This window comes from Bos mutus, chromosome 16, assembly GCF_027580195.1.
Source record: "Bos mutus isolate GX-2022 chromosome 16, NWIPB_WYAK_1.1, whole genome shotgun sequence".
NCBI classification, from domain to species: Eukaryota; Metazoa; Chordata; class Mammalia; order Artiodactyla; family Bovidae; genus Bos; species Bos mutus.
In genome coordinates, this window is record NC_091632.1 from 58,451,169 (window position 1) to 58,595,347 (window position 144,179).

The 144,179-nt window shown below is 40.6% G+C and overlaps 2 protein-coding genes and 1 long non-coding RNA gene across 6 annotated transcripts; 1 reads left to right on the top strand and 2 right to left on the bottom strand.

Annotated features, from left to right (window-relative positions):
• Positions 1-362: 362 nt before the first annotated feature.
• Positions 363-70,379, bottom strand: LOC138991285 (uncharacterized). Of its 2 annotated transcripts, XR_011467312.1 has the most exons (7): positions 70,034-70,379; positions 44,950-45,176; positions 36,237-36,323; positions 29,027-32,086; positions 12,139-12,274; positions 3,778-5,071; positions 363-3,679 (listed from the first exon to the last, which is right to left on the bottom strand). It is a non-coding gene; the product is annotated as an uncharacterized lncRNA (long non-coding RNA). The 2 variants fall into 2 exon arrangements; XR_011467313.1 differs by lacking the exons at positions 12,139-12,274; positions 29,027-32,086; positions 44,950-45,176.
• Positions 70,277-107,626, top strand: WDR26 (WD repeat domain 26). Of its 2 annotated transcripts, none has more exons than XM_070385422.1 (14): positions 70,277-71,441; positions 73,344-73,443; positions 73,544-73,648; positions 79,136-79,272; positions 82,008-82,105; positions 83,522-83,678; positions 87,392-87,530; positions 93,401-93,541; positions 96,654-96,773; positions 98,679-98,824; positions 99,112-99,190; positions 99,462-99,591; positions 103,105-103,290; positions 106,088-107,626. In XM_070385422.1, exons 1-14 carry the CDS (start codon positions 71,017-71,019, stop codon positions 106,111-106,113), a joined length of 1,989 nt encoding a protein of 662 aa, XP_070241523.1. In that variant the 5' UTR covers positions 70,277-71,016; the 3' UTR covers positions 106,114-107,626. The 2 variants fall into 2 exon arrangements, with proteins under 2 accessions (XP_070241523.1, XP_005903781.2); XM_005903719.3 differs by having other exon boundaries at positions 70,278-71,441; positions 73,544-73,600.
• An 11,990-nt stretch (positions 107,627-119,616) lies between these two features.
• Positions 119,617-133,859, bottom strand: CNIH4 (cornichon family member 4). 2 transcript variants are annotated; one of them, XM_005903720.2, is made up of 5 exons: positions 133,701-133,859; positions 130,252-130,320; positions 125,015-125,127; positions 122,874-123,014; positions 119,617-119,814 (listed from the first exon to the last, which is right to left on the bottom strand). In XM_005903720.2, exons 1-5 carry the CDS (start codon positions 133,767-133,769, stop codon positions 119,787-119,789), a joined length of 420 nt encoding a protein of 139 aa, XP_005903782.1. In that variant the 5' UTR covers positions 133,770-133,859; the 3' UTR covers positions 119,617-119,786. The 2 variants fall into 2 exon arrangements, with proteins under 2 accessions (XP_005903782.1, XP_014336287.1); XM_014480801.2 differs by lacking the exon at positions 133,701-133,859 and adding an exon at positions 128,126-128,301.
• Between the last annotated feature and the right edge of the window lie 10,320 nt (positions 133,860-144,179).

Here is a 144,179-nt window from a genome sequence, read left to right on the forward strand (position 1 = left end):
TGAGAGCAGGCTTCTAGTTTGGGGTTTCAAAGAAATTTTGAGACGTGTTGCATATATCATGGTAAGGAAGGTGATGACTGCCTTAACACATGTTCCATGCAGGACCTAGGAACAGCTTGATTCCTCAGAACAACCAAGGAAGTGAATAAATACCTCAAAGGCTCTGTGTGGTGAGCAGCTCAAGACATCAGCATTCTCTTCTGATCTCTCCAGAGTTTTAAACAACCTAATATTTTTAAACTCTGATTAGAAGATTCCAGGACTAGATATCTCTACAACATATTGAAGCCTGCGGGCTCATCCTGAGAATAGTCCAAAAAAAAAAAGACACCATCAGTATAGATCTAAGGGTACAACTGTAGGAAAACTTAGCTTGCAAATTGACTGCAGTGACTTCTTGGTCGATCTATGTGTAGTTTTGTTACCAAATTGGCCAACTGGACCTGTGTAGAGGTCCTAGCCTGGCCAGAGAGGGAGGCTGTTTTTCCAATAGGATTCAAGTAGCCAATAACAAAACAGATGCTGAGACTGGAACAGCACAAGCTTTATTCAATGGCCAAAAAAATGGAGAAGTGGGAACTTTGTTCACAAATCAACTTCTCAACCCAGTTCGTATGGAGACATCACATATGTAGGAGGATTGAAGTAAAAGGAAAGGATTTGTGGGAGGAATAGTCATGAGTTATCCAAGAACAGGGGTGTGGTTTGGACCCGGAATTGATGCAACTCTCCTTTTCAGTCCTTGTATGGGCTTTTCCAGTTGTTGTCATGGCAACTGTCAATGAGCATGGTGCTGGTGGGTGTGTCATAACATGCTAACGTATTACAATGAGCATATAATAAGGCTCAAGTGGAAGTCAAATCTTCCACCATCTTGGACCCAGTTGGCTCTAACCAGTTCTTGTTTTTTTTCTCTTTGCAGCTTCCTCCTAAAACTTAGATAAGAGTAACTGGTTTCTGTTCAAGGGAGGGGCAGGAGTGTGATTCTGGGGCAAGCCTCGATAACAGTTTCATTCATTCACTCACTGAACAAATATTGATTTCATGCAGACATGCCCAGAAATGTAATAAGTGCAGGAATCTCAAAGATTTAAAAATATATGGTATCTGATCTGAGGAAATTATAAATAAATTTAACTAATTTATTTATTAAATAAACTATAATAGAAGGGAGATAAGTACCAAGAACAAGACACACAGAGAGATTCGGTACCTCTGAGAGCAGAGAGGAAAAGCTCTGAGCTGAGGTTTGTGAGGAGCGGGTGTCAGAAAAAGCTTCTCAGGGGAAGCCAGACTGAGCTGAGTCTTGGAGAATTATCTGAAAATGATTATGATTAGAAGTGATTCTTAACTGTCACAGTGCATCAGAACCAGCTGGGAAAGAATCAAAGCCTGAGCCCATTCCAGGCCAATTAAATAAGCATTTTTGGAGGGAAGGCCCAGGCACAGGTGTTGTCCAAAGCTCTCAGGTGATTTTCATGTGCTGCTAGGGTTGAAAACCACTAATCTTGGAACTAGAGTGATAAGCAAGGGACGCTTCCTCTCTGTTGACCTTCTCGGGTCAGAAAAGTATTAAGTAGTCAGTGTAGGGTTAAGGCCTCGCTTTCTTCTTTTAAAAATACCATTCAAATTTCCACCTATTTTCTTACACAAGCGTCTCACTTCATTAAACTATAACCATACTCGTTGTTCCAGTTTTCCTGGCATTCAGAGGAATGCCTCCCTGGCCTGGAGGCCATACAACACTCAAACCCAAGACAAGACAATCAGTAACTGCTGTCCAACTCATCAAGAAAGAAAACACTAGGTGAGCCATCAACACTAAGATATGCATCTGGTCCTTAAACAATGGCCTGAGGTCACAGAAAAGGTCGGGGGATGGAGACTCAATGTCTTAGGAAAACTCAAGGACTGAGAGATCAAAAAAGGCCACAAAATTGACAAACTATGCATGATGACTTTTAAACCCACCGGTCAGGGATTGCATACATCCGGACCCCTAAACCAACCAAAAATGAACAGGTCAGTGTTGGCAAAGATATAAACTGTTGTGATTCTCACTGTTTTGGGACAATTTTCCCCCTCTCAGTCTCCATGCTGAGAGCTTTGTACCTTTACTCTCTGAAATAAAACTTTGCCTGTGCAAGTGTCTGCATGTCCATGGATTCTATTCTTTGGTTTAGTGAACAAGAGCTTGGATTCACGTTTCAGGGTTAGCGTGGAACCAACACAGGATTAAAACTAGACAAAACTCTACTTCATCATCATTGCAATGAACTAGCACAGCAGAAACAAATGACTGCTTCACACCCCACAACAGGCACTTGCATTAGCAAGACCAAGACATGAGAACAATTCAGCAATGGATGGTTTATGCGGAGAAAAATATGGCTGAAATTAAATGGTTCCAGAAAAATTTGAACCCTTAGTCTGGAGCAAATGTTTTATGGCTTAAATATACTTCCAACTTAACCTTGATTTAAGCCTTAAAATTAAAGCAGCACAAAACCGGGGAAAGAAACAGAAGTCCTGGCCTATTTATATACACCCCAAGCCCCACATCCTCTGTCCCCATGAGAAAAATTACACATAAATACGACTAAGCTAAACACCTAGAGTTGGAAAGAAGGAACATAGCGGGTAAAATGAAAAGAAGGATATAAAGTACAATAAGAGGTTCGATTTTTTCTAAAAGATTTTGCATGTAACTCAGCATATCCCTCTTTCTAGTTTGTATCACGTACCTTTATAAAAATAGAATTTACCAGCAGGGATCAATCAGCCCATGTATTATGTTGATTGAAATCATGGTTCCTGCAGCAAGGGCCCAAGGTGAGAGGCCAAAAAAATAAGAGACAATTCGATGGGGATGAGCTGTGCAGGCAGCAGGAAGAGCTAGTCCCTCCCTGACCCCCTGGCCAAGCAGGTAACCAATGCCCTGCTCTTTCCCAGGCAGGGCGTCAGTCATCCCCTTGGTCAATCCCCATATAAAGGTGCTAATGGGTTTCCTCACATTCCTTGGGTCTGTTTAAAGTACAGCTTTATGGCACTTCTCTGGCAGTCCAGTGGTTAAAATTTCACCTTCCAATGCAGGGGGTGTGGGTTCAGTCTCCAGTTGGGGAACTAAGATCCCACATGCCTCAAGGCCCCAAAAAAACAGAACCTAAAAAAACAACAGAAGCAATATGGTAACAAACTCAATAAAGATCTTAAAAATGGTCCACATCAGGTTCCTGTTGATGTATGGCAGAAACCAACACAATATTGTAAAGCACTTGAACATGAAAGTCGCTCAGTTCTGTCTGACTCTTTGCGGCGCCATGGACTATACAGTCCATGGAATTCTCCAGGCCAGAATACTGGAGTGGGTAGCCTTTCCCTTCTCCAGGGGATCTTCCCAACCCAGGGATCGAACCCAGGTCTCCCACATTGCAGGCAGATTCTTTACCAGCTGAGCCACAAGGGAAGCCCAAGAATACTGGAGTGGGTAGCCTATCCTTTCTCCAGGGGATCTTCCCGACCCAGGGATTGAACCAGGGCCTCCGGCATTGCAGGTGTATTCTTTACCAACTGAGCTACCAGGGAAACCCAGAATTTGAGTTCTTTGCCAAGAGGAGGTGATCAGTCTCCAATCCTCATCTCAGGCTGAGGCCCTTTGACCTGATTCCTGCGTCCAGAACTAGGGGATTAGGAAAAAAGGGGAAGGTTAGGAAGTGTTAAGGAGAGGAAAGAGAGAGGGAAGGGGAGAGAGGTCAAAAAAAGTCTCTTGTTCCTTACCCAGTTGGGGCACTCTGGCCAGTTGTCCATGTCAGGAGGAGACCATAGACAAAAGGGTCCCAGTTGCAGCCACTGGGTCTGGTCCATTGGCAGGCAAGCTGGCCCCTGAGTACCCCGAGTGGTCAGGATGTCAGTCGCAGCAAAGAAGAGTCCCCGCCAGAGTCGCCATTTGTTGCAGGAAGGGGGACCCCTTCCAGGGCCCAACACTGGGCTCTTGTCTAACACTCGGAAATGAATTGTTCGAGACAACACATGTGCTGAAAAAGCAAGAGATTTTATTGGAAAAGGGCACCCAGGTGGAGAGCAGTAGGGTAAGGGAACCCACTTGTCCTTCAATTAAAAATAAAATTTTTTAAATGTCTTAAATAAAGTATGCTGCTGCTGCTAAGTCACTTCAGTCGTGTCTGATTCTGTGCAACCCCACAGATGGCAGCCCACCAGGCTCCCCCGTCCCTGGGATTCTCCAGGCAAGAATACTGGAGTGGGTTGCCATTTCCTTCTCCAATGCATGAAAGTGAAAAGTCAAAGTGAAGTCGCTCAGTTGTGTCCGACTCTTAGCGACCTCATGGACTGCAGCCTACCAGGCTCCTCCATCCATGGGATTTTCCAGGAAAGAGTACTGGAGTGGAGTGCCATTGCCTTCTCCGTAAATAAAGTATAGCCTTAATATTTACACCATGATTTTCTTTCTGTATCTGCCTCAAAATCACTACAGTCAATTAAGAATACCTGTCTTCAGGATGTTAATTTGATAACTTGCCTTCTTTGTGAGAATCCTTGGTTATTAAGAACATGTTTCCCTATTGTAAATCCTGCACTAGGGCTCCTCAATGTTTTTGTTGTTAACTTTACCTTCCTAGGGTTTATCATCTGCCTCACAAGGTTCTTTCCCCAAGACAGGAGTAAAGAGAGGCCCACTTCCTACCAGAGTATAAAGATGACTGACAGAAAAAATGTCACATGAGTGACAGAAGTTCAGAATCAAAGACCCCTGAACAAAAACATTAGATAAAGCTAATCTGGTCCTTATGAACTTCAGTGTTCTTCTCCCTGAGAGGTACAGGTGATACTTGGTGATGGTTTAGTTGCTAAGTAGGGTCCAATTCTCTGTGACCCCATGGACTGTAGCCCACCAGGCTCCTCTGATCCTGGGATTTCCCAGGCAAGAATACTGGGGTGGGTTTCCATTTGCTTCTTCAGGGGATCTTTGCAACCCAGAGATGGAATCCAGGGGTCCTGCGTTGGCAAGTAGATTCTTTACCACTGTGACACCAGGGAAGCCCACGGGTGATACCTAGGGAAAGTGTAATAAGAATAATAACACCAATTAGTAGTAGTAGTAAAGCTGTTATCATCATTGTCATAATCAGGAATAACACTAATACTAATTAGAAGGCTGCTTTGCTTCCCTCACATAAATCGCAGTCAACAAAGAAAGTCATCAACTTTAGTAAACAGGCACATCCTGTGAGTTTTGAAGGGTTTCAGTGACGTGGGTGTTGAATGCTGGACAATTGTTTGATGGTACAGTATAGTCTCCTGGGCTCACCCCTAGTATCTCCAAACCCAGAGTCAGCCAAGTCTCACAATAATAATCATAGTAATATGCTGTGTGCTTAGTCGTTCAGTTGTGTCTGACTCTGCGACCCCATGGACTGTAGTCCGCCAGGCTCCTCTAACCATGGAATTCTCCAGGCCAGAATACTGGAGAGGGTCGCCATTCCATTCTCCAGGGGATCTTCCCAACCCAGGGATGGAACCCAGGTCTCCTGCACTGCAGGCAGATTCTTTACTATCTGAGCCACCAGGGAAGCCCAATCATAGTAATAACTGCTACTTATTAAGTGCTTACTATATTCAAATGTTGAGCTGAACGGTTACAAACCTTATCTCATTGGCAAAATAACCCAAGGGGGTAGGTATTACTATTAACTCCTTTTATAAATGATGGAACTGAGGCTGAAAGGGTTAAAATAACTGACCATCACACATGACCCAGCGATTCGACCCTGATCTGCCATGCATGGATCTCGAGAGACACGGATGTGAAAAGCGTAGGTTGGACTGAATTTTGACCCTGAAGGCTAGCTTCTAGCCCTGCCCAGGCTGCTTTGTATCTCCAAACCTCAGTTTCCTTGTGGTAAAATGAGGCCAGGCCTCCCGCCCGGCCTGTGTCACAGTTACTGTAGTGACCGAATGAAAAAGGTGATACCTGAGGGCAGGTATCACCTCTGTCTTGCATCTCTGGCGTTTTGCATTCAATAAATGTTTACGGAAGTAACAACGCATCCAAAGGTGCTTGGGAAGCTGTAGGATATCATCAAGTCCAAACTCATGAGACTCCTAAAGCGCTAGAGTCCGCAGCCCGCTTTGGTGAGGGCTCGCTCTGCTCCCCAGAGTGCTTGTGGATTCATGGCCCAACCTCAGGCCTCCAAACCTGGCGGTCCAGTGGTTAGGACTCCGTGCTTTCCCTGCCGAGGGTCAGTTCAATCCCTGGTTGGGGAACTAAGATCTTGAAAGCCTTGGGGTACATCCAGAAAAGAACACATTTCTCCTCAAAGAGAATCACTCTAGAAGCTGAGGTATCAATGCCTATTCAGGGAAGTACTTCAGCCCTCCTAAGGCTGAGATAAGCCCGGCCCCGAACCTGACAAAAACAGTGAGAGTTTACGCATCTTGGTTTATGGGATAAATCAGCTAAATATGTTCCTGGCCTGCCATTTCTGCACACTTCACAGGCTAATGCCCTGAGGACAAGGCTCCCTCTGAGGTCTGTTCAGCATCATGGGAACTCAAGTCGGCAGGGTTCATAGGGGTCACCTTCACCCCACCAGCCCCCATCATTACAGGAAAACTGAGAGGGTCAGGGGGACACACAAGAGATGAAGTAGCACACAAAATCCAAAGATATCCCATTGCCAGAACACTCATATTTGCCCACTACAACACATGGGGTGCCCCAGCTCCAGGATCCAGGTAAAATTCTGCCCCTACTTCCACTCTTAAAATAGCTTATCACTTCCCAGGCCCTGAAACAGAAGCTGGGTTGGGAGAGTGGGTGGAGCCATCTGGCTTTCTACCTCAGTCTCCTAAAATACCCCAGGAGGCCCAGAAAGGCCTCAAAGGGGAGAGGGTGTCACCATAGCGCTGCCTGGGGACAGATCATCTAGTAGGGATGATGCCAGGAAGGCAGAGGCTAAGAAAATATGCTGCAAGGTCTGCAGGCTGCCCCCTCTGTTCAGCGCTGTTCTGTCCACAGGCACCAAATGGCCCATCAGCTCCTGCCAGGCCAGCCAGAGCCAGGGCCCAGGCTCCTGGAGCAGTCTATGGAGACCTCTCCCAGGAGAACCAGGCCCCACAGTCTGGGGTGTGCAAAGGGTTCTTGCAGGCCCAGCCCAAAAGGCCAGAAGCCCACGACCCTTCATGATAGCATTTTTGCTTTGAAAACCAAGAATCTGCTGTCTGTGGCCTGTGGCATGAGCTGTGCTTTGAAAATACAAGGATGACTAGGACTCCCACCATCAAAGTTCACATTCTCGTGGAAAAGCCACAGATGGGGCCAAATAGTACAGTTGTCACTGCATATGAACTGAGGCCGCACCATGACGGGCTTCGTGTGCCATGCTGGAGCATATGGATTATATGTCTGCACTTGCGATCTCTAGATTTTGTGGGCTGCAAAAGATGACCCAGAGGGTGAAGGAAGAAAATATTAAATCATCCACCTATTTATTTTTATATAAATAAACACAAAAATAAGATCTATTAATATTCATATAAGCAACGACTTTCACACCTTCACCAGGTCCGCTCATTAGTGATGATTACACATCACTGAGGGTCTCCAGGGATCCTGGGAGCATGTAGACATTGGTGGGACAGTGGCAATTTCATTTGTGGCAGCACCACGTGACCTACTCCATACAAACCTAAGTCAGTGGAATTACACAACAGATCTAATTTTTAACTAACCACCCCAAAAAGGGGATAGTGAAAGTTGCTCAGTCGTGTCCGACTCTTTGTAACAGTGAAAGTTGCTCAGTCGTGTCCGACTCTTTGTAACCCCATACTATACAGTCCATGGAATTCTTCTGGCTAGAATACTGGAGTGGGTAGCCTGTCCCTTCTCCAGGGGATCTTCCCAACCCGGGGATCGAACCCAGGTCTCCTGCATTGCAGGCGGATTCTTTACCAGCTGAGCCATGAGGGAAGCCATTTTTTTTAATCTAAAAAGAAAATATGGGTTGATGTAATAATGCAAGACCAAGAATATGAATACCAAGAAAAAGGCAACCCTGACACATTGTTAGCAACAACAATATAATCAGATCTCACACATCAGCCAGAAAGTTTTTAAATTACCCAGAAGACAATTTGAAATGTAGCTTTACATTTACTGTTGGTAATGAACCTAATCATAAGCGTAAATGGTGCCTGAGATATTAGCGAATGATAGTAGAGAAACCATAGCAATTAACAAAGCATTTTAAAATATTGCTTGCATTATCTTTAATATGTCTTTTCTGAATTTTTATGCATGATGTGTTGGTACTGTAATGCACGTACAAAATTACAAATAAATGAGTGTGCATCTGCTGGGAGTGCACACGCAACACATTTCACTGCCAACAGTGGGCATTCAAAACGCCTTGGAAGTGACTGCCTTAAAAGATGCCATCCAGAGATAGCCTACACCCCCATCCCAACCCCGCTCCTTCCCGAGGCCTTCTTTGGCTTTTGCACTTGGCAACAGAAGGAAAAGTGTTAAGAAGCAAAGCTAGGCATTGCCATGTTCACAACTTTGTCAAAGACCGTCCCAAAGCATAAGACCTCCCGCTTTAACCAGACTGTTCCTTTCCGCCATGGCCACGTGCCAGAGAGGAAACAGATCCAGCTAAATTCAGCTCTGCCACTCGTAGAGATTTAGGGCAATTCACAACACTTCCACGCATGCAAAGTAAAGTTGCTGTACTAGGTGCTTTTATTTTTATGCTAATTTTTTTTTTTTTAATGTGGACCATTTTTTAAAGTCTTTATTGAATTTGTTACAATGTTTCTTCTGTTTCATGTTTCAGTTTTTTGGCTGTGAGGCATGTGGGATTTTAGCTCCCCACCAGGGATTGAAACTGTACCCCCTGCATGGGAAGGCAAAGTCTTAACCACTGGGCCACCAGGGAACTCCCTTGCTGTTCTTTATCTTAATATGTACTTGAGGAATATTAATTTTCCTTTTATGGCCACGGTTTTCTTATAAAAATCAATTCATGCTTATATGAGTGTTTATATGACTGCTAAAATATTAAGCAAGTCATTTAGCTGAAGTGCAGACTCATATGTCAAAAATTAGAGAGATGGAATGGATGGACGAGGAAACACCAGACTAGATAACCTCTATACGGTACCCAGGTCTGAAACTCAAATATGGTAAAGCTCTTACAGCAAATAATAGGACCTAGATAAGCATGTTTCAGTTTAGATTTCCCCATGTCTTAATTCATTCAGGCTACTATAACAAAAGTAGCACAGACTGAGTGGCTTAAACAACAAACATTTATTTCTCAGTTTTGGAGGCTGGGACCTCCAGGATCAAGGTGAAGGTTTTCAGGTTCTTCTGGCTGAGTCTTCACTTGGTGGAAGGGGCTGGAGCCTCTTTCATATGGGCACTAATTCCATTCATGAGGGCTCCACCCTCATGATCTAATCACCTCCCAAAAGCCCCATCTCCTAAAACCACACTGGGGATTGCAGTTCAACATACAGATTTCAGGGACACAAACATTCATTCCATCGCACTTGGACACAAAGGACTCTGGCTCTTGATTAAGATGAACAAATGCAAACCGAAGGATGATGACTGACACGGCCTCTGTGGTGAGAGCTTCTTTGAGGCAGGGACCCTGATCTCTGAGCCCAAGACCTTCACAGGACCCTCTGGGAAATCCTAGTATCTCTGGGCAGCTTTTTGTTTCTTTTTCCAGAAAAACGGAACAGGCAATTTGGTTGTTCTTTGAACAAAGAACAGTCTCTGCTATTCTGCTGTGAAATCTCTTATGGGAAGAAGTGACCAAATCCCAGGAAAGAAGACAGCAAACAGACTAATAAAAATGTGAGCTGGAGGCCCTGCCACTCATCCAGGCGCCATCTCCCAGCAGAACCGTGCGGGTTTGGTGCCCCCTACTGTCCCCTTCCTGCCTGTGTCTGTGTCTCGCGTTCTCTGGGTTCTGTGTCCCGTGTCCGGCGTCCTGTGTATCCCATGTTCTGCCAGAGACAGACATCCCCAACTGTGGTGGGCGGGAAGAGTCACTGCAAAATGAGCATGTAACAGTGGAATGAGGGCACAGTCTTGTAAAACTGCATCTGAAACATCAATGATAAAATCCATGACTGTTAAGAAAATCAAGGGCAGGGATGGTCCAGTAATTAAGACTCCTTGTCTCAATGCAGGGGGGCTTGGGTTTGATCCCTGGTCAGGGAACGAGATCTCACATATTACCACTGGCAGAGCCAAATAAAGAATTAATTAGTTAATAAATTTTAAAAGATCAAGTGCAGTGAAGTGGCTCTGCATCCCTGTCCCTCACCACTATAGTGAACTGCTGTGTGATCTGAGATGACAGCAGAACCTGCTAAGTGTCCTCAGCTAGACTGTCCCAGTGTCACCTGGATACACTGAGAACACAATTCCTGTATGCCAGCCCCTGTGTGCCTCTGAACTGAGGCTGGGAGCAGGCCTGAGGCAGTTCCAAGATTTCTTCAAGAAATTAATAAACTTCTATACTGAGTTAGGAGGCGCTGGAAATAATCCAAAAGGTATTTAGTATAGACTAGGAGCAGGGGCCCTGCTTTCAAAGGTTTTCCATCCAGGGGGAAAAAAAAGAGATAAAAACATAAATGGCTAAATAATACTAATCACCATTTATTGCCAGCCATTTATCATTATGCCCCATGTCAACAATACTGTGAACAGATCATCACCAGGTTACAGATGGGAAAAAGGGTTCAAAAAGGCCAAAGGACACCAGCCAGATGTGGTAGAGGCAGGTCTCAATCCCTGGTCTGCCTGGTCTGACTCCAAACTCCATGCTCTGCACCCCACATCCTCTATGCCTTGATCCTGTCACTCATGGGGGGAGCCGCAGCCACCCACGCTGGAGCAACTGGGCACACACTCGTGGACAGGATGGGTGCATATCCACCACAGGGTCCCCTCAAGGGTCAGAGGAAGGTCAATGGGTAGGATGGGAGATATACAAACATTTATTTCTTTTCTTTTAAAAAACAAACATGGTTTAAAACCATGACACAGTGTATCATTGGAGAAAAATAGCTTTAAATGCTAATAAAACTGTTAATTGTAAAAAATGTTTATTTGGTTAGTGGGTACAGGGCTACTCATGATATCTGTACAGTTCTATATTTTTAAAGAATTTTCCTAGATAATAGTTTTCAAGAAGAAGGAAAGACACTAGAAGCGAGTATGAATCCTCCAAGAATCAGAATATGAAATCATGAAAATCAGCAATCACATCTCAGAGAAGGCAACGGCACCCCACTCCAGTACTCTTGCCTGGAAAATCCCATGGACGGAGGAGCCTGGTAGGCTGCAGTCCATGGGGTCGCTAAGAGTCGGACACGACTGAGCATCTTCACTTTCACTTTTCACTTTCATGCACTGGAGAAGGAAATGGCAACCCACTCCAGTGTTCTTGCCTGGAGAATCCCAGGGACGGGGGAGCCTGGTGGGCTGCCGTCTATGGGGTTGCACAGAATCGGACACGACTGAAGTGACTTAGCAGCAGCAGCAGCAATCACATCTGAGCTTGACCGTGAAACCACAGGTTCCATCCTGGTGGAGAAAGTTCTCTCTATTTCACAGCAGCTTCCATCTGGGGGCCTCTGAGCACTTCCCAAACACAAATTAATTGCATCTCCTGTCACTTTTGAAAAGATGGAAGAATATTTTACAGATAGTTAAAGAGAGTCTATGGGAAATGAAGTGCCTTGTCTAACATCACACCATGAGATGTACACTGCACTGAGACTAGAGACTTGGAAATTTGACAGGCAGCCCTCTGGCCTCACCACAACTGTGATGGGTCTCCCCGATAAAGATGAACAGGCCACCGCGTCGGCGGCTCCCTCAGAACTGACATAGCGTAATGCACCATGCTTTGAAGGAACAGCCCTGACAGAGAGGTCAGCCTCCCTTTATTCACATGAAGCCTCATCTGAAAATATCCTTCCACACATAAATAGACATCTTTTTCAGGGACAACCCAAACCACATCCTCAGGCTTTTATTTTACATGTCCAGCCCAGCTTTTTTAAGTGCAGGGCCTCTGGTGGAATGAGGCAGCTCACCTCCTGTCCCGTGACCCCTTCTCTCGGCAGGCAGGACGTGGCAGGAACAGGGAAGGCCATTGGCCTCGGGCGTCCACCACCAGAAGAGGCCTCGTCCGAGCAGACCCAGTACGGAGACCACTGGCTCCGGAATCCCCTGTGGAGTCATAGGAAACATCTCTGATGGCTGATCCTGGAACTCATCTCCTCTTATGGCTCTTCTTCCCTGCCTACCTGATCCCCACAGCATCAAGGGCAAGCGATTGGCCGGGACACTGATAAGGTTCTGGTCCCTACCATCTCAATTGCCTCAATTCTTAGCCTCCTAACTGGCCTCTGTGGCTCCAGACCACTGAATGCAATAGTCCTGAAGCACAAATCTGACCATGTTGGGCCCCCACTGAAAACGTAAGGCCTCCCCACCTGTGGAGGATGGAATCTACACTCCTTCGCACGGGGCAGGGAGTGCCTGGCTCCCACCGAGGCCTCCAGCCTCACCTGCCTCTGCCCCCCCTTCCCAGAAGCAGAGCCACCCTGGAGAAATTCCCCATAGAGCATCCAGACATGCCATCCATGGGTCAGTGAGGAAGGATGAGTCCAGGGTTCAGGGATCAAGCTTAAGCTAAGCAGGATGAAGAGGGTGGGCCAGCAGCAAAAAGCCAAGAAAGTGCCAAGCTGCGACACCACCACTTTTCTCAGGTCTCCTGCCCCACGGCTCCAGGGAGACACTGACCCAGTCCACTGAAGCTCTGAGGGTGCAACGAGGCCTCAGGACACTCTTTAGCTCTAGTTGCCACCCCGACAGGCCAGACTTAGGCATTGCCGTGACTCCAGCACTCACACTCCTGGGTGAGGGAAACACAGAGGCACCCAGAGCCTGAGCACCTGTCTCATTACCTGGGCACCTCACACCACAGCTTTGGAATCACCTGATGGCCAAGGAGCCACAGAGGAGTCTCTCCTGGGGCGGTGACACGATCAGATTGGGGGTATGCAGAAAGACCACTCTGACAGTTGTATGGAGGTGGGGAGACAACTTGGGAGATGGTGACAAGAGTCTGGGGGGAGATGGCAAGAGCCTGAACTGTGCAGGGGCCCTGGACTCAGGGAGAAGGGTGCCGAGTCTCCAGGGCGGGGTGGTGATATCCGAGGTGGGGGAAGCATGGAGCCAGAACAGACAGAGGGAACCAAGAAGAATACTCATGGCCAATATACCAGCAGTGAAGGGGGTTTTACTTACCCTGATCTTCGCCCAGGAGCAGACACTAAGAGCTACTCTTCCTTTTAGTATCTGACACATTTTACCTCCAGTTTTTGCTCAAATGCCTAGTTCCACTACTAAACTGTAAGTTGGCTGGGTGCTCGGTCGCTCAGTCATGTCCAACTCTCTGCAACACCACGGACTGTAACCCGCCAGGCTCCTCTGTCCATGGGATTTTCCAGGCAAGAATACTGGATCAGGTTGCCATTTCCTCCTCTAGGGAATCTTCCCAGCCCAGGGATCAAAACCATGTGTCCTGCACTTCCTGCATTGGCAGGCTCACTCTTTACCACTGAGCCACCTGGGAAGCCCCAAACTATAAGTTACTTTATGATAAAAAAAAATCTAATTGTCGGGGATTCTCTGGTGGTCCAGTGGTTAGGTCTTGGTGCTTTCATTGCTAGGAGGCTAGGTTTCAATCCCTGGTCGGGGAACTAAGCTTCCAAAAGCCACATAGTGCAGCCAAAATAAAATAACTTCTATTTTTAAAAAAATCTTACTGTATTTATCTTTGAACCCCAGAGTCTAACACTGTACGTCACATAGAATAAATGTTTAATAAATAAAGTCAATAAGGTTTCACCAGCATGCAGATTCTTTACCATTTGAGCCACCAGGGAAGCACCAAAAGTGTTTGTCACTCAGTCATGTCTTCCCCCATAAGCCTTCCCCCATAAGGCTCTTCTGTCCATGGAATCTTCCAAGTAAGTGGGTAGCCATTCCCTTCTCCAGGGGATCTTCTTGACCCAGGGATCAAACCCAAGTCTCCCACATTGCAGGCAGATTCTTTACCATCTGAGCCACCAGGGAAGATCATGAGAACATATACATACAGAATTAGTGGGAGAAGTTGGAAGGTAGAGCTAAGCCATATTTCTAAGGATGCTGAATTAAGTGGATAGTTGTCTATTTGATACTGTAAGTAATGGGGAGTCATAGAAGTTTTATGAGAAGGACAGTAATTTGATCAGAGCTATGAAAATCCCATGAACAGAAGAGCCAGCTGGCTATAGTCCATAGGGTCACAAAGAGTCAGACATGACTGAGTGACTAACACAATGCTTAGGAAAACCAAACAGGCCAAGATATGTTTAAGAGATTAGAGCAGGGAAGAACTAGAAGTAAGATCAGTCAGAAAGCTGTAGCAATATTTTAGCATGAAGAACTCCCGCCGAGAGTTTCACTCATGGCCTATGGCCCCATTCTATAGAATGCGAGCTAACTCACTGCTCATTAAATTGGAAATTGCATCCCAGGAATTCCAATTAAGACAGAAGCAAATACAGTATGGAGTCCAACTGTGTTAGTTCGCATATTTGTCTTTGTTGGGAAAGCCCACTCCTTCAAATGCCAAAGGCATTTACAACTCTTCCAAGTTTCAGCCTGTACCATCTTGGGAGTCTGAAGAGGCCCACATCTGGCTTTAATGACCACTGTCAAAAAAGAAACATGGCTAGAGAGTTAGAAAGGAGGGAAAAGCTTGCATCTGGGGGTAAATGGGGAGGGATAGGTTTTATCTCAAACCATCTAGCTTCTCTTTTTTAAGAGAAGCTTCCCCATCACCAAAAGCACACAGGCCTGGATTCTCACAACGCTTACAAATAACAGAAAATAGGGGCTAAATTGGAAACCTGTCTCATTTGTTACTTGGCTATGGCAGATGGCCTGCTCCTGACATTCAAGGAAATGGACTTTGCTTTCAGAGAGAAGAGCCTATAAACAATGAAGAGCTGTCCAGGATGGGCAGAAATGCTTACCCCTTAGGCACAGATGTCAAACGTGTAAGTGAACTATAAACAACATTCATGGTCTAGTCGGGACCAAGCCTCCATGTACAGGCAGATAGCAGACACTTTCAAATGTGACTGTATATATAACCAGTTGAAGGAGCAGTCTTGACACAAGGTATAAACTTAAACTGGTCCCTCGCACTGATAAGCCTATGAGGTTTCTGCATTCAGTAAGACTCTGATTGGGAAGCAAGATGCCAGGTACCTGCTTTTTGCAGACACCTTTGATAAAAGAGCAAGGATGGGGTTAATTTGGGGTTCAGGCTGTGTTATAGTCAAAGCCAGGGGTCCCCAAACTCTGGGCCACAGACCAGTACCAATCTATGGCCTGTTAGGAACCAGGCCGCATAGTAGGAGGTGAGCAGCAGGCAAGCGAGTGAAGTTTCATCCATATTGACAGCCGCTTCCCACTGTCCTCCCATTGCCCGCAGATGGGACCGTCTAGTTGCACGAAAACAAGCTCAGGCCTCCCACTGATGCTACATTATGGTGAGTTATGTAATTATTTCATTACATATTACAATGTAATAATAATAGAAAAGGTTTCCCAGGTGGCTCAGTGGTAAAGAATACGACTGACAATGCAGGAAATGCAGGAGACAGGGGTTCAATCCCTGGGTTAGGAAGATCCTCTGGAGGAGGAAATGGCAACCCACTCCAGTATTCTTGCCTGGAGAATCCCACAGATGAGGAGTCTGGCAGGCTGCAGTTCATGGGGTCACAAAGAGTCTGACACAACTGAGAGACTGAGCACACACACACAATAATAATAAAGTATAAGTAAGTGTAATATGCTTGAATCATCCCCTAACCATCTCCCCACCACCAGTACATGGAAAAACTGTCTTCCAGGAAACTGGTCTCTGGTACCAAAATGGTTGGGGACCGATGCTCAAAACCTTTTGATTTAACCGTGGACCCTAGTTAACAAATCAGGCTGCAGTCTCTAACATCATGGAGGTCTGAGATATATCAAATATACATGTATTTCTCTAACATCATGGGGGTCTGAGATATACCAAATATACATGTATTTGACAAACACTTATACAGACTTTATTATATGCCCAGCATTATTTTTAATCACTTTAAAAATATTCCTTTAATTTAATGCTCATAATAAACCCAGAAGACAGGCACTGTTATTACCTTCATTTACTGATGAGAAAACTGAGACACAGAGCGGATACTAAGCCTGCCCGGGTGCCAGTGCTACTAGGTGACAGAGTCAAGATTTGAAACCAAATTCTGTGTCTTAACGCTAACTCCTGGTCTTGTACACACCTCTTTTCTGGGTTGATTAAAACATGATCATTTCCTCTCTAGTCCAATTTTGGGCATAGTCTGATGGCTAAATACATGTAAAATTCCACTACAGAAAAGGGTCTAATGTAAAAACAACTAATTCCATTTCTCAAGGATGGCTGAAGGCAGGAAAGATTGAAGGCAGGAGAAGTGGATGACAGAAGATGAGATGGTTGGATGGCATCACCGACTCGATGGACGTGAGTTTGAGCAAACTCCAGGAGATGGTGAAGGACAGGGAAGCCTGGCGTGCTTCAGTCTATGGTGTCGCAAAGAGTCAGACACGACTGAGCGATTGAACAACAAAGGATGGCTGCTGGACATGGTGACTTATTGCTCCCCTTCTGATCTCACACTGTTCCCCTAAAAGGGCTAGGTCAGGTTTACTGTCAGGGAAGGCCTCAGAGGTAGGGATGAGACAAACCCCATTCTGACTCATCCTCTGCCATGCAAATGCCCCCAGGAGTAACTAACACACACACTAAAACTCAGTCCACTGAGCAGTGGAGTCCGTGACTGCCAGCAGATCTGTTACTACTAGGGCTGGGAGGAGGCAGGAGGGTGTTACAGAGCAGAGCACCGATGCCTGGCAAAACACAGGCCAAGCCTGAAGGGAAGGAGCAGAGACAGTCGAGACGGAATGTGCTCGCTTCAGAACTTTGCCCGCAGTGTTTCACATTCCTCGGTTGTGTGTGCAGAGGATGAGAATGCAGCCCCTGTCCTGGTGACTCACACCGACACCACTTCGCTGTGGAGTTGTTTGTGTTTAACACCCAGCTGCCTTTGTCACAAAGGAATTCCTTCCCAAGAGATTCACTTGTCCCAAAAGATTCATTCCCAAAGAATCATTATAAGTCAAAATTCTATGATCCAAGATTCCTAAAAATAAAGAAGCTTCCCTCCTTGGGCACCAAAATCTTTCTGACTGGGGGCTGGAGAGACAGTGCATTTTCAAAGTGGCAAACAATATTAAGCTTAATTTAAGCCAATCACTTCAAGAGAAATAACCAAACTTTTAGTGCCATAAGTCACAGGGATTAAAGTACTACTTCCAGTTAAGGCTTCAACCTGTTCAAGGCACTTTGCATCTGCAGATTTTTTTGGTCATCGATTGAGAGTTCAATTTCGCCCAACACCAAGAGTTGGTATGGTGTCAGTATAAGCAGTAAATGAAATTAAAGTTCAGAATATGTTCTGCAAAGACAGTGTGACTAAAAGGCACAAACAGTAAGATAAAACGAAATAAGACCTTAAAGTCAAACGGACCTGCACTGGATTCTCAATCCTGGCAGCTGTGTAATCTTGGTCAACTGAATTTCCTTGAGCCTGTGTTCCACAAAAAAAGAAGCCACTGCAATGAGAAGCCCACACACTACAAGGAAGAGTAGCCCCCATTGGCTGCAATCAGAGAAAGCCCACACACAGGAATAGAGACCCAGGGCAACCCAAAATAAATAAATAAATAATCAGCCTTCTGGCTTATTTTTTAAATGGGAGGAAAATGTATCCAAGGTATTTATTGATTATCCAACACATGTACACCACAATTCATGATATGATGGGAAAACAGAAGATATGCCTGCTTTTAAAGAGCTTAAACTCAAGACAAGTTTACAAAAATGTTGACATTAGGCAATTAGCAACATAAAAGTCATAATGAACCTCAACTGAGCACTTACAATGTGGTGAACACATACAGACTTCAGGAACAGGGTCTCCCCTGATCCACTTAACAACCCAATGAAGTCGTTACCCATTCACCATTTTCCAGATGAGGAAACTGGGGCTTGGCAAGATTTAGTTACTTACCCAAGGCCACAGAGCTCAAATACCAGCTTTGAATTCCAGCAATCTAAATCTACAGACATGACTTAGATACAACTGAGTCTTGTAAATTAAGGGGGAGTTAGACTAGTGACTCAGCAGTGGCCACAGGACTGGAAAAGGTCAGTTTTCTTTCCAATCCCAAAGAAGGGCAATGCCAAAGAATGTTCAAACTACAGCACAATTCACTCATCTTCCACGCTAGCAAATTCTCCAAGCCAGGCTTCAACAATACGTGAATTGTGAACTTCCAGATGTTCAAGCTGGTTTTAGAAAAGGCAGAGGAACCAGAGATCATATTGCCAAAATCCACCAGATCATCGAAAAAGCAAAAGAGTTCCAGAAAAACATCTCCTTCTGCTTTATTGATTATTCCAAAGCCTTTGACTGTGTGGATCACAACAAACTGTGAAAAATTCTTCAAGAGATGGGAATACCAGACCACCTGACCTGCCTCTGGAGAAACCTATATGCAGGTCAGGAAGCAACAGTTAGAACCGGACATGGAACAACAGACTGGTTCCAAATTGGGAAAGAAGTACGCAATGCTGTATACTGTCACCCTGCTTATTTAACTTATATGCAGAGTACATCATGGAGAAGGCAATGGCACCCCACTCCAGTGTTCTTGCCTGGAGAATCCCAGGGACAGGGGAGCCTGGTGGGCTGCCATCTATGGGGTCGCACAGAGTAGGACACGACTGAAGCGACTTAGCAGCAGCAGCAGAGCACATCATGAGAAATGCTGGGCTGCATGAAGCACAAGCTGGAATCAAGATTGCTGGGAGAAATATCAATAACCTCAGATATGCAGATGACACCACCCTTATGGCAGAAAGCGAAGAAGAACTAAAGAGCCTCTTGATGAAAGAGAAAGAGGAGAGTGAAAAACCTGGCTTAAAACTCAACATTCAAAACACTAAGATCATCCAGTCCCATCACTCCATGGCAAATAGATGGAGAAACAATGGAAACAGTGACAGATTTTCTTGGGCTCCAAAATCACTGCAGATGGTGACCGCAGCCATGAAATTAAAAGATGCTTGCTCCTTGGAAGAAAAGCTATGACCAACCTAGACAGCATACGAAAAAACAGACACATAACTTTGCCAACAAAGGTCCATCTAGTCAAAGCTATGGTTTTTCCAGTAGTCATGTATGGATGTGAGAGTTGGACTATAAAGAAAGCTCAGGCCGAGGAATTGATGCTTTTGAACTGTGGTGTTGGAGAAGACTCTTGAGAGTCCCTTGGACTGCAAGGAGATCAAACCAGTCAATCCTAAAGGAAATCAGTCCTGAATATTCATTGGAAGGACTGATGTTGAAGCTGAAACTCCAATACTTTGGCCACCTGATATGAAGAACTGACTCATTTGAAAAGACTCTGATGCTGGGAAAGATAGAAGGCAGGAGGAGAAGGGGATGACAGAGGATGAGATGGTTGAAGAGCATCACCAACTGGATCGACATAAGTTTGAGCAAGCTCTGGGAGTTGGTGATGGACAAGGAAGTCTGGTGTGCTACAGTCCATGAGGTCACAAAGAGTTGGACACAACTGAGCGACTGAACTGAAGACTGAAGATTAGTGACTCAAGACTTCTTGGAGGAGGTGAGTTGGGCCCCAGAGGAGAGTGGGATTTGGACCAGCAGAAGACGCAGAGTGAGCAAATCACAGGAAAAGCCTCCCACTGAAGACTCCAAAGGACCACAGAAAGAAAGGGGAAACTTTCTTAAGGGGAAAAGAAACCAGAAAGAGAATTCCTTTACAAAATACTGCTTAGAACCCAGAATTTCAGCTGGCCTCACATGTAAGAATAATGTCCCACATTTTAAACAATGCACCAGAGTTTACAAAATGCTTACACAAAATCTTTGCATTTGATGATGACAAGAGGCAACATTTATTGAGCAACTTACAATAAACTATGGCTTCCCTGGTGGCTCAGATGGTAAAGAATACACCTGCAATGTGGGAGACCAGGGTGTAGTCCCTGAGTTGGGAAGATCCCCTGGAGAAGGGAATGGCTACCCATTCCAGTATTCTTGCCTGGAGAATTCCATGGATAGAGGAGCATGGTGGGCTATATAGTCCATGGGGTCACAAAGAGTCTGAGATGACTGAGTGAGTAACAGTACAGTTTTATAATAAACCAAGCACTGTACTAAGCTCATTCCAGCCTCACCAGCCCAAATGAGGCAGGTTCTATTACTGTCCTTCCCAGATGAGAAAATAGATGTTTAGGTCAGTTAACACATGGCAACAGTAGGGTATGAGCCCAGATCTTAACTCTGGAAGACATCATTCAACCACGTGATTCTCAGAACAGCCCATTTAGTAAGCAGGGCAAGTATTGTTGTCATCTTTCAGAGGAAGAAAGTGAGTCTCAAAGAGAGCAAGTAACTTGAGTGAGCTTACTCCATTAGAACGAAACCAGGTTGGCAGCACCTACCCCTTGCTTACCCCTCCACCACCCAGGACAGGCCTCCCCAGTCCCCTTCCTCCGACCAGGTGTAAGATGGGACTCCCTTAAAGAAGGGAGCGCCTGTTTGCCTTCCCGGGACTGAGGGGTCTCCAGCTCCCGCCCTCCTGGAAACCGGTTGCCTGGCTACCGCCAGGACCGCATGTTTGCGCCTCTGGGCTGGGCCTGTTATTTCACAGGAGCTGGCACTCCCGCCGAGGCCTCTGCCAGAGGGCTGGGTCGGCTTTCCTGTCTATCTCCTCTGCAACAGCTGTGTTTTCAATAGGGAGAGTCTCCTGCTCGCCTCTCCTCGTGGGAGGACCGCACTCCAACTCCCCTTATTAAATACCAGGCTCCCGTGCGCGGTCGCGGCAGGGTTGTGCGAGGATAAGATTAGGAGGGGGCCCCGCCCCTGTGCCGTGGGTGGGCACCGACGAGGCGCCGGACTTGGCTGGGCCTGGACAACCTCGGACACAGGCCTTCCCTGGGCCACCGCCTGTGAGGCCCTGGGGGTTGGGAGGCCCGGGACGTCAATTTCAGCACCCGGAGCCCCCGGAAGGCATCGCCTTCCCTCAGCAGGGAACCCCGGGGTTTTGCCCATGCCAGGAGGAAGGAAATGAAGAGGGGGAGCAAGACAGAGACAAAGCTAATGAAGAAAAGCCAGGGAGGAGAAGACAGGAATTACGGGCCAGAAGACTAACACTGGAGAAAGAGGCTACTACGTGTGCTGCCAGCCTAGCTTTCAATCAAGCCTGAGGCCGGTGTCTCAGACTCTGCTTAACAAATAGAAATTTTAACTGAACAAAGTTAAGTTTTACCCCAAATTTACTAAGTTGTGGACTAAACTGCAGACTGGCCCTTAATACAAAATAAAGACCATCCTCCTTCACAGCCTCCTCCCAAAAGGATGGTGACTTCATCCTTGCGGAAGTCTCCCAGGCTTCCCAGGCGGGGTTCTCTCCCCCAGAGGGCCATGTGCTTTAGAACAGACTCCTCCCGAGGCTGGCACCGCCTTCCTGCCCTCTTCCCCTCTCTCCCTCCCTAGGACCTATCCCCCCACCTTTGCCCTCCTCCACTCTACCCCGTCAGCTCACACATTTTCATCATCTGTCTCACCCTCCCCTCCACCTTTTCTGTCTCTCTGGCTCTGTTCCTTGCAATTCATATGGTTTTTAAATCCACCGCTTCCTTTCAGTGGTTACAGAAGGGATAAAAGCTTTCCTTTATGTTTGCCAGTGTTTAAATTGCTTTTGAAAACACCCAGTGGTAAAGCCTATGAAAAGGGGACAGTCTTTTTCAACTGATTGTTTATGAAGAACTTAGCAGGAAAAACAGGCAGGGGGGTGCTCAGTAATTGCTAGGCTCCATCCACCTGGCCCCCATCCTGTGGGGGGCCCTAACTCTTCTTGGAGGAATAGCAAATCACCTCCCCAGGACTGGCTAGTGCAAGGCCACCTCCAGAGGGGCAAAGGCTTTGCCCTGTGCTCTCCCAAGCCAGGGGGCCCTGGAGCAGGCAATGTGGGCTCAGTTATGAAGGAAGGAGTGAGCCTCCAGATGACAGGTTTTCAGCTCCTGCTGCACTGCTGCCACCTTTCAGGAGACCTGGGCTTTCTGCTCCCAGAGAGGTCCCTCGTCTCCTCCCTCAAAGTCATCAGCATGGAGTTTCTACAGGGAGAAGCCCTCTGCTGCCCGGGTGCTTTCTCACAGGTAATATCTGGACACAGTCTCACCACTTCTTTTTTTTTTTTTTTAATTAATTTACTTGATTGCACCTGGTCTTAATTGCAGCACGTGGGATCTAGTTCCCTGCACAGGGACGGAACCCAGGCCCCCTGCGTTGGGAGCGTGGAGTCTTAGCCACTGGCCCACCAGTGAAGTTTCACCACTTCTTTTATCTTAGCAGTCACTTGGGTTTCTCATTTCCAGTTCATCAAGCCAGTCAAATGATTTGATTCCCTCATTTGTGAGGACTCCAAGCAAACAGGAGTCTAGGTCAGGGTACCATACTCAGCAGCACTTCCGATTCTGCCTATTAGCGGTACCAGAAAGGAAGACTCTTCTCTGGCAAACCATCCTGAACAAAGCCCATAACTTCCTCTACTCGCCTGATCCCTACCCCACACTCCTCCATACCATCCCTTCAGTTTCTCAGGGAGCCTCAACCTCCTTGCCCTCCTCTACCTTCTCCACTCAGAGTCACCTCTACAGGGACTTATCTTCTAGGAAAGTATCTCTTTGCAAATTTCTGCATAAACATGATAAACGCTTAAGAACATGAACTCTGGAGTAGGAGAAATCTATGTTCAAGTCTCTACTGCTGCTGACTGTGTTGCCAACACTAAATGAGACTAAATAAAATTCTCTGGGAAGCGTTTTTTAAAAAGTGACTTTTGCACAGAAAGCTCTCAGTGATGATATTATTATTACTCATGACCATTCAACACTACAATGAGCTGAGTAGGACTCCCCCTACTTCAAGGGTCTTCCTGTTAACTGGAGGAGTCAGACAAATTAACAATCAGATATAATGCTATAAAGTAGTAAGATATAGATAGGTGTCCCTGTCTCTGGTTTCTCATATCTAGTCTTTGACCTTCATTCCTGACACAAGAGCTCCTAAAACCCTTGGAACTTTCTAGGAGCATCTTTTGTTCTAAGGACATGAATCTTGGTGGGCTCCTGGATGGGGAGTTGGTCATCAGAAAGACTAAGCCATGATTAGAAGCTTGGAACTTTCAGCCCTACCTGGGTAGGGAAAAGGAACAGCAAAAAGAGTTCCCAACCGATCATACCTATGTGATGAAGCCTCCACAAAAAGCCTTGAAGTACAGAATTCTGAGAGCTTCCAGGCTGGTAAACGCATCCATGTGCCAGGAGGATGGTGTACCCCATCTCCACAGGGACAGAAGCTCCTGAACACTCAGCATCCTTCCAGACCTCGCCCCATGTACCTATTCATATGACTGTTCATCTGTATCCTCTGTCGTATCCTTTATAATGAGCTAGTAAACACAAATGTTTTCTTGAATTCTGTGAGTCATTTTAGCATATTATCCAACCTAAATAGGAGGTCATGGGAACCACAACTGATAGCCAGTTGATCAGAAGTACAAGTGACAGCCTGGGACTAGCAATTAGCATCTGAAGTGGGACAGTCTGTGGGACTGAGCCCTTAAATTTATAGGCAGAAAATAGTGTCAGAACTGAATTGAACTCTAGGACACCCAGCTGGTGTCAGAGAATGGGTTGGTGTGGGCAAAAACCACACATCTGGCCTCAAAAGTCCTGAGTGTGAGGGTACAGGAAAACAGCATATTTTGCCCCAGACAAATGCCAAAGAGAATTACATATGAGCTAGAATAAATGCATTTACATATGAGCTACAAGTATGGTGTATCCTGGGGGAGGTGGGGGAGAGAAGGATTAATTTTACCAGGAGAACAGAAGAGACATAGCAGTGGCACTTGAGCAAGGTTTTAAAGCATGTATAGGACTGGCGTGCTGCGATTCATGGGGTCGCAAAGAGTCGGACACGACTGAGCGACTGAACTGAACTGATAGGACTGTGATCAGTGGAAGCCAATGGAAGCATCGGGGGAGGTACAGAAATGAGAAGGTGCAGAGTGTATGGAGTGAACAACGCTGGATGCTTCCTTAGGTTCTAGCCTGTCTTCCTTCTTCCCAACAGTTCCCAATGTCCATTTAAGGGTCCATTCAGTTCTGGGAAAAAGTTCTGATGTAAGGAGGAACTTTGTAGCTGCATCTCACATTGACCGCTGGGTTTGGAGCAGGAGTAAAAAGATGGCATAAACAAAGTCTAAGCAGACTGGGCTTCCCTGGTGGCCCGATGGTAAAGAATCTGCCTGCCAATGCAGGAGTCACATGAGACACAGATTCCATCCCTGGGTTGGGAAGATCCCTTGGAGGAAGAAACAGCAACCCACTCCAGTATTCTTGCCAGGATAATCCCATGGATAGAAAAGCCTGGCTGGCTACAGTTCAGGAGGTCACAAAAAGTCTGAAGAGACTAAGCAACAATCAGATTGAAGATGGATTAGGAATGCTGGGGCAAAGACATTCTGTTTTTCTTTAGAGACATGAACAAAGAAGCACAAAGCCCAAGAGTTGCTGGCAATCATCTTGAGACCATGAGAATCAGTTGAAAATGAATTGAGTCCTTGGGGAAATTGTTGAGCTGCTGGATCAAGCCCTGCCTGCAGCTCAGACAGATAATGTCCTTTTTTTTTAAAACCCAGAAGCAAATAAATCCCTGGATTGTATAAGCCAAGATTTTCATGTCTTGATGTTCAAGAGATGACCTCAAAAGTATGTATAGCAAGAATTTGGGGGGTGGTGGGGGAACATGGAGGACTGTAAAAGACATTGACACTTGAAAGGAATTAGAGGGTTAAATCATGAGGGGCTTTCCTTGACCCACACTAAGGTATTGGACTTCACCTGTAGGCAGTGGGGAGACCCACGCTGAAAACTGTTGAGGAAGGGAGGTGACACAATACACTGGCTTAAGGAAACTAACTCTGATGGCAGGACGAGTGATAGACTGCAGGGAAGAGCGATTAGAAGCCAGAAAATGTGATTAGTAATGAGTCTGGAAATTTTATCAAGTACCCCCCAGAGGTCAACACTGCCTGGAGTGGGGAGCGGTAAGCAAGCAAAAATACTCCTGTGGTTACCCCTCTTATCAGTACCAAAGGCCTTCCCTTTGCCCTCAGAGGCATCCAGTATACAGCTGAGAACCCAAATCCTAGTAGTGTGATACCTTAGCAGGCTATCTAGTTGTCTTAGAAGTTTCAAATAACAGGAATTTAAAAAATTTTTTAATCTAAAACAAAGTGCATTTCAATTGACTTAAACGTTTGAACTAACAATACTTTTAAAAGGTAGGAAAAAGAATACACCCCAGAACAACAAGCCAAAACAAAATGTCTCCATTCCCCAAGTGTGTGAATCACTGATAAATCATGGTGCTGCCAGCTCCCTTCCTGATGGGAGCATACACTACAGCTTGGGTTCCCAGCCCCCTTGGCAGCTCTCAGTTTGTTAGGGCCTTCTAGAACCTGTGCACAGAAGGGGCCTCCAGCACTCATGTGGCTCCATCCTTTATATCCACGAGAACATAGAACTCTCTCCTGGAGAGATGTAAGCATCTTCATTTTCTCACACTGCACGTAGACAGCCCTTGCTCCCTGCTGCCCTGGGCTGCCCCACCGTTCCAGCAGTGCCTTGGGCTGACAACGCCAGGGGAGTGATGGACCAAACCCCCACCTCTTGCCGCCCTGCCTCGTAGCTTCCTCGCCAGTGCCCTAACAGCACTTGATAACCTGGCTGCTCCCATCTGGCCTCATTCTCCAGTCTTCCCCACAGGCAGACTGCCACCTGCATTCCGCAGCAACTGTTTGATTTACATAATTCCAATAGCACTCATTGCCAGCTTCCTGTTTTTGTAAACTCCTGGACAATTTTTTCGTTTCATAAGAAACAAAAGCCTGGACTCACAATCAACCTTCTACCAACCCAGTCCCTCCGCATCAAAGGAGACAGGGAAGCTTCTCTCTGATGGCTTCCCTTCTTATTTTAGAAAAGAAGCTTAAAAAGCACCCCGTGGTTTCCAATCCAGAGTTTCATACAAGCTTTTGACTTCACTGGTTACTGGCTTCCTGTTAACAGAAAGAAGTTTCAAGCTGAGTCAGAGAAGAGAGCCAGGCCCAGCCGTGATTCATTAGTGTTGTAATGACACCCTGCCACCACCAACAACCGCCATCAACCCTGCTTCTGCCCAAGCTGCTGTGGCCCATAGCCTGACCCTAGGAGAGCAAGAAACTGAAGCAGTTTTCCTGATCCTCTCTTCCAGATGGCGGAGCAGTGGCAGTAGTCAGCACAGGCCAAGCAAGGCTGGCCTTGGGATAAGGAGACCAGGTGGGCCCTGAAGCAGGTGACTTCAGGGATGCCCAGGAAGGCACCACAGCTTCAAAATAACTTCTGCTTCTCCTACCCTGCCTTTTCTGCAGGGCCTGATGATTCCTCCCTCTGAGCTTTATTGGTCTTCTTTTAAGATACAAAGACAACTTAAACAGGCCACTCACACCCTAATATGATTAATATGATGAGCTCACTTTGGAAAACATGAATCACTTGAGAAAGCACATGGAAGAGACGCAGAAATGATAACCCAAAAGACAACCAGGCCGGGAAAGTGACACAGATGTCGATTACTTCACAGTGTTGCCCAGGACCAGGCTTGGCTGCAGGGTTGGCAGTTGGGAAAACACTCACTCCTTTGCCATGACTCTAGTTTGGGGATTTCTCTGGATTCCAAGGTCGTCTCAAAGAGGCTCAGCAGAGAGCAGTTCACTTAGAAGCTGCTTTATAAATGCAGGAATAAAATGAGGGGGGTTCTACTCCTACACTGTTGGTGAGAATGTACGTTGGTACAGCCACTAGGGAGAACAGTTTGGAGTGTCTTTTAAAAACTAAAAATAAGATTGCCGTATGATCCAGTAATCCCACTGCCGGGCATACCTCTGAAGAAAACTATAATTTGAAAAGATGCATGCATCCCTATGTTCATAGCAGCACTGTTTACAACAGCCAGGACATGGAAGCAAGGTAAAAAAAGCCCATCAACAGATGAATGGATAAAGAAGATGTGGTAGATATATATAATGCGATAAAGAAGATGTGGTAGATATATATAATGCAATACTGTTTAGCCACAAAAAAAGAATGAAATAATGCCACTTGCAGCAACATGAATGGACCTAGAGATTATCATACTAAGTCAGAAAGAGACAAATATCATATAATATCACTTATATGTGGAATTTAAACTATGACCCAAATGAACTTATCTATGAAACAGAAACAGACTCACAGACATAGAGAACAGACTTGTGGTTGCCAAGGGGGACAAGGGGTGGAGAAAGAAGGATTCAGAGTTTGGGATTAGCAGATGCAAACTATTAGATACAGGATGGATAAACAACAAGGTCCTGCTGTATAGCACAGGGAAATACATTCAATGTATAGTCAATATCCTGTGATAAACCATAATGGGGAAGGATACAAAAAGGATATTCTGCTACTGCTATTCAATTGCTTCAGTTGTGTCCCACTTTTTGCGATCCCATGGACTGGAGCCTGCCAGGCTCCTCTGTCCATGGAATTTTCCAGACAAGAATACTGGAATGGGTTGCCATTTCCTCCTCCAGGGGATCTGACCCAGGGATCAAACCTGTGGCTGCTGCATCTCCTGCATTGCAGGGGGATTCTCTACCGATGAGCCTGAAAAGGATATACAGATGAAAGGTTGTTGCTGAACCACACAAAGACGCCGGGATTCTTGGCCTCTGGAGGAGAAGAATTCAATCCGGGGCCAGAGACGAGGCTTGATCGTTCAGAGCTTTTGTGTAATAAAGTCTTATTAAAGTATAAAGGAGATAGAGAAAGCTTCTGACATAGACATCAGAAGGGGGTAGAAAGAGTATTCGCTTGCTTAGTGTTAGCAATGGAGTTATATACTCTCCAATGAATCCAAAGAATGTCTGGAGGTTGTAAAGACCTCACCAGACCTACTCCCATAATTTAGATTTTAAGATAACAGGACTAGCCAGAAGGTTTAATCCAGAGACTGTCCTCAGGCAGGATACATTACTGTTATATAATCCTAAAGATTGTAGAGGGAAAAAAAGTTTGTCCTTTCTTCCTCCTTGAGAATTCCAGACCACTCTCCCCTTGGGGACCCTTAGACTTCTTATCAACCTGCCTAGGAAATGACTCTCTCATATATATGTATGTAACTGAATTACTTTGCTATACAGAAGAAATCAACACAACATTGCAAATAAACTATATTTCAATTAAATAAATAAAGGGGTTCCAAATCATGCCATAACCATAATAATAAAGAACGCTCCCAGGTCTTTTACAGATAGCCAAGTCTATCGCAAGCATTATCCTGTCTAATATTCATAGCCATCTAGGAAATATAGCTTCTCCTGATTCTAGAAGTGGAGGGTAAGGATGACTCCACAAGAAAATCTGACCCAGGTTTTCTGACTCAAAGCATCACAATACATGACAGTATAATTGATCAATTCCTACATTTATTACAAATCAAGTTAAAATTCACACACCATTTGAAAGTATACCACTGGGTGGGGCTTTGTAGATTCACTGCTGCATGACCACCACCACTGACTCATTCCATGTGCTAGCAGATGGGAGATGTGAAAGTCCTTCCCCAGACCCACCTGTGGCCACATGGGCCAGTCAGCTCTTCTTCTTCAGGCGGATGGCAGTCGGCAGACTCCAGAAGACACAAGAGAGAAACAACAGCAGACATCCCGAGGAAGCACAAGTTAGGTACCCAGGAGAAGGGAAGGGCGTTGCTGGGTAACCACGGTGTCACTGCAGACCAGAGATGAACAAACTCCTGCAGCCAGAAGGACGAGGGCTGACTCTCTGGAATTACATGAGCTCTCCAGTAATTTTTCATCTCCCAGATGATGTCCACTCCACATGAAAAGAGCACATCCTACTGCTTAGCTGGTCTCTCTCTCCCCATGGATATCTCATAAACAACTTCAACTTAACTAAACACAAATTCTCCATGTTTCTCCTCAAAGTCGGCTCCCTTCCTCCACCCCCTCCCACTCCACTCTTGTCCTCCAGACTCGCTGGCCTCCTTTCATCTCCTTTGCCTCACCTGGTTCCTCTTGCACCACAGAATCTGCAAGGAGGCTCCCTCAGAGCAGTAGTGTCTCTTCTAGGCTCCCTAGAGCACAGCTGCTCTAGACACAGCTTCTTTGTGACAGTACACGCAGACTGTGATGACTTCACTCATGTCTACGGCCAGCTGAACTAAAAACTCCACTAGAGCAGAGACCCTCTCTATTAGCCTCAGCTCTGTACCCCAGCACATAGCACAAAGCCTGACACTCATCAGGGCAATAAATATTTGCTGAACAAATGAATTCAATTGGAGGAGGGAGGTACTATCTATCTATTTCAGTTGGGTTCAGTCACTCAGTCGTGTCCGACTCTTTGCAACCCCATGAATCGCAGCATTCCAGGCCTCCCTGTCCATCACCAACTCCTGGAGTTCACCCAAACATTGTCCACCAAGTCGGTGATGCCATCCAGCCATCTCATCCTCTGTCGTCCCCTTCTCCTCCTGCCCCCAATCCCTCCCAGCATCAGAGTCTTTTCCAATGAGTCAACTCTTCACATGAGGTGGCCAAAGTATCGGAGTTTCAGCTTTAGCATCAGTCCTTCCAAAGAACACCCAGGACTGATCTCCTTTAGAATGGACTAGTTGGATCTCCTTGCAGTCCAAGGGACTCTCAAGAGTCTTCTGCAACACCACAGTTCAAAAGCATCAATTCTTCGGTGCTCAGTTTTCTTCACAGTCCAAATTTCACATCCATACATGACTACTGGAAAAACCATAGCCTTGACTAGACGGACCTTTGTTGGCAAAGTAATGTCTCTGCTTTTCAATATGCTATCTAGGTTGGTCATAACTTTCCTTCCAAGGAGTAAGGGCCTTTTAATTTCATGGCTGCAGTCACCATCTGCGGTGATTTTGGAGCCCCAAACAATAAAGTCTGACAGTTTCCCCATCTATTTCCCATGAAGTGATGGGACCGGATGCCATGATCTTCGTTTTCTGAATGTTGAGCTTTAAGCCAACTTTTTGACTCTCCTCTTTCACTTTCCTCAACAGGCTTTTTAGTTCCTCTTCACTTTCTGCCATAAGGGTGGTGTCATCTGCATATCTGAGGTTATTAATATTTCTCCCGGCAATCTTGATTCCAGCTTGTGCTTCTTCCAGCCCAGCATATCTCATGATGTATTCTGCATGTAAGTTAAATAAACAGGGTGACAATATACAGCCTTGACATATTCCTTTTCCTATTTGGAATCAGTCTGTTGTTCCATGTCCAGTTCTAACTGTTGCTTCCTGACCTGCATATAGGTTTCTCAAGAGGCAGGTCAGGTGGTCTGGTATTCCCATCTCTTTCAGAATTTTCCAGTTTATTGTGATCCACACAGTCAAAGTCTTGGGCATAGTCAATAAAGCAGAAATAGATGTTTTTCTGGAACTCTCTTGCTTTTTCGATGATCCAGCGGATGTTAGCAATTTGATCTCTGGTTCCTCTGCCTTTTCTAAAACCAGCTTGAACTTCCTGGAAGTTCATGGTTCATGTATTGCTGAAGCCTGGCTTGGAGAATTTTGAGCATTACTTTACTAGAGTGTGAGATGAGTGCAATTGTGTGGTAGTTTGAGCATTCTTTGGCATTGCCTTTCTTTGGGATTGGAATGAAAACTGACCTTTTCCAGTCCTGTGGCCACTGCTGCGTTTTCCAGATTTGCTGGCATATTGAGTGCAGCACTTTCACAGCATCATCTTCCAGGATTTGAAATAGCTCGACTGGAATTCCATCACCTCCACTAGCTTTGTTCGTAGTGATGCTTTCTAAGGCCCACTTGACTTCACATTCCAGGATGTCTGGCTCTAGGTCAGTGATCACACCATCGTGATTATCTGGGTCATGAAGATCTTTTTTGTACAGTTCTTCTGTGTATTCTTGCCACCTCTTCTTAATATTTACTGAGGTATAATTGGCATTTAACATTATGTTAGTTTCACGTGTACAACATAATGATTCGATTACGATCACCACCGTAAGTCCAGTTAACCTGTGTCATCATTTGTTGTTCAGTCGCTCAGTTGTGTCTGACTCTTCGAAATCCCAAGGACTATAGCTGCCAGGCTCCTCTGTCCATGGGATTCTTCAGGCAAGAGTCCTGGAGTAGGTTGCCATTCCCTTCTCCAGGGGCTCTTCCCGACCCAGGGATTGAACCCAGGTCTCCTGAAATTGCAGCTGGATTCTTTACTGTCTGAGCCACCAGAGAAGCCTGGAAAGATGGCTGCTAGATGGCAGGTGTTCTTCTCCTTCCTGAGTTCCCTCAGGGCTCACTGGCTCACATCTGTTGCTGTTGTTCAGCCACTCAGTCGTGTCTGACTCTTTGCCTGTGGACTGCAGCACGCCAGGCTTCCCTGTCCTTCACTATTTCCCAGTGTTTGCTCAAACTTATGTCTGTTGAGTCAATGACGACATTCAACCATCTCATCCTCTGTCCCCCTCCTTCTCCTCCTGCCCTCATTGTTTCCCAGCATCATCTTTTCCCGTGAGTTGGCTCTTCACATCAGGTAGCTAAAGCATTGAAGCTTCAACTTTCAGCATCAATCCTTCCAAGGAATATTCAGGGTTAATTTCCTTTACAATTGACTGGTTTGATCTCCCTGTTAACAAAAAAAATAAGGTTTCTTCTCCTGTGATGATTAGGACTGAAACCCTAATAGCTCTCTAGAAGACAGTAGCTGCAAAAAGAACCTCAAAAGAGCCATAGGAGTTAAGCTATCAAGTCATCAAGCTAGTGAGTGCATTGCTTGAACCCATTCCTATGGGTTTAAGAAAAAGGATTGTCGGGCAGTGTGTTGATCAGCGACTGCTTTCTGCTTTCAAAATGTAGGTTGAAGGAGGATCTGAATATGTGACACTGGCTACTCTCAGACTTATATTCTCTCAGCCTAGTGGTCTGAGAGCACTGGAAGGACACAGGGATAAATTAGGAGGACTTAGAGTGCTAAGGAAATATGTGTTGAATTCATTCATTCTAATCACTCGAACTACATAGCATGTCAAGGGGCTTGGTGATTTTTGAAATTCGGTATGAAAATGACATGAGATCTAATTTTTCAAGTCCTTTTAGTCAATTTTATCAATAAAAGATGTGAAATACCAATTCTGCTGGTAAAATAGAAATTACATGACCACGGCTTTCGAATCAACATCTGTGGTAAGACATCCAAAAATCGACCCTGGTGACTTCTAAGACTAAAATCTGAAGGGCACAGTTACTGGTTTTACATTGTCCTTTCTCATTCAATGTGTTCAAATTTATTGTCTATTAAAATACTGCAGTAACAACAGATAATTTACATGGCATTTTGTTTCTGGGGTAGTGACAAGCACAAAGTAGAGTTACTGAAGGAATTCTGACCTGTCCTTTGCAGAATGGAGAGGAAGTATATGAGACTCCATAACTCGGGGGGCCAGAGGAGAAAGGAACTGCATTCTGTCCTTCCTCCCTCTCCTGGTCTCCAACCCCCACATACAGCTTTAGTCCTACTGAGCTCCCAAAACTACTGGGGAGGGCCAGGAGTGAGAGTGACCTGAATTAACTCCCATGCATGATGAAAGCAAATCATTCACAAATTATACTATAACATTAACAATCACTTGTGATACACCTTGTAACTCATCTGGACACCTGGTTGAGAAACTTAATATGGAGTTGACTGCCTTCCTGAGGGGAAAAAAGAAAAAAAGATACACTGGCTTACCAGTCCACATTTACACATTACCACTCCCTGCTAACAAAGGGAGTAATTTAGCTTCCTTTCAACCTCTTTGTAGTTCTATCTCACTTAACACAATAACTATGTTCCTGGAAACCTGTGTGCATTTCTTGTCTTGTAAATGGTACGGCACTTGAAAGGCACTAAGGGAGCTTCCTATTTAAAGGGATTCCAGGGACTTTCCTGGTGGCTCGGTGGCTAAGACTCTGAGTTCCCAAAGCAGGGGGCCCAGGTCCAATCCCTGGTCAGGGAACCAGATCCCACATGCTGCAACTAGGGATCCCGAGTGCCACAACTAAGACCTGGTGCAGCCAAATTAGTTAATTAATTAATTAACAAAAAAATTAAAGGAATTCCACATTAAGAAAATACCAGAACTAGGGCTACCAAGACTTTGTGGCAACATGAAGAATGCTTATGACCCAGTGTTGAGAGGAAAAAAGTAATCAAAATTGTGTGCATACTATGACTGCAATTTTTAAATAACATAGATGTACATATGATAAAATTTTGGAATGAAACTTACCAAAAATGATAATAGTTACATTAGGAGATGGAATATGAGTTATTTGTGTCTCATTCTGCTTTCCAAACTTTCTGGAGTGATGTTTTTAAAACTACAAGTGTAAAGTAAAAGAAATATATGCTGAATCTTATTGATAGAGTTGAATAATTATTCAGTCATGCTCTCTATCTGGATCTTTCTATGGCGAACTTCACTTAAGTTCAGGAAAATCTGTATTTCAAACGTTTTAAAACCATTAATATTTCCCATTAAAATAAATCTTAGGGCTTTCTAGGTAGCTCAGTGGTAAAGAATCCTCCTGCCAAGCAGGAGACATGGGTTCAATCCCTGGGTAGGGAAGATCCCCTGGAGAAGGAAAGGGCAACCCACTCCAGTATTCTTGCCTGAGAAATCCCATGGACCGAGGAGACTGGCAGGTTACAGTCCATGGGGTCACAAAGAGTTGGACACAATTTAGTGACTAAACAACAGCAACAACAACAACCACATTAACTGACAACAAAAGTAATTTAACAAAATCCAATATCCATTTAACCAGCAAGTTAGGAATTGAGAGGAGCTACCTCAACCTGATAGAACATCTGCAAAAAAAAGGAATTTTAAATTTAACAATTAGAACAACCCTAAAGTCAATCAAAACTAAGGTGTGAAGAAGAAAATTATTGGTAAACTAGAAGAGGACTGTTTCTCAATGTGCAACTCCTTAAGCAGTTTTAGTGCACAGACAGGCAAAAACAGGACTCTCTCATCTTTGTGCTTTGTTCTATATGGGGAACCATCTGCTCCCCTCTCCACCTCCTACCCCAGTGTTTACTTTTCATTATTTTTGCTAATAGCAGTCATATCCCTTCATTGAGCCCTTGGGGCACACTGAAACTACATTCAGAGAAGCGTCCCAGTTCTGTCCAGCCACCACCAAATATGTGCATAAACATACACACACACTCTCAATGTCAAACCTCAGGTAGGTTTGCTAAGGACAATTTTAAGAACCATAAAGTGGCTTGTAAACTGTGGGGTCACGCGGAGTCGGACACGACTGAAGTGACTTAGCATAGCACACTTCCTTTATGCTCTAGAAATATAAAATTTCCACATGTCTATTACATAAATCAGCCACCTACCCAACAACCTCTTTATTACCCACCATATTAAGTTGATATACATAAATTAACCAAATAACTTTCAACAAATTAATCCCTTTAAACAAAATAAATAAATAGAAGAAAGATTTTACTAGTAGGCTTAAGATGCTCTTGTCAACTAGTAACAAACAAAACACATTTTGTAGGTTGAATTAAAGGCCCTTGGATGAATGCCCTCACTATCCACAGAAATCATTGACTAAATCCTTGTAAACTGATTAGACGGCTCACTCTCCTCCATTCTGATATTATTCGATGTTATAATAAAACAGTCTAAGTCATTCAGGCTTGTCATAAACAAGATGGTCTCTGCCTTTCCCTCATATCTGCCTAAAGGCCTCTGCCATAAACTCAGAAGAAAAATTGAAGTTTTTGATAGTAACCTCAAAAACAGATTCAATAAAAACTGCAGCAGGTACTTTATTGATAGTACAATAAACAGACTCAAAAGTGCAGGCTTGCCCCCTGGAGCTGACATCCACAGAAACATGCCCTGTCTGTATCAAGGATTTCTTGCTTTCTAGCTTGGAAAAAGATGATCCCGTGAAAGTAGCCTACTTATCCTGAGATTGTGTAAAAAAAAAAAGAAGAAGAATTTTCTGGGATTAAGTGAACTGATTTAACTGTAGTTAATGTTCTATTTTTGAGTAGATATATGAGAAAAAAATCCTTTTCTTTCTCTTTTATCTCTATCAGTTTAAGGTAGAGATACTTACATACTGCTGCTGCTGCTGCTGCTAAGTTGCTTCAGTCGTGTCTGACTGTGCAACCCCATAGACGGCAGCCCACCAGGCTCCGCCATCCCTGGGATTCTCCAGGCAAGAACACTGGAGTGGGTTGCCCTTTCCTTCTCCAATGCGTGAAAGTGAAAAGTGAAAGTGAAGTCGCTCAGTCATTACATACTACATACTTTCATAAACTGGAAGGAAACATTCTTTAAGTGGTGTATTATTCCAACATCCCTCAGAATTCATGGGAAAAAATTTTTTATGAAAATTCTCAGTATATATTTTCAACGTAAAAAAACCTAGAGAAACTTAAAAAGAGCTTCTATAGACTATATTAATAGGCCTTATCAATAGTACCCAAAACAACAGTAACAATGGTTGGATATTATTCAAAATGCTTTTACCAAATTCCTCTATTTTTTTATAATCATGTAGTTATTTACTCAGGCTTAGTAAAAATTCATTCTCTTTCCTATAAGGTTTGACTGGATAAATCAAATTTGCAACAGTAAGACTCAAATGTCATTTAATTACATAGGACAAGCTACCAGGACCAAGGACTGCACTTTACAGGTTGAAGGCAAATGCATGCAAACAGTAACATGCTAGTAAATATTTAACATCCAGCTCACCAAAGGGAAAAAAAAGCATTTGCCGGTGTCTGTGGTGTAAACACTTCCATCATGGCCAATTTTAACACGACATCACTAAACACGGACCTGGGAAGAGACATGCAATAACATACCATTATATAGTATTTTAACCACAGATGAATGGAAAAAGAAGTTGTGGTACATGTTCAATATCTTATAATAAACTATAATGGAAAAGAATATGAAAAAGATTATACATATATCACTATGTTTGTATAACTGAATCACTTTTCTGTATACCAGAAACTAACAGAACATTACAAATCAACTATATTTCAATTTTTAAAAATAGCTTTTAAAAAGGTCATACAATAATTAGGAAGTGATAAGTTTTGAGTATTTATTATCACTGATTTAAATACAACCCATTTAATTATAAGTTACAAAGTTTAATGTCTGATAATGGCCATGTTTAATAAGCAGCTCCCAAAATTCCTATAAATTTAGCAATGAGCTCTCATGAGCCAGTATGAATCAATTCCAGTATACCACTCTCAGGAAACTGTCCTGGAACTGATTCTATGGTTTAAAGAATATGAGCTTTTTAGGTAATAAAGAATTTCCTAGCAGGTCAGGAATTTGACAAACCCGAGTGTTGCAGACAGACAGAGACGCTTACAGGCTACTAAATAGGTAAACCTCATAGAAACAAATTGGAAGGTCCTTATTCCTTAGCTCAATAGACGAGCTGATAAAGGCAATAAAATAATTCTGATACCTAAAAGTAAATTATATCTGTAGAGGAGTGACAAGTTAATTCTTAAACCAGAACTGCTCCAGTTTTATTAATATATAACAAGGATGTCTTTGTATATTAACATCTCTTATACACTACATAAATAAACCCAGTTAAATAAAACAAATCAAATGAGTTACACTGAATCAGATAATCTCGAAAAAATTTATGAGGTCAAATCTGTATGTGAGTGAGACTTGACCATAAAGAATCCCAGAAACAAAATACACACACACACACACACACACACACACACACACAAACACACATACACACACACACACACAAAACATGGTCACTGTATACACTTCTAGTCCTCAAAATATGAAATCTTGAATATTTCCTATGGGTTACTGCCTACCTAACAAAAATGTCTCTATACCTAACTTTTCTAATATCAATCTGAAGATATTTCTTATCCTTTGTAAATATTAAAGTCATGCAAGAAAACTACTATTTTTCTACCATAAACACACTGACAGTAAACTCTGTGATTTGGTAATTTTTTTCCCTTTAAACATCTGCTATATATTTTTTTTTTGCTTGATAGACCTATTTTTCTAAAGCCTAGTGTGCTCATTTGTTCAGCTGTGTCCAACTCTTTGTGACCCCATGAACTATAGCCCACCAGGCTCCTCTGCCCATGGATTTTCCAGGCAAAAATACTGGAGCGAGTTGCCATTTTCTTCTCCAAGGGATCTTCCAGACCCAGAGATCAAACCTGCATCTCTTGCGTCTCCTACATCAGCAGGTGAATTCTTTACCACTGTGCCACCTGGGAAGCCCCTCTAAAGCTTAGAGTCCCTTGCAAACCTCTTCTTAAGTAAAGTTCTTTTCTTTCCTAAATGCTTTTGTCTCTGAGTCTTTGTTTGACAATAACTTGCTTATTTGTCCCTATGTTTTTTGGTCCTACATGTCTATCTAGTCACGGCCATGTGGCTCCTATCAGACCAAACTTCTCATGGAAAACAAATATAAACTCTGAGCTAAATATACAAGCAACTATCTGAAGATATTGAAGAGCAACTAAGAACATGTAGATACTGAAAGGGAGTCAACATTTGGATGAAGAGAAAAGCACTGATGAGTTTCCATTTTTTGTGATTTTTTCCCTGAGAGAAGGCCTCAAATTGCACTATGCAATGCAGCTATTAGAAATAAAAGAAAAACTCAAAATCTTACTAGCTTGTAAAACCAGAGTCTGAGGGAAACACAGCTGCTGGAAAGCAAAGGGAGAAATCCTAAAAAGTAGCAAGCCAGGAAAGAGGAGACCTGAATCATGTGTATAAACTCTAGCCAGATCTCTGGCTGAGGTTGAAACTGTACATGTGTCAGGCCAATTTCAAGCAGAAGACTGAAAGAACCGAGCAGAAATTTGAGCCACCATTCACAGCAAGGAAGATAAAGTTTACAGTTTGAATTCAGCCAAGTTAACTGATTACTATTAAAAAAAGAAAAAATACTCTTCAGGGGGACATAGCAGAATTCAGAATCTCTATAACATATCATTCACAACATCCAGGACACAGTTCAGAATTACTTAACAGTCAGAGAAAATAGGAAGACATTACCTATTCTCAGGAAAAAAGCAGAATCAATGAAAGTCAATCCTGAAATGATTCACGTATTGAAATTAGCAGATAAGAGTTATAAAACAATTATCATATCTTAAGTTCAAGGACACAGAGGAAAATATGCTCGTAATGAAAGAAAAACTAAGAAGTATCAACAGGTTACTGGAAGCCATAAAAAAGGACTAATTAGAAATGCTAGAATTTAAAAATATACATTTGAAATGTTAAAAAATTACCCATTGGTGGAGAAGGAAATGGCAATTTCCCAGTATTCTTGCCTGGGAAATCTCATGGACAGAGAAGCCTGGTGGACTATAGTCCTTGGAGTTGCAAAAGAGTCGGACATGACTTAGCAACTAAATAACAATAATAATAACATATCATACTTACAAGTAAATGCCAGATGGATTGAAAATTTTAATGTAAAAAGTAAAGGTATAATATCAGACTAAACTAAAAAATTACTGAATGGGCTTAACAGCAGAATAAAAATAACAATAAAGAGCCAGTGAACTTGAAGAAAGATTAATAGATTAACTATCTATTAATAATCTGATGCATAGAAGAAAAAAATAATTGAAATAATTAAAAGAACTTCAGGAATCTGTGGGACATTATCAAAAGATTTGTCATATACAACTAGAGTCCCATAAGGAGAAGAATAAAATAAAGCAGACAAAATACTAGAGGAAATAATAACCAAACATTTCCCATAATTGTTATATCCCCAGCTAGACCATAAGCTCAATGAAAGCAAGGAATTCTGAGTTGTACCTCTTTATTAATCCACATAGCACTAACAAAGGCTGCATAGTGGGTTCTCAGTTAATACATATTTATACTTTCAGCATCAAGAATGATTATTTATTGAGTGCCTGCCGTGTGTAAAGCACCATGAAAGGTGCTACAGACACAAAGATGCTTTAGTTACAGCCCCTGTGCTTAATGAAGACAATTTTGAAAAAGATAAAAGAGAGAAGCCTCAATTGTTTTGAAGAAGGAAAGCATTTCCAATGGCTCTTGTTTTTCATTTTTCCCTAGGCAATTCATTATGATTTTATCTAACTTGCTTACTGTAATCCCTGCTAAAAGGAGAATCAGTTCAGTTCAGTCGCTCAGTCCTGTCCAACTCTTTGCAACCCCATGAATCACAGCATTCCAGGCCTCCCTGTCCATCACCAACTCCCGGAGTTCACTCAGACTCATGTCCATCAAGTCGGTGATGCCATCCAGCCATCTCATCCTCTGTCGTCCCCTTCTCCTTCTGCCCCCAATCCCTCCCAGCATCAGAGTCTTTTCCAATGAGTCAACTTTTCGCATGAGGTGGCCAAAGTACCGGAGTTTCAGCTTCAGCATCAGTCCTTCCAATGAACACCCAGGACTGATCTCCTGGAGATCAAAAGGAGAATATAACAGTGTAAATCCAGAGTGAGAGGGGTTCTTGCATCAGAGGCCATGGTTATAGGTATTACATTCCAGAGCCTGTTCAAACAGTCCTATTCTCCCCAACTTGGTTCAATTAGGACAAACAGGGGAGACACTTCTGAACAATTTTCACTATTTTTTTTTTTACATTTGCCTCTAGCTTTCAGACAGAACTTATGTCCTCTAGACACTTGATCAGTAAGGACGTATTTTTATACCTCAGCAAAATATGGGAGGAAACAGCTGAGAAAGAAAATTTCTACACTTTGGGAAGAATACACAGAAATGTGCATACCTCTCCAGAACCTGGAGTGTGTAAGATCAAAAGAATTATGTGTGTATATGTGTGTGAGAGAGAGAGAGAAACAGAGACAGAGAGATAGTGAAACAGAGAGAGAGAGAGACAGAACACTGAGAGAGACAAAGCAGGACTCAACATTCCTTTCTCTGTGTGAAAGCTTGAAGCACTTCACTCAGTTTGTTTAAAAACTATCCACTAACAGTCTGTGATTCTGAGAGCCAGTCTGTCCACAAATAAACTCCGCAAAACACCACAACAGAGATGGACTGGTCTGATATGCTCATTTCAAGTATGACCATGTATGTAAGGACATGGTTTGGGGCACAAAGCCCAAACCTAGATGCCTGGAACCGTGAATTTAGTAAATCCCCTTGAAATGAGCTGCTGGAAATGTCTTGTTTCTGTTAAAAAATAGAACTCACTCATAAAGATATAAGCAGAAATTAGATTTTGGTATGTTTGCAGGAGCCTCTGAGTCCAGGAAGTGGCATTTATGACTTTGGTTATGAATCTGTCTGTGACTTTAGTCAGTATTTTAGTCTCTCTGGTGCCTCTTTAGTCAGTCGATTGGGGATAATACTCTTTGCTATCCATTTCACAGCACTGCTACATCTGTCATGATCATAATAGCTGTCATTTGTCGAGTTACTACTATGCATCAGACACTGGGATAAGCACTCTGCTTGCGTTATTTGCAATCCTGACAGTAATCCTGAAGATGGGTGTTATTCAATTTACAGATGATGATGCTGACTCTCCAAGAGGTTTAGCAACTTTGGAAAAGTCATACCAACTGGTAAGTAGTGGCATCAGGATTCTCTCAGATACCTTTCACTACCTTACACTTGTTTGCTTTTATTCCTTAAGCATAGTTGAAATATAAAGAACACTCGAGGTATACATATATACATATGGGGGAAAAAGGGAAGAAACTTAGGAAATGTATTCCAGGAGTGTAAACCTAGACTGAATATAAGACATGGCCTAAATCAACCAGAGGTTAGAAACAAATCACAGAGCAAAGGCTACAGGCTGAGCTTAAGGACTGTGCATAGAACATAAAGGAAAAGGGTAACTGAGATGCTTGCGGTTATCGCCTGGAACTCACTGGAGGCTCTTAGTTTTCATGTTGCATGCATCCTAACTGGGATAAAAACCAAGAGTCCTACACACACACACACACACACACCCCCCACAAGACAAAACGGGTTATGCGTCTCCCTACTACATGATATCTAATGTAACTTGAAAATAAGTCTCTAATGTTTGTAAATCAGAAGCATTAGAAAAATTAAGTTTCTACATCAACTATACCCCAATTTTAGTAAGAAAAAAAAACTTTTTTTTTTTTAAAGAAAAATACAATTTCACAAGTTAATGATTGTCGATTGGTATGTGGAAATACCCATTGTATCAGTCTCGCTGTATTTTTGCAGGCTTAAAGTTTTCCATAATTAAAGTTTTAAAAGAAAGAAAGGTGGGAAATGAAGGGAAAGGAAGAAAAGAGGAAAAGAAAGAATAGCCATCTTCTTGAGATGGAAGAAGAGTGATGTGTGAAAACCAAGAAACTCTGATTTAAAAATGACTTAAGAAAGAACTTCTTTCCCCCAGTTCAACAATAGTTCTAGGATTTCAAGAGGACAAAACTCAGGAAAGAAAGGAAAAGATCCTCCTGTTAAAACCTGAGAGTGTTTTTACAAAAAATGTAGGACTCTAAATCACCAAGAAAAGCCAGTATCTTGGAAAATACACCAGAGTGACCCAATACAGAGGAGCTGAGGAGGAATACACAAGGAGTTCATGAGAAAAGGGCAAGTTTTGAACAGAGAACTGTTCCCAATGAACATAGGCATCTAAGAACAAAGTCCAAAATATTAAAATATATTAATATATTTGTATATATATCAAAAATATATCTATAGTGATGTCTCAGGGAACCAGTCTGTTTAAGCCCTTATCAGGGCTTCTACATAGTCATTCATTTTGCCTTGGTTGATCCTGTTGTTTGCTGCATTGGCATGAGACGGTCAACTGTGGCTGTTACCTCCTTTCATCCAATCCTAGCTTATAAACCAGTGATTCCCAAACTTCAAGTTAAGACAGATTGTTTATTCGATTTGGTGGAACTTCTTCTTTTTTTCTCCCTAAAGTAAAAAAGCTGTATGATGTTTAAAAAAAAAAAAAAAAACTAAGCCAAAATAACCGTTCTGATAATTATTTAAAATATCTTTCAATATTAATAAGAATACAAAAATACTCAGCACTCAAAATGGTGAAACTAACAATGTCTAGCATTCAGTCAAAGATTACCAGACACAGAAAGAAACAGAAAAAACTTACTCTTAAAGAGAATGATAAGTCAAAATAAGCTGAACCAGAACTGACCCAGAGGTTTTGTGTCCAAAGATGTAAAAATAATGATGATGGTTGTATTATACATGTTCAGAATTTTAGTTAACACATAAAAGATATTTTTAAAGACTCTTAGCTAACTTCTAGACACCCATAAATCAATGGAACAGAATAAACAGCCTAGAAATAAAACCATGCATATTTCATCAATTAATTTATGACAAAAGAGCAAAAATGCAAAATGGAGGGAGAATAGTCTCTTCAGTAAGTGGTAATGAGAAAACTGGGTAGCTACACAAAAAGAATGACTGGACCACTGTCTTACATCATACACAAAAATCAACTCAAAATGAATTGAAGACGTAAATGTAAGACCTGAAACCATAAAATTTCTGGAAGAAAACATGGGACGTAAGCTCTTTGACATCACTCTTGGCAATGACCTTTTGGATTTGGTGCCAAAAGCAAAAGCAAAAGTAAAAATGGAACTACATCAAACTAAAAAGTTCCTACACAGGAAAAGAAACAATCAACAAAAGTAAAAGGTAACCTACAGAATGGGAGAAAGTAACAGCATAAAATATACATGACTCCTCGTGCACTGTCAGTGGGAATGTAAATTGGTGCACCCATTATGGGACACAGTATGGAAACTCCATAAAACTTAAAAATAAATTTTAAATTTTTAAAAATAGAAAAAATTAAAAATAGAACTACTATGCTCTATCAATTCCACTCTGGGTATATGTTGTTGTTGTTGTTCAGTTGCTAAGTCCTATCCAATTCTTTGTGACCCCATCGACTACAGCAGGCCAGGCTCCCCTGTCCTTTACTATCTCCCGGAGTTTGCTCAGATTCATGACCAATGAGTCGGTGATGCTATCTAACATCTCATCCTCTGCTGCCCCCTTCTCTTTTTGCCTTCAATCTTTCCCAGCATCAGGGTCTTTTCCAATGAATCGGTTCTTCACATCAGGTGGCCAAAGTATTGGATCTTCAGCTTCAGCATCAGCTTATTCAAGGTTGACTTCCCTTAGGATTGACTAGTTTGATCTTCTTGCTGTCCAAGAGACTCTCTAGAGTCTTCTCCAGCACCACGGTTCAAAAGCATCAATTCTTCACTGCTCAACCTTCTTTATGATCCAACTTTTACATCTGTACATGACTACTGGAAAAACCATAGCTTTGACTATACGGACTTTTATGTGTCCAAGTGGCCCTAGTGAAAAAGAACCCACCTGCCAATGCAGAAGACTTAAGAGATGTGGGTTTGATCCCTAGGTTGGGAAGATCCCCTGGAGGAGGAAATGGCAACCAGCTCCAGTATTCTTGCCTGGAGAATCCCATGGACAGAGGAGCCTGGTGGGCTACAGTCCATTGGGTTGCAAAGAGTTGGACATGACTGAGGCGACTTAGCAGGCAAGCATACAGACATTTGTTGGCAAAGTGATATGCTTTTTGATATGCTGTCTAGGTTTGTCATAGTTTTTCTGATAAAATAGATAACTAATGAGGACCTATTGTATAGCACAGAGAACTCCACTCAATGCTCAATGGTGACCTAAAAAAAGAGGGGATATATCTATATATATAGCTGATTCGTTTCGCCGTACAGCAGAAATGAACACAACATTGTACATCAACTATACTCCCAAAAAATCAATAAAAAAATAGATGTAGTTTATTGTATGTCAATTATACCTTGATAAACTGACTTTTAAGATGACTCAGAGATCAAAAAATACATGGTTCATTTGATACTAACAAGCTCACCATGCTGGTGGGCAGGGGAACTGAACCAAGGGCCTCAACCCAGCTTTCTCTGAGCTCAGTACCAGGGCTTTTCACGAGCTCCAAATGTGTTTTGGTTTTGTTTGTTTTGTTGCCACGCTGGGTAGCTTGCAGGACGTTAGGTCTCTGACCACGGACTGAACCCAGGCCACAGCAGTGAAAGTGTCAGGTCCTAGACACTGAACCACCAGGGAATTCCCCATTCATCCATTTTACAAAGGCAATGCCTGGTTTTCCCCTCTGTGTCCTTAGGAGCCTCCCTCACCACTATCCACATATTTAAACTGAAGCTAAGGCAACCAAATACATGCTTCTGAAACTCCACTCCACTGTGAGGAACACTTAAAATCAGTAATTTAAGAATAACAGCCCAACCAGATCTCTATTACTATGTGCACAGAGTCCTACCAGAGGAACAACCCCTAACCCCAGAGATTCAATCTGTGTTATTTCTATTCTTTATTAAGAACTATTTGTCCCATGCCATAGTATAGATGAGAAACAAGGAAACACCTGGTTATCACAGAGGGTCGCTATTATCTGTTCCCATGAAGTTTGGCTTCACATATGAAAGTCCAGTCGTTCACACAGGTGGGTTTCTTTTCTCACTTTATTGAGAGTAAAGCAGTCAAACTGTTTTGGCAGCTCCATGAAGTCACCGGGTCTCAGCCTTCTTCTGTGTCCCCAAGCATGTGTTTTCCACCCTCAAGGTCACATGGTGTTGGCTGGAGAGCTTTGATCTGAGCAGGAGGAGGAAGGAAGGAGGAAATGAGAGGTACCTTGGTTTTCCAGGAAGGTAGAAGCGGGGACTACCTGGAGGAAGGAGAGGTGGATCACCAAGAGTGATCCAGGAATGCCTGACTTTGGAAGTCAAAAGATGGTGGACACTGGGGCCAATCCTGAGAAGGCACTTGTGCTGTCTTGCACCTTAAGGGACTCCCAAAAGAGTTCATCACTAGACCATCCACTGCTTAAGATTCAAGCTCCCAATGCAGGGGACATGGATTCGATCCCTGATGAGGAAACTAAGATCCTGCATGCCACACGGTGGGGCAAAAAAAAAAAAGAGTTAATCACTGGAGCTGAAACATGTTCTCTGGGTATAAAGACCAATAATCGAGTGCAGTGCTGAGATTTTCTTTCCCTGAAGAGCTGCTTTGAAAGAACTCCACTCCTGTGTCCTGGTCCTGATTCCACCCTCAGGGACCACATGACAAGTGCAGGCAGGAACTCTCTCCTCCCTGGAGATCAGACCTGGCCCTGGGAGACTTCCCTGGGGCTGTGCCCTGAACACCTTGCATCTTCCTCTGTGGTCACTCAGTCACCCAGTGTTTCTGGGCTGCTGGCTGGTGAGCTGGGTGAATGGGCACAGTCATGCGAGAGGAGTGTTTGCTGTCCAGAGCACAGACTTGGAAAGTGGCTACGTGCAACACACACACACTCATAAAGGCACGTTATCATGAGGGGGAGTAGTGGGAAAGCGGTGGGAGGTGTGTTCAAGAGTAGAAGACAATGCTGGTGTTGCACAGTAAGAGGCACAGAGAAGCTAGTCAAAGGGTGACGGCTTTTGTCAGACCGGGCACGCCTGCCAGCCAGCCCCAGGCCACATCTGCCCCCAGCCCACTTCTCTGGGGTTAAAATCTGGGGAGCTTTTGCCCCGCACCTCAAGGGGCCTTACCTCACACACCTTGTGAAACTTGGCTCCGGGCGCCTCACACCTGTGAGGCGTCAGAAACTCAAATGAGTGGCTGACTCTCCAACCAGAGCCCCACTGCTGAGCACGACCTCGGGAAGTGGGCAGCCCACACCTGACAGGATGGCTGCTTCCTTCACTACTGTGACCACCAACGCGCGTGCCTCCTCAGTCACTTCAGTCATGTTGGACTCTTTGTGACCCTATGGACTGTACCCCACCAGGTTCCTCCGTCCATGCGATTTTCCAAGCAAGAATACTGGAGTGGGTTGCTGAGTCCTCCTCCAAGGAACCTTCCCGACCCAGGGATCAAACACGCATCTCTTATGTCACCTGCCTTGGCGGGCAGGTTCTTTACCACTTGCGCCACCTGGGAAGCCCATGACCGTCAAGGGAGAGGGGAATTTTTCCCAGCTTCAGCACTCCGGCCATTCGGCTCCCCAGGACCAGCCTCTACTCAGCTGCTGGGCTCCTCCACCACCATCAGTGAACAAGATCAGAGGGAGACCAGCCATCCTCCACGCCCTCCACACACATGAAAGCACTACAGGTCCCTGGACACAAAACCAGGAGAGGGTAGGCGCCTTGAGGGGAATAGCCTGGACTTCTGGGCCTCCTGCCCAAGTGTCCTCCAGCCACACTCAAAGTAACACTTCCTTCCTGTTTAAAATCTATTTCAGACATAACTAGTGGGTGTAAAGTAAATAAGTTCCCCCTCCCCTCCAAACCTAGCTTCACTCCAAGGACTGTAACATGCAGTTTGGGGTATGTCTTTACAGAAATGTTTTATACAAGTGTATGGCAACCCACTCCAGTGTTCTTGCCTGGAGAATCCCAGGGACGAGGGAGCCTGCTGGGCTGCCGTCTATGGGGTCGCACAGAGTCGGACACGACTGAAGCGACTTAGCAGCAGCAGCAGCAGCATTCTGTTAAATGCATTCTCAAGAATTTTACTTATAAATAATTCAATTAGTAAGAATAACTAAGGTATAAAGTATATCTTATTTACATTGAAATTGGAACCGGAAAAACAAAAACTTAAAAGTGATCAGAGGACTGTCCATCCTCCCAGAGTGCAGTTTTTGAAGTGACCACCAGGTGTCAGAGTTATCAATAATATTCCCCGAATTACAACTGGAAAGTTACAGGATGGGGAAAGTGCCTGGCTGGAAAATGAGATGGTGAGATTCCCCAAACAAGATTATTTGGCCCTTTAGCCCAATATTTTGTCTATTTAGGGTTCCGTAGGGAGAGAGTAAAGGGAGCTGCAGGAAAGAAATCTTACGTTCTCTCCCGACAGACTGCCACTCAGTTGGGCACGCTTGGATCTTCAGAGCTCTGACTGGTGGTGAATTTCACATGGGAAATGTGAAAATGGCTGGGCGGAGTTGGGCCTCCTACCTTTGCAAGGCTACTTTTGGAATCCAGAGCCATCTCCCCTCTCCTCAGTAGGAGACCAGAGGATGGTGATCACCAGAGGAGGACACACGCGAGGCCACATCAGCTGTGGCCATCTTCATTTTAAAAGGGAAAACCCACTTCTGTGTCAGGAGCTCTTCCTATCTAACCTTGAACATCATGGTCTCTTACTCACTTCCAGTTTGGCCTCCTCACATATATTTCCTTTACCAGAACTGATGGCAGAGCCTGTTGGCTGTTGTCTAGAGCTGCTAGACATGTGTACCCGCCCATGCTTGAGCGCACAGGGCGGGGCATCTACCACCAAAGTCTTCAGGCTATTGCCCAGGGTTAGTTACACGCTTCCTCTAGGGGCCCAGCCACCTCGCTGGCACCACCCAGCCGGCTCTAGTGGAGCCAACATCCTGTGGAGGACTCCAGGTGATGCTCATGGCAAGCTTTACCCTTCTCGGATTCACCAACATCCAACTCAGCCAAAAGGGGATGCTGAGGCAGTTACAACACAGACTTGTAGGAGGAGGGGATGATGGCCAAGGCTCCTCTTCCCTGGGAGACCACAGCTGAAGAGTGTCAGAAAGCAAGGAGAGCCCTTGCCACGTGGCCCTGTTGGCGCTCGTCTAGGTTGTTCCCTGGACCACATCCCATTTCTGGCCGTGGATCCAGGCAAGGGTTCAGACCCACTACACACTGGGGCTTGTCATGGGTGGAACTTTACTGTGAACAGCGATGCCAAGCTTGTGGGAGGGGTAGGAGGTGGTGTAAGGAGAGGGGAGAAGGTAAGAAGGTGTCAGCATTTCATGGACAATGTTATTGGTATGTAAATACTTCTCCAGACTTATGATTTCTATGAATTCAGACAGGCAGATTAAGGGGACTATTTTTGGGGTGGGCGGAGGGGTACCAGCACATGCAGGATCCTAGTTCCCGAACCAGGGACTGAATCCAGTCCCCTGCAGTGAGAGCGCAGAGTTAGCCACTGGACCACCAGCGAATTCTAAGGGGACTTTTCATGTGATTTGAATGACATCATCTGCTAAATTGGTACATCCTATGTAGGCCACATGAAGCAACAGTAATTATATAAGTCACTATACACCTTAAATGCTATATACATAATTTAAAATGATACACCTGTGGTGCCACAGACATAATAAAAATGCCAGTTATTATTAAAACATAGGTAGTATCCATATTCAAATATGACCATGCATTATGTTTGATGTTTCAAACAGAATATACAAGCCAAATGCTTCTTTTAAAAACAAAAAGGGATAAAGCAGTGTTTATATTGGGATTCATGTTAATTTGCCATGACAAGTATATTAACTGTTGCTTTGATGTGGCAACATTGGGATGGCAATTGAAGGTTTTTTTTTTCCCCCCATTATCCTATTACATATGCTATAAGAGGGATGGAACAAAAAGAATCTCTCATAATGCTAACCACAGCCTGACTGTTTCAAAGGCAAGACTCTCCAGACTAAGCCAAGGGAAGGGACCACGGAGCTCCACCCTAATCTGCTCAGGGTTTATCAACCTCAGGAGGCCCCACTCACTGTGGCTCCTGGACCCACTACATTCCCGTAAGTCAAAGAGCCTCCCCTAGCTGTGAAAAGTCTGGCTATCCATCACATGTTCTACTTGTGACGGATACTTGAGCGACAAGGCTGTCACAAGCCCAGAAGAGACTGCACAGTCAAGGCATATCTTGAGATCCCCAGACTTCAAGGTTCTCTGGAAAAGGCACAACCAATGGTGCCCCCTCAACTAGGAAAAAAAAGGACTCAGGCCCTTGCCTCTCCAATGCCTGCTCACCACCTGCCCGCTCCAGGGTAATCATGCTTTGTGTAGGTAGTCAGAGAGGAGGTGGGCGGTCGTGTGTGGATATTCTGATGACAGTGACTCCTCCCTTGACTTAATCCCTCTTCCAAGCCCTGCAACTCAGCCAGGCAAGAGGCCTGATTCAGAATCTCCTCACCAGTAGGCAAGGCTGTTTCCCTTCGATAAACCGAGCAAGGAAATCGTTGATGTGGACACACAAAAATAGACTTCCTGAATCAGATGTGAATTTGGGTGCAGAGTAAGGCCAAGCTAAAGGCTCAAACTCACTGACCATAATTATCCCTCCCATAGGGCAGCAGCCTTCCTTACCTGCAGCCAAGCAGCTTCTGAGGCAGTGACGAACAGCCAAACCTGTCGAAACCTCAGAGGAAACATTCCTCACCAGGCCTCCCAGCCCAAACTTCAGAGGACAGGGCACCAGAAAAGTAAACAGACTAAGCCAATAGCAACAAGAGAGAACTGGTTCTCCTGCTCTCAAGATGGTTCATGACACTTCAATTAAGTTCAACACAATATAGTTGAATTATTTTTAACCTTTTATGGAGCCTCTTGGCTTCACAAACAAAATGTTTGTTGGTAAAGTTGAAGGATAGCTAGAAGCAGAGACCAGAAAAAAAGAAAGAAATCACAAGAAGAAATGAGCCTTTTATTTAAGAAATCATAAGTGTGGTACACTTTGGGTGTTGCTTATTTGTCATTTATTTCTCAGAATAATATAGCACATTTCCTTTAAGCAATTTCACGGTTATTCCAGCAAATGGGAAAGGAACCCTCGGTTCTGACTTTCTCAGTATCTCTGTTGCCTTGATAATCAGCTCACAGCTGAACAGTTCAAGATATTCCTGCCTAAAGTTAATATGAAGAGTTCTTAATGCACAGCCTTTTGGACAACTTGACTCACTCACTGTCTAAGCAGACTAATCTCACATTTAATAGCTCTGCTATGGGGCAAAGGGAGAGAAGGGTCCCTTTTCCTTTCTCTGTTCTGCTTTTCTTCTTGGCTCCATGCTACAAAAATCTCTTTTCAAAACTTGTCAAGGGTATACTGTAACCTCACTGAAAAAATGTATCCAAAGTTTTTCTGATATGCTATCAGAGTTTAGCACAAGAATTGCAACTTCCAATGCCTTATAGGTGCCAAACAGATTTGTTTCATAACATCTTGAGCTGTATTCTTTGGCCTTGAAACACTTTGCTTTTTAAAATATCCATTCTGGAACTTCCCTGGCGGTCCAGTGGTTAAGACTTTGCTTGCCAATGCAGGGTGTGATTCCTGGTTTGGGAATGAGGGTCCCACATGCTATGGGGTGTGGCAAAAAAAAAATTTTTTTAATCCATTCTTCTTGAAATATGGCCCACTTTTAATAGATAGGTGGGCATGAGAAATAGCTCTCTTTCCTCTTAACTCTACTATCAGAAATACAGCAGTTCACAGTTGACCATAAATGGCAGCTGACAGTCAATTTCAGTGTTTGAGAGATAATAAGGACACGTGCAGACTGTAGTAAACTGCAGAGCACATGACCTGTGTAAAGGAAGAAGCCACTGTTGCTACCAACAGCCAGTCCTGCAGGAAGATGAACTCAAGTCTTTCTAGAGAAACCAGAAATCCAGATTCTGATGTGTAATCTCCCGTTTTTAAATATGAACTGCCAGTTTAAAAACACTCTTCAGTTCACCAGTTTGCTATCTCCCTTCAGTGATTAAAGGCAGTATGACTGGGAACAGAAAAGCCACCATGGAAGCCAGGAACCCAAGATTGTCAGACCTAGTTCTGATACCAACCCACCGTCTATCCCTGGGCAAGACACCTAACACCTCAGTGACCTTGTCTGAAAGGTTTAGAGGTCCAAGAATCCTTTTTTTTTTTTTAATATTTATTTATTTCTTCATTTGACTGTACCAGGTCTTAGTTGCAGCATGTGGGATCTAGTTCCCAGACCAGGGATTGAACTTGGGGCCCCTGAATTGGGAGCCTGGAGTCTTAGCCACTGGACCACCAGGAAAGTCCCACAAGAATCCTTTTAATCCTAAATTATTACACTGTATATTTAAGTAAGTTTTCTAGATGGTCAATTCCACAAAGAACAACCAGAAACATAATTAAAGGGGGGGGGGGGACATACACACACACACACACACACAAAAACAGATCATTGTGCCATGGCAGGGTCTATTACGCTGTCTAGACATGGCCTTGATGTGGCCAAGCCACTTGGTTAATAAAACCACGAAGAATGTGAACACTTCTATCAGGCCTGATCTCCTCTATCATAGCCACCCACCCACTGGGAAGATGAAAATTGTGTATCACCATTTCTGTGGCAGGGAGCACCTGTCCATAAAACAGAACTCTCTTGGCCCTTTTGAACCCAAACCCAGGGTTTTCAAGGGACATTTTGAGCTGGAAAATAAAGCTGGCCAGCAGGCTGCCCTGAGCCACGACTCCTGATTTTCAAGTTCATGCTCAGCCTACCTGCGATGAAATCTGGAGTTGCCACATCAGGGCTTTCGGCATGAGCCAACTGTACTCAGAACAGCTCTTGTTATATAACCTTCGGCCACGGCCCACATGTGTACATGAGCACATGCTCACCCTGTACAAAAGCACACAGATCTTCAGATACAGCTTTTTTTGTTTCAGTTACAGGAAGGGAGTAACAAACATTAAGCTGGAAAATAATGAGGGATGGGTAAAGGAAAAGCCCTTTCCCACTGGAAAGATTAAAAAATAAGCACATTTCAGAGCAGATAGAAGTCCACATTCTTGTGGCTATATTAACTGTGTGGCTTAGGCAAACCGAAGGCTCAAAGAAAAGAAAGCCAAGTGGATTACAACTGGGCAGTTTCTTCACACAGGCCATCTTGACATAGATAGCTTGGCTTCCAATGAAGTGGACAGGCACCTACATTCCTAAGTGCTTCTGTGCATCAGGTGTGAACAGCAGGGCCTTTTTATTTTGCTATTTGTAGCTGCCAATAAGTATCTAGTATGATTTAAAGAACCTTTGACTCCTAAACCAGCTATGACCTATGGCTTCAGTTCTGCCTGCTGCAGACACTTTCCTCACTGTGCCCTGATGTTGCCCTGGCTTTAGGTAACCAGTGTTTGTTCTAAGTCAGCTTGTTCTTACCCTAAGGCCTTTGTATTATCGGTTCCCTCTTCTTGGAATGCTCTTTACCCTCATATCCACAAGGTAGTTCATTCAGGCCTCAGCCTCCAGGCTGTCACTCGGAGAGGACCTCTCTGGCCATCCACAGAATCCACCCATGCATTCTGTGTCATGTGACCCTACTTTACTTCTCTGCCTACACTTCCTACCATCTGATTCAGTTCCTGTTTCTTTCTTTATTGCCTGTCTTCTCTCACTGGTATATAAACTCCATGGAAATAAGGATTTTGTGTCTTTTTCACCATGTGTTTCCAGCAGCTAGAGTGCTTTGCATATGGCAATTGCTCAATAAATATTAGTCGAAAGAACAATGGACAGTTGGATGAATGGAAGAAAGCATCCAGCAAATATCAGTGAAGCATCTATGGTAACCTGGGAAGAGACGAAGAATGAAATCCTCTTTCAAGGACTCCACGATCTACCAGGGATGACAGACATTTAAGCGGAACAACATGGTGAGGGAACTGCTTATAGAAGAATACCATGGGGCTTCCCTGGTGGTCCAGGGGCTAAGACTCCCAAAGCAGGGGTCCTAGGTTCGGTTGTTGGTCGGGGAACTAGATCCCACATGCTGCAACTAAAGATCAAAGATCCTGCGTGCTGTAACTAAAACCTGGTACAACCAAATTAATAATAAATAAATAAACATTTTCTAAAAAGAAGACGCGTACCATGCCTTCCACCCAAGGTGAGTAGGAGGACAATCTCTAAGGAAAGTTAAGAGTTGGCCAAAAGGGCAAAGATGAGAAGAAGGGTGGCAGGGAAGGCAGCCTGTTGAGAAACACTCCAAGAAAGGCATGATATGTGAAAGCAAACTATGGGTTCCAGAAGCCCCAGGATGACTGGGATGGTTGGTCCCCCAAGTGACAAAATGAGAGACATGGGGCCTCAAAAAGAGAGACCAGGGCTAGTTTTTAAGGAGCCTCACAGACCAGCCTCTGGATGTAAAGATTTTCATTCTGTGATCTGTGGGAGGCACTGAGATGTTTTTAAGCAGGGAAGTGATATGATGGTTTTATGTTTTATAAAGATAATGCTGATGGCAGTGAAGGAACTAGTTAGAGGAAAAAAAGCATTCAGGAGGTTATTGTCCAATCCAGGTGAACAAATGTCAAGGATCCCAATTAGTGGCAGCAGAAAAGGAAAAGAGCAGACAGATATGAAAGCTATTTAAAGGGTATAATCAATAGAGCTTAGTGATACATGAAATGCGGGAGGTAAAAGAAAGGATGGGGTTAAAGAAAATCCCAGGCTGTGGTTAGTGTCATCAAAATGAATGGTGCTCCTGCTTCAGGAGGAGCCTAGACTCAGAGCCTAGATTCACTCTGTTTGTGATGTGGCTGAATCTGAGTCTGCTCACTAACGTGAGCTCATGGACCCTTGCCCAGGTGGCTCTCTGTGATCCTAGCACAAAGGTTCCTTTCTCTGCTTATCAAGTAAATTTCTATAGACGTCCCTCTGAAGTGTGTGCATCAAATCTACAACGTCGATGATTTATCAGTTCACAAAGACACACAGCATTATTTCGATGCTCGGCCATTTTTGGAGGCACACACTGATCCATCACCACAGGACCATGACTATTGGTCTAAATATAGATGTGCCTGTCACCTCAGAGAAAGAACAGACCAGAAGTCATGATTCCATTTACTCCAAGGAAATTTTAAGGTGATAAAATTGTAAAACAAATCGATATCACGTTTCTTAAGTCTATAAATCTGATCTAAAGAGAAAATTATGATTACCTCACTTGTGTTTCACATTCTCTTGATATTAATTGCTAATTTAGCCCTCAGATCCCTCTAAAGCAGCCCTCATCCCAACCCCAAGATACTGCTTCCAGTCCTCATGGGCTAGCTACCCAACGGGTGACAAAAAGCAAGCAGAGTGGGCTCTCTGGCCAGAGGCCCTTCAGGGATCCCCGGCTTATTCCTTTTCTCCTACTTTAGCCCCATCTGCTGCTGCCACCCGAGAGCCTATATATTGTTAAGAGATAGGGGGCACTGGTGCTTGAAACCTGGCTTTACCATTTATAAGCTGTGTGATCTCAGGCAAGTTATCTAGCCTCTCTGTGCCTCAGTTTCCACCCTTGTAAAATAAGGACACTTTTATCTAATTTACTTCATGGGGTAGCTGTGATTATTAAATAAGTTAATAAAGTACTTAAAACAGTACCTAGCACAGTAACAAGTAACAAGCACTCAATAAATGTAAGCTACTGGGGGCTTCCCTGGCGGTCCGGCGGTTAAGACACTGCCTTCCAGTGCAGGGGTACGGGTTTGATTCCGGGCGGAGGAGCTAAGATTCCACATGCTCCACAGTCAAAGAACCAGAACATAAACAACAGAAGCGATATTGTAACGAATTCAACAAAAGACTTTTTAAATAGTCCACATCTAAATAAATAAATAAATGGAAGCTCTTAATACTACTTCTACTACCACTGCTCTTAATGGCACTGGGGGAGCCTCTGGTAGGTTCTGAAAGACAGCACCAAAGCAAAAGGAGTTCTAAGGTGAGGGACAACGTCCTGCTTTTGCAGCATATCAAAGGGGCCACAAAGCGGTACGGTGCATGCTCAATGTTTTCTAAAATTACCAGTAAAAGAGTTCTTTGCATTTTTCAGGGGCAGCCCTCCCTCCCCACACCAAGGACTGAGACATGAGTCCACGGGGACCACGGCTGGAAGACACATGAGTGGCAGACAGCACACAGTCTCCCTCCATCGGGGCAGGGCTCCATCACAGGGCCAAGTGGGTCCAGCCTGGCTCCTACTCCCTTAGGACGAGTTCTTCCCCAGAGAATCGCTCATTCCTCACCTAAATAGCCTCCTGGAGCCACCCACTTCTCAATCCCTCCAAAGGAAGCATTTAAATCTGATACTTTACAAGGGTAAAAGACCCACTATATCGTTAAATTATTTGTAAGTAGAAAGTAAATATAAATTGCAAAAACAAACTGAATTCAAGACTAAAGGCTAGTTCTGATACGGACTTTTAATTTATCTGTAATGACAAACTACCTGTCAATAGTCTTAACATTAGCACAGGCAGAGGAAAATTAAATGTTAAACACGATACCACTTATATTAGCATAAAAAAATTCAATACACAGAACAGAATTGAAAGCCCAGAAATAAACCCACACATATAAGAACAATTAGTAATTTACAATAAAGTAGCAAAGAACGTACAACAGAGCTGGAAATAAATATAATTGGGAAATCTGGATGGCCACATGCAAAAGAATGAAACCAGACCATTATACCATACACAAGAATTAACTCAAAATGCTTTAACACTTCAATGTAAGACCTGATACCAGTGGCTCAGCAGTAAAGAATTCGCCTGCAATACAGGAGATGCAGGTTCGATCCTTAGATTGGGAAGATCCCCTAGAGGTGGAAATGACAACCCACTCCCATATTCTGGCCTTGGAAATCCCATGGACAGAGGAGCCTGGACCCCTACAGTCTGTGGGGTCACAGAGTCGAACACAACTTAGCGACTGAACAACAACAACATGCTCTTTGATGTCAGCCCTAGCCCCTAGCAGTGTTTATTTGGATCTGTCTCCTCAAACAAGGACAACAAAAACAAAAATTAACAAATTGGAGCTAATCAAACTAAAAAAAAAAAACACAAAAAAAGAAAGAAAAGGCAACCTACTAAATAGAAGAAAATATTTACAAATGATATGTCCAACATGTGGTTAACATCCAAAATATATAAAGAATTCACAGAACTCAACAGCAAAAATAAACCATCCAATTAAAAATGAGCAGACAGGGACTTCCCTGGTGGTCCAGCGGTTAAGAATCCTCCTGCCATCGCTTCTCGGCCTTTTGGCTAAGATCAAGTGTAAGAATCCTCCTGCCAGCACAGGGGACACAGGTCCAATCCCTGGTCTGAGAGGATCCCACGTGCCTCAGAGCAACTAAGCCCGCGTGACACAACTGCTGGGGCCCAGGCACTCGAGCCTGTGCCCCCCAACAAGAGGAGCCACTGGAATGAGAAGCCTGGGTACCACAAGCAAGAGTCGCTCCCGCTTGCCGCACCTAGAGAAAGCCAGCGCACAGCAATGAACACCCAGTGCAACCAAAAACAGGTAAGTACATAAATTTTTAGAAAAACTTTAAATGGGCAAACTATTTACAGTAGCCAAGATATGGAACCAACCTAAATGTCTATTGACAGATGAATGGATAATGAAGATGCGGTGTATATATAATATATACAATAGACTACTACTCAGCTGTAAAAAAAGAATGAAATGATGTTATTTGCACCAACATGGATGGACCCAGAGATTATCATATTAAGTGAAGTAAGTCAGACAGAAAAAGACAAATATTATATGATATCACTTATATGTGGAACCAAAAAAAATTATATAAATGAACTTATTTCTAAAACAGAAATAGACTCATATAAAAAATGAACTTATGGTTACCAAAGGGGAAAGCGGGTGGGGAGGGCTGAATTAGGAGTTTGGGATTAGCAGATACAAGCTACTATATATAAAACAGACAAGGGAATTCCCTGCCAGCCCAGTGGTGGAGTTCAAGAACCAAAATCCCACAAGCTCCACTGCGTGGCCAAAAAGAAAAAATAGACAGGCAACAAGGTCCTATTGTATAGCACAGGAGCCATATTTGATATCCTGTAATAAACCATAATGGAAAAGAATATGAGAAGAATATATATATAATATGCATGTATAACTGAATCACTTTTCTGTGTACCAGAAACTAATATAATATTGTAAATCAATTATACTTCAACTAAAAAAATGAGCAGACACTGAATTGATCTTTTTCCAAAGAAGATATATACATGGCCAACAGACACATGAAAAGATGCTCACATCACTAATCATCGGAGAGATGCAAATCAAAACCACAGTGAGATATCAGCTCACATCTGTAAGAATGGCTGTTATCAAAAAGACAAGTAACAGGTGCTGGCAAGACTCTGGAGAAAAGGGAACCCTTGCGCACTCTTGGTGGGAATGTAAATTGGTGCAGCCACCATGGAGGATAGGATGGAGGTTCCTCAAAAAACTAAAAATAGAATACCGTGTGACCCAGCAATTTCACTTCTGGGTACATATCTGAAGAGAACAAAAACACTAATTTGAAAAGATACATGTACCCCAATGTTCATATCAGCATTGTTTATAATAGCCCAAGTATGAAAGCAACCTAAGTGTCCATCAACAGATGCCCCATTCCAACTACAGAAAAATCTGAGCAGCCAGCTAGTTCCCCTCTTGTTCGCCCTCCCTCAATTTTGTTTTCATGTAAAAGACAAATAAATGACTTGACTCCCCCCCCAAAAAAAAATGTATAAATAAAATATACGTGTATGTGTGTGTGTGTTAGTCAGTCGTTAGTCAGTTAGTCAGTCGTATCCGACTCTTTGCAACCCTGTGGACTGCACCTCACCAGGCTCTTCTGTCCATGGAATTCTCCAGGCAAGAATACTGGAGTGGGTTGCCATTCCGTTCTCCAGTGGATCTTCCTGACCCAGAGATCGAACCTGGATCTCCTGCATTGCAGGCAGATTCTTTACCATCAAATATTGGCTATATTCCCTTGTAGCTTATTTATTTTATACATAGTAGTTTGTACCTCTTAATCCCTTACCTCTCTTTTACCCCTCCCCTCTTTCCCTTTCCTCACTGGTAGCCACTAGTTTGTTCTGCATATATATGAGTCTGTTTCTTTTCTGTGATATTCCCTAATTTATTTTATTTTTTAGATTCCACATGTAAGTGGTAACATAAGTATTTGTCTTTCTCTATGTGACTTATGGGCTTCCCAGATGGCATTAGTGGTAAAGAACCCACTGCCAATGCAGGAGACATAAGAGATACCTACAGTCCATGGGATTGCAAAGAGTCAAACACGACTGAAGTGACTTAGAACACACGTGTGACTTATTTCAACAGGCATAATACCCTTGCAAATGGTAAAATTTCATTTTTTTATGGCTGAGTAGCTTCCCAGGTGGTGCTAGGGGTAAAGAACCTGCCTGCAGATGCAGAGACGTAAGAGACGCGGGTTCCATCCCTGGGTTGGGAAGATCCCTGGAGACAGGCGTGTCAACCCACTCCAGTATTCTTGCCTGGGAATCCCACTGACAGAGGAGCCTTGCAGGCTACAGTCCATGGGGTCCAAAGAGTTGGACAAAACTGAGCACACAGGAAGGCAGGCAGTATTCCATTGTGTGTGTGTGTATATACGTGTGTGTGTATACATGTGTATATATGTATATACAGATGTATATCTATAAATATACACACACATGTATACATGTGTGTGTATATATGATCAGATCAGATCAGATCAGTCGCTCAGTCGTGTCTGACTCTTTGCGACCCCATGAATCACAGCACGCCAGGCCCCCCTGTCCATCACCAACTCCAGGAGTTCACTCAGACTCATGTCCATCGAGTCAGTGATGCCATCCAGCCATCTCATCCTCTGTCGTCCCCTTCTCCTCCTGCCCCCAATCCCTCCCAGCATCAGAGTCTTTTCCAATGAGTCAACCCTTCGCATGAGGTGGCCAAAGTACTGGAGTTTCAGCTTTAGCATCATTCCTTCCAAAGAAATCCCAGGGCTGATCTCCTTCAGAATGGACTGGTTGGATCTCCTTGCAGTCCAAGGGACTCTCAAGAGTCTTCTCCAACACCACAGTTCAAAAGCATCAATTCTTCGGCACTCAGCCTTCTTCACAGTCCAACTCTCACATCCATACATGACCACAGGAAAAACCATAGCCTTGACTAGACAGACCTTTGTAGGCAAAGTAATGTCTCTGCTTTTGAATATGCTATCTAGGTTGGTCATAACTTTCCTTCCAAGGAGTAAGCATCTTTTAATTTCATGGCTGCAGTCACCATCTGCAGTGACTTTGGAGCCCAGAAAAATAAAGTCTGACATACACACACAATTTTGTCTATAATGTGAATAGCCGACTCATTGGAAAAGACCCTGATGCTGGGAAAGATTGAAGGCAGAAGAAGAGAGTGACAAAGGATGAAATGGTTGGATGGCATCACCGATACAATGGACATGAACTTGGGCAAACTCCGGGAGATGGTGAGGGACGGGGAAGGCTGGCGTGCTGTAGTCCATGGGTTCACAGAGTCGGACATGACTTGGTGACTGAACAACAATGTGTGTGTGTGTGTGTGTGTATATAGGTATAGATATGTGCATACACACACACACACACACACATAATGGAATACTACTCAGCCATAAAAGATGAAATCTTGCCATATTATAAAGATATTTGTTCTCACAAATCAATGTACAGATTTTATTTAATTCCAGTCAAAATCTCGGCAGTTATTTTGTGTAAATTGACAAGATGATTCTATTTTCCTATGGCATGTAAAGGGCCAAGAACAGCCAAGAAAATCTTGAAGAAGAAAAACAGCTGATAGATTTACATAACCACATGGAAAAACTTATTATAAAATGATAGCAATTGAGTCAGCATGGTATTAGCACAAACTTTTGTCAACTGAAACACACCAAACAAACAGACCAATAGAACAGACAGGGCTGAGGAACAGACCCGCCCAGGTACAGTCCTCTAATGTAGGATACTGATACCACTACAGGACAGAGGGGGAAGGATGGTCTTTTCAAAACGGTGTTAGGTCAGGAATTTCCTGCTGTCTAGTGATTAGGACTCTGTGCTCTCACTGCCAAGGGCCTGGGTTCAATCCCCGGTCAGGGAACTAAGAACCCACATGCTACATGGTGAGGCCAAATAAACAAACAAGTAAACAACAAAAATGGTATCAGATATCTGGATGTTCACGTGGAAAAACAAGTTAATGTTGACCCCTGTCTCATACCTGTCACAAAACTAAATACTAGGAGTGTAGACAATTTTAAAAAACAAAACGCTGAAACTTCCAGAGGGTAACTTAGGCGAACATCATCATGCCCTTGAGGCCAAGGATTGAATTCTAAAGTAGGACAAGAAAAGCACAAACCATAAAGGGAAGAATTGATGAATTGAACTTCATTAAGAAATTCTGCTCATTAAGATACCATTAAGAGAGTGAGGGCAAGCCACACAGTGGGAGAAGACATTTGCAGCACATACATTCAACAAAGGCCTCGTATTCAGAATATATAAAGAATTCCACAAATCAATAAGGAGGAAACACACTTTTAAAAGGGAGAGACAAGAGCACAAGAACTTTTCTAGGCACTTCATAGAAGAGAATATAGAAATGGCTCCAAAAAATATATTTTAAAATGACTTAACAGCATCAGTCATCAGAGAAATGCAAATTAAAACTACAATAAGGTACTATGGGATCCTGGTAAAGCTCTATTTCATGACACATGGGTGGTGGTTTCATGGAAAAATATTCACTGAGTTGTACACCAGGAGGTGTGCACTCCTCTCTAGATATTACACTTAAATAAAAATGCTTCCTTAAACAGTGAGACTTTAGAAATATATCAACCAAAAGCAATGTGTGGATCTTATGTGGATCTTGCTTCACACAAGCCAACTATTTAAAAAGAATATGTATGTGAGACAGTTGGGGGAATTTGAACACTAACTGCACATTTGACGGTAATTAAGGGATTATTCAGCTTTTTCGGTATGATGATAGCTTTGTGGCAATGTTTTCAAAAAGGGTTGTTATTTTAGACCTACATACTGAAATACAAATACATATATTATAAAATATCTTGGATTTACTTCAAAATAAGCAGAAGAGGGAGAATGGATGAATTGATGGCTACTGTAACTGGACAGAGGGCACATGGGAGTCTCTGGACTATTCTACCTTTGTGTATGCTTAAAATCTTGCATAAGTCTTAAAAAAAAAAAAAAAAACCTATGGCATAGCCAAAGTTTTATGCTTTGGGGCTATTTAAGATTCCTTTCTTCTAACCCCACAACCCAATCAAGTAATACTATGTAGTGGCAACAGAAACCAGATACACTGAACCCTTAGGCTATAGGGACCTCAAGAAGTCACCTAGGGCATGATCTTATTTGCAAAAGAGAGAGAGAGACACAGACACAGAGAACAAATGTATGGACACTAAGGTGGGAAAGGGGAGGTGGGATGAATTGGGAGATTGAGATTGACATATATATACACATATACTGACATATTTGGGCTTTCCTGGTGACTCAGAGGGTAAAGAATCCGCCTGCAATGTGGGAGACCTGGGTTTGATCCCTGGGTTAGGAAAATCCCCTGGAGAAGGGAACAGCTAGCCACTCCAGTATTCTGGCCTGGAGAATTCCACGGACAGAGGAGCCTGGCAGGCTACAGTCCATGGGATCGCAAAGACTTGGACACGACTGAGCAGCGACTTTCACTATTGACATATTTATATATGTCTAAAATAGGTAACTAATGAGAACCTACTGTATAGCCCAGGGAATTCTACCCAGTGCTCTGTGGTGACCTAAATGGGAAGGAAAACCAAAAAAGAGGGGTTATACGTATACGTATAGCTGATTCACTTTGCTATACGATAGAAATACAACATTGTAAAGCAACTATATGCCAACAAAAATTAATTTAAAAAAAAACAAAATTAAAAAATAACAATAAAAAAAGAAGTCATCTAGGCCACTTTCTTGTTATCAAGTAGAGTATCTGAAAGAGAAGAGAACCTACACCCCAACTACTCAATGATGGGCACAGGAGACATAGTGTGCTTACCCTCAGAGAAGCCGCTAAAAGAGAAACTTGACTAGGGCACCTGCATAAGACAGAGCAATCATTTACCCACATTTTTCGGGGCACATGCCATTGTAAGGGCTCTAAGCAGCCTGGCTGCCCTCCCTCGCAGTAGACTCTCAACAGAAGCTCCTGTAGTCTCCCTGAGCTGGCCCTTCCTGTCCTGCCCCTGGATACTAAGCATCTGCTGTCTGGCCTCATCTTAGTTAGACATCTATCTTCCTTTGCCAGTTGACCTGGCTGGAGCCACTAATGGAGTAAAGCAATCAAGTACGAATTCTTGTATAAATCAAGGCTGGTTCTTTCTTTTCCCAGGATCCTAGACAAGTACAGGCTTACACGGTTGAGAAACTCGCACTAGAGAGAGACACAAGCAGTTGCAAAACAACCCGGCTGAGGCCTCCTGACTTAATGTGTCTCTCAAGAAGCCCTCTAGGTTTGGAGCTCTCCCAGTTCGAAAGGAAATTAAGTTCATTCATTCCTTCTGGCCCTCCTTCACTATTTTAAGATGAAGTTCACTAAATGGATAAACAAATCTCCAGGTTATACCTAGCCTAGTGTGCTATCTATCCCTTCTAGGCAAGACGCTGCATTTCAACCAGGACTTTTTTGAAGAAATGAACTGTATGTTTGACGAGGAGCTTTCGGGCACTCCCCCAGGTAGCTTCCGGAAGAAAGAAAACCTTTTACTAGCGCTCACAAAGTCATTTATCTACCACTAAATGGGCCGATGAAAGGGAAAGCCTCTTGATGAAAGTGAAAGAGGAGAGTGAGAAAGTTGGCTTAGAGCTCAACATTCAGAAAATGAAGATCATGGCATCTGGTCCCATCACTTCATGGGAAATAGATGGGGAAACAGTGGAAACGGTGTCAGACTTTATTTTTTGGGGCTCCAAAATCACTGCAGATGGTGACTGCAGCCATGAAATTAAAAGATGCTTACTCCTTGGAAGGAAAATTATGACCAACCTAGATAGCATATTCGAAAGCAGAGACATTACTTTGCCTACAAAGGTCTGTCTAGTCAAGGCTATGGTTTTTCCAGTGGTCACATATGGATGTGAGAGTTGGACTATAACTAAAGCTGAGAGCCGAAGAATTGATGCTTTTGAACTGTGGTGTTGGAGAAGACTCTTGAGAGTCCCTTGGACTGCAAGGAGATCCAACCAGTCCATTCTGAAGGAGATCAGCCCTGGGATTTCTTTGGAAGGAATGATGCTAAAGCTGAAACTCCAGTACTTTGGCCACCTCATGCGAAGGGTTGACTCATTGGAAAAGACTCTGATGCTGGGAGGGATTGGGGGCAGGAGGAGAAGGGGACACAGAGGATGAGATGGCTGGATGGCATTACCGACTCGACGGATGTGAGTCTGAGTGAACTCCGGGAGTTGGTGATGGACAGGGAGGCCTGGAGTGCTGCAATTCATGGGGTCGCAAAGAGTCAGAACCGACTGAGCGACTGAACTGAACTGAAATGGGCTGACGCAGAGAGTCGGACAAGACTGAGCGACTTGACTTTCACTTTCAAATGGGCCGATGAGACAACAGGGGTTTCAAAGGTGAGGGACCAAAATTTTATGTGCACCAAAAGGGCAAAGTCAAAAAATTAATTCAGGGACCTCCTTGGCAGTCAGTGTTTAGGACTTTGCTTTCCAATGCTGGGGACACAGGTTTGATCCCTGGGCAGGGAGCTAAGACCCCACACACCAAAAAACCAAAAATAAAAATGTAAGCAATACTGTAACAAATTAAATTCTTTAAAAGCGGTCCACGTTAAAAAAAAAATTCTTTAAAAGAATTAACTTATAGGACTTGCTCTATTTCTTCTTTTTGGCCCCTTTAAACAATGAGTACTTTTCCGAGTCATACCAGCCATCTCTGAAAAGCAGTGGAGTGCAGAGCACACAGTTGTGAAGCCTGTGCATCCGGCTCTCCCACACACCAGCTACGTGACCTCAAGTTTTCTGTGCGTCAGTTTATCACCCATAAAATGGGGGTAATATTGATAATACTGTATACCATCAATAATATTACATAGCTCATAAGGTTGATGGGAAGGTTAAAATAGTACAGTGAATGTAAAGACTTAAAACAAGGCGTGGTAGGTATTAGCTCTTCCTATTTTTTTATTATTACTGTAAACCTGGCATTGGACATGTCCCATCATAGGAAAGAAAGGATAAGAATGGGAAGGATGGACACTGGGAAACAAAAGGAAAAGACCAGTGTTGTTGAAACTCTTGACTGAACCTTACAAACACACCTATTTCTATTTTCATAATATTTGTCAATAATTTAGGGATAGAGAAAAAGCTACTCTGAGAAAGGCTCAGAGGTATAGTTACAAAGTGGACATTCTTGTATTTCACAGATGTACACAGAAAGGTCACTCTTATGAAAAGACACAAACCCCATCGGTATTAAAGGACCAGCAAGTCCTAAAACCCTCCCGGTCCTGACTTAGCCAAAAACTGCTCCACAAGCCATTAAAAAAAAAAGAAAGCTAGCTAAGAACTACTGTTTTGCACTTTTGTTGTTAATGACTGGCATTCATTAATTCCTTCAGCTTTTTAAATTTAGGCTACCATCCTGTGCCACATTAGCCTACACATTTAGTATTATTAAGTAAACAGCACATTTTTGAGATAAAATTAAAGGAAGAAATGCAGGGACTCTTTCAACAGTTTTTTTAAACTTCACGAATAATCACCTACTAAAACCTTTAAAATGTTTAGGCATTAGACCATTACTTCTATCTGGGCTGTGTATAATCTAATCAGAAAACATATTTTCTCATCCTAATTAGAATTTGTTGGTTACCAATAATTGTGTTTTTCCACTGATTATTATTTACAGTTATCACAGTGCCAGAGAGATGAACCACATACAGGAACCTGAGAAGAAGAAAGATTGCCCAAAGGGCCTGCTGTCCAGTGTCCATGGACTCCAGGGGCTATTAATTATTTATCTACTTTTCAAAGTTAATAAATAGGAATGTCTTTTTGCCCTTTATTCCCCAGATGAATTTAACCAAATGAGAGATGGGTGTGTGTGTGTGTGTGTGTGTGTGTGTGCAGAGTCAGCAGTCTGAGAACATGGGAAGTGGAGGTAATGGGAAAGAAAGAGACGTTTACAAAGCAAATATATTTAATGTCATCAATTATACACAACACTGCTTCATCTGGCATCTTTTATTATGATTAATGATCATGAATATTTTGATTGGTTTTGAGTGTGCTTTTAAAACTGTGAAAAAATTTTTAAAATTAAAATAAAAATAGAAACTTGAGTACTTTAAAAACATGGCACTTATTAATACACAAAAAAGCAAAATCCAAATAACCTCTATTGACACTTTAAAAAAATACTTATATTTAGTTAGAAAATGCAAACACTGCAGAAAAGTATCAAATGGAAAAATCGGACCCTCCCTCCTCAACCACCCCAGTCCTTCCACTCAAAGATAAATCACTGCTTTATGCTCTTCTATCCTACTAGAAAAAAATAATGCATACATATCTATTCATTTATTTATTAGGTGAGTCATATTAGGCACACTGTTTTGTTACAGGCATTTTTTACTCAATATATCTTGGTCCTATTTCCATATCAGCACAAGGTGATGACCCCACTCTTTTTGCTCCTACCAACGATGCTTCAGTGCATATCTCTGCACACACATCTTCGTGTTACATGCATTTTGTGACAGAGCAGCAAGAACCAGCTACTCCAAGCAGTCTAACCCAGCTGTGTGGTGGGAAAAGAACAATCTAGTTTTCTTGGCAAAAAGGACAGTATTCAGCTGAGAGGAAAAAGAATACTTCCACATGTTCCCTTCTAAGTATAAGGCTCCTGTCTTTGCACTTGGATCCACCCAGCGTGCCACCCCTTCCCCCCCTTAGAGGAGGATACTGGATGCTGGTGGCAAGAGTGGAATGTTGGTAGGAGGGGAGGACAAGCAAGTGCTGGAGAGACACGCACAGAGCAGTAACTGCCGGGTTACCGTGCCCTTCACTCTACAACACAGGTACTGGAAACTCCCCGTTCATGGAAGACCAATTGGAAGCACAGTATTGAGAGCTGTCAGGCTAGGGGTGCACAGGAACCCAGTGGAGCGGCAGTGTTGGGATTAACAAATGACTACAGAGTCCACAGCTCAAAAACACGAGCAGTTATTAAATTCTACCTTTGAACTTCATTGCCTCAAATCTTTTTTAAAATGATGGAAGACTTAAGTTATGTTTTAAAACCTTTCAAGATAGTCTTTTTCCAACTATCTGTTATACTTGATATCTTCTTTGACCCCCAGATCAAGTCTCTGAGGCAGGTAGGCCGGTGCCATTATCCACACTCCATTTGTGAAATGAGGGCAGGGCAGAGAAGTCAAACTACTTGCCGAAAGTCAACTGGCTGATCAAATGTGCTCTCACTCCAAGAACAGTGCTCTTTGCTGAATTCTCCCAAGTCCAACAAGTCCAGCTTGCCAATATTAGAACCCTGAACAAAGAAAAGCTAGGAATGATACAGGCAGATTCTTTACCATCTGAGTCATCAGAGAAGCCCCAGAAATGATGCTAGAAATGTAAATACAAATATATCCCTCTCCAAGGACACCTGAGAACTACCTTTTCCAGTAGAAATTTAATAAACTGAATAATAGTAATGTTGCTAACACTAAATTTAAAACTTCACAGAAGAGTAAACAGTCTCTTCTAGTTTTTTTTTTTAGAAAGTCTTTTATGAAAATTTGGTTTTATGTTTTATTATGAACACCCATACTATCTAAGTAGCTTTTAATTTTTTAATCTAGTAGCTTTTAATTTTTATGGCTAAGACACTGCTCTGGACAGAACTTGTCTAACACTGATTTCCTGAGTTGCCTTTTGTCAGTCTAGACCGTCCGAGATGAGTGTTTTGCAAACTTTTATGAGAATGGCCTACAGAAGAAATGCATTTTGCTTTGTAAAGCTGAGAGATATGTCTGTCATTAAAGCAGAACTTTAACAAAATAATAATGACCTTTCCTACTAGTGACTGACTTGGATGTTTTCTACTCTTTTCCATTTTTCCATTTCATTTTTAAAAATTGTAATCACAACCAATACACTGATTTTATGACTCACAGGTCAGGGTCCAAAATCTGAAAAACATTGGCTTAAACGAACAATACACAGATCCTACCTCAAAGAATTTATACACTAGTTAAGAGACACATTATGTACATAACTCATAGACATTTTGTAGTTGGAAAGTCCTCACACATAAATTAGCTCAACTATCTTTTACATCCCTGTAAGTCTTTGCTTCAGTATCTCTAGGATAAAAGTTGCCTCTTATTTGGAACCTGGCACAGGGTTGGTCATATAAAGATCTGTTAAAATAGCACAGGAAATGAAAATAAATGAATCAAATACCTGAATATACAATTTTTTTTTTCCTAAAAGACATCTTGGACCTTTACTCATAAATCTATCTCAGTCTTTTCCAGGAGGAGGGTGACAAGGGGAAGAATCAGGGGGACTGAATCAGTCCTCTCTGAAGACTTGAAGAAGGGATTTTAGTTAAATATTGCAAGCAGGAGGGTAAGCAGGCTGGAAGTCAGGAAAAACTCCCCCAAGGAGGTGAGAAAGGAGCCAAGTCTTGAATCAGAAGGGTAGAGAAAAAGGTGGGAGGGAGCATGTGATCAGACTCAGAAGATGAGGCCAGCACATTTGGGGGAGTGAAGGGTTCATAAAGGGAGCAGTAAATAACAAAGTCAAAGAGAAACTGGAGAACAATCTGTGGAGAGCAAGATAAACTCTGGATTGCATCCTGCAGGTAATACGTTGTTACTGAAGATTTCTAAGTGTGTACAGAGTGGTATTTCAGAATTATTCATCTGTACATGGGCTTGAAACCTGGCTCTAAAAACATTCAAAGTTCAGACAACAGGGTCTCCAGCTGTATTTTAGTTTAGAGAAAAATGTGTGCCCACATGGACTTCATAAATTCAAAATTCTAGTAATTCACCTTAGTTACATGAAACATACAAAAACTGGGGTATATATATGAGTTTAGACACCAACTGGGACCAGTTTCTTTTGCCTTTCATCCTTTACTTTTGTTCATGAAGTGTAAGCCTTGTCTGTGGCTACCACTAAGTAATTGTTTCCTTCAGGAAAGCTACAGACTTTATTCAGAAGCTTGTCCTCGGTACTGCTATGGGCCTCATAAATTATTATAAATGACTTTGCAAAATTTAATTTTGTATAAACAATAACAACACTTTTAATAATAAGGCTGTCTAAAGTTAGCATACAACCAGGACTCTCTGAAGTGTTAACTGTCTAGTAATTCAGGCTCTGCTGGATACAGTGGCAGTGCCCTGTGAACCTCAGGTAGAACTCAGGTCTGTCTCAGGTGAGTAAGAATACTGAATGTGAGTCATCTTGAAATTACACCGCCACCTGGAAGCATATTTAAGAGATGAGACTAAAAGCTAAATCTTTGTCAGATCTTGCATTGGTCTTCTTCCTGCCTTAAGTTTGAGGATCAACAGAGCTCAGGATTCTTTAATACTTTCTCTAAGAATTATTTTTTGTGGTGGTTTAGTCGCACAGAGTCGGACACGACTCTTATGACACCATGGACTGTAGCCCACCAGGCCTCTCTGTCCATGGGATTCTCCAGGCAAGAATACTGGAGTGGGTTGCCATTTCCTGCTCCAGGGGATCTTCCCAGCCCAGGAATCGAATCCGGGTCTCTTGCATTGCAGGTAGATTCTTTACCAACTGAGCAACGAATTCTTCTAACTTTAGAAACCTAACCAAAAGTCTCAAAGTTATTTTGCGCTATAAACTTTTGAGATTTCTGAGCTGTAATATACTCTATTGTTGAGTGTGTTTTTCCACATGGAAACTACTTCAGAATAAGATTGTTAAATGTCTGAGAAAATCTCTGTACATGTCAGGTGTATATGCTATCGACCACATATACGTAAATAATCGGGGTAATAGAGAGAGACTATTCACCAATGATCAAGACTCAGCCTAGCTCTTGGTTTCTACAGCCACATAAATGGGTTAAGTTACGGCATCGCTGAAGCCTCGCAGTTCACCTAAACATTTAAGCCTGGATCTCAAATTGAGTCTGAATTCTCCCTGAGATGCATGTTTTGGATGAAGCTGTTTGGTCTCCACTACTGCTGCCTAAAGTGGGCAGTGACTCAAGAGGCAACTGGAAGGGAGAAGGAGATACTGGGCAAAAGCTAAGTGAAAGCCCCTCAGCAAAGTCCCTCCCCGCCTCTCTATACCCACAGCCTTTTTCTGACTCCTTGTCCCCATCAGATATTGCTCTTCACCGTCTTATTCCATCTTCCCCGGGTGGCACACAGAGTCTCCCAGGCTCATCATCTCAAACCTCCAGGGATGGCCCAGGCACGACAACTGTGTGTGGCACCTGGCTGTGGAAATTCGAATTTTCCACACTCAAACCAAGAGCTGGCCAGTCCTGGTTACCATTGAGCGAGTCGACAGGGCCTACCACAGCCCTGTGCCTGTTCTTTCTCGTGACAAAAACCTCGCCACCTGCTCGACCCCGTCCTCGGCCAGGGATGGAGAAATCTGCAGTCCCTCCGCACCCCTGGCGTTTTTAGGTCACCCCGGGGTCCACACGCACACTTCTCGCGCACACGATCGAGATCGCCGCCCTCCTGTGCACGCCCAGCCTCAGAGGGCGGTTACAAACTTACTCCTCGCCGAGGCAGCCCTGCCAGGGGCGCTGGGGGCGAGGCCCAGCCGGCCAGGCCCAGGCTCCGGGGCGGATCTGGTCGGGTCGGGTCGGGTCGGGGTCGGGGTCGGGGTCGGCCCCCCGCCGGCCCGCCGGCCTTCCTCCCCGCCCGCCCGGCCGGCCCCCGGCGCACGTGCCGGGTGACAGGCCCCCCTATAGGTTCCATACCTGCCACCGGAAGTGAGTGAGGAGGGCAGTATAGGCATTTCCTGTGACGCGAGCGCCTGGACTCCATTAGGCAGCAGCTGGGGGAAGAATCAACACACCAGGGAGCAGAGCGGAGCGGACCCGAGGACAGAGGCGGCAGCTGCCTCCGCTGCCGCCCGCCGCCGCCGCCGCCACCACCGCCGGGGCTTAGCCCAGCGGCGGGCCCCGAGCCCCCCGCAGCCGCCCCGCGGCGCCCCCCCCGGCCCGACCCCCGGGCCGCGCACCCCGAGCTGCCTCCGGGAGGGGGGGGGGGAAAGGGCCCGGATCCTCCTTCTCCCCCTCCTCCTCTCCCTCCTCCTCCCCCTCCTCTCACCCCTTACCCTGACCCCCCTGCCCGCCTCCCCAGCCCCCCCTCACCCCGACCCTGTCCCCGGCCCCTGCCTCCCCTCCCCCGCCTCGCCCCACCGGCTTCCCACCACGGCCTCTCTCGGCGAGGAAACTCTGGCCTCCGCTTCCTCCTCCTCCGACTCGGACACCGGCGGAGCCTCCCCGCCCCCGCGGAAGAAACCCCGAGCCTCGGCGGCGGAGGGAGCAGGAGAGCCCGGGGCTTCGGCAGGCAGAGCAGGCCTCTCCCCTCCGTCCTCGTCGTCCTCGTCCTCGTCGTCGTCGTCGTCGTCCTCCTCCTCCTCCTCCGTGGTGGTAGTGGTGGGACTCCCCCCGGCTGCTGCCCCTTCCGCCGCCGCCGCCGCTGCCGTCCCCCACCGAAGTAGCGGCCACAGCCTGGTCAGCGGCAGCATCATGCAGGCCAACGGGGCAGGAGGAGGAGGAGGCGGCGGCGGCGGCGGCGGAGGAGGAGGAGGAGGGGGCGGCGGGGGCCAGGGACAGACCCAGGAACTCGCCTGCCTGTCGGCCCAGAACGGGGAGTCGTCCCCCTCGTCCTCGTCGTCCGCGGGGGACCTGGCCCACGCCAATGGGCTCCTGCCTTCCGCCCCTTCCGCCGCCAGCAACAATAGCAACAGCCTGAATGTCAATAACGGGGTCCCCGGCGGGGCCGCCGCCGCTGCCTCCGCCACCGTCGCCGCTGCCTCTGCCACCACCGCCGCCTCTTCTTCCTTGGCCACCCCCGAACTGGGCAGCAGCCTCAAGAAGAAGAAGCGGCTCTCCCAGTCAGATGAGGATGTCATTAGGCTAATAGGACAGCACTTGAATGGCTTAGGGCTCAAGTAAGTATCCCTTACAGGCAAGCTGGTGTGGACGGACCGAGGGGACCGAAGCTGGCGGGGAGGCGAGGGGAGCGGGGCGCGCTGGAAAGAGCTCAGAGAATTACTGCTGGGCCCAGGACACGGGAGGACGCGGCCCAGACAGGCTGACCAGGGAGGAGGAGCTGACCTGAAGGGAAATAAGGGAAAATCAATCTGTCGGACAAATTGTGAGAGGAGACAGGCGGTTGGGAGGGTAGGCGGAGAGGGGGCGTAGGAGCCCAAAGATTCACCCCTCTCTACACACCTTCAGAGCTTAATTGTCTGTCAATAAAGACAGATGCGGGAGTGTGTCTCTGTATGTGTTGGGGGAGGGGTGGATTAGAGCTGGTGGAAATAATGAACCTTGGAGGATTTGTTTTTCAAGTGTATCTCAGAGGCATCTTTGTGGGACACCTCCCCACCCCCAACCATGACAGACGACCCAGGCAAACTACCAATCAGGAAAGACAATCAGTTACAAGTGTTTATGGGAACTGAGGGGCTGGGATCATTCGGAAGGAGGCTGCTAAATAAATCTGATGGGAATAATGAAGTAAGATACCATGTTGATGTCATGTAAAGGCCCTTGTGTGTGTGCAAGAGGCCTACCAGTAACTTATCTGAAATCCCAATGTAATACCAAGAAAGCGGTTGCCTCTGAAAAAGGGACATCGGATCTGGTGAATCATTTATTTTCAGATACAATTTAGATGGCCTTGTGTACCTAAAGTAGGGTGAAGGTAGACGACCTTGGCCCCAACCCCCCCCACCCCCGTTTTGTATACACACAAAGAAAAAAAGCGGGGTGGGGGTGGGGGTGGATGGTAGGATTGGTGGGAGTACCGAGGAGCCTGATGGAGGAACCAGACAGAATAAGACTAGGAAACAACATGCAACAGTCAGTTTCCAGCTTCAAAGCATAGATTAAATAAAATAAGTTCTTAGACCTAGCCTACACTTAGTATTTTCGGATTTATAGATTTGTTCTGGGTAGAAGGTGAAAGAGCATTTTTAAGAATGACATAAGTATTCTGATTCTCAGGCAGATTATTGCACTGTTTTTGCTGAAAAATGGAGCTGAATAAGAAAGCATTGAAACATAAGTATGTAAGATGGATAAAGATTCTTAGAGATATCAAAATATCTGATGGAAGAAACCACATGTGGTGAATCCTTTAAGCTCTGAAAGAAATGTATCGAAGGAAGATTTCACTTTGTTCCCTAAGGAAAAGGATTAGTGTGAAAACAGATTTTTGTAAATGCTAACAGAACCTATTACTGAGACAAGAAGCAAGCTGACAGCAGCAGGAGGAAATAACTCGTGACTGTTTGGAACCTACACCATAGTAAATTTGCTATTTTTAGTATAGAGAGAAAGGGAATGATTTTTTGATGCTGGATTTATTTTAATTTTAGAGATTGACTTGTTAGAATTTCTTTGCAGACATAATACCTGGATGTAAGGCTCTTACCTAATACAGGTCATTTCCATCACCTTGTATGGAACTAACTTTTTTTTTTTTAATCTTTCAAACTGTAGTAATGTGGCTAGTATGTAAATTATGGTTTTTCATGTTTCTTAACCGGTTGGTTACAACACATTTTTAGAAATTTTATACTTCATTAAAGGCATAAAATGGAAAAGAAGAAAGAATTTTATTTTGATTCTGGTTTCAAGAAGGTTTTTGACTTTAGATGAAAACATAGATGGCAGTTTAAAAATCAAGTTTGTTTAGCCAAGCACATCAAAGCTGTTTATTTCTTTTTCCTTCATCATGAGGTTAGCTTAAGAACTTTTGAAACTGTTTTCATAGAGAGTAGTTTATTTGGAAGAGTAAACCCTAAAGTTGGTCAGGTCTTTTTTACACTGTATCTCTCCTGCAGCCAGACTGTTGATCTCCTCATGCAAGAGTCAGGATGTCGTTTAGAACATCCTTCTGCTACCAAATTCCGAAATCATGTCATGGAAGGAGACTGGGATAAGGTAAAGTAGGGCATATAGAGCTGTGTAACTGCTGCTAAAATTATATATTTGATGTGCATTTTGTGACATTTCTGTTTTTCTCTTATACCAATTTTTGCAGGCAGAAAATGACCTGAATGAACTAAAGCCTTTAGTGCATTCTCCTCATGCTATTGTGGTAAGAGGCGCACTTGAAATCTCTCAAACGTTGTTGGGAATAATTGTGGTAAATACACTTTTGTTCTTAGTTTCACATTTATGCTTATGTTAGTAGGTTATTGATAAGTCTAGGCTTCTGCCTCTTATAAAAGATAAGGCCGTAATTTTCGTATCATTACATTTGTAAACTAAGATGAATGTTGATGGTGTTTTTAAAGTTTGAGCTTTATATTTTTAAAATCGTATTTAATAAATATGTCCTTTGAACCTAGTTTATAAATTTTCTACTAAGTTATATTGAAAGATCTTTACACTCTCAATACTATTAATAGGAGTTTTATATTTATAGGATCAAGGATAAATTATCCTTTTATTCTTTAAAATACTGAATGTGCTGGTAAAGAAAACATTTTGGGATGTATGTATATCTGTATAACCTTAAGTAGCTGACCACATTAAGTATCTTTAAAAAAAAAAATCTTTGGGAATTATAATTAATTCAAACCAGCTCCGTTGGTGTGCTCACCATTTTCCATTCCTGCATTCCAGTTGTGTGAATTGACAGTGTCAAAGTTTGTATGATATAAATCACTCTGGTGGAGGACTCAGACGCAAATTTGACCATTGGGCTCTGCTTATTGCCCTTATTTCCCGACAAGATCAGTGTCGAAATTTAACCTGTTAGCCTCTTTCATAAATCTTAATGAATCTTTTATACTAATAGGCTTTAATTCTTCAGTAGATGTTGGTGAGGGAAAGGAGGGGATCAGTTTTTTTTCCTAAGTCCTTGTGATTGGAAACCATGAAGAATCAGCTGCTGGCTTTTTAACTTCTAGCTGATTCATTTGTTGTCAAAAGCAGTTTCCTGTCTGGTGGGGGAGGGAAAGAAGGCGAATAGGAAGTGAAGTAGGGAAACCAGCTGTTTGTTGACTGTCACATTTTGATTTTTTTTAATTGGGTCAAACATTAATCTTTCTACCTTTGTCTATAAACCTAATAGACCCTCCTGTTCTGTTTTCTGGGTTTTTTTTTTTTTTTTTTTAAGAAAATCTTAATTACGAGGGTTTTCAAATTCTTGATCTTTTATAAAAATACAATCCTAGAGCATGGACTTCAGGTGAAATAAAAGAGGAGCCATATGAACAAATATGGATTCATTTAAATTGATCTAGTGTTTTGTGGGGTTTTTCCCCATAAACACTTAAAATACTAAAATATTTAAGTTACTATTGAATCAGATGCCTGATAATAAATTAACTCATGGAATAATCAACTCTGTGGTAAATTTTTAAAATGGAAACACAGAAGTTCAACATCTATATTCAGAAAGATTGTAGATTTTCTAGCAAGTAAATTTTCCCCAATCAGTATGTTTGGGGGTTGCTTTTTTTTAAGTGATACCTAAATAAATTTTGATTGGGGAGTTTTTTAATAAATTGTTAGCCGTAACAGAATGGAGGTGACCCTAATATAAAGACAATTAAAAGGCCAAAATAAGAGTTGGGGTTCCTTTCCCTTTGGACATTAGCACTACTTGTATGGTGACAGTAGAGAACTTGCCCATGGACTATTTTAAAATAAATGTGTGATTTCTTGGAGGATTGTTTTCCTTTTTTAAGCTTCATCCAAATTGTATCTGTAACTTCGTAGTAAAAATTATTAATAGGCTCACTTCTTTTTTTCTTATTTATTTGTAGTAGTTTGAGACTTCTGTATTGGATTTTGATTATAAATATCTCATTAGAAATCTGCATTAGAAGCAACATGTAAACTGATGAGAGGTAGTTGTAGATAATAAGGAGGAATCCTTTCTTTTTACAGCCTGTTCAGTCTATAGAACATTCTAGGATCTAATAAGAGATGAAGATAAAATCTCTGGCTGAGCCTCACACCATCAAACTGTTTAGGTATTTATAAAAGAAAGGGGTTCCAACTGTATCTCACTTTAAACATTAATGAATCAATTGCTTTTAAAGATTTAGGTCAGCATTTTTTCACCTAATTATGTTTAGATATACTCCTTTCCTCCACTCCATCGCTAAAAGATAATCTAATGTAAGCATAAATTTGTAATAATACCTTAGAAGACAACTATTTGGGTTTTTTTAAAAAACATAATTATTTTAATTGTATACCCAGACACATTTGATGACTTAGTCTAGACTAAAATTGTATTTTCTTTTTAAACCTGAATGTTTCTGTTGACCCAGTCCACTCTCCCTCTCAGCCCCCATATTTTTAAATTGTTCCTAGTCAAGTGATTCTATGAACAGCAGAATTTTTTTCTGGAGTTACTGGAAGCTGAGCCTGTGAATCAACATATTTTAGTTTGGGTTCAGATATGCTTAGCCGTATCTAGATAATTTCAGTAAATATTTGAGATCAGTAACATAGAAAACTTTATATGTCTAGAAATGTTTGATTCTTAATATAATAGAAACATGCTTAACAAAAGTGTTCAAATATTAACTTGATGTACAAAAATTTACTAGTGTAGTCATATAGGAGACATTTTGAAAGCCATGGTTTAAATATAATTCATTTCCCCTGTCTCTGAGTCATGATTTAATTGATAAAACTTGGTTATAACCTTGATTCAGAGTTAGTCAGAATCACTACTAAGTTAGCTAGAGTCTGCCCTTAATAACCAGACTTTCTGTATATCATAAGTTCTGAGTTTCAGAACTTCACATTGAGTTCAGTTTATTGGAGAAAATGATAAATCCAAACAATGGATGGGGGGGGTGGGGGCGGACAACCTAAATCCTTAAGATTTACCACATACACTGTATTTCAAACTATCCTACCTAGTCACTTACCGATTTCAAGTTTTTATTAGATAATAAAAGAGAAAGAATTACTGCTAGGACCGAAGATGCTGAAAAATTATTAAGAATAATCTCTTACAGAGGTCTAGTTAGGAGGTGGGGAAAGATACAAGGAGAGTTTATTTTCTCAACCTGTTTCCTTTTTTCCTTCATTTAAGAAGCATGTGATCTTTTAAAACAACATAGTAAAACCATATCCCTACCTCAGCAAGGTTTAATTTTGCCTAATTCTTTAAATTTTTTCAGTAAATAGTTAACATCTTTTGTGAAAGACATTCATTTTCTTGAAATTGTATTTATACTTTTGTGCTGTAAATTTTGGAAAGTAAAATAATGGCTTACTTTCTCTCTTTATCATATGTGTCAAATACTGAAATTGATTCTTAGCAGAATAAACAGTTTCTCAACCAAAACTCTAGCAGTTCTTGGCCAGTAACATTAGTTGCCATGCACACTACCAGAAATCGGTATCTGTTTGAGGATATTCTGTGTCTTAATCTGGATAAAATGACTCATAGAGAAATGTTCTTGCACTGCTTTTATAGCATTCCCTGTACATGCAGAAATGTGTGTTTATATTGGCTTCTCTCAAAGTTTTACTCTGCCTTTCTCTTCTCTCCTGCCCTGCCTCTGCCCTTTAGACAGATAGGAACATGTAGTAGGATATTGATGGGAAAGTAAGGGGGAAATAGGAAATAGCTCTTGGGGCACTGTCCCTACACAGATTGGAATGGGCAAGGAGGCGTACATAGGACCTAAATGATTTATACCCCACAAATTAAGATGTGCCCTTTGAATTAAAACAAAATTTTCCCCCAAATTCTCAATTACTAAGAAAATTTAGTCAAATTAAATACACATGCCACCAATGTCATTTAAATGAAAAAATTCTGCAAGTAAAAAATATTCGAATTTGATTGAAAAACACTGTAAAATTAAACTCTTTAACAGTTTGTTGATAAATGGAAATATATGAATGCTTCATTTTCATAAAGAGTTGATGTTCTTTCCAGAAGATAAAATGGTGAGAATACCCATAATAACTTTAAAATCTTTTGATTTTTAGATTTTTTTATTTAGACTTTTGGTTTTTGTCACCGGGTGGACTTTACATATTTTATTTGCCATCTAGAGATTAACATTAGGTTATATATTTCAAGACATCTTGGTAACCTATTTCTGAAACATTCATTAGTCTATCTAGGTTTATGTGTAAAATTTGGTAAATGTAATTTTTCTAGAGTTACAGGAGCTTATCTCATAGTTTAAAATTTTTTCTGTTCTTTAACTCTCAGTTTAAGAGTAGATTATTATCAAATATAAGCAATGTATATTGTAAAAGATGTATTTAAATGTATGCCTAAGTTACATGGGAGGGTATGTTTTGTTTAGTTTCTCTAGAAACCATTTTTATAAACTTTTAGGTTAAGCTTTCCTTTCTAAATACTCCCTAAAAGAAAATCCTATAGAGCATTTCATTATACTGTTAATTTTTAAGTAAAAGATAATTTCTCCACACCCTTTGACAGCAGTACCTTATTTTTTAAAGTAAGCGTCTTATTGAAGAAGAAAAGTCATTTGGGGTTTTCTTTTAAATGGATTTGAGATCTTTACTGCTATATTCCTTGGCATCTCTGAGTATGACTAACATTTCCTGTCAACTTTTCTATCTGCATCATTTGGCTTGCTTAAGCACCACAAGCAGCAAATACGATAGATGAAACCCTAACCCTCCAAGCAGTGGTCTTTAATTAGGTTTAAGGTTTATAAGAAATTCTAAACTTAATGTTAGTAAAAACTTTTGTCTGGCAGAAAGCTGCTAAATGAGTGATTATCACTTTCAAGTTAAAAGTAAAGTAACAGAGTAAAGGAACATTAAAAGTATTAAACATGTATCAGAAAAAAACTAAATGTGAAAGGGCTTCACCATAAGCTGGAAATGGTTTGTCTTTTGTGGGGAAGAAAGTGTTGATAGTAGTGCTTCATAGTGAAATGCATCAGGATGAGATGTTACCAACACACAAAGACCTTCAAGATTAACCTTCAGTTGTAGGCATCCCTTTATTGCCACCTGGAAAGAGTGAGTCCATCAAGCTCGTGCTTGTCCACTTTACTCATAAGAAACCCAGTACTTTGCACGCCAACCTCTAGTCCAGTTGCTGATTGACTCCTCTTACCTTTGATAAGCCAAAATCTGACACTTTGTAGCTTCGACCCAGTGGCTCCAGTTCTGCTTTTGGTCTACTTAGTCCTTCTTTCACATTGTGGGTTTTGAATAATTCCTTCATTTAACTGGTTTTTCTGCCATCTTTTTTAAACTTGTTGCATGAAACCCCCCAATACCCATTAGAGAAGTCAGGCTTATTTAAAAGCAAATTTAGAATATTTGAAATAGTTCTAAATTTTCACAGAAGTAAAATTCTAGGTGAATGTTTTGAGGACAGAATAAGTTTTCTCCAACATTGATGCCTTGGTCACCAATGATCTTTTCTAATTTGAGATTATTTGTTCAAAGAGTTTTATTAAGATGTGAAATTGAGCAATAGAGTCACATTTCATCTGTTGTGACCCTATTAAATAAAGATATTTTGAGTCATTTTAAAGCTTTATAAAAATTATTTTCAAAGGGCATAGTAGAATGGTTTCTACTGTTCTGTTTAGGCACAAACATTTTCTGAAACCTCCATCAACTTTTTTCCCCTGACTGCTGCTTTCTGTCATGTCAGAGGATGAAGTTTTTGCTGCTGCAGCAGAAGTACCTGGAATACCTGGAGGATGGCAAGGTCCTGGAGGCACTTCAAGTTCTACGCTGTGAATTGACGCCACTGAAATACAATACAGAGCGCATTCATGTTCTTAGTGGGTAAGGAAGCTCAGTTCTAGACTTCAGGTTGAGGAAGAAGCTATTTTTTTTAGGTTACCATTCCAGAGTTGCATTTCTTTTAACATTTTCCCAAGATCTGAGTATTGCTAAATTCTTGGGTAATACTTGTTGGGTAGTTTCACTTATGTGTGTTCAAACTATTTTTGTCATCCTAGGAAGTTTTCCATATTAGAATAGAGGTATTTAAGTGAATGAAAAGGAGAAATATGTATCTACAGTGAAATACCATTTCACGATCTTCTGTAAAAGTCCTATGGCATAATGTTCTATAGATAAAATAAGCAGTGACGTTTTCTAGTGTTGTTGCATACATTTTTTTTTAAACATATACTTGTCATGTACCAGGTCCTTGCTAAGCATTTTATATACATAGTCTCATTTTATCCTCACATCAGTGCCCAAAACCTTGGTTCTGGACCTCCCTCTGTTCTGTCTACACACACTTCGTAGGTGATCTCCTACGCCATGGCTTCACATACCATCTATATGCCAGTAGCTCATAAAATTACCCTCATCTGAACTCCCAATGTATATATCGAATAGCCTGCTTGATAGTGTCCATGTGTAATAGGTATCGCAAAGTTACGTGTTCAGAATAAAAATTCTTGATTCCCGTGATCCCTCCACCTACCCCCACAAACCTGTTCTTCCTCTAGTTCTCCTCATCTCAGTAAATGGTAATATCTTCTACCCACTTCTTCCAACAAAAAACTTAAACTTCATCCTTGGATTTTAATCTTTTGACTGTATTGTTCGTGTAAGGAAATAGCTCATAGAAGGCAGGTATCAAATTTGACATGTTTTTTTCTCTTATTTCAGTGTCCTTTGAGTTATATACTATGTGACCCCCATAAACAGACACGCATTTGAAACGTTAAAGTATAATGTATATTTTCAAAAGGAAGCAGAAGTAATCATGGATAACTTGGAAATTTTTTTAAAGAAAACAGTTTTTCATAAAATTGTTAATAAATTTTCCTCTGAAAAAGTTATTTTAGAAACCAAATTTTTGTAGTGTCCAACTTCTTTCATAGGGTTTTTTGAGTCTAATTACTTACACTATTAAAAAATAAATTCTCATCAGCTAAGGCATGTGTGCATGCTAAATCGCTTCAGTCATGTTTGACTCGTTGCGACCCTACGGACTATAGCTCGCCAGGCTCTTCTGTCCATGGGGATTCTCTAGGCAATAATACTGGAGTGGGTTGCCATACTCGGCTCCAGGGGATCTTCCCCACCCAGGAATCGAACCCACATCAAGTCCCCTGGATTGGCAGGCAGGTTCTTTACCACTAGCGCCACCTGGGAAGCTCCAGTCAAGGCATATTATATAGCAAATAGCAGGAGAACAAGTAGTCCTGCTATTGGGTAAGAGGCTATTAAATTCTTTAACTGCTAAATGCAATTTGCCAAATGCAGTATGCAGTTTAAGAAAAGAAGGTGATGATACGTGTCATGTAAACTGATATATTTCTGTATACCAGATAGTAGACCAAGTACTTCATGTATTCCATCTTATTTAATTCTCACTACTTCTCTTCTTAATATCCTTTTTACAAATAAGAACAGACTGGTCTGAGACCAGAGTATGAGGCACAATAGGAGGAGAGTTACTTGCCAGGTCTAATCTCCATGTTTGATTAATGCCTTCACTTCTTTTACTTGTAAAGCCAGTTCTTCTGAGAAGAGGCAGAACCAGGTTAGAGTCACACTTCCAGCAGGGGGCCCTCATGTATTCTCCAGAATCCATGAATTTAGCACTTATACCTCCTTTGGCATATATAGTGAGTAATAAAATAGTACCCAAATGTTCTTCTTTGGGATCCCATAACTTTGATAAGATCACACAAGGATGATTATCCAGTTATACCATTTCTTGAGTGGCATTTATGATAAATTCTTGAAGATATGTTGTTTTTGTTTATTTAACTTAGTATGAATATCTTTGAAAGTTTTTTGTTGGGGGTTTTTTGTTTTGTTTTGTCTTAACTATTGAGGAGCAATTAAGTTAGCATAGTGATTAAGAGCAAGTTCTACAGCTACAATGCGTGGATTTATTTTCCTACTTTGCCTCTCCTAAGCCAGTTCCTTAAGCTTTCTGTGCCTTAGTTTCCTCATTTATAAAAATAGAATAATAGTGTTTACTTCATAGAGGATCGTTATGAACATAAAATGAACCAATATATGTTGAGTGCTTAGTGAAGAATAGATCCTGGCACACCATAAGAGCTACATATGTATAATGATATGTAATAGTAAACCTAAGGATGGTGGTGGTTGTTTAGTCACTAAGTCGTGTCCGACTCTTGTGAGCCCATGGAGTATAGCCCACCAGGCCCCTCTGTCCATGGAATTCTCCAGGCAAGAATACTGGAGTGGGTTGCCATTTCCTGCTCCAGGGGATCTTCCCAACCCAGGAATTGAACCCAGGTCTCCTTCATTGCAGTCAAATTCTTTACCAGCTGAGCTATGAGGAAAGTACCAAATCTAAGGATACATTCTATTATTGATAGCAAATGATAATGTCTGTTATGCTGTAACTCTTAATTCAGGTGCCAGATTGTATTAATGAATTGGGTCCACTGTAGAAATTTCTTCTTGATATATATTTCTTATAAGAACTAGATCTCCGGAGTATAATCAGTATTTATCAATTATGTTTAATCCAAAGAAAAGGGTTTGATATTTGGTGCTCTCTTTGTCATATTTTTTAGGTATCTGATGTGTAGCCATGCAGAAGACCTACGTGCAAAAGCAGAATGGGAAGGCAAAGGAACAGCTTCCCGATCCAAACTGCTGGACAAACTTCAGAGTAAGCATCTTCATTTTTGATGTTTCTGTATGTTCTCTTAGAAAGGATACTATGAATCCGTTAGGAAGACTTATATCTAGACATACTCTTATCAAGTGGTTATATAGGAGGCATGAGCGGGGAGATCCATTAGGACGCCCTTTAAACCAGAGGCTTCAAAATCCACCCTGGAGTCAAAGAATCTAAACCTCAGGAGTCAGTGAGTAGGATGCTGGTCCCAGAGCATGTCTCCTTCCATTTCTTTTATGTAGTGATGCTCCCCTTAAGATTTTGTTTGGGGGAGAAGTACTGTGGTTAGAGAAAAAACATGGAAACCACAGCTTTAAGCCACAAGTGTTTTAGATAGAAGCAGACCTCATTGTGCTTCACAGATACTACATTTTTTTATAGATTGAAGGTTTGTGGCAACATTGAGTTGTCAAATTATGGTTAGCAGTTTTAGTAATAAAGTTTTTTAATTAAAGCTTGTACAGTTTTTTAGACATAATGCTGTTGCACACTTAATACACTACAGTGTAGTATAACCACAACTTTTATATGCCCTGGGAAACCAAAAAAGTTTCTGTAGCTCACTTTATCGTGATGTGTGCTTTATTTCAGTGATCTAGAACCGAACCCTCAGTACCTCTGAGGTGTACCTATTTTTATGTTGATTTCAAGCGTAAAGCACCAATTTCCTTTGGTAAATTGTTTTACCCTCCGTCTAGATATTTTTATATAACTTCCAAGTTACAGTAGACATTTCCTTTTTGCCACACCTTTATAATAAAAGACTGTCTTTCCCTCTTTAGTTAAACCATATCCTATGTTTTCATACTGAAGTGAGAGTGGAGATACTTCAGAATCAGAAAACCATGTTGTGGAGGGCTAAGGCATTAAAGGATTGAAATAAATTGGTATCGATAATAAAAACACCAGTTATTCCCTGCATTTTCACAGTGCCTTGGCATTAGACACAATTTGATGAAAACTGGAACTTGATTTCTTCCTACATTTTGGTTTGCTCCTTGTCAGTAGAGATTTTTCTTACACTTTTAGTGATGCTTCATCTACCTATGGGACACAAATATCTTTAGATTTTATTTTCATCATCACTACCTTTTCATTTTCTATCGAATTCTTGTTTTTGTTAGGTTTTTGTTGTTGTTTTAGGAAATTCACTTGCAAATTAAAGCTCTCCTACCCAAATATATTCATTCTAGTGACAGCATAGCTGTAGTTGCTGACAAATACTCATAAAGCTTACATGTTACATCATTTCACCCAGAACTGCTCTATTTAAAGGTCAGGACATCACTCAGGTAGGGGCAAGTGCAAGAGAAGATGAGTTGAATGTCCTAAATAAAAGTGAACTGTTCTGTTTTGGTTTTTAATTTTAATTTTTGTTTCTCTTTTTAAAAATATCTTCTATTAAAGCCTATTTACCACCATCAGTGATGCTTCCCCCACGGCGTTTACAGACTCTTCTGCGGCAAGCGGTGGAACTCCAAAGGGATCGGTGCCTCTATCACAACACCAAACTTGATAGTAATCTAGACTCTGTGTCTCTGCTTATAGATCATGTTTGTAGTAGGTAAGAGGAAAATATTTTCTATTTTAAAGTGGGCTAACATTTTACAAGCTCACTTATGAAATGTATTAAAATGTTAGGATTTTGTTTTAGACTTTTATCCTGTCACCATAAAGCAATTCATGTTTGCTTTAGCATTTACAAATACAGCTAGAACCACTGAAGTTGATGAGAGAAATTTGTGTATGTTTGTATAGGAAATTACTCCTTGAGAACTGAAGCTGGTTAGCCTGTTTGTTCCTTTACTTGTCTGTGGGTTTGGTTGGTCATTTCTGTATCTGGCCGCTTTTTTTTTTTTTTTTTTTTTTTAAGAAATTATAAGTGATCCTGTGTGAGAATGCCAGTGATCCAAGCCTGTGTTGTCTTTGGATGCCATAGACCACTTAGTTATTCCCCTCCCCAATCCCCACCCCCACCCCCCCACATGCCCCAGCCCCATCCACCCCCTCCCAGACATTATGACTACTTTAACTGTGGCCCAAATTATTTTCTGCTCATGAAGATCATGGAAGTACTTTTCATAATGGAAGCTCTGCTTTTTAGTTGAAGCTAACCTTTTGACTAGAAATACTTACAATAACAGGTATTAATTTTCTGGTTTGGGTTTTGTTGTCATAACCAATGCATCTGCATAGTTTAACTTACAAGAATTCAGGCTTCACTTTTGATGTTAGAAGTATTTTGAGTATAAAAATCCCTACCATTTTAATAATTATCTCCAAAATTTCAACAGAGCTTTCATTTTTAAGATACTGAAAAACAAAATGTGAAATCTTTCAAACTCCAGAAGAAAATTATTTGGGTCTGGTGAACCAAACATGACAGCTGCAATGCATATGCTCTATTTCTTTTGTCAAAGATCCTTGGAGAACTATTGAAAATAACATGAATAGGAAGAATAAGAGTGTATATGTGTGAGCGCTTCAAGAAAATGAGGAATTTCTGATAACCATAAAACATATATATGTGTGCCCATATACGCTATGATTTAAGATAATCTTTATTTGCGCATAAACCACTTTCACGTATAGTTGAATTCTCACTTCACCCTCCCCCATTGAAATTTAAAAAATAGTAATAATTGAACTATTGTAAAGTATTGGATAATTACTTGGTGCACTTAAAGAAAGTGATTAGAGATCCTTTTCATTTATCCCTTATTACTCCTTAACATTGCTTTTTTATTTGCTTATGAGAATTTTTAAGTCTTTTCATTTAAGTTGAACAGAGGTAGGAGGAGAAAATAGATTAAAAGATTATATGGTTTTGTATTTTATAGCTCCTTTGAAAATTTGAGATCAGTGTGAAAATTAAGGCAGTTGTGAACCCAGGTTTTTTTTTGGTTTGTGAATTTATTGCTGGTGGTATACATTGAAAGGTATAATATATGGTAGACTTCATGATTCAAGAGGTATCAGTAAGTTTAGAGCTTGCCTTCCTGTTTGGAAACAGATGTATGAGAACATGACCTCCATTTTTCTTAAGTTCTTTCATTTCTATGTCAGTATCTGTGAGAGTAAATGATGGACAATATTTATTTACTCTGACTTTTCCCAACCCTCAGATCAGGGATCAGGCTCCTCCAAACCTGCATAGAAAGCACCTTATTTACATAGGAATGAAAGAGTTCTTGCTCCTCAGAAATAACCTTTGATGATTGGAGGTCTTCCTAGTTACGACTCCCCCCCGCCCCGCTACCCCAGTCCCCGTCCCCCTCCACAGTACCTCCACTTTAAAGCCAGCTTCTTAAAGTAGTTACCTACTATACATTTCACAGTATCTTCCTTACCACTTCTTCACTCTTCACATTTCTGTAGTAATAGGATTTATGCAGTCAGCACAACACCAGAACTTCTTTCCTCCTCATCTGCACTGAAGAGATTTTATTAGATTATATATATTATTTATATTTTTTTGCAATTAGTGCATATATATATTTTTCATTAAATTTGATCAGTAAAGGATGGGATTTTTTTTTTTTTAATCTGTAGAAGTTTTTTCTTTTTTTGTTTTTTCCCCACCAACAATCAGTGGAAGGATGTTTCCACAGATAGCTTTTTATTTTTATAAGTATTAGTTTTTAGTAAAGGTTCATAAAATATTTATAGAATGTTAAGATTTATAAAATGTTAAGGTGTTTAGCTTGATTAAAATGCTACTTTTTTCAGTTTGAAGGAAGGCCCTTATATTTTTAACAAATTTTACATTTATTTGAAATCAAAGATAGACTATCATTTTACTACCCTAAAGTTAGCCTTTTAATAAACTAAGGGCTTAATTACTAGTCTTTTTAGAAGATTACTTAAGTAAATAAAATAGTGACTATTTGAGTGCCACTCTGGTGTTCCCATACAAGGGGGGCTTTCCTGGTGGCTTAGTGATGAAGAATCCACCTGCCAGTGCAGGAGATGGAAGTTCAGTCCCTGGGTCAGGAAGATCTCCTGCAGAAAAAAATGACAACCTATGCCAGTATTCTTGCTTGGGAAATCCCATGGACAGAAGAGCCTGGCAGGCTACAATCCATGGGGTCATAAGAGAGTCAGACAGGAGTTAGCAACATAAAACAACATTTTTAAAAATAGACTTAAGAGTTTACCCATTAATGTTTAAGTAACTTTTACAATACAGATCTGTATTGTCCCAACAGTAGCCACTGATTACATGTAACCATTTAAATTTAAATGAAAACTAATTCAAGTTAAATGAAAAAATCTAAGTTCTGCAAGTATGCTAGCCACCTTTCAAGTGCTCAGTAAACACACAGAGCTAGGGTATCAGATTGCACAGTGCAGGTATTTAAGGTTGGAATTATCACAGGACGCTCTATTGAATGGTCCTGATAAACTGGAAAAGGATAGAATGGTTTTTAAAAGTGAATACTTAATGAGAATAGTCAGTCTTAGCTTTTTCCTCTTTAACTTAAAGGTAATCATAGAATTCTTTGTCTTTAATATATAATAACTGCAACTTTATAAAGTACTAGCTAAACATCAGAGCCAGTCTAAATGCTTTACATTCATTGTCTCATCCTTTTTATTTCATCCTTATATAAGGAATTCTATAAAGTACTCTTGTCTTTAGACAAGAGTTGGATATGGTTGTTATATAAGAGTTGTTATGGTTGGATATATTGAGATTTAGAGAGATTAGGCTTCTCAGAATCACAGCTGGTAAGTAGCCAGGATATGAACCTGAGTCTCTCAGATTCTACTGCCCCCATTCTTAAGACTTTACTTTTGACCACTACGGCCTCTACCATATATTGCACTTCTCTTGTGCTGTCCCCAAAGTAATACTAGCAGTCCACTTTTGAATGGCTGTTGCATTCCAGGAATTTTAGATGTATTTCTCATCCTTACAGGAACCCTAAGAACCTTGGTAGATTCATCTCGTTTTATAGATGAGAGAGCTGAGACTCAGGAGTTAAATGGTTTGGCAAAGATACTAAAGCTTGTAACCCCAAATTCTCTACAGTGCCTATTCTGTTTGTCACACCAAGTTGCTTTTATATCAGTAAACATGTACATTATTTCTTCTAGAACAACCTGATCCCAGCCACTTAACACAGACAAACATGAAGACCTGGTTAATTGTTATTTATATGAATTGACTTAATCCGAGCAAAAAATGTTTCATCTTTTTTTTTTTAACATTTTTCATTATTATTACTCTTAATCGATTTTAAGAGTAATTATTTGTGGATTTATTTGTTTTAGGAGGCAGTTCCCATGTTATACTCAGCAGATACTTACGGAGCATTGTAATGAAGTATGGTTCTGTAAATTCTCTAACGATGGCACTAAATTAGCAACAGGATCAAAAGATACGACAGTTATCATATGGCAAGTTGATCCGGTATGTACTCTAAATATGAATGTTTAGATTACAAAAAAAGGTAATTTTTCATCTAATTAAGTACATAATTTTAAAGTATTCGTATATAAATAGCATTCTTTTCCAAGAGCATTTTTTGTCATCTTTGTCATGTCTTACCTCTTTCTGTGTTGTTTAAATAATACATAGAGATTAATATGATCAGAATTGTTGAGTGTTACATGCTAGGATTGTGCTTAGTCTGTGTATATTTTGTAATTTCATCCTTTGATTAACTCTCTTGAGATACTAATATCTCCTGTTTTCAGATGAGGAAACCAAGGTAAAAGTTGAACACCTAGGCTCTCACAGCTTGTAAATGGCAGAGTTAGACTTAAATCCAGGGATGTTTTTACTCTAGACCTACTGCTCTTCAATATCTCTGCCAATCAGCTATCTTTGTTAGTATTTGATTTACAGATTAATGCAGTAACCATTCTGACACACGTTAGAAAAGACTCATTTACCATTTTGCCTTCCCAAACCCTTCATTATCTTCTGTAATTTGTGGAACTTCTGTTAAACATTCCCCCACACACACATTTCTTTCCCCCCAGTGATACGTATGAAAAGTATTGTATTCTGGATTTAAAATTTTCAGTGCAGTTCAGTCGCTCAGTCGTGTCCAAGTCTTTGTGACCCCATGAACTGCAGCACGCCAGGCCTCCCTGTCCATCATCAACTCCCGGAGTTTGGATTTCACCCAAACCCATGTCCATCGAGTCGGTGATGCTATCCAACCAGATCATCCTCTGTCATCCCTTTCTCCTCCTGCCCTCAATCTTTCCCAGCATCAAGGTCTTTTCAAATGAGTCAGCTCTTTGTATCAGGTGGCCAAAGTATTGGACTTTCAGCTTCAACATCAGTCCTTCCAGTGAACACCCAGGATTGATCTCATTTAGGATGGACTAGTTGGATCTCCTTGCAGTCCAAGGGACTCTCAAGGGTCTTCTCCAAAACCACAGTTCAGAAGCATCAATTCTTCAGTGCTCAGCTTTCTTTATAGTCCAACTCTCACATCCACACGTGACCACTGGAAAAACCATAGCCTTGACTAGACGGACTTTTGTTGGCAATGTGATGTCTCTGCTTTTTAATATGCTGTCTAGGTTGGTCATAACTTTCCTTAAAATCACCATCTGCAGTGATTTTGGAGCCCAGAAAAATAAAGTCAGCCACTGTTTCCCCAACTATTTGCCATGAAGTGATGGGACTGGATGCCATGATCTTAGTTTTCTGAATGTTGAGCTTTAAGCCAACTTTTACACACTCCTCTTTCACTTTCATCAAGAGGCTCTTTAGTTCTTCTTCACTTTCTGCCAAAAGGGTGGTGTCATCTGCATATCTGTCTGAGGTTATTGATATTTCTCCCGGCAATCTTGATTCCAGCTTGTGCTTCCTCCAGCCCAGCGTTTCTCATGATGTACTCTGCATAGAAGTTAAATAAACAGGGTGACAATATACAGCCTTGACATACTTCTTTTCCTATTTGGAACCAGTCTGTTGTTCGATGTCCAGTTCTAACTGTTGCTTCCTGACCTGCATACAGGTTTCTCAAGGGCAGGTCGGGTGGTCTGGTATTCCCATCTCTTTCAGAATTTTTCACAGTTTATTGTGATCCACACAGTCAAAGGCTTTGGCATAGTCAATAAAGCATAAGTAGATGTTTTTCTGGAACTCTCTTGCTTTTTCGATGATCCAACAGATGTTGGCAATTTGATGTCTGGTTCCCCTGCCTTTTCTAAAACCAGCTTGAACATCTTAAAGTTCACAGTTCATGTATTGCTGAATCCTGGCTTGGAGAATTTTAAGCATTACTTTACTAGCATGTGAGATGAGTGCAATTGTGTGGTAGTTTGAGCATTCTTTGGCATTAAGTTCCCTCAAAAATCAAAATTGTCTTTCTTTATAACCAGGTAACCTACAGATTTGTAGAGAGGAGTATTTCCATTTCTTTCAGCCAAGCAATTAAGGAAGTACATGACTCCAAATAGGTTAAGATGTATTTGGTTTAGGAGTCATTCACCTAAAATCAGAAAGTATAAATAATCTTATTGAGAAAGGGGGCCATGGAAGGAAATATTTTAAAAAGAGTAGAGTCCGTTTGAGAGCATACATCAGTTCTTGTGTACCTGCAATATGCTATGAATGAAGAAAGATGAACAAGATCTACTCTGCCTTAAAGCAGGCATTTTTTTCCTTTTATTGTACCATGTATTCCTCTGGCAGTCTGAACCCTATGGAACCCCTCCTCAGAATAATGTTTTTAAACGCATAATCCAAAGCACTTAGGAAGCCCAAGTATATATCATAAAGGTAAACCCAATTATACTGAAATATAATTATCAAAACAGTACAAAAACAGATACAGTATAGTAACATGCCACTTTTTTATAAGCTTAGTAACAGATTCTAGTAGCAGATCCGATAACTTCAAGAATTTTGAAGTAGTGACAAGCATAAAATTTTGAGATATCCAAAGCTATAATATGTGAAAATAGTTGAAATTTCCATTATTAATAGTCACCTAATACCACCCAATGCTGCCTTGTTAATTGCCTGTATTCAGGATTGAAGGAAATATGAATATCAGTGTGTGGTTAGTGAAAATAAAGAAGTGCATTTTCAAGTATAAGAACTGCTATTTAGTAAGCGAATAGGATGAGTAAGGCAAAGCATGGGAAATGTGACTAGAAAAAGAGGTTGGGATCCATCATAACCTTATCATTGGAAGGACTGATGTTGAAGCTGAAACTCCAATATTTTGGCCACCTGATGCGAAGAGCTGACTCATTTGAAAAGACCCTAATGTTGGGAAAGATTGAAGGCAGGAGGAGAAGGGGATGACAAAGGATGAGATGGTTAGATGGCATCACCGACTCGATGGACATGAGTTTTGGTAAACTCCGGGAGTTGGTGATGGACAGGGACGCCTGGCGTGCTGCGGGTCATGGAGTCAGAAAGAGTCAGACATGACTGAGTGACTGAACTGAACTATTATAAGAAGTATTTTCATTCAGTAGTTATTTATAACATGTCCGAAAAGAAAGCAACCATATCAAAACTTCTTTATTATATATTTTCTTCTAGCAGCAGTGTATGAGTCCCTTTTGTTTAGTAAGTATTTATTGAGCACCTGCTGTGTGCTTGACCTTTTGATAGAAGTCAGACTGGGCTCCTGATATACATGTAATTATTCTTTAGTGAATGCTACAGGAACTCAAAAAAGAGATCCTACTGGAATTGGAAAGCAAGGAAAAGTATGAGAGTGAGATGAAGGAGAAGTAAATTAGGCAAAACGTTACAGCTGGCCCTCAGGTGAGAGAGAACGTGACTGGGCAGTTTGGGTGAAGACTGTAGAGTAGGAGATGAGGTTCATGAAGTAAGTAGCACCCAGATCAAGGAGGATCTTCTATACTTTGCTAAAGAGTTCAGGCTTTTATGCCAGTGTTTCCCAAAGTGTTTTTACGAGAATACTGGTTATGTAAAATGTTAACAGTGGTTCCATGTAAAGGGCTTTTGTGTCCAGATTAGCTTGGGAAATGCAGAATCAGTGCTTACATTTAAATCTGAGATACAGTGGGTTTTAGAGTTTGATATCATGATATTTTTCTATGTCAAATACTATTTGAAAAACTTGTTAAGAAAATCAGTTCTGTTTTTGAATGTGTATTTTTAGTGGATAGAAAGAATATAGAGAGAGGACCTTAATATTTGAAGATGTTATCCAGTGGTTAGTTTCCTTTAACAGGTTTTTTTTACCTTTTTTCCCAATAAAGAACTTTACCCATTCCCCTCCTCAGAATCCAAGCAGAATTAAGTGGATTGCATGAATGTGATAATACCATTTGGAATAGGTTACTCTTTATAAAGGCATTGTACTTCTGAAGATACAATATTAGTATTCTCATTTGTTTTCAACTTTTCCTTTCACGGCTATTTTTTAATTGCATGAAACTATTAGTTTTTTAGTTAAATATTTCTGTAGTAGCTTGTCATTAGTTTAGAAGCACATCTTTGTGTAAATTTAAAACACCACTATGAATGAAAATTTGTTCCTAGAAGATACTGGGCTAGTCCAAAAGACTTGACATGCTTATTAAATTATGCAAGCTACTTTGACCTAATGATACTATGATCTAATAGCCCAGGCCTATTATCATCTTCCCAAAGAAGAATCAGAAGTAATGGCATTGTAAACTATTGAATTTTCAAAACAAATTCCCAATCTAGTTTTATCAGACTAGTTCCAGACCCATTTCTAACTGCTATAGGTCATCAGCATTGGAATTAGCCAAAACTGGTCCCCATTAGTCTAGTCTTCCCAAATTCTGCTTCCTTCACACCATTTACGTTCATCCTTATTCCCTAAAACAGAAATTTAGAGATAGTCTTTGAACATTTTTTGTCTCATTCTGTCATGTCAGTTTTATGTTCCACAGCCTATTTCAGTCCTGACCATGTTAGTTTAAGGCCCATTTCTTGTCTTAACTACGTGACTGTTGTGCTGGCTCATTAGGAGTGTCCTTATTCTGCATCTCTCTCTGTTCTGATTCTTCTTCCACCCTGTTAATCAGTTCTCTTCCTAAAGCCAAGTATGTTATATATTCCCAAGCTTAAAAATCGTTCTTCACTTACAGGATAAAAATTTAACCCTTTAGTCTAAAATAAAGATGTCAATTTTCCAGTCTTTCATTTGCCACTCATGTTTGCAGTTTATATATTTCATCCTATATAGCTTTAGAGTCACGCACCTCAGGTTCAAATCCCTGGTAATACTATCAATAAAGGCAAGTTGTTTCTAACCTTTCTCAGTCTTCATGTCCTTTCCTATAATATGGGGGAGGAAAATAATTCTTAACCTTTTAGATTTATGAGGTTTAAATGAGATTGATTGTGAATAGTGCTAATACTGATTAGCACTAAATAAGTGGTAGCTCTCCTGGTGGGAGTGTAAAATGGTTTAAACACTTAAGAAACAGTTTGGCAGCTCCTCACATTGTTAAGCGCAGAATTGGCATATGACCAGCAATTCTACTCCCACACATACACCCAAGAGAAATAAAGACATGGGTCTGCACAAAAACTCTTACATAGTTGTAGCAGCATTATTCATAATAGCCAAAAAGTGGAAACAATCCAGATGTTGCTTAATATGGTATAGGCATAAAATGGAATACTATTCAACAATTAAAAGGAATAAAATACTGATATATTCCACAACAGGGATGAACTGGGAAAACATTATGCTAAGTGAAAGAAGCCAGTTACAAAAAACTGGACATGTTGTATAATTTCATTTATAGGAAATGTCCATAACAGACAAATACATGGAGAAAGTAGCAGTTGCCAGTGCTGGAGAAAGGGAGAATAGGGGATAACTGCCACTTAGTATGGAGATTCTTTTTGGGGTGATGAAAATGTTCTCAGTAATGGTTGCACAATCTCTGAATATACTAAAAGCCACTGAATCAAATACTTTAAAAGGGATGAATTTTATGCTAAGATACATCTCATTAAAACTTTTTAAGAGGAGGGGGTAGCTTTTATTATACTTGTTTTAAGTTTCCTTGAAAGTCTCGTAAGTACAAAGTCTGTGTCATCTTTATTTCCATCTAGCATTCAGTGCCCTTGTGTGTAGTTGATGCTTAACGGATGTTGCAGCATGAATGAGTCTTCATGAAGCAAGTTAGAGGTTCTCTTAGGGGCAGGGAATTGGCAAAATCTGTGAAAATGTCCTCATATTAAACTATATTATCAAAGTGCATCTCTGTAGCTATTTAAGTTCTTACGCCCAAAAAACAGTGACTTTAGAAATGAGAGGTAACTAAGTTGTGTATTTTTCCTCCTAGGATACACACCTGCTAAAACTGCTTAAAACATTAGAAGGACATGCTTACGGCGTTTCTTATATTGCATGGAGTCCTGACGACAACTATCTTGTTGCTTGTGGCCCAGATGACTGCTCTGAGCTTTGGCTTTGGAATGTACAAGTGAGCAAATTTTATCCTTGGTTTAGTCTTTATAATCATACTGCACATCTTCATTATAACTTTATTCATGATCTGTAGAACCAAATCATTCAACCTAAATTCCCATGATATATTTCTTATAAAAGATAATTAATTCATCAAATGGAACCCAGGTGTCCAGATTTATAAATTTAAATATTTTGTTGAGCATAATAGCATTTTTGAAAGAATGATCAGTAGGTATTTTTAGGGATGTGGTACTTTATAGTGTGTAATATGTTCTATTTTACTGTGATACTTTGTACCTCAGTAAAGATTTCACAGTTGTTTTGAGGTTCCACAGTTCTATATAAAACTTACTTTTCAAGTGTGGAAACATGGACATGACACCACATTTTCCATTCCAGTGGCAATTGCACCATTTCCTTACCTATATTTAATGTTACAGTCTCGTTTAGTAGATTTAAATGATGTTTACAGTACTTACTATCAAGAGTTTTATTGTAGTTTCTAAATGAACTTAACACTTTATCTAGGGTTCCATTTTAGAAGAACTCAGCACTGAGTTCACCCTGTCATCTATTGGCTCTATTAAGTTCTTCCATAAGCTGACTGGTTAAATGATTTTTTTTTTAACTTCTTGGCAGGGGAATAGTTCAGGCTACAGTTTGGGTGTAAAAGTATAAGCTGATGGGATATGGTTTTGAGTTTGGGGACCCATGTGTAAGTTGATTTTTATCAAGAGTAAAGATAAAAGCTCCATAGAAATGACTCAATAAGACAGTATAGAAGACAGATAAATACTAAAATGTACCTGTGCCATAAATCTAATTCTACAGTAAGATTTATATTTCACCCCAGTTTTTTATTAAGAAAATTTTGAAATACTGAGAAAGGTTGAAATATGAATATAGTGATGACCTGTATCCGTGCCACCGTAGATTCAGCAGATGTTATTAACATTTTGTTACATTTTGTGTGTATATACCCACATGCATACAAACATACATATTTATATATCCATACCTAAAACATCTGGAAGTAAATTAAGATAATATTTTACCACTATTTAAACATGTATTTCCTTAACAGTAATATTCTCCTACATACTCAAATGCCATTATCTTACCTATAATTCTCTAATATTTGTTTCATAATTTAAAAATCCCCAGTTGTTCTCAAAATCAGACTAGTGTTGAATCAGTGTTGTATTTGTGATTGGGCTCAAGGTGGCCAAGCACAGAGTAGATCACATGGCTTCTCAAACAAGCTTAAGATGAATCTGACCTAAAAGACAATTTCTGCCCCCTCAAAGAGAGGAGGCGGAAATTGTCTTTTATATGGTCATAGTCCCACAACAGAGAGTCAGCCTGTGTAGTCTTCTTTAAATTCAATTTTGAATTTCTGGACAGTTGGACTGTTATAGCTTAACTGTTTTACTGTGTCTTATGTTACAGACTTGTTCTAAAAGGGTGGTCCTTTTAAGTCAGTTTTCAAAATTGCTCCTTTGAGATTTTATGTAGATTACTAATTACAGGTTTCCCCTGCTATCTGAAAGTAATTATTCCTGTGAAATTTTTCATAAGCTAAAATGGCATAAAGAAGCAGTTACCTTAGGACACATCTTACTAAAGGATGCACAAAATAAATCAAGATAAAGCACAGGTGCTCACATAGCTCAACGCCATGGCAGCTTGATGCTGAGATGCTGAGTGTAGTTCCTGGGAAGGAGCCCTCTCACTCTTCAGAGTGTATGCTGCCTCTGTAACAACTCCCTGCGAAACACTGTTTTCACTTTCCACAGACATTTTTCGTAAAAGCAAAAATCCTCTTCAGATGTCTTTTGCTTGGCAAAAACAAGTGCTAATGTAGATCTTTGTAAAAGCCAAGTGGTACAAAGCAAACTTTAAAAATTCTGGGGATACCTGTAATGTCCTCATACTCAAACAGTCCTGAGCATAACAGACGAAAAGACCATTTCTGCCTTCAGAACTTACTGTAAATAGAAAATGCTGAAGATTCAGCTGTTGCATATGTATTTGTGTTTCTAAATTTTTTTTTTACCCATTTATATTGCACAATCTCAAAAGACCGTGACTTGAGAATAGTTAACAATATGGGGGAAGGGTTTAAGATTGCTGAATTTTTTTTTCTTTTTCAGTGTAAGGAAGACATTCTGGTTTTTGTGCCCTCTTTGCTTTTATTACTTGGCCCCATTTCATGATCATGCACCCTTTTTTTTTTTCTTTTTTTTTTTTTAATTTGATTACCCATTTCTCACAGGAAAATTATGCCCATGTACTTTTTATTATCCCAAGGGCAGCTCTTATCTCTCAGATCCTGTTTCTAATCCATGAACAAAATGGAATCAAGACTAGATTAAATGGTATGTGTCTACCTTCTAAGTTGAATAACTTAGAAAAAATAACAGGAGGATATCTGAGGGTTGTAACCAACTAAATAGTCTTACTTAGTTGGAAATGCTTTAAAATGACTATGCTAAACAGTACCAATGTACTTCACTCTTTTCTGTTACTTTTAATTGAAATAAAGTTGTATATCAGAAAAATAATTTTTATTTTCCCATTCTCCCTTCTACATTTTGAGCATATTGGATATGAAATTAATGTAATTTAGACTGCCTACACTCTTGGCCTAGAGTAAGGGCATAGTTTTTCTGCCTATTAATCATGTTCTTAAGGAGTTGCTAATTGCATGAACTACAATTTTAGAATAAAATAAAGAACTGTGAACTAAGGAGAAGTGAGAACTCAGAAGCAATAGGTATGTTGTGCTGGGCTTTTCATCATTGTACTTGGGGAAAATTACTTGTTTTAATTTATGCATGTAATTGATTTAAGACAAGAGTTCTGTTTGAAGTTTATCTCATAGCTATTCTTTGAATCACCTATGCCAGGCTTTGTTTGACTCCTGAGTTTTTTTCAAGTATTTAATTTCTCTTCTGAATGCTATAGTCTTGTTCTATAAGGCCAATTTAAACAGTTTACTTTACTAATTAGGAATATTAAACTAACCAGATATCCCAGTTACTATCCTTTTTCTGTTTTTTCTTTATACGTTCCCTTTAGAGGAATATCTTGAAGATCTCATCCACAGTTTTATTTCCTTGTAGACGGGAGAGCTAAGGACAAAAATGAGCCAATCTCATGAAGACAGTTTAACAAGTGTGGCTTGGAATCCAGATGGGAAACGCTTTGTGACTGGAGGTCAGCGTGGGCAGTTCTATCAGTGTGTGAGTATTTAGTGCCCTATTTCAGATGCCTACAAATTTACTTAAAAGCAAATTCAGTTTTGTAAAAATAAAGAATTCACTTGACTTGATAACTTTTATAAAATATATGAAAACCCACTTGACTGTCTAAGATAAACACTGTCCAATAGAACTTTGTGTGGAATCTTTTTCTTTTTTAAAAACACATTTCAAGTGCTTATACAAAGTATAGGCTTTGAATTTAGTGAAACATTAAAAAAAAGATTGTCCTACTAAACATTTTGTTCTTATAAATAAATAAGTTTCTTATGTATAGGGACAAAAAGTTTTAGTATTTAATTCTTTGGTGGGGAGGTCTTTGGCCCTTTGGATTTTTTGTATCTCTCTCGGCCTCCCTCCCCTCACCTGCCCCCCTCCCCGAAAAATGCTGTATTTCATGAGGAGACTGACTTTTAAATATTTGAGGAATAAAAGTGATGATGAATGTTGCCAGGAAACTTTCCAGTCTTTATTTGAGGTGTCTTCTGATCATTACCTGCCCTATTAATCTTGGAGTGTTGGGATAATAAAAGTAAGTATAAGGTAAAACATCTTATGACAAAGTAGATGATGATACAAATGCCGTGTCATGACTGTCTATTATCTAGATTTCATGTCTCATATCACTGCCTACCATGGTTCCAGTAGATCCTTCTAGATTTATTTATTTAAGACTAAAGTTAAATATCATAACCCCATCAAATCATTCAGTGTGGGTCATTTATCATAAAAACTTTTATGTCGCCATTACAAATTAGCAGTTTCATTAAGCTGACTGCAAGACTCATGGAATCTAGTGTGCTATTATCTCAGCATGGTTGTAAGTCATTTAATTTTTCCTCAGTTGTCCCAATACAGTTTATTGATACACCCCTGATTTTCTTTTATTTTAAGTGGTCAGTACCATTATAATATACTAATTTAAGCATTTTATGTCTGGACTTTCTCTCCATGGGCTAATGCTGTACTTTCATTGATTGATTGATATAATTGACATATATTGTTACATTAGTTTCAGATGTATGACATAATACGATCCAGTATTTGTATGCATTACAGAATGAGTTCCACAATAAATCTTGTTAACAAACATCACCATACATAGTTACAAAATTTTTTTCTTATGATGAGGATTTTTAAGATTTACTTTATTAGCAACTTTCACATATGCAATACAATATTATTAACTATAGTCACCATTTTGGCATTTAAGCCATTAGTTCTTAATTCCCTGGATTCAAGGTGGCCTTGTGTGTTTCTGCTGACTTTGCCGTCCCTTACAGTGCTTAAGCCTTCAGGGTACATGACTTGGTAGTTCCCTAACCTGTAAAAATAGGATTGGCACTCAGAGCTTTGAATGTTCAGGAAGATAATGATCCTAAGAGCTTTGCTCAGTAGAGCATGTTACAAACTTCATGACTTTTTTTAAAACATCATAACAGATTCCTTAGTTCTGTACAGCTATAATTCATGTTAGTTATCTTTTTCCATATCACAACTTCTGAATATTATAGTACAAATCCCAGTATAGTGTATTTTAAAGGGATGTTTAAATTATTTTCCAAAAGTTGTGAGCCCTTGAAACTTAAGGAGTCTTTTCTTTCTTTGTATTTATTGTATTTATTTATGCTTGATAGAAGGGAAGATAGATTTGCTAAGATTCTCCCCCTCCTCTTAGGTATTGTAATGAAATTTGACTTATATAAATTTTGATAATTGAAAACACTTAAGGAACAACTAGGTTGCGATCAGTCTCAGGAAAAGATAGATATTACAAAAAGATATATTAAGAGATTCTTTTGGGGGGAAAAAAAAAGATTCTTTTGGTTCTTTGTTTGCTTTCTGAGTGCTGTTCTGTAATGAAGTTAATAGTAATTTTCTCCTCAGGATTTAGATGGTAATCTCCTTGACTCTTGGGAAGGAGTGAGAGTGCAATGTCTTTGGTGCTTGAGTGACGGGAAGACTGTTCTGGCATCAGATACACACCAGCGAATTCGGGGATATAACTTCGAGGACCTTACAGATAGAAACATGTAAATATACTTTATATCCATTAAACAACAGTTATCTGATTTGTATTAAAAGTGTAGTAGAACTTGCTTCTTCAAAAGAAGAGTTGTTATTTTTATTATGTTTTTGGTTTGATTGGTAATTTGGGTGGATAGTCTAGTGGTGCTTAGTAATTATTAACTCAGATTCTTTTTCTTGATTGAAATATAGTATGTAATAGTGATTACAGACTTAAATGTGTTGTATTTAAATAATTTGAATGTCTTGATTCTTCGTATGTTGGTTTTGACAAATTGTTTTTTGGTTACAGAGTACAAGAAGATCATCCCATTATGTCTTTTACTATTTCAAAGAATGGCCGATTAGCTTTGTTAAATGTAGCAACTCAGGTAAGTTTATTAACATAATTCTCAGGAAAATTTAGCTTAGTTAAAATTTGTGGGTTTTAGTATATATAAACAAATATTTTTATGAATTCTTAAATTTTAATTTGTGTGTTTGATCCATAAGTTTATAGAGTCAGTTGGAAATTTTTCAGGACATTGGCATTTTGCATAAACAGAAAATGGAAATGTTCATCAGGCAAATACATAGTCACAGATTACTCTTTAAAATTCTTTTATGTTAAGAATAAATACCTATATTCTCCTTTGCTTACAGGGAGTTCATTTATGGGACTTGCAAGACAGAGTTTTAGTAAGAAAGTATCAAGGTGTTACACAAGGGTTTTATACAATTCATTCATGTTTTGGAGGCCATAATGAAGACTTCATCGCAAGTGGCAGTGAAGGTAAATTGTGTCTCTGTTGATTCACAGATATATATAGATGGACTGAAAGTTCTATAATTCTCTGAATTTGTAAAGGTAGTTACGTCTCCAAACAAATTCAAGATGTTAAATCAGAAATCGTGTGAGTCATTTATCCAGTACACTGTTGATTCCCCTTTTCCTGAACTGATTTGAGTCCCTCCCTACTGCCACAGATCCACAGTGCCTGTTGTGGCTGTGTGGAAGTGTGTTTGGTGCATGTGTCAAATCAAGATTCAGTTAAATCATTACTCTTTTGTAGGTATTTTTCTTTTCGTGAGATTTAACGGTTTTCAGATGTTAATAGTATCTTAAAAATCAAGGTTAATTATGTTTTACTTGATCTTGGACAAAATTGACTGTAATTAGATCTTCAGTGGTTCTTTAATGACCGAAGAAAATAATTTAGATTTTCTTTGAGACCATGGGATTCTTATCATCTCAGAAAAGCTCAAATTATGGAATTAACTACTACCTTTTTTAATGACTTACTCTGGTCTAATAACATCAGTATATCAGGCAGGCACAAGTAGTGCCTCAAGTAGTCTAATTTAAAACATTGTTTAAAATATGCGAGCACAAATAAGTGAGGCAATATTAAAAGTTGCTGTACATTTTAAGTAATAGAAACAAATAATGGCAGATTATTGAAAATTTTCTTTCAACACATTTTCTCGAGTACCCACTTCGCTGTTCTAGTACTGTAGCAGCAAATTACTTAAGTCATTTTTTAAAAACTGAATCTAGTTTTCCAAGATAGACCAAGGAACTGGATTATGTTGGTGAACACTTGGTGATGTTCGGTTACTGTGTGAGATGTTTCTATTTTCCCTTTCTTGAAAAAAAAAAACTGATCTCAGTAGAGAAGAGGATCACAAGGTGACACATGAGTTTTTCCTTTGTGTATAAGGTGTATTTAAGGATTGGGACAAAGAGACATTTAGAGATTTAGATTTTTCACATGAAGCATATGACTTCATTCTTTCTTTCCCCTAAAAATGTCATTCAGATAAGATTAAGAAAAGAGAAGAGTGGCTTGCTAGGTAACAATTGGGAGTTCACTTCTTTCCCATCAAAAAATCTTTTTTATCTGTTAATGTTATTTTCTTCTAGATTTTCCATTGGTTTCTATTTGATATGATTTAAATATCTTAAGCCTTCTATATGCTTTTTAGCTCCTCCTACTCGAAGATCCTTCCCCATGCTCTATTTAATCCTTCTCCTGATGGGGTTTTTTACCCCTCTTAATTATGCCTCACAATCGTGTGTGTGTGTGTGTGTCCAACTCTTTGTGACCCCATGGACCATAGCATAGGTTGCCATTTCCTCCTCCAGAGGATCTTCCTGGCTCAGGGATAGAACCCACATCTATTATGTCTCCTGAATTGGCAGGTGGATTCTTTACCAACTGTGACAATCCCCTATACTCTTTCTAAAAATAATACATAGCCTAGAAGTACTTTTAAAAAACATGTATTGTCACTATTATCCCTAGTGATGTCAATCTTTTTTTTTTCCGGCCCAAACTAACTTTAGAACTAAGCCTGATGAATAATGTAATTAAGCCACATTATATTCCATTTAGGGCTAAAAATGAAACATAACTGTGAAGGAAAGAGATTAGGATTCTCATGACTCAGGTGGTTTAGAATGGCTCTAAAAATGTTTTCAACACCAAGTGGTTATAGCAAATATGCTATCTCCCAAGATGTCCACAGTAATCCATTCGTTGTTTATTTGTAAGAAATACATTCCAAGAACCTTCCAAACCCCCCAAATCATGAATGTCAATATAAGATAGAGCAATAGGAAGCATTTCCCCCTAAAAGTTACGCCATTACTCCAGCCTTTTCATTGTGCTGATAATAAAGAGAAAAACTTATTTTTTCCTCTGCATTGGCACTGGATTCCTTAAACTGATAAAAGTAAGCAGAACTTGATCACAAGGCCTGTCATTGTGACCTTGACTGCTCAGATCTTTCTTAATTTTTGCTGCATATTCAATAAATATCCTCCTTGGATATGTGTTCACAAAAGCATTTTTCATCCAGATTTCAGTAGGCAGATTTCGGTTGGATTCTCACTTTTCAGGAAAGCCTGTAGTCTTTCTTTGTGGACTTGCTCTGTCCAAGGGGAAGCATAGCTAGTCTGGGCATTTTTTTTTTTACTTTTGTTAGTTTTATTTTATTCAAGGAAAATTGTTTTTAAAAATGACTGAACAACGAATACCTTCTAGGAAAGATAAATTCAGTACTTCAGTGAGTTCCTTTTAGCTTTCGCTTTCCATACACAAAAAAATGTTCAACAGTGGTTCCAACTTTTTATCTTTGTAAGTTTTGAAACCAGGGTATGTTCTTTTACCACAAGTTGATTACCTGTTCACCACTCTCTGGCAGCACATCTGCTGAAAGTTCCCACATTGATCATGTATGTAACTGAGTGACAGCTCTTCAGATGGGACACTTTTCTAACTCACCCTGGGGTTCTGCCCTCTGTTCAAGAACCATCACTTACATTTAGTTAACTCTTTATGGTAATACATGGTGTTCACTGTGTATTGGACTCTGTTCAAAACATTTCTTCATATACAGACTTACTTTATCCTCATAATATGATGAGGTAAGTATGACTCCCCATTTAAAGAAGAAAAGTTGCAGGGGGTGGGAAATGTGCCCAGAGTTACACAGCTGGTCAGGAACACAGGGAGGATGTGGACCAAGTAGTCTGACTCTACAGCCCTTACTCTGAACCACTACTCTGTACTAGACAGTTGTTTCATTTTGTTTTTGAAGATTAGTTTATCCAAAGAAACAAAGTTGTTGGGGTTTTTGGTTTTTATGGGCACTTAATGAGAGTGTAAATAGACTACACACAGTCATATCATGATACAGCTGTAGGACAGCCGGCTAGCCTCTCAAGTAAACACGTGAGCAGGACGTCCCGGATTTCAATCCCAGGTTCACCGTTTACCAGCTGTTAACCATGAGGAGATTGCTTACACTTGCAGTTCATCAGTCACCATCCATAAAAGGGATAAGCACCACCTCCTGATGGTGGTGAAAATTAAATAATATAGTTATTTAGCACCTAAAACATTGTAAGCACTCAATATTTAGCTGTCATCTTAATTGCCATATTTGAATTTGGATACATTGCTTCTCTGTCACCTCTCATTTCCATAGAATTTATCTTCATCCTAGATTTCTTTATATTCAAAGGTCTTGACTGTGATTATACATTATGTATTACAGAATATTGCAGATTCTATGATGACTTGCAAGCTGGTTTGTCATTTTTAACAGGGGGAAAATGTGTATTTTATTAAAATTTAAATGGATTTTTCAAAAAATAATATGTTAAATTATTCACATTGTTTTTGTTGTCCTTTCAAGTCTGATACGTTAAATGTTCTGTAATGAGCAGTAAACTTAAAATCAGTCAATTTTGTTAATCTATTATACTTTCCCAACTTTTTTCTGAATTACTGTTATTCAGATCACAAGGTTTACATCTGGCACAAACGTAGTGAACTGCCAATTGCGGAGCTGACAGGGCACACACGTACAGTCAACTGCGTGAGCTGGAACCCACAGATTCCATCCATGATGGCCAGCGCCTCAGATGACGGCACTGTTAGGATATGGGGACCAGCACCTTTTATAGACCACCAGAATATTGAAGGTAACCGTCATACAGTATTGTGTTTTTTTCCAAATGAAACCTTGCCTTAATTTATCATTAAGTTGTAGCACTTTTGGGCGGTACTTTAAAGTGTAGGATATAATAGATTTTCTCCCTCATTTAAAGATTGTACACTATATCTCACTGCACAGGAGTTTAATTAATCTAATATGCAACAGTATTTTTTTGTTTGTTTTAATGATGACAGTGGTGAGAATACGCAGGAATATGCCACCTCATTTACAGGCAAGTTAGTATTGCCACTTTCAAAATCTTCGTAAAAATCTTCCTTCATTGACAAGAAGTATTTTATACTTCTGTGCTCGTGAAAACTAGCTAGTATATGAAATTTGAACAACTGAGAATGATCTTGCTTATGGTTTTATCCTTACAGATGAGTATCTGTTAATACCATGTAGCACACTAGCATGAACTGTGCATGATGGACAGAGAAAGAGAATGGAACTAGAATTCATCATGTACCTATGTGCCTAGTAACCTGCTAGGCCCTTTATAGACACTGTCTTGCAGAACATCTTTATAGCCCTGTAAGAGAAATGGAGAAGTGTGTTTGTCCTCATTTCTGGAGTGTGAAAACTGAAGCGTGGCAAGACTAGTTAACTTGTAGAGTGCTACCAGGTCTTCAAATCTTAAGTCTGAAAGGTGTTTTCCATTACTTTCAGATACCAGAAAAAAGCCCAAAGCCAGAAAGCTAACAGTTAAGGACATAGCTTAATTGAGCAAGATATGCTAGAAAGAAGAGATAATGAGAAATTTTATGTAAATGACTTACCTGTTCTTTTTTTAGAGCAAAAATATTTAGTTTGCTTAAAAGGGAATAATTTACCTAGAAACAGATAAACAGATTTTTTTGTTCACAGTGTGTCCCACCTAAGTGTTTTTAGTAAGAAAGATGACCAGCTGCTCTCAGTTATGCTCAGAGGAGGAGGGTTGTCAGGGTAGCACGAATGGCTTAAAAGCATGTTTTCTGTGCTTTTATCTGTATGGTACGAACTGTACCAGATCTCACTGGTAGGTGAGGATGTACAGCCAAAGACAAGGGTAAAAAGCATGTAGAGTACACAGCTCAAGAAGTTGGAAAACTACTCTTGAGTTATTCAGAAGCTTCTAGGGCATTTTTGTATTTGTAGATCACTACATGACATGATTTCACTAACATACCTCTGAAATTAGCTAAAAACAAAAATCTTGTATTGATTTCCTGTTGTGTGTGTGTGTTGTCCCTTTTTAGGTTTCAAGGCCTACTCATAGATACTTTAGAGATCTATAACTGAGATTATATGTGATTTTCAAATTTAATTAGTCATTTTGGAAATTATTTCTTCAAATAAACATTTGATACAAAGAACTAGGAAAAATACTAGGTATATAGTAACAGATTTACCTTGTAAGTAGATTTATTTTAGACGTAGCTTTAAGGATATGTTTGTGCCTCCACTACAGTGGAATAAGAGTTGCAGTGCTATTTGTAATTTAATTATTGTGGATACTCATGGTGGATGAGACAAACTTAGTCCAGTTGTAAGAACTGGGTCAAATTAAGCAATTTTCAGTTGTGCTTTGCAAATAGGTATAGCACTAAAAGATTTTCATTTATACCTACAATGGGAAGACAACTGCTTTGTAACCAGATACTTGGTTCCATGCTTTTTATTAAGGTATCCTCTGAGTTCTTTTTCCCCTGCTCGAAAACATGTTTTCTAATTAATATCTGTTTGGAATAGACATTTGGGAAAAATGTAGATGAAGCTAAGGAAATGGCATTCCAAAACCATATGTATCCTAAGATACTATAAGTCATTTAACTAAAAATACTTAAGTTCCAAAAAAAAGAATCACTGACCTTTTATTATAAGTAGCAATCCATACTACATTTTTTTTTTTTGAGGACTGTATAAAATGGAATAGAATCAAGTACTCATACATGCTACAACATGGATGAACTTTAAAAACAATATGCTATGAAAGAAGCCAGACAAAAAAGAGTACCTACTAGGTTCCATTTATATGAAAGTGTCCCAAATAGGCTAATCTATAGAGAAAGCAGACTAGTAATTGCTTAGGATTGTTGATCAACTTCTAATGGTGATGAAAATGTTTTAAAATTGATTGCCTTGATGGTTGTACAATCCTATGTGAATATGCTAATAAATACTGAATTGTCCAGTTTAAATGGGTGCATTGTAGAGTATGTGAATTATATCAGTAGAGCTGTTAACACATTGTCCTTCCCCCCCCCCGCCACACACACACACACAGAGTAGGGTAATATTGCAAAGTTTCAAACTGAACCACTAAAAGAATTCAATATTGGATTGGACAAAAAAGTTTATTTGGATTTTTCTGTAAAATTGGGAAACTGAACAAACTTTTTGGCCAACCCAGTACATAGTTACAATGCAGTTCTACCTTGGACTGCCAGATGTTCTTTCTTCTCTTCTATTGAAAACTACCATAAAAATGTTTCCACTCTGAGTAACTATTTCAAGATTTCTTTTTAAAGTATAAGATTCCAGTATGATTATTCACTTGGGTTCTCCAGTATTCAAAATAATCATGGGTTTAGACTGTAATATGTAGCCTAAGATGTGATAACACAGTTTTAATGATCATGATGAAAATACCAAGAATTTGCCTTGATGTGATTGTTTTTTAATGTTAAGATATTTTGTGATGTCTTGATGCTAATTTCAAAACTTTCTAACTGATAACTTTTTTCTCCCCCTCCCCTCTTCTTCTTTTCCCCCAATACACATTTCATCTTGTCTTCATTCAGAGGAATGCAGTAGCATGGATAGTTGATGGCGAATTTGGAGCAGACGACTTCTGTTTAACTTAAAATTAGTCGTATTTTAATGGCTTGGGATTTGGTGCAAACAAACATGATTGATAGCTGGACTGACATGCTCGTCATGAAAAAAGAACCATTTCTGAAGCCCGATTGGGGCCAAACATTTACACCTTGCTTCATAGTAACCAGTTGAGATGAAGCACGTCGTTAGAACGTTGTTGGACACCATGTTGAATTATCCCCCCATCGGTTGTGAAGAACTGTGCTACATTCAGGCTTACCCATTGAACTCAGTATATATATTTTTTTCCCTCCTGCCTTTTGTCTGGCAGGATACCATTCTTGTTGCTCTTCTGTGTAATGAAGTTTAAATGCTTGTTTGGAAAACTTTATTTAACAGTTTAGAAGGCTTGATAGAAAGAGTGCATTAGTCTGAAGAGTATACATTGGATAGGAAAGAATTTCCTTCTTTTGTTTCTCCAAATCTTTCCGCCTTATTTAGCTTGAGATCTTTGCAGCTTGGTTCATGGATTCTAGCCTTGCCCGTTGCGCAGTATATACTGATCCAGATGATAAACCAGTGAACTATGTCAAAAGCACTCTCAATATTACATTTGACAAAAAGTTTTGTACTTTTCACATAGCTTGTTGCCCCGTAAAAGGGTTAACAGCACAATTTTTTAAAAATAAATTAAGAAGTATTTATAGGATTAAAGTGACTTCATTTGTATACATTTGGAATCTAAACCAGCTAAAAAAGAGTTTCCTTTATGACTTAGATATGCAGTATAACTGATGCTCTTCTGGAATACCACATGAGACATGGTCAGAAACAGTACTTGGAAGGACATTATACAGAAAATTCAGAGTAGTGCTTTGAAGATTTTCCCCCTTTTGTTTTATTCCCGAAGGAACATCAGTACCTGATCTTGAAGAAATTTAAGATTCAAAAAGAGAATTTTTAATTTGTACCAATATGAGAGATCAGTAGTCCGTATAAGTTTTCAACAAAGCTTGTTCCAAGTTGTTCTCAATTTGGGGAATCATTTTGGTGTCATCTAGCAAGAGAGTAGAAATCAGCAGATATAACCACTTTGGAAGTTTATAGTATAACTGAGCTTGTTAGAAGAATTCAGCAGGTTACAAACATACTTAAACTGGGTTTAAAACCTCATAATCATTTCTCTAATTGCCCTTAATATTTTGACATAGGGATACATAAATTTAAAGACTATTTCTCCTTAGTTTTTCAGATATTGCCATACTGAACCTCATTCTAAACTGGTGCTGTGGGTAGTGTCCCTCTCCCCTCCCTGTTTAGTTTAAGGAAAGGTTTCCTTCATGGAAAAGCACTTTTGAGAATTTCACATTTAAAATACGCCAAAAGCCTGATGTTCACATTGTGCTTTTAAAATCCCGTAACAGCTGAGTACAACATACTTAGTCTCCTTTGAAATTCCCTCCCCTTTTCAGTAGAGGATGAATGTGGTGACCATAGCTGTTACATTGAGAAGAGTGGGAATATCTCCAAAATAAGATTCTGGTGAAGAAAAAGTCTTAACGCTGTTTGCTTTTGACCCAGCCAAATCTATATTATTTACCATGAGCAGACTTCTTCAGGATCCACAAAGAAGAGAAGAAAGGCTTGGATGTCAGGAGTTCTTCCTTGGTGGGTGGGATGGGGGTGGGGGGCCTTTAACAGGAGGGTAGCAGGGAGAAATGGTCAAGTCAGGGAAGGGGAGAAGAAAGAATAACACAAATTGGCCTTAAAATAGCTCGGATTCTCCCAGAAGCTCATAGTAAGAGGAGATGACAGATCGTGGTCAGCAGATTATTTTATCAAATTGGTAATGTAAAAGATTTCTTTAAGCTCCATTTTGCAGAGACCACCACTTAGAGAATCAAGAATTCCTGTTTTGATATTTCTAAGTTAAAATAACTATATGTTACAGTTTATCTGGTACTTCATTTTTCCTAACTAAAATTACTTTTTACTTTAAGCTTGAATAAAATCTTCATTGGTAACTGTATATAATTAAGTGGCAACTTCTGTTTACCTCAGTACAGTTAAATCCATTCATATTTTAAGTGATTCGTGTATACCCTGAAGCCATTAATTACCCCAATCTCTATGGTAACATCACTAACAAAATGTGGGCATAGAAACTCCACAGCTGTTTACAAATTGCATTACAGTGTGCCATGGTACCTTTGTAACATTCACTGGGATTTGTGCCCGTTCAGGGGCAATTTGGCACTCAGAGTCTACTGTCCTTCACCCAACCACCCCTAGATCTGAGTTTTCAGAGTGCTTCTGAAGTACAGTTTAAGAACACTTTAAAAAAGTGGAGGCAAAGTGAGGCACATTTTACAAGAACATAACTCCAATAAAACGGAGTAACAACTATGCAAAGGTTTCTGTAGCAGCTAGGTGAGTTTGTGTTCCAAGTCTGTCTTAATTGGCAGCTTCCTACATATACTGGTACTTGGTGGTGCCAACTTGCTGTAAACGTCTATTTCATGCATGTGCCGTGCAGTGACTGCTAGAAAGGTGAAATAAATGAAGAAACCTAAGACTTTGTGGTACAAAGAACCTGATGACAGGATGGTCCAACTCATAGCTGTCAAGTGAAACCTCTGACTGTGCTGTAGTCTCTCTAGGCTTGAGGTGAGAGTATTTTCAAGCCAGCTGCAAGATACTAACAAATGTATAAACTGAAAAGTACCAATACTTTTTGCACATAGATCAAAATAGAGTGGAGAATTTTGGCTCCAAAAATCAGGTTAGTAGGCTCATTTCCATGTGCTTGAAAATGTTTTTGTTGTTAACCGTTAATCAAGGGCTAGAGCATGTATGAAATTAAATGTCTTTTTCCTCCAAATAACTGGTTATTAATAGTACAGTGTTGGATTTGGGGTTCCTAAAATGGGTGTGTGGGTGGTGAATTAAGAGTAGGGAATTAGCTGGGAGGGAAGACGCCCTCAGTTTTTATTTCTGTATTTTATTAGTGTTCATGCTAGCTACACTTCTGTTACTGGCCAGGTAAATGTTCTATTTAACCAGGTAAGTAGTTTAAACAGAGGAAATTGTGTTTGCAAATGCCCCTACTAATTGGCCCATTTTAGTGGGTGGGAGAACAAAAAGGGATTACCTAACTTTTAACTAAAATAACTTGTCAATATGTTATGAATCTGAAATCACCCTAGCAGTAATTTGGTGATTTTTATTATTAGGAGTGTTGTCCCTGTAGAGTGGCGTTCCATGACATTAATAGAAAACCCTTTTTCCCCACCCCTCCCCATCTTGAAATTCTCTTTTTTAGGTTCCTGCACACAAGAACTGACCCTAACACCTCTGCTCACACTGGTAAATATATCTTAACATCTCTTGAAAGGGAAATATCCATATCAGTTTCTTTCACAGCAGAAGAATGACTACTTTTGAATGGGGAGGAAAGAAGACATTTTTCTTAATATCCTTTTTGTCCCATATCTAAAATGTTTATCTTGATTTTGTTTTACTTTCTCATTTAAATTTTAGCAACGTTTTTGGGGTTGTTCCCGAAAACATTACTTCCATTTCAAAAACCATACCTGATTTAATATAAACTGCTAATTTTAAGAGAAGAGGTGAATTTGCATTTACACTTAGACACTTTCTAAAAACAGGGTGAACTTAATTGAAAATTTTCAGTGTTGTTAAGCTATTGTTATAGTAGCTGCCCTATAGTTGCAAAAACAAAACCCATCACATCCTTTATCTGCTTAATCCAGATAGCCTGGATTTAATGAAACTAATAATATAAAAATGTGTGTGTGTGTGTTGTATCTGTATGAAAGAGAGAGAGTACTTAATAAGTCCTAGAAGCAGCTGTTCTGGGTTCTTAGCAATTTTACTGAAAGTCTCGTGCACATGTGAAGTGCCCTCTCTGAATTAAGGTTTGGTTAATATTGGTATATTTTTATAAGACTGAAATTGTGTCCCCATCTTTAACTTAAAACCTTTTCATCATCAGGGTCAATGTGCTAAAACTGAATCGGAACATTTTTAGGCACAGGTGGAAAAAATTTTATTGGCTCCTTGAAAATGTGTGTGTGTGGCGAGGGGAATAGATCCACAAAAGCATGTGTGTATTTATAAACCAAGCTGTAGAGATCAAGAAGAGAACTTAAGTGTTGATCTCAAGATTTCCTAAATTGTCAAGATTTACATGGCATTGTGGTGGAACTAGTTAACACTTAGAGCTTTTGGTATGTAATAATTATTTGCTATGGACTGATTAAATGTTTCAAAGGATTGTGTTCTTAAATTTGGGGGGGTTGTTTTTTGTTTTTAACTGCCTCTCAGATTATATTTAGTAGTTTAAATTTTTTTGCTTTATTATTTCATTAAAGCGTAAAAAACTTCAGGTCTCTGGTATATTTATTTTCACTTGTTCTACTAATTATTTACAAAACACCCTTTGTTAACTTTTATTTTATAAATGTGTAGTATATTAAATGTCTTTAAATTTTTGTTCAACTGAAATATGTTAACTTTGATTTGCTTTCCTGGGTTTTTTTTTAAAAAATACACCTTTTCCATGTCAGTGCATAGCACTTAACCAATTGTTTGTACTCCCTTTTAATTCAATAAACAGAATGAATAATTAAGTAATTGTAGCTGTGTTAAATCAAATAGCCACTAATCTGAGTGTTTAAATAGTACTTTTTACCTAGAACAATCAGTTTGCTGAATTTGACATCCATAGATTCACCTGGAGTTTTTTAAGTGTCTAACAAAGCCCTCTTAGCCAGTTATCTTTTAAAAGAGCTATTGTATGTAACTATGGATTAATTTAGAAAATCTACAGGAACATTTGCATTTTAAAGGAATCATATGCCATATGTTCAAAAATGTTGTTCAGTCACCCAGTCGTGTCCGACTCTCTGCACCCCATGGACTCCAGTGCGCCAGGCCTCCCTGTCACTCATCATCTCCTGAAGTTTGTCCAAGCTCATGTCCATTGCATCAGTGATACCAACCAGCTAACTCATCCTCTGATGCCCTCTTCTCCTTCTGCTCTTAATCTTTCCCAGCATCAGGGACTTTTCCAATAATTCGGCTGTTCACAGCAGATAACCAAAATATTGGAGCTTCCGCTTGCATCAGTCCTTCCAGTGAGTATTCAGGGTTGATTTTCCTTAAGATTGAATGGTTTGATCTCCTTGCTGTCCAAGGGACATTGAGGATTCTTCTCTAGCACCACACTTAAAAGGTATCAATTCTTTGGCAGTCTGCCTTGACCTGGGTTCGATCCCTGGGTTGGGAAGATCCCCTGGAAAAGGGAAAGGCTGCCCACTCCAGTATTCTGGCCTGGAGAATTCCATGGACTGTATGAATTCCATGGACTGTATATAATCCATGGGGTCACAGAGTTGGACACGACTGAGCGACTTTGACTTCATTTCACTTCTTTACAGTCCAGCTCTTGCAGTGAGGGTAACAAATAGATTCAAGAGATTAGATCAAGTTTACCTGAAGAACTACGGGCGGAGGTCCATAATATTATACAGGAGGCAGCGAATAAAACCATCCCAAAGGAAAAAGCAAGAAGGCAAAGTGGTTATCTGAGGAGGCTTTACAAAGAGCTGAACAAAGAAGAGACGCAAAAACAAGGGAAAAAGGGAAAGGTATATCCAACTAAACACAGGTTTCCAAAGAACAGCACAGAGACAGGAAGGCCTTCTTCAATGAACAGTGTCTAAAACTAGAAGAAAACAACAGAAAGGGGTAGAGATCTCTTCAGGAAAATTGGGAGATACCAAAGGAACATTTCACTCAAAGAGGGGCACAATAAAGGACAGAAATGGTGGAGACCTAGTGGATGCTGAAGAGCTGGAAAGAACACACAGAAGAACTGTACCAAAAAGATCTTAATGAACTGGATTGCTACGATGGTGTGGTCAGTCACACAGTCAGACATTTTGTGCAGCGAAGTCAAGTGGGCCTTAGGAAGCACTGCTGTTAATAAAGCTAGTGGATGCGATGGAGTCCCTAAAGGATGATGCCATCAAGGTGTTGCATTCAATATGTCCACAAATCTGGAAGACCCAGCAGTAGCCACAGGACTGGAAGAGTTTCAAAAATACTACTACATCTGAAATTATGCAGTTAGGCAGTGGAAATGCTGACAAGGGGTGAAAATACATTTCCAATTTGAAATTAAAATTTATTTCGTAACAGATATATAGTTCTTTAAAGATCTCCTTGGAGAACACGTTCAATATATACAAACCTATGCAGTACACTTGTATTTATGAAAATGAAAACAAAGTGCCCATCAGTGAATTACTACAGAAGTAGGCTTTATGATTTTTACTGCTAAGAACGACGTTCTGCACAGTAGAAGGAAGTTCAAATGTGGAAAATCTGTATTTGGCAGGCAGTGAGTGGAGAGTCAGCTTAGGATAGCAGACCCACTGGTGAGGCAGAGAGAGTAGTGCTTCCACACGCTGCTCCCCTCTTCAAAGGTATGGTTGCCACTTGCTCTGATCAACAGGCAAGAGGAACTTTTTCTACTTGAGTCTTTAAATATACAGCTACACTTGGTGGATTTAGCTTAGTCAGATTATTCCTCTTTATTTTTTTTTATTTATATATATTTTTATCTCTCTTTAAAGCTTCATGCCAGATCCCAGCAGGTATAGAAAACTTCCCAACCTTAATAAATCTGACAGTAGAGTTGTATTTTAAAAACACAATTCTCTTCCACTTAAGCAAGAGAAAAGTTGGTCTTTAGTTACATCATTTCATGACTTGACATTTTTTCCAGAAAGACTTAAACCTGTAAACATTCAACAAAATCACCCCGTCATCCTGTCAACTCAGGCTCATGCTGAGTCATATTTGGCTCTTTTGCAACTCCATGGACTGCAAGCCCACCAGGTTCCTCTGTCCATGGGATTTCCTGAGCAAGAATACTCGAGTAGTCAATCAGTACTTCCAACAATTCTAGGTGCCTACCACTGGTTTTACGGCAGTGGGCTCTTCTCCCTCAAACTTGATGAATGTGCTTACCATGAGCATTTCCTTTTCTGATGTGAAGATTAGTGGCTTCTTTGGTCACTGTATTAAATGGATGTAATGAGTCCAAGCCTTTTTTCTTTTATAGCCTCAGGGAAAACATCTTATTTAAGATATAATTAGCCATGGTGATAGACTATCTACAATTCAAATAAATATATTAATGTTCTTCATGTAAGTCCTGTGCGGCTTCCTTTTTAATATAATACTAAAATGCAGTTACATATTGAATTGAGAATTGTGTACCAAATAGTTTCCAAATACTAACCTTCCCTCATCCCCCAAATGGAAAAATACCAGTCTGCAGCCTGTGAATTCAGAAAAGGGGTCTTGATTTTATTATCAATGAAAAATTTGTTCTAAAAGTTCTTTCACGCTATGTTTAAACATGAAGACCTTTTCAGTAAGATTTTGTTTCCTTGTCCAGAAAGAACTGATTGATAAATCAACTGGTTTGGTTTTAATTTCCTTTTCCTTTGTATAGTTTCTCCTAATGTTTGTGTATATAATTGGGAGTTCTTATTGGATACCAGGTACTTTATATACATTATTTAAAGTTCTATCTCTGTAAGCAAGTATTGCTCACTTTTTTTTCAGTGATAAACTCAGGCTTAAGAAACTAATACAGTTAATAGGCGGTAGCATTGGGATTTGCAAACTCATTTTGATTCCAAAGCCTGTGGTTTTAACTCCTAAATCCAGGTGCACGTGGGACTCACCTGAAGGCGTTTTTAACTTTTAGATTTCTAAGCCATCTTCAGATCATGAGTCAGATTTGGTAACACATGAGGTAACTTGTCAGCTGGCACTTACTGGTGGTTTTTGAAAACTGGGACTGTGCTACATTACTTTAGCAGTGAGACCAAGAATTAAAAGTAGGAGCAAGAATGGTATTGACAGGGGCCAACCACAGCACTTAAGCTTCCCTGGTAGCTCATCCACCTGCAATGCAGGAGACCCCCTCAGCTCCTGGGTTGCAGAAGGGAACAGCTACCCACTCCAGTAGAATTGCCTGGAGAATTCCATAGACTATAGATAGAGTCCATGGGGTTGCAAAGAGTCAGACAATGGCTCAACCACAAAGCTATACACTAGTTGGTTAAGTAACACGATTACAGAACAGGTATTCCTTTGGGCTAATGTATTTGGTGCTTACTTTAGGCCAGTCACTGTGGATGAGCCACTCATTTCATTCTCATTTCATTCTTCTTCTCAAGGTAGCCTCATGGGGCAAATACTAATTTCCATTTTACAAATGAGGGAAGTAGGTTTAAATAACTGGTATGAAGGAACTGGGATTCAAAGCCAGGTGCCCCTGAGCTTATGCTTTTAGCCACTATGTCATACAAACCTTACTTGGTCTGTAGATGGCCACTTAACCCTGGATTAAAAATTGACTTAAAACTTGTCAAAGATAGGCAACATTTAAGGGCACACGACTGATTCTAATTAACTGTGTAGTTCATAGAAGAATATGACACCTTTGAAATTCTAGATATTTCTCCATATAATAAAACAGGCTCATGAAGTTTTATAGAAGAAAACCTCCACAGTAAATATGAATATCTCAATTACTTTATAAAGTAGTGGTTAGAAGTAGTGGTTTTGGAATCATCAGACTTGAATACAAATCCTGTAACTTGCATGTCGCTTTAGGCAAGTACTTAAGTTAGTTCCCTTACCTAACTTAGAAAGGATCTAACAGTATCTTATCAGACAGCATTGTGATGGGTGAGAATGTACACAGTAAAATCACAAACTTTTTTTTTAAGAGTTTATGGCAGAGGATGCAGTCAGCAAAAGCCAGAATACTACAAGTTCTACACAACAAATGACTTGATTGCTATGTCAAATGAAACCATTTCTTCAATAAATTGCAAAGGAAAAAAGAGGGAATTTAGTAGATTAAGAGTCTTAAAAGAGACTACTCAAGTGAATGTACAGATCTTTGGTGGATCCTGATGTGAACAAATTGTAAAACTTGAGCCAGTGGGGCAAATCAGAGCACCAATTGGCTATTTAGTACTAAGTAGTTACCAATTTATGTATGATATTGGGACTGTGTGTGTGTTTTAAGAACCTTATCTTATAGAAATATTACATATGTAATGTGTAGTACTGGCTTCAAAATAGGTGAGGGAGGGAAGGTAGTAGGTTGTGGATAAAACAAGAATGCCCTTATGTTTGATTACTGTAGCTGGTAAAATAGAAAATTACCAATTAACATGGACTAGTCCTATTACTGTCTTCCCAAAAGTTAGTATTTTATATAGACTTACACCAGAAGACTAGCCTTGCCCTGCAGGTCTCTTAGAGATTAGATGCAGTGGCAGCCAAACTTGCTTTTAATTGGGCTGTTGAGTTCAACCCTCACCTGGTTTGCATCCAGTCTGTGAAACAGGCTGCTGATCAGATCAAATGATAAGATCAGACTCTAGAACTTGATTTCCTGTTATATCCTCTCCTTCAGAGTTATCCATTTGAATGAACTGAGCTGTGAAAACACATGAAGGATGCAAGCTCCTTCCTTGTTCAAGTGCCAGTCTCTTACCTAAGAGTATATGGTACTTAAAATATCATATTTAAGATTAACTATGTCCCCTGGGTCAGTAACAAAGTGGGGACTGATAAAACACAGCGTGTTTAAAAGTGAACCAAGAACACAAGAGATGGCTGGAGAGGATGATGTAGTAGGGTGTAGCTTGGCACCTTCCTAGTCCTCTCAACCTCTATACACAAGGTGCTCTGCTGGAGAACAGCAAATTCAGTTTTTGTTAAGCTGACTCACTTTTTGACTAGGCACTAATGTTGAATGGGAACTAATACAGATGAAACCAAGATTGCTCCGTAAATGGAAGCAGCAAACCAAATACACAGCAGGGAAGCCACAGTCAAACCTCTGAACTCTGAGCTAGCTGATCTGGACTGCCCACCCACTCACTCTTCCTCACCCAGCTTCAGAGGGAAGCAATTGAAAGCAAAAACAGCTTTTATCAAAGAATTTATTCTGAAGAGAATTTGAGCTCAGTACCAACTTAGTGATCAATCCCTTTAACATCTATGTCCTAAAGGTAATTACTGTGGTTACTGAAGTTCACAATGCTAACCCCTAAGGCTTTGAATGCCCCTCAGTCCTCAGACTATATTTAGAGCAAAACAGTTTGGCTACTATCTTAGAATTTTCATGGTAAATATGGCTTAAAACCAAAAGGCTTCACTGACAAGTTCTCACAAAGGCATAACAGCCCATTCTCTGAATGGCCTTATTCACTGTAGTGTCACTACACCAAGAATATCTCAAGCTTTGTTACACTACATTGCAAAATGGTAAATCTGGCCTAAAGTACATACATTCAGGTGGCACCAATCTAGATAATAAGCATAGAATTTCAGATTTCCTCTGTCTTGCTGCCTGTTCCATATATTAGAACAATTTTACTTACATTTGAGAATAATTATACCTAGTACATAATAACTCTTACCACAATTACTGACAAAATATTACTTGTGAGTAAAGTTCACAAGTCTCAAGTGCACCAAATACAGCTGTTTCCTTTCCTAACCTAGCATGTCTTAGAACATTCCATAATGTGACTGCCTCGAAAACAGACGGTAGACTGATTATGTTGCTCCATTACTTCTGACTTCTCTGACGTAAAGGACATCAGTTAAGACTTCAAGCTGAAAGAGCAATAGAACAACACAATCAGATTTACTTCTTTTTTTTTTCCTATTAGTATCATCTTTAATTTGCACATGAGGAAACTTGAGGCTTGAGAAGGTTAATAACTTTAACTGGAAGATGCAGGGCTTGAAAATCTGAACCCAGAACTGTCTACTTCCTAAGTCCATCCCCCTTCTTCTATGTCAGATTTATTCATTCATTCAACAATCATTTATTGTTTCTGTGTGCAAGGCACTGTATTAGGTGCCAGGAGCAACAGGAAGAAGATACAAACATGAATAAGAATATACTCTGCCCTCCAGGAGTGTACAGTCTAGTAGGAGAGATGAATTGCATACAAATGACCATAATACCAGATAGAAAGTGGTGAGAGCACAGGAGAAAAAGTTCCATTGGGGAGCTTTCTTATCTCTCAAAGTTCAGGTATGGGGAAGCAGATTTGGACAGTATTACTCCTTTGTCATCTGTGTGGCATGAAAAGGTGGCTGTCAGGCTTTGAAAAACCAAGCTGTACCTTAGATCTTTCTTCTTCAGCTCTCTTAGCTGAGAGTCCCATGATCAGTAAGGGCACCTGCTACCACTGAAGGGAGGGAAGGAAAAGGATAGAACACACAGATAAAAGTATTTTGCACCCAGGAGCACGCCATTGCAGCCTTCACTGGCTGGGCGCTGGGTACTGTCTTCACAGACAGGGAAGAGGAATGACAGGAGAGAGAGAACACTAACCTAACCATCAGGATTCCAGATGCAGTCCCCGGGGCTCTGCTCTCTACCGCTAAGATGAACTTAGACCAAAGGATTTCTAAAGGCCTCTGCAACTCTCCAGTCACATAAAAGCATAGAAAAGTAATCTTTAGCATCTTAACCACAGCTCTTTAAAGTCACTGCTCTTTTCCTCTTTTCATCATTTGTAGAAGAGCCCCTAAAACAAAGAACTAGAGTCACCCCCTTTCCTGGCTTTGATACAGACAAGCAATAGAAGAAAGGTGGTTTTGCTTTTAACCACAGTTAATGTTTCAGAAGTAAAGAGCTCCTGTCTTACTGTAAACAAGGCAACTTTCTGATCTGCTCAGCCTCTGCTCTGTGCCCGACGACATGCAAACTGACAGCCAGATGCTCTCAACTACATGGAGTTTCTATTTTGGTTACTGGGAATACTTGATATATTCAATACCTTGTAATAAACTATAATGGAATAAAATAAAAATGGAATCACTGCTATAGATATGAAACTAACAACATTGTGAATATTGGCATTTTTTAAAAAAGAATATTTGAATGAGAAGGTAAAACATTTTGTTCAACAGTCCTCCACTACCTTTGAGCTTCCTGAAGTAGCTTATTTATCTCTCAGTTCTAAAATTTTCCAACACCTTCACTGCTTTAAAAGCTTGAGCAGAACATTTAGAGGCACTGGAAGTTAGGGATACAGCCAGTTAAGTGACAGTTTTTTTTAAACAGGAAGGTGCCTAAGAAAGAAAAGGTAAGAGGGATGCAAACAAACTAACTTCTGTGTTACAGCTCCTTGGCTCTTTGCCTGGAAGAAATACAAGATAACCCCAACGAGCAAATTCTGAGACTTGAAGACCAAAAGAACCAAGTTTACTTTGCTACCATTCACCCTTCCTTTCACGTGTGGACAGGGCATACCACCATCCTCAAAATGTGGGTCTGTCCATAAAGAGAGTTTTGCTTAGTGGCTCTCTGGCTTCTGCCAAGCCTAGTCCAAGGCTGGAAAGACATGCAACATTTGATATTTGGTGACCATACAACTTATCTGGCTAACCAATTCTGCCTCCACAGACTGAAGAATCTCTTTGGACTCTGTTGTAAAACACAGCTATGTTTCGCCTAAATACCAGCGCCTAAGAGACATTAAAACACAAAGAACTGAGAATAAAATGCAAGGTTCACTTCACCTGGCAAACAGAACCTAAGAGGTTAACTTCTCTCAACAACTGCAAGAATTGACAAATACTCCAAGGAACCGAGTTTGGTTAGATATTGCTATGTCATGACATGGACAAAGCGGTCAGTGCAGCAGGACAGAAGTATCAGTCAGGCACCAAGCAGACTGGCGACAGGATCAATTTCACTGACAGTGAATGACCAGCTACTCCTGCATCTAACCTGATGAGCATCTTCTACCAAATCACCTCTCCAAACCCATTAAAAGACATATCAGAGAGATCAAATATAATTAGATCAATTAGAATACAAAACCAAGATCCAGCAAGAGCCAGTGAGAGTGTATGTGTTCGAGGGTGATTGTGGAGGCAGTGGCTTTTAAATGAAAGCTCTTGATAAAATTTGTTTTGGCTTATTTTCCTTTCTATAGGCAGGAATTACATTGTACCTGTAATGGCTTATAAGGCTTCACAAATTCAGCAAAGAAATATATTTTTTTGAAATGTCATTTTTAACATTCTTATGAAAAGATATTTGGCTTACAGTCTCATAAATCTGTAAACCATGTGAAATACAGGAAGCTGCCACAATATAGGCAAAAGGGTAGTTTAGTTTCTTTCCTCCTTTGCCCAGACTAACAACAGTATGGTTTTGCACTCTTGACCTGAAGAGCCACCTTGCTCATCTATTACACTTTCCGTTTACAGCATGTCCTTTACTCCTTGGCATGCAAGGCTGGAATGAGTCCTCTTCCTGCATACAAATAACTGTCTTCTATATACAGATGATGAAACACACCTTCACATGTTGGGGGTTCAGGCTAAAGTTGAGAACCAGAAAGCTACAAAAACTCAATTCATGTTTTTTAAATACTTTATATGGTAAAAATACAGCAAAAATATTTTTTGTTCAAAGAGGAAAAAATATACTGCTATGGTCACGGTTCTAAGGATGATTTAAGTAGTCTCTGGCTCCTCAACTGTGCACTGTAGTGTAGGCTGACTTCAACCACGGCTGCTCCAGCTTCAGTCATTTATCAAAGCTAAAATCATACTGTGGAGAGAAGAAAGTCATGTTACTAACGTTTCCTTAGGAATGTTCCTACAGAGTCTGTTCTGTACAGACCTGCAGCCCTAAGGCTCACCAGGTGACACTCATTTGGGCAAAAAGCAATACCTAAAGGGAAGAAGATCTATTTTGGGGCACCAAGAGGCTCTTATGTTTCAAGAAAGAAGGAAGGAAAGAAAGAAACCTGGGGTAGAGGCGAGGGTGGGGAGTATAACCTAAAACCAACGTTGGACTATAGTTGAGGAAAAACAGGCTATATCCAGGGAACAAACTTCAATTCTCTATGGAGGTCTCTGCACATGTTGTTCCTACTCCTGGGACCCCTCCTCTCACACCCTACATTACTCTCAGGCTTCATGACCCCCAGCTTTGGCACCTCCTCTGAGAAGCCGGCCTCTCAGCCCCCAGCAGTGGCCAGGCCTCCTTCCAGAGCTCTATCGCCTCTGCATGCCTCAGCTCCTGTCCACTTTCATCTTCCAGGTGACACCCACATACTGCCATCAGCAGGGTCCCAACTCCAACACAGGGATTCTGTGCTGCTCCTTTGTATCAAATGCAGTGTCTGACATGTGGTGATCACTCAATAAATACTCCATTAAAACCATCACATTTAACAAGAGTAACAAGACTATCATTTTTAACAGGAATCAGCCTTGCTCTGAGATCAAATGACTAAAAAACACAGAAATACCCTTACATTACTACTGCTAAAAGTGATTAGTTGTCCAAATTTAACAAAACTAAGAGTAAGCACTGCATAGCACAAATTAATGGTAATAACTAATATTTTTTAATGTGTTTTTTAGAGTTTACTAGAGATCAGCAAAAACCAAAGTGCTTTATATGCATTATCTCATTTAATCTGTATCATAATCCCATGAGGCAGATACTATTATTATCTCATTTTCAGATGAAGAAACTGAGGCACAGAGAGGGTAAGAAACTTGCCCTGGGTCACACCATGAGGAAGTAGTAGCTTCCACCAGATTAGTACCCAACAAACTCCAAAGGCATAGATTCCGCCAATCTCTATAGAAGATGGGCATTTTTTCCCTTTAATTCTATCTAACAAACCCCAAGTGTCCACAAGGTGCCCTGGTGCAACGCACCATGCAAGTGGTGGCAGGTGATCCAGAAGGAGCAGCATAAATCCCTACATTAGAAATTGGTGATTCAGAATTATACACACTTTTTAAAGACAACAACCAAAAGCTAAGAGAAAATTACTCTTCCATCCTGAATCCCTGGGCTACAGGGAAATGCCAAGGAATAAGGCAATAGCACCATGGCTAAAAATGATAAGCTAAGAAGGGAAGGGGAAAGGAAGGGGAAAGAAAGAAAAAGGACGCATTCACTGAAGAATGCAGCTCCTCAGTCAAACCAGTTTTATAGGTTGCCTATCTTTTATTTCATTGTAAAGGACCCTTCCTTAAACCTGCCCTCAACTGCTTTCTGATTCTTCCAATCCCCAGTCTTCAGTACATCTTCCCATCTCTTTAAATTCAATAGCTAAGAACTAAGAAAGTCTTGTCAATTTTAAAATCCTAAGACTTTTCTACTAAGCAAGATACTGTTCCCTAATCCTGTTTACACCCGGAAGTGTAACTACACTGGCTGTGCCCCTAGATGTCTCCAGAAGCTCATGTTATCAAGACTCAGGAGGCATCCACTCTAGTTTACTCTCCAAAAACATAAAACCTGGAGGGGAGAGGAGGATGAAGAAAGGATAACCACCTTGCTTTTTGCCTCTGACAAACAGAAGGGAACATATATGATAGTAATGATACCTTCATATGGTTTGACTTTAATAAAAATGAGAATAGATGTATCATTGTATTCTTAGTATTAAACTTCTTTGCTCTTTATGCTTTATGCTAGGATCTTTGCATCTTTAATGCTAGGATTAAAAATTAAACACATGAGCAATAAGTTAGGGTATGAGAACCAGAAACTGATACTACTGTGCTTTTTTGGTCCTATTTTTTAAAATATAGGAAAGCAAATAAAATAGTAAAAAGGAAACCATCTGAACTCTAATTTCAACCTAATTTATGCTAGTGGGTGGAATCAGCACAGCAAAAGAATTTTAGGAAGCCTGCTTTTTCAGGCAGAGGCTAAAATGGCTCTGACTTCTAAGCTATTTCAGAAAATAGCAATTTTTAGAAATTCTTATCTATGTACAATTTCTAATTATTAGGACTCTCTTGAGTGACAGTTTAATTCAGTACAAGTTTTTTCCCACTAGTCTTATACCCATGTGAAAATTAAAATTTACCTCAGGAAAACAAATATGATATAATTATGCTTGGATACAAAAGTTAAGCCTTGACTTCTAGCCTCTTAAAGGCTTAACCAAATCATACACACACATGACAATTTTTTTTTCTATTCTTTGGTCTATCCTATGGATCTATAATGGGTAAGGAAAGAAGTGGCATATTATCTCTAAAACTTTAGGTAATAAATTTAATTTTAAAACAGGATAGCATAAGGCTTGCAGTGTCTGACAGCTAATCCTTCATATTAATTCTTACTTCCAATCTAACTGGAAGACTGATGCTATCTTACCAGAACAGATCACTTGCATCTTGGAGAGAAGGCCATCACATCTAAATTCCCGAACACCAAGAAAGATCAGCCCAGTATGGATAAAAGTTGTTGAGAACTGCTGTCAGTGGTCTGACTCCCAGAAGACCCATGAGTGGGAAAGTCTCTGGGAGTACATTTAGAAATGCTTAAAACAGGCAGTAAGACCTCATAACTGGACACTAGGGCAGGGAAAGAAGAGCAAAGACAGTTTTAAGCCTGTGGACAGCCTCCACAGCTAAGGAGTAACTAATAACATGGAGTAACTCTACTGCAGGTCAGACAGAATGCTGATTCAATGACATGACATATAAAAAAAATCTACCTAAGTCACAAGAAACTCACATAACTCCCAAAAGTTTTGCAATGTCCAAATAAAATCTCACAGAATAGTAATATCTCACCCATCAAAAGCAGGCATGGCATCCGGGGAAATGCCAAGAGGACTGTAAACTCACCTGTAGAGATACATGAAGAAACAGAGCAGGTGGAAGCCAAGTTTGATCATGGCTTCTTTCATGTGTGACTTCAGCTGCCCTCGGTTGTGTATTTCTGTTGGATCAAATACTCCCATGTTACCACTTGGCACCATAATGTACCTGATAAATTAAAGGACGTACATACATTAGAAAGAAAATCAAACCATCAGCATATACACTGAAAAATAAGTAACCAGTAATAATCAAACTTTAAAAATGAATCAGTCATATTCAGACCATATACTGACAGGGTATTACAATGATATCACAGGTCATGACTTAAGTTTTCCTTTGAAAGATACAATACTATTAATTTTTGGTATAATTTCTGCTCTCTGAAACAAATCCACTAATATTCTAGAGAAGGATATTTTATGTACTAAGACCCTTTTACTCACTTTTTGTAGAAAACTACTGAATCAGTAATATCTATAGCCATCTTCCTTGAGACAAGTGAAAGGAGCTGCAAAGACCAAACCAACTTGATCAAGTTCTTAGCAACTTCTTCATCTACAAAGTTCTAAATTAATTAATGCAATTCCCTTCACCTTCACAACGTGTTTATAAGAAGAGTAGTGTCAAACATTATTCCCATTTCACAGATGACACTAAAGAGAGATTCTACATCCAGAACGTATGCTAAGCCACTTCAGTCATGACCAACTCTTTGTGACCCTATGGACTAGCCCACCAGGCTCCTCTATCCATGGGATTCTCCAGGTAAGAATACTACAGTGGGTTGCCATTTCCTATTCCAGGGAATCTTTCTGACCCAGGGATAGAACCCACATCTCTTACATCTCCTGCACAGGCAGATTCTTTACCACTAATGCAACCTGGGAAACCCAGAATAGAACACTCATATTTGATGCTCCTGCTGATCAATAGATGTGTCCCAATCTGAAAGGTAAATAAACAATACTTACCATAAAAGACCAATTTCAAGAAGACATAATTATTTAGAATAAATGCTACTGTGGTAAAATAAAACTCTTCTTCAGTGAAGACTATAAATGGATAGTTCAGACACAAACGCAGTACCTAACATTACATGACTCAAAAAAAGATTAGATTTAATTAAAATATAAATTTTATTTAGATTTAATTTACATCTAAATATTAAATTAAATACTGTTTTGACAAATAAGAACTGTACTTTTTATAGTGATGGAGGTATGACCACAGTGGGGGGAGAATAGGGCTACAAAGTTGGTACAGAAGATAAAGGCCATGGAAAGCATACACCTAGTCCCCAAACCAGACCAATTCAATTCAGTGTTCCCACAGACCCAGACTCAAAACATCTTGAAGACACTGCATTTAACATACTGTGAAGTCTATGGGGCTCCTGATAACATATAACACTTCGTATTTATGGAATACCGCTATGTACACAGTATTACAAATGATAATCTTCCTCAATGATTCCTTTTACAAGTAAGAAAACTGGGTAATTTTGAGAGCATCAGTGAGTTTAAGCATCTGAGCTTCAGCATTCACACTGTACCATCTGCACAACATGCATGTCCTAACCTAGTACCGTTCATGACCTCTTCCTTCTCTCATGTCCAAGCCTCTTCTAGTCCAACCTTGGGTTTCTCACCATTAGGTTTCTCAATTATGGCTTCTGAGAAATGCAAATGGCTCTCTGAGGTCCACAAATCTTAAATTCTCCCTCAAATCCTAGTAGCCCAAGTGAATATCTGGATAACATTTTTACATTATTTAGCATGCAAGATTTAAAATGAAATTTTCTTCAGAGCATGTCATGTACACTATAATTAAAAACTGCAGATATAAATAATAAAGACCTTATATTCTCAGGTTTTTCATTATTCATAAAGAAAAAAGGTAGATAAGGAAAAAACAACTCACAAGTCTTTAGACATTGCAACATTAAATATTTTTTTAACTTACACATGTAAATTTGTGTTTTTACTACAAGACTGAGCCATGCAAATTGCTACTTGCCCAATATACCAAAGTGAATAAAAATGTATGCTGATTTAATGACGTGTTCTGCTCTCATTTATGAGTAGCATATGTTTTATTGGAGAAAAGAAAGCTGTCAAATCTTAAATTTTTTTCTCTAAACAAAACAATAAACAGAACGTACTCACCGATATATATTCCAGGCAGCAACAGGCAAGTTGAGAAGGAAGATGAACCAGTGCAATGAGATGAGCATTAGTACAGTGACAAGAGTATGGCCAACCAATTCTGGAATCACCCACTGCAAGGGAAGAACATAGTTATCACATCTCATGCTGTGTTCTTCCTAAATGTACATGTTGCTGCTGCTGCTGCTAAGGCGCTTCAGTCGTGTCCGACTCTGTGCGACCCCATAGACGGCAGCCCAGCAGGCTCCCCCGTCCCTGAGATTCTCCAGGCAAGAACACTGGAGTGGGTTGCCATTTCCTTCTCCAATGCATGAAAGTGAAAAGAGAAAGTGAAGTCGCTCAGTCGTGTCCGACTCTTAGTGACCCCATGGACTGCAGCCTACCAGGCTCCTCCGTCCATGGGATTTTCCAGGCAAGAGTACTGGAGTGGGGTGCCATTGCCTTCTCCGAATGTACATGTTACTTGAAGCTAAATCAAAGGAGTACATCTTCCAAGCTAGTATTTCAAGATTATTTTTAGACTCAGATGTCCCAGATTTGCATACTGCTATCACTGCTTACCTCTTGCAAATATATCAGGACACAGCTTAAAAATAATGCACTTAAACTTTAATTACATTTTATCCTAAGCATAGGTTCAGATTCATTCACTAAGCAGGTATGAATGACAACTAGAGAAAAAACAGAATATTATTTACTCTCTTTTCCAATATCTGTGCTAAAATCTCTAATTTGGGATGGTTTATATCCACATTCATGCTGCCTTTCAAGTCAGAGTATCTATCTATACATTTCCAAGCTCCAGAACCCTGGGGAAAATAATCTCACATTTACCAAAAAAAAAAAGTACTTTAACAGCTTACAATATCAGTTCAAAGTTGAACAAATATGATAAAGGACCAGGATAAAAGAATCCCAGACTATTGCTTCTATAGCACCCAATGCCCTTATCCATGCTCTTTATTGTGTAATATTCTAGTTCTCATGTATCAAGAGCTACTGTGGCAGGCTCTCAATTCACCAATAGTCTTCCCCTCCTATGAGTAGAAAATGTTTCTTCTTTTGTTTTTTTTTAAAGACTTTTCTTTTCATGGAAGTTAACACCTAGTATTTATGGAGCCAGAAACTGGCACTCCCAACTTGCAGAAAGGAGGAAAATAAAGCTCAAGAGAGATGAGGTAACTTGCCCAAGGTCACACAGCTACACAGTGGCAGGCACTGATGTAACAGAGGCTCAGGCTCACTGGCCCCAGGTCTCCGGCATTTAGATTTCAGATGCATTTGGGGGTGGGGGTTGGGGGCCACTGCTGGGAGGGTTGTGGAATCTTAGTTGTACAACCAGGGATTAAACTCTCACCTTCGCAGTGAAAAGTGCAGAGTCCTAACCACTGGACCACCAGGGAATTTATTCCCTCAGATAGTATTTTTTGGCTACTTTTTTTTTTTTTTAATAAACAAGAAGGGATTTTCTGGGCCTTAAACCTAATTTGCAATCAACAAGGAAATTTAATATGTAAATTATTTTTAAAGTGTAACCAATTTAACATAATGCTATAATGGCAACCAACTCCAGTGTTCTTACCTGCAGAATTCCATGGACAGAAGAGCCTGGAGAACTACAGTCCATGGGTCTCAAAGAGTGGAACAAGACTGAGCTACTAACACATACACACAGTATGTGTAACCTGCAAAGTCAAATAAACCTGGAGCAAAACCCATGCTCTATCCTATTAGCTGTGCAACCTTAAGAAGCTACCTACCCTCTCTAAATCATGATTTCCTCATCTGTAAAATGGAGATAATAATACTTACATCTCAAGAGGTTGTTATTGAGAATTAGACCAAATAACATACATAAGCCACATGCAAAGCAAGCACTCAATAAATGTTAGCTGATGGTACTATTCCTCCCCTCCATGTTATCAGACCCACGCAGCAGTAGCTTTCAAACTGAACTTCTTACTATGGGCTGCACTTTGTTTTACATAAACACAAACCTAAAACAAAAGTTTCAGGAAGTGACACTTGACCTTATTATACTGGTATATTGGTTTACTGACTTTCAGCCAAGTCCTGTGTTCTCTTCCCTCATTAACAATGTGTTCTTCCCCTAACTTGTTCTCAGAATGCTAGCTCAAGGTTTGTTATCACCCAGGCAAGAGTTTGGAGGATCCTTCTCTGGAGTGCCTTAATGGCACAATAGAAAACACCTAAAAAAATTGCCATTTCAGGTACCCCCAAAAAAGGCAGAAACCAATCACCCTCAGTGAAGTCCACCTATCAGTCAATAGCCTGGACCACCCAATGAGCTTCCAATGAGTATTTTAGCATTTTATGATAAAGTATGACCAGAAAGCCACATATCAGAAACTGAGGAAAGCCCTCAGTATGAAATAAGGGGGAAAAAGAAAGAGAAAGGAACTTGGAAAAAACAGATATAATGTAGGAAGTAGAAGGAAATTTCAAAAACTACTATAATCAATATCCCAGAGAGATAAAGAGTCAAGTATGAACCAAGAGAACAAAAAGCTCTTAGAAATTAAAAGTTCAACATAAACTGTATACACACTAGAAAATTCAGAAGATAAAACAGCAAATCTTACAAGAAGGTAGAAAAAAAACTACAGGGACAAGAATAAGAAAAAAGAATTGGCAGATCAACCCAGCAGAAAAACATCCAGCAAATCCAAGTTGCTGAAAGAGAAGAGAGAAAATAGAGAGGGACGACATTATCAGAGAAAGAAGAAAATTTACCAGACTAAAGGAACCTCTCAGAAGCCTGCAAAATTCCCAAACACTGAGGATTACCATAAATAAATAAATAAAAAACACCAAGGGTAAAGAAAAGATTCTAAAGCTTCTGGAAAGGATGGAGGTGGGGGTGGGGGGAAAGGGGAGAGAAAGATCCCATCCAAAGGACAAGAAATCAAAATGCACCAGATTTCCCAACTTCATCAACACTGGAAGTTAAAAGACATTGATCAAGCAAACTCTGAAAAAAAAGAAGTCTTTTCTAACCTAGAATTCTATACTCAGAGAAACTGTCAATCAAGGGAAACGATTAGACATTTTCAAACATGCAAGGTCTCAAAAAATTTAATTCCCATGTACCGAATCTCAAGAAGCTACTCCAGCAAAATGAGGTAGTAAGCCAAGAGAAAAGAAGACATGATTTCCAAGAATCGGGAGATCCAACCAGGAGTCCCAAGATGGAAGCTGTGAAAAGGTCTAAGAGCAACTGCTCCAGACTATAGCAAGAGGATGGAGGTCTTGAGGAGAAATGTCACCTGGAAAAAAACAACTGATAGGTTATTTTATGTTTGAGCCATGTAGAAAATAGTACTGAAAGACTTTAAAGATGTTATCTGAAAAGACAAGCTATCCAAAAAAAAAAAAATTAGAAAGAAAAATATGATCACTGTCTGCCATAAGGCTCAGCAATAAAAAACATAATAGTACATCATGATATAAACATTAAATATGAACTTACCTGCAAACAAAAATAGAAAAACAGGAGTGATGTTTAGAAGTTGGTACCTAAGAACAAAATCTACCATATTGACTCAGAAATCGATAGATAATGTGTAAAATTGATAAATCAAGAAGTAGTGGGAGTTCCCTGGCAGCCTAGTGGTTAGGATTCTGGGCTTTCACTGCCTGAGTTCAGTTCCTGGTAGGGGAAGTGAGATTCTGCAACCCATGCAGTAGAGTAAAAAAAAGAAAGAAAGAAAGAAATAGCATTGTATGCACATAGAGAAATATGAATGTAAATATCAGAAAAAAATTAACAGTTCAAGTGTTGAAATCAGTTGCCCCTCAAAGGCAAAACAGATATGATTTTAAAGGGTCAGGAAGGGTCTGCTGTTTTCACTGTGAGCTTTCTAATACTCTAACTTTAGTTGTGTGCAAGTATAACTTTCACAAAAACAAACATTAAAAAAAAAAAACTACTTCAAATTGAAGGACTTACTGTCTCAATAGAAGAACACAGGTAATCTTTTCTTTGTATTTAAATTTTTATTTTTGTAAAAGAAAGCCCACAAAATATCCACTGAAAATACTGAGTAAGCAAGAAATATGAAACACACATACACATATACATATATGAGATGGATTTATCTCTCAGTAAAAAATTATTCTTCTAAAGATGAGAAGGCCTATTCAACCATACTTCAATTTTTTAAAAAGGGGGAAGACCCTGCCTGGCACACAGGAGGACTTTAATTTTTTTTAATTAATTAATTTAAATTTAAATTCTAAAAAAATTAAAAATAAAGATGAGGAGGACTGAAACTAATGAATGTTATATTTCAATTATATCTTGAGGAAAAACAAGAACTCTGAAAGCATACCAGATAAACAATCTTTTATTTAAATCTATCATTGTATTAAACCATATTCTGGAAAATTGGAAGGAAAGAAGGAAGGGAAGGACAGGAGAGGAGGAATATAGTTTGCCAGAAATTGTAACTTTTCAAGTATAACTCTATTTCCCTCATGGGTCAGAGAAACTAAGTAGGCTAAAGATGTGAAAAGACCCAAGAGAATTTTTAGGTCAAGCCAAAACGTGTTTCTCAATATTGTATTTTTTTTCAGCACTGTATTTTTATATACAATAAAAGTATTTTATTGAATATATAAATATTTTATGAAGTTTTTCTTTGGCCGCACTGCACAGCACAGTTTTAACCACTGGACCGCCAGGGAAATCCCCTTTACATGAACTTTTATACCCAAAAAACTTTTGCCTACTCATCTCATAAAATGAATCAGGACCAACTGGTTTCCTCATACTTAGAGAAGCTGGAAAATTCAAAGTTTTATTGCCAATATAAAATTTTGATTATATACTAAAGATAAAACAGTCTGAAAACAAATCAACTAATTCAATTTCTCATCCAGCCACAAAAAGGTCATCTTTCATTTAAAAAAAGATAGACTGAGCTCTTTCCCATGAGTAGGAAGGAGAGGGTTTCCACACAGAAGGCAAAAACAATTACCTGATAACGAACCTTTACTAGTCTGAGTAATGGACAAAGGGACAAGGAAAAAGAGTAAAGAAACAAAATTTCAAGTTAAGTATGCTTTCATGATCTAAAAATATTCCAAAGCACAGGAGCTCCACCAACATCTCGGTGTATACCAAAGACACACATGCTGACTATATATAATAATCTCTAGCACAGAAAATGGAGAACTGTCTTCAAGGTCAAAAAACGAGGAAAGACATGTCTTACCTTGTTTAATTTTGAGCAACATGATCTAGCATTAATGTAATCACATTCTAAATCAGACAATGTAATTATCTGACGATCAAGATAAGGAATTATTAGGTTTCTTTTATAATAACTATGTAAGTTTCAGAAAGCAACCCCAGTTGCAAGGCAGATTTGGATTTGACTTGAAAAGATTAAGTTCTTTCCTTAAAGCTCATTTATTAGACACCTAAATTTTCTCATTTATGTTCTTTCAACAAGTTATTTTTCACAAAATAATCCTCTTATTATGTGCAATTCTAATGTGATCCATATCAGAACATTCCACCAGGATTCCTCAAGTGTCGAACAGTGGCTACAAGAAATGGAAAATATGACCCATATAAACAGTTTAAATGTTATAAACCTTAATTCCCAACAGTAGAAAAAGTGTTTATTTATGATATATCCATAAAATATCTGAAAACTAAGATATGAAAAAAATAGGACACAAAACTATAAATTCAGCATGGTCGTAAGTCAGCAGTGTTTATGCTTTGAAAGTTGGATTACAGATAGTTTGTTTTCCCAGTACTTTTCCCTATCACCAAACTTTCCACAGTAAACATATATAAGTCCACTGGACTTACAGAAAAAATGGGTCTTAACACAAAATATAGACACACAAATAAAAATCTGAGGGACAGAAAGACAAAAAAGGAAAAGTCTTCCACTGAATGTGTATTTACTTTAAAATGCTCCCACAGCCTCCTCACAACAGTTGGGAGAAAAATGAGAAAGAAATCGCAAAATGTTGAAAAATCACTGAAATAACAGAAACATGGGATCTATTACACGACTTTTATGTTTGAAAGTGTCCAATAAAATAGGTAAAAAGAAATGCTCTCAAGTAAATTCTACACATTTCCATATGGATAGTCCCCCCTATTACCTCAACACAGCTAAAATCAAAATCATCACTTTCTCCCCAAACTGTTCCACCTCCAATTTGTTTTATTTCTCTCAATGACGTAAGCATTATTTGTCCAGGCTCAAAATATGGAAAGCTGTTTCTGGACTGTTTCATTATCTCAGAATCAACTGCTACCAGGTTCTGTCAATCATTTCTTTATAATGCCACTCACATTAATCCCTCCTTTCACCTGCCCACAATTAGCCCACAATTAGCACCCCACTCAGATCCAAATGAACCTGTTCTCCAGTGGTTTCTTACCTTCCAGTCTTTCCTGTTTCCAACCTACTCTGCAGACTTATCTTCATAACACACCACTTTGTTTACGTCAAAAAATTGTCAATGGCTCACTATTGCCTAGAGGATAAAAGTGAAAGCCTTTCTCCTTAACAGTCAAACCCTCCCAAACTGAATCTAATCCAGCCTTTCCAAACCGGACCTTCGGCTGCCACCAAAAATCAACCTTTTGCTCCAGATGGCCTATTCCTCCATCACCCAGAAATGCCATGAACACATCTGTCTCTGCACCTTTGCTCTCGACTGTCTAATTTTGAATATCCACCCCTTTCCTTCTCTGCATGTTTTCTTCTAGGTTCAAAGTCCAGGAAAACTCTCATTCCTACAAAATGTATACTCTGGTGATTTTCTACCTCTCGGCTCTACTATTAAGCTTGTACAACCATTCAAAAATACAATATGCTGAATTTCATCAAAACACATCCTGAATATACCTTAATGTTTAAGTCTAAAACTCCACCTAATATGTTTCTATATACATAAATTTGTGTAAGCCAAGGCTTTTTTTTTTTTTTTTGGTTATGCTGCCTGGCTTGCAGGATCAGGGCTAGAACCCAGGTCCCCAGCAGTGAGAGCACTAAGTTCTAACCACTGAACTGCCAGGGAATTCCCTAGACAAGGTTATTTTAAATTATTAAGACTAGTTTTCCAAACTGCAAAAAAAGAAATCCAAGTTTCATTTCTCTGAACTTAAGCTCCAGTTTCTTATGCCACGGGAGAGGTAGATCACCAAAAACTTCCTAAGGGATGCTGCACTTTCAAGTTCCCCAAGCCTAATAAAAAGTCAGGGTTCTCCTCATCAGAAACCATCAGTTAAAGCAAAAACTGCTGTTCAGTGAGAGGTGAGGCGGGAAGGCAGAGCAACATTTACTAAGCATTGGCTATCGGGCACGCATTGTGCTGCTAGACGCCTAGCACACCTCTACCGTGCACACATCTATCTATCTAGAAAGTAAACATTTCCCATTAAAAAAAACAACTACTGAGACTTAGAGAGGTGAAACAATGTGCATAGCAAATAACTAGCTAAGCAAGGAGTCTTGATTCCAAGTTTTGTCTCATCCCACTTTGACAGGTTGCCAGTCCATAATAAATTATAAAGCCACACTGAAAAATACTCTGTACAACCGTCCTAATGCCAGAATGCTCTGGCAAACAGTTTAATTCTGCCAGAAAGAGACGCATATAATTTCCAAGGGGAAAAAATAAAATGAAGAGTTTCTCATGCTTTTTCTTAGTTTACATTTAATTACTTAAAATTTGATTGTGCATTACATCACTGGGTGACAACTAAGACTAGAAGCTTCCTCAAGAGCAAAGTGGTAGCCCTACACGCTTTCTAGAGTTCAACGACCATTTATTAGCCTGGAAAATACAGTTTGAATACTATAGCGCGAACGGCTATACAAAATACGGAAGTTTTAAACACGCACCGACAGAGAAAACTTAAAGTTGAGAAACGAGGAGAATTAAATCACGTGTATAGATACTGAAATTTACAGATATGCAACCAACAAGGGCAACGAAATAATCAGCTGTAGCTGGTTTTTTAAAACAAACCGTTCCCAGCACTCCCTACAAAACCGCATCGTGAAAGAAACACTTCACTCGCTTTTGAAATGAGTCAACTTGGGGATGTGAAAGGTTCCCTACAAGTTCTAAAACCCGCGAGAACAAAGGGGCAGGCAGCGGGGGAGTTGCCCAAAGAATGACAAGAGGCGCCAAATCGTCTCCGCCTAGCTCAGCGCGGGACCGTCCACGAGAGACCGCCCCCGGGACGTGGGCCCTCGCTCTCCGGACCCCGGACATCAGGCGAAGGGCCCGGGCACAGGGCAGCTGCAAGACAAACCGTGATCCTTCTCTCTCGAGGGCCAAAAAAGAAGTAAACCGCGACCCTCTCCCCCGAGGGCCATAAGGAAAAGCCAAGTGCCAGTGTTGGCGCATGGCAGAGCGGGTCTGGGCGTCGCGGGGAGCAGAAGCGGCGGGCAGGCCGGGCCCGGGCGCTTCGAGAATAAGGCCCGCTCGGACCCCCAGGTGAGGGGCGGAGTTGGGCCACCGAGCTCGCCTCCAGCAGTGCCAGCACCCAGGGTACCCGCGCCCGACGCCGGCCACCTCCCTCGTTCCCTCGACCCTGCCCTGGCCCCTACACGGGCCCAACCCCAGCCCGGTCCCTCGGACAGAGGGCCCCAGGCCGGCCTCCGCCCGTCTCAGGCAAGGATACGAAGTACACCGAAAGGAAGATGAGCGCGCAACAGTCGAGGAGAGAGAAGACAAACACCACCGCCTCCATCCTCCTCCGCCGCCGCCGCCGCCGCAGCCACCGCTGCCGCGCCGCTTCTTCCGTCAAACCGGCTCAAGAGACCCGACCAGCCCCGCCCCGCCCCGCCTCCGGATAGTCTTTGCCCTGGCTTGTCGGGTCGTGTAGTCCGCTCCGCCAGGCCGCGGCATGCCGGGAGTTGTAGTCCATTTAAAAAAACTTTACCTCCCTAAGTCTGATGCATGCTGGGAAATGTGATTCAGAAGTACGAATACCTATCAAAACGGTGGACCAAGTCTCTGTCCTAAATCTGATTATTTCCAGAGATGTGACGAGCAATTAGTCAACAAGTGTTTACTGATCGCTTGTAATCTTCTGGATATCCAGTAGAACTTCTTTGCCATGTGCTAAATTCTTTAGATTCTGCACTGGACCCACAGGACCCCCTCACTTGGGAATGGACTTGGGAATGGTAAGAGAATTTAATCTTAAAGTACATATCTAACCTCAGTACTCCTGGCTTGATGGTTGAGACTTGCCCTTCCTGATCTCAGTTTCTCCGGAGATTTCACAGTCTCTTGCTTATTCTTCGTTACAGCCATGTTTCTCTCCACTCTAGATTTTAAGATCTTTGAAAATTGAATATACTGCTTATCCATTCATTTACAACAGACTTACCAACTCCACTTCTCTATATGCCAAGAACTTCTGTAGACTCCAGAGATACAGAAATGAGTTAAGGCAGACAAGATGCTGCCCTTACCAGGTTGGGTGTGTGGGAGGAACCCACAATAAATAAGCAGCTAACCAAGAAAAAGATAACTTCAAAGGGTTATAGGATCTAGGAACATACCTTATGAAAGTCATACATTAATTCAACCAGTATTTTATGAGTAGCTAGCATATGCCAATACTGGACCTTAAAGATACAGAATGAATAAAAGAGAAAAATATCCCCTGTATTTTTTACACTTGTAAAAAATGGTTTACAATTTTTTAAATTATTATTAGGCAATGGCACCCCACTCCAGTACTCTTGCCTGGAAAATCCCATGGATGCAGGAGCCTGGTAGGCTGCAGTCCATGGGGTCGCTAAGAGTCAGACACAACCCAGCGACTTCACTTTCACTTTTCACTTTCATGCACTGGAGAAGGAAATGGCAACCCACTCCAGTGTTCTTGCCTGGAGAATCCCAGGGACGGTGGAGCCTAGTGGGCTGCCGTCTATGGGATTGCACAGAGTCGGACAAGACTGAAGCGACTTAGCAGCAGCAGCAGCATAATATTATTTTTATATTTTTAAAATATAAGAACATCCTTTATATTTTAAGCTATATATTTTTTATATAGCTTACTTTACAGTCGGGGAGACAGACACATCCATACATGCACACATACATATATAAGTAAATATCCATGACAAGCAGTTTTCAGATTGGAGACTAACTAGTCAGAGACGGCCAAGCTGAGAAACTGACATATAAGTTGGAATCTGAACAATAGCTATGTAAAGATTTGCGGGCAAAGTTTCAGACACTGAGAAGAGAGATCCCAGAGGCCTAATTGCTCATACGAACTTCCTATGTTTAAAGATCAGGGGAAAAAAGCTAGTGTAGCTGAAGTACAATGAATAAGGGTGAGAAAGTTTTGAGAAAGGATGTCAGAGGCGGGTAGGGCAAGGTCACCTGGGCCTTGTAGACCCCTAGCAAAGAGTTTTTAACTTTTATTCTCTTAAGATGATAAGCTGTTGGAGAGTTTTAAGTATAAAAGTACCTTGATCTGGTTTACATTTTTTACTCTGATTTACATTTTAAAAATATCCTTCTTGTTGGTACACTGAATGTATGAAAAGGTGATAAGTTTGTCTGCAAGGTAACCACTTAGGAGAAAAGAGGATGAATAGGAAAATTAGTATGAAAGCAAAACCAGTTGGATTTGCCTGACACAGCCTAGGTTCATAGGATCATAAAGGGTTCATAGGCTAAAGCTAGATGAACTGCTAAAAGATTATTTATAAACCAGCTATCATTACACTCCTACTGCACCTTGAACGTACCTGTATCAGAGCATTTATTACATTAACTGTCTTCCTTACATGCCTCGCCCACCATGCCTTAAATTTACAATGAAAGTAACATATTGTATTAGTTTTTGTACCACCAGTATCTTCTATCCTGCAAATAACTGGTGTTTGATAAGTGTTTGCCAAATGAATGATCCATACTGATTATATAGAAGAGATATTATTAAAATTAGTCCAGATTTTATTTAAAACATAAACTTCATCTCCCATCTATTTTCCTCCAGTTCAAACAGAAAACACAGTCTATCTTATGTTCTCTATCAGCTGTTTTATCTTGAGTTAATTTTTAAAAAGGTGGCGCCATAATCCAGGATTAGAAATATCAGTTCTAATTAAGATACTTTGTCTAATCTATGTGAAAAGTTAAAACATGGTTGCAATATCAAAACTATGGGGAATGCAAAATTTTAAAGGGGAAATAATCAGGATTAAAAAGCAATAAGTAGGGTGTGTGTATGTGTGTGTTGTGAGAGAGTTATCAGGACTTATGGTTTAAAACACATGCTATAGTGGGAATTCCCTGGCAGTCCAGAGGTTAGGACTCTCAGCTTTCACTGCCAAGGGCCCAGGGTGTGTGTGTGTGTGCGTGTGTGTGTGTGTATTAAAATGCATGTTATATGTTTAAAGTACAAATTGAATTGTTTTAGTTTCCAGTCTGACACATGAGGAGCTTAGAAGTTATCAGTAGGTCCTAACATCAAATAAAAAGCCAAAGAAACTGAAAAATCAAGTCTTCTTAGGTCTGTCAGAGAAGTGAGGCGGATAGAATCACAATTTGCCAGAGCAGGAAAAAAATAAAACAAAACCTCTAGTAGAAACCTCCGTGGAACCAGTACTGGAATAGGAAAACATGAACTGTACCTGAGGAGAGTATGGAGGCTTAGCATGGACAGGCCTGAATATAAAAACTCGGTGCAGGGAAGGAAGAAGGAAGGTAGGGGCTTACTTTTGTGAGTCTTATGCCCTATAGTTCTGCCAGATTTTCTTAGTGAAGATCAAAAAAATCTTCTGTCATGTCTGACTCTGCAACCTCATGGATTATAACCCGCCAGGCTCCTCTGTCCATTAGATTCTTCAGGCAATAATACTGGAGTGAGTTGCCATGCCCTTCTCCAGGGGATCTTCCCCACCGAGGGACTGAAGCCCCATCTCTTGTGTCTCCTGCATTGGCAGGCAGTTCTTTACCACTAGCGCCACCAGGGAGGCCTGGTGATTCCTATGGGAGAAGGCAAAAAGAGGCCACTCAAAAAATACCAGAGCATTCTGCTCTTAACAAGTCCTGCCCTCAGGAGAAACTATATTACATGAGCCTAATCTACTGGGGTTTTATCAGAGTCCAAATGACCTGAGAGAAGGGAAGTACTCAACTCCAGTCCCTTTAAGTCATCAGTAGCCACTTAAGGAGATAGTGGGGGGAGCATTGAGAGGCACTTGTGAAGTTTACAGCTCAGGGGTAAAGAGTCACTAAAAAACTAAGACTTAGTTATAGGACTATATTTTTTGTTTCTAAACATTTTCTTTTTATCTTCCAGCTGTGCTGTGTGGAATGTGGATCTTATTCCCTGATCAGGGATCAAATACGTACTCCTAAGTCTGGAAGCAAGTAGAGTCTTCACTACTGGACCATCAGAGAAGTCCCCTAGTCATGTGACTGTGCTATCTATCCGTCCATATCTTACTACTCTGTCACTAAAGGTGCCTTATGTATTGGAGTTTCTTTCATCCAATATATTTTGTCCAGCTTTCAACAACAACAACAAAATTACAAGCTATAATAAAAGGCAAAAAAAAAAAAAAAGAGAGAGACACAGTCACTTGAAGAGACAGCAAGCATGCGATTCAGACTCATGTGCCAGGGATCTTAGAATTATCGGACCATGCATTTAAAATGACTGTGATTAATATGCTAAGGGCACTACGGAAAAAGTAGGTAATGTGCAAGAACAGATGGATAATGTAACCAAAATATAGACATTCTAAGAAAGACTCACATAGAAATGCTAGAGATCAGAAACATTGCAACAGAAATGAAGAATGTCTCTCATAAGTTCATTAGTAGACTGGACATCACTAAGGAAAGACTGTCTGAGCTTGAGAATATGTCCATAGAAATGTCCAACAGTGAAAAGCAAAGGAAAAAAAAGACTGGAAAATGACAAAATATTCAAAATTATGGGGCAATTAGAAAAGATATAACATGCTATATGGGAATACCAGAAGGAAAAGAAAGAGAGAAACACACAGAAGAAATATTTGAAAAAGTCATGACTGAGAATTTCTTCCAAATAAATATTAGACAAAACACAAATCCAGGAAACTTGGAGAATATAAAGCAGGATAAATGCCAAAAAACTAGGTATGTCATATTCAAATTTCAGAAAATCAAAGGTAAGTTTTAGAAATTGTTGAAAGAAGCCAGAAGAAAACAACAACTTACCTACAGAGAAGCAAAAATAAAAATTACATCCAACTTCTTCTCAGAAGAAGAGAGTGAAATGAAATAGTATGGAGAGAAAAATACCACCAACTTGGAATTCTGTATCCCGTAAAATTATCCTTCAAAAGTGAAGGAGAAAGAAACATTTTCTTAGACAAAAAGAAACAGAGAATTTGTTGTCAGTTGACCTGCCTTGCAAGAAATTTTAAAATAAGTTCTTTAAAGAGAAGGAAACTGGTTTAAGTCAGAAATTCAGATCTAAATAAAGATCTTTACAGAAGGAATAAGTGAAAATAAATAAAAACTTTTATTTTTCTTATTCTTGATTGATCTAACATAAAAATTTGTTCAAAATAATAATAGCAGCAATATATTCAAATATATACATATATATATACATGCGTGCTTAGTATAAGTGAAATGAATAACAGGAATGATACAACTGAAGAGAGAAATTGTTTAATCACTAAGCCATGTCTGACTCTTTTGTGACCCTAAGGACTGTAGCCCTCCAGGCTCCTCTGTCCATGGAATTTCCAAGCAAAAGTACTAAATTGGGTTGCCATTTCCTTCTCCAGGGGATCTTCCTGATCCAGGGATCTAACCCATGTCTCCTGCACTGCAAGCAGATTGTTTTACCACTGAGCCACCTGGTAAGCCCCAAGGAATATTTTATTATAAGGTACTTGCATTATCCACAAAATGGTATAGTGTTATTTAAAAGTGGAGTTGGATTAATTGTAAATGTATATTGCAAACCCTAAGGCAACCACTAAAAAAAAAAGTTAAAACTAAAAAAAAAGTTAAAAACAAAATAAAACTGACACGCTAAGAAAGAAGAGAAAATGGAATTATTTAAAATACTCAATTAAAACCCCAAATGGAAGGAAAAGAGTGGAAGACAAAAATAGCAACAAAGGAGAAGGCAACAAATGAAAACAGTAACAAACATGAATCCAATATCGTATTGGTCCAGCGGTATATATCAATACATCACTTTTTATTTATTTATATTTTTGGCTGTGCTGCACAGTTGGCAGGATTCTAGTTCCCTGACCAGGGGTTGAACCCATGCCTGAAGCAATGGAAATGCAGGGTCCAAACCACTCTGCCAGGGGATGTCTAAGAAATACAACCTAACTCTATATTGTCTACAAGAAACCCACTTTAAATATAAAAACACATAAAGATTGAAAGTAAAGGGATGGTTGCTATGACATTAGAGCTTTAATGTTTTCACTGTAATAACAAAATGGTAATTATGTGAAGCAAAGGACATGTTCACTAACTTTATTGTGGTAAATATTTTGTAGCAGTATATGTGCATCAATCTGTAAACCTAAAATTTACAGAATGTTATAAAGAAAGCTGAGCACCGAAGAATTGATACTTTTGAACTGTGGTGCTGGAGAAGACTCTTGAGAGTCCCTTGGACTGCAAGGAAATCAAACCAGTCAATCCTAAAAGAAATCAATCCTGAATATTCATTGGAAGGACTGATGCAAAAGCTGAAGCTTCAGTACTTTGGCCACCTGATGCAAAGAACTGACTCACTGGAAAAGACCCTGATGCTGGCAAAGATTGAAGGCAGGAGGAGAAGGGAATGACAGAGGATGAGATGGTTGGATGGCATCACCGACTCGATGGACATGAGTTTGAGCAAGCTCCAGGAGTTGGTGATGGACAGAGAAGCCTGGCATGCTGCAGTCCATGGGGTTGCAGAGTCAGACACGAGTGAGCCACTGAACTGACTGAAAATGACTTATGTCTCATAAAATTGGAGGAAGAAGTAGCAAGGGGCTAGGGATGGAGAAAGATGTACTATGCTAACACTAATCAAAAGAAAGCAGGAGAAGCTATATTAATTTCAGACAGAGCCGTCTTCAGAACAAGAAAAGTTATCAGAGATAAGGGAGAGCACCACCTGGTGATAAAAGTTCAATTCTCCAGGAAGACACAACCATCTTTAATATGTATGCACCTAGCAACAGAGCATCAAAATACGTGAGTCAAAGTTGACAGAAATGCAAGGAGAAATAAATGAATTTACTATTATAGTTGGTGTACTCAGTCGCATTCTCCTCTTTGCGATTCCGTGAACAATAGCCCACCAGACTCCTCTGCCTGTGGAATCTTCCTGGCAAGAATACTGGAGTGGGTTGACATGCCCTCCTCCGGGTGATCTTCCTGACCCAGGGATCGAACCCATGTTTCCTGCATCTCCTGCACTGCAGGCAGATTCTTTACACTGAGCTGCCAAAGACCTCAACAACTCTCTAACAGAAATAGCTTCAGCAGGCAGAAAATCAGTAAGGACATAGCTGCGTTCAACAATACCATCAACCAAGTATATGTAATTGATATCTAAGGTGATTTCATCTGAGAGCAGAAGACACATTTTCTTCTCAAATTGAACTGTTCCCTTACTTTCAGGGGGCTTCCCTGATAGCTCAGTTGGTAAAGAATCTGCCTGCAATGCAGGAGATACCAGTTGGATACCTGGGTCAGGAAGATCCACTGGAGAAGGGATAGGCTACCCACTCCAGTATTCTTGGGCTTCTCTTGTGGCTCAGCTGGTAAAGAATACGTCTGCAATGTGGGAGAACTGGGTTTGATCCTTGGGTTGGGAAGATCCCATGGAGAAGGGAAGCGCTACCTGTTGTAGAAACCAGTACTCCAGAAACCAAGCACCACACTCAGAGAGCTGGAGAACTCAGGTTTATTATGCCAGCGGGCCCAGAGGAGTTAACACTCCAAGCTCTGAGCCCCAAACAAAGGGGTTACAGAGTTTTTATACATGGACAGGCGTGATTAAGTGGGTTTGCGGGTTTGTAGGGGCTAGGGCGGTTGCACAGAGCAGGACAAGGGTGAGTGATATAAGCTCCAGTTCCTAGTGTTATGAGTCCCCACTTTCTGAGACCTACGTGATCCAGACTTTGCAAGGAACAGGCTGAGTTACAGAGGCAGAAGGAGCAGGAGGTTATGTAAAAAATTTAACTTTTCCTCTTCACTCCCCACTCTTGATGCTTCTATCACTCATTGTAGAAAGCATCATCTCATGTTTTGGTAAGACATTCAGAGATCCCCTCAATATAGGGGGCTATATTGAGCTATTACCATTTGTAACTTTACGGACTCAATTTGAGAGGTTATGAACTGGGTGATAGCTTTGAGAATACAAGGGCCAGACGAGTGCTGCAAAGAACATGAAGAGAGGATCAGTTAAAGGGAGAAGCCACAATGCCCAGCTCCAGATATTGTTCCAATTACCCCAGGAATTTGCTAGTTCTTCTCTCCTCTTCATGATTCATTCCCTTAGCTGTTGGGCCATGTCCCTGACTAATTCTGATTGGTTTACATAAAAGCAGTATTCTTCATTTAAGAAGAGGCAGAGTCCTCCCTTTTCAGCTGGCAGTAGGTCTGCTGCTGCTGCTAAGTCACTTCAGTCGTGTCCGACTCTGTGTGACCCCATAGACTGCAGCCCACCAGGCTCCCCCATCCCTGGGATTCTCCAGGCAAGAACACTGTAGTGGGTTGCCATTTCCTTCTCCAATGCATGAAAGTGAAAAGTGAAAGTGAAGTCGCTCAGTCATGTCTGACCCTTAGCAACCTCATGGACTGCAGCCTACCAGGCTCCTCCGTCCATGGGATTTTCCAGGCAAAAGTACAGGAGTGGGGTGCCATTGTCTTCTCCGAGAATCGATCATAAGAAACATCTAATAAGAATGAGGCTTCCCCACTACAGTGAGGTAACAGACAGCTAACCGGGGCTCAGTGTCTTTTGTGGGCGAAGACCATTGTTTTTGGAACCAGACCTTGAGGGGATTTTCAGGTTCCTGAACTGTTTTCCAGTTGTCCTCATTACAGGAGGCCACTGCCTTCTTGACTCTGGTGTGGTGGATCCAAGGGATGACGCCTGTAACTGTAACAGCAGTAGAGGTTGTCAGGACGACTGTGAGAAGGCCTGTCCAAACTGGCTGAAGTGGTTCTTTTTTCCAATGTTTTAACTCATACCTCATCTCCTGGCTTATAGGGATGAACCCAATTTCCCAAAGGAATGGGTGTCCTTTTTAAGGTTTCTCGGGACAAATGGTGGAAAACTTTTCCCAGGGCCTGGAGATGTTGAGATATCTCCAGGTCAGCTAGTTGTTGGTGGTCTCCCTTGAGCTTTTCTATCACTGGGAGTGGTCTCCCGTATAAGATCTCAAAGGGAGACTAGCCTGAGGACCTCGGGGTGCCTTTACGGAGGGCGGTAAGAGTCCACAGAATGATAAGGCAGCTTGTTCTAGCGCTGTCTGGGTGTTGGCCGGGGGGTATTCTTGTCGTACAACTACTTGGAGAAACAAATTTAACAAGAAAGTTAAAGATACATGGCCCAAAGATGAATAGAAGTAGGAAAGCTGCTGAGGGGCTAGCCAGGAGAACCAGATCCAGACATTGATTTGTGACATTGGTGTTTCTCTAGGTTTGGAAGATGCAAGAATTTGGACTCACAAAAATCTTCACCTGAAAACATCTGACAATCTGAAGGCCTGTTTGTTTGTTTTTTTTTCCAGAGCACTGAGTGCCTTATTTTTTGTCTCCATCCTGAACTCCTTTCAAGGGGGTGTTGAAGGTCAGCATCTTGTATTGGTCATGATTTAGTCTTTGTAGAGGCAGCTGGCAAGGGCAAACTTCCAGTCGGCAGGGCCCCTTCATAGCCACATATGTGACTGTGTCTTGTGGGTTTTCATGGTCATTGTGTCCCGTGGTGCTGGGAGGGCTCATTTCCGGTCTAACAAAGATTCTATTGATAGGCCACTCAAATGTGTTGTCACTAGGCCAGGCCTTGTAGGTAGCAAAAATCTCTGGACCATACCTGTCTTACTAGCCTCTTGGTCCAGGAAAATATTTCCTCTTGTTGCTTCTTCCCCTGTCTAGAGTTACATTATTACAATTATTGATCTCATATGGAACTGCATATCAGCATTTTATCACAGGCTCATCACACATTTGGTAACATAAGAAATAATCTTTTGAAACAATCTACATAGAAAATAATATAGCTAGCAGTTATTAGTAAAGTCATAAGCAAGAATTTAAGTCAAAAACTCTCATTGGATATAGCCTGGTATTCCCCAGGTCAATTGACTCAGTTAAATGATTATGCTGCTGCTACTGCTTGCTAAGTCACTTCAGTTGTGTCTGACTCTGTGCAACCCCATAGACAGCAGCCTACTAGGCTCCTCTGTCCCTGGGATTCTCCAGGCAAGAACACTGGAGTGGGTTGCCATTTCCTTCTCCAATGCATGAAAGTGAAAAATGAAAGTGAAGTCGCTCAGTCGTGCCCAACTCTTAGCGACCCCATGGACTGCAGCCTACCAGGCTCCTCTGTCCATGGGATTTTCCAGGCAAGAGTACTGGAGTGGGTTGCCATTGCTTTCTCCGTAAATGATTACAGCTAAGTGTTAATCTCCTGGTTGTATATCATGGAGCATCTGACCTTTATCCAAAGACTGGTTACTGACATAAGCTTTAGAAATAATCTTAGAGTGTCCTTTTTAATAACTTAATTAAACCTTTTAGCAATATAATATAACAAGGAACTATTTCAGAAGTGCCTTAGTAAGCACAGACCTTAATTAGCAAAACTAGAACTTAATATTCAATGAAACATAATTTTTTCTTTTCTTTTTTTTTGAAGAACTCATTGTAAAGGCATTAACACTGTAGCCAGGGAAGGCTTTAACCCATCAAATAAAAATGAGGTCTGTCAGGGAGCCAGAAAAAGCCAAGCTACTGTCTTGGATTTCCCATAGCCCTGGCTCTTTGATTTTTAGCTGTTGTTTATCCATTTTTAATTTCCTGATTTAGGAGCAGACTATTACCATGTTTTAAGAACATCAAGATAGCAAAAGTCCAACCGTGAGGGATTATTTTTTTA

Bases quoted from the DNA above. Each gene is read 5' to 3' on its own strand.
- WDR26 (XM_070385422.1), top strand. From the start codon at position 71,017: ATGCAGGCCAACGGGGCAGGAGGAGGAGGAGGCGGCGGCGGCGGCGGC. The intron at 73,649-79,135 runs GTAAATACACTT...CTGTCATGTCAG, and splicing joins CGTTGTTGGGAATAATTGTG to AGGATGAAGTTTTTGCTGCT. The intron at 98,825-99,111 runs GTAAATATACTT...TTTTGGTTACAG, and splicing joins GACCTTACAGATAGAAACAT to AGTACAAGAAGATCATCCCA.
- CNIH4 (XM_005903720.2), bottom strand. From the start codon at position 133,769: ATGGAGGCGGTGGTGTTTGTCTTCTCTCTCCTCGACTGTTGCGCGCTC. The intron at 123,015-125,014 runs GTGAGTACGTTC...TTAATTTATCAG, and splicing joins GCTGCCTGGAATATATATCG to GTACATTATGGTGCCAAGTG. The intron at 119,815-122,873 runs GTGAGTTTACAG...TTCTCTCCACAG, and splicing joins TTCTTCATGTATCTCTACAG to TATGATTTTAGCTTTGATAA.